We start from the raw sequence: 102,397 nt of genomic DNA, 5'->3' as shown, positions 1-102,397 counted from the left end.
CATTCTGAAGCATGAACTCAGTGTGAGGACACATTTGTGTATTTATCAGTCAGTATATACACCCTGGTCCTTACCTCTGACCAAGCTGTGTGTAGTGAAACAAAAGAGTAATGTCTCGACTACAGACAGGAGAAATGAGTAACTCTATGTGATATAGTGAGGAACGTCACAACAGAGACGGAGAGCATCCAATAGTTTACTATTATTTCTTTGCTAAGATCCTGTGTATAGTTTCTCTCCATGGTCTCCTCTGGGTTCTCTTGTTTCCTCCCAATTCCCAAAAAAACATCAGTAAGTGAATCGGTTGAGACAAATTGCCCCTATGCATGAATGTGTATGTGCCTAGTACTGATCCAGGGGGTATTCCCACTTGTTCTTGGGATAAGAGTTTGCACTATGAAAGAAAACAGCATTCACAATAAATTCCGATACACAGTGATGATTACTTATTATTTATTACTTTTAAAAAGAATATTAAAAATAATGACATCCTTCCTATGACTTTGTGTTTTATTTACTGTAATCAAGCAATTTAAACAAATTTAAAAAAAAAAAAAGCCTAACTGGGTTTTTATTATATTTTTTAAATATACCTAATAAACAATAGCCCATATACAATATGTAGATTTGCACGCCTCCAGTCTGTTTGTCTTGACCGTGTCTGTGTATAAACACATGTTCCCTTGACACCCAAACAGCACTCTTTTAACCTATGTAGCCTGCAATAAAAAGGTATGCTGGACATGAAGTCTGTTAATCTTTGGCAGGGTGGACATGTTAAAATTCCTCTTTTTTTTAATTATCTTTATGGGGTCCCTCAAGGATCAGTCCTTGGACCCCTGCTTTTCTCAATATACATGCTTCCGTTAGGGAACATTATTAGAAGACATGGGACTAATTTCCACTGTTATGTTGACGATACACAGTTATACATCTCATCAAAACCAGATGAAATAGCTAAATTGTCCAAATTAACTCAGTGCCTTTGAGAGATAAAAGATTGGATGAGCTGTAATTTTCTGTTGTTAAACTCTGATAAGACAGAAATACTACTTATCAGTCCAAAAACCAGTACACAGAACCTCTCACACTTCAACTTCCATTTAGTGGGATGTACTGTTACTAGTAGCTCGACAGTGAAAGACCTGGGTGTTATATTAGACAGCAACTTGTATTTTGAAAATCATATCGCCCATACTACAAAAAGGGCCTTCTTTCACCTTAGAAATATTGCCAAGCTGAGAAACATCCTGTCTGTATCTGATGCTGAGAAGCTAGTTCACGCTTTTATGACCTCTAGACTGGACTATTGTAATGCATTACTATGTGGTTGTCCTGCATCTTTAATTAATAGGCTACAGTTAGTCCAAAATGCAGCTGCCAGAGTTCTCACCAGGACAAGAAAGTATGATCATATACTGTCACCCATATGAGGATGAGGTTTCCCTTCGAGTCTGGTTCCTCTCAAGGTTTCTTCCTTTACCGTCTAAGGGAGTTTTTCCTTGCCACTGCTGCCTGAGTCATCTCAGACTTGCTCATTGGGATAAATACATACACATTGTCAGCTAAATATATCTAATATTAATCTTGAATTCTGCATTCTATTAATCTTTATATTATTATTTATATTAACCGTTTCTTCTATGTTTATGTTCTGTAAAGCTGCTTTGAGACAATGTCAATTGTAAAAAGCGATATAGAAATCAATTTGAATTGAATTGAAGAATTCAGTGAAGCAGACAAACGGATTTTATAAACCGATTTAAAAAAATAATATGATTCAGGAATATGGCACCAGACATTTTATTTCAAACACAAACATGTCACTTGCAATAACCTTTTGTTCTATGTTTATGTTCTGTAAAGCTGCTTTGAGACAATGTCAATTGTAAAAAGCGCTATACAAATAAACTTGAGTTGAATTGAATTATGTTGAATTTTGCAAATAGTGATGTAAATCAGACATTTAATGACTCATGAGTGTGCTGTATTTACTTGCTTAGTCACGTGCATGATGACTACATCCAGAACCATCCAGAGTTTTTTGTTGTTGTATAGATGTCATTGCTTTTGTATTTTTGTATAATTATTTTATGAAATTTCCTGCAAGTTACAGAAATCTATTTTGTAGATTTGTAAGATTTTACATTTTAATACCACATAATTCTCACGACTGATTAGTAAGACGCTTTTGATTGTGTCTATAACAATGTAGTAGCACCGACACATAACAGTTCAAGACTTTCAGACTCGCTCTCTCTCTCACACACACACACACACACACACACACTTATGACATCACAACTCCGAGTCGTGTGTTTATGCTAAAAACATCAGACTCAATGACCTTTTTACTTTAACACTTACTCGAGAGAAATTGATAGAAAAAAGGAGTCTTAATGTATTTCAAATCCTAATGGCTTTATTTATTTATATATATTATATATATATATATATATATATTTATTTATATATATTGTTGTATAGAATAACTTTCACCTCAATTGCTCGGTTATCATTTTTTTGTTTGTTCTGTTAATTTCAAACGACAGGACATAAAGAACAAGGCATTCCACATGATCATATATTACAAAAAGAGTAAATAAAATTCAAAGGTGTGCACGTCACACGCATACATACGTACGTACATAATACACTTGCGTTTTTTGTAAGTATAAAGTAATGAGAAATGGGCATGGCTGCGATCACAGACAGAAAAGGAATAAAGTGGAGACAGACAGAGAGAAAGAGAGAGTGAGAGAGAGAGAGAGAAAATATCAGGATAAATAATTGATCACATTCTAAAAATCAACCTATCATCTGTTGCATAGTTGGAAGCAAACAGGACGGACATTTTGGCGTGATACATTATATTTACACAAAGGTAAGGTGTTGTGGAAAGGGTTAATCTAAAGCCGGATTTTTGTCAGCTGAAACACACACCGATAAAAAGATGCTGTTTACGACCATCGATCACTTCATCAAAAGTTTTCAGTGCGGCTCGATTGATCGTCTTGTCCAAAAACTGGGAATAAAACAAGGATTAACAATCATCAGCTACCGTAACCCAGATCTCTAATGAAGCTTTTTCTCTTCGTGTATGATGACAAACTGCACACTCTCTCTCCTGTTCTTGTTACGCAGTGCTGTGAACTCTCTGTCGATCAGGCGTTTAAATCCGGTTACCTGCCGTCACCTTTTAGCCCTTGAAGTGCCCTTAAAGTGCTATACTATAATATAGAGTAGGAATACAGGTTCTATGTCATTTGGACAAAACTGGGCAGATGTAGCTGGAGAGTAAACACAGACTCGGGGCAAAAAAAGCATCAGCAAGTTTCCCAACTTGCACAAACATAAAAAAAAATCAATAAAGCTTTGTACATTTCATATAGTCTGAAAGGATTCAGCGTTAGTCCTAGTTTTAGCAAGGATGCTAATTTCAAACGGAGCTTTTCAGACAAGCCAAACTTCTCAGATAATTAACACAGTGGTATGTTTGTCTCCACGGCACTTTTGTGACCAAGAAGACGGCAGATTATATAAAATGATAATAATAATAATTACGCAACAAAGCCACCTCGGTAAAGAATGTAAACATGACCTCAGACGTAAGAGTATAATTAAGCTCTTAGACACACAGTCTAATGAATAGAGTAAGAAAAGACTTGTATGTAAACTAATTGTAGCCCAAATCATCAACAATTTCATATCATAGTCATAATCAAAATAAGAAGGTAAAAAAAGTACGTTCAAGCACTTGGTAAAAAGAAAAGAATTAATTATAGAAATTTATTATATAAATGGAGATTTTCTCCCCCCCGGCTTTAAACCTTTCATTTTATAATCTTTTAACTATTTTTGTGACTATTTGACTAATCAAATAGAAATATTTGCCCTTTATACAAAATACAAAAGTTACTTCTTACAGGTATTGGTTAAAACATGGCTCTAATAGAATTTGGCTTTTTAAAAAAAAATGAAGAACCAGACAGATCTGTGAAGGTGACATTATTAGTAAGTGACCACAGCCAGTCACAGTAATCGCCGGTCACTGGAAACAGCATCAATCCAATCATTTTTTTTTCTTTATTCATATCTATAGAATATACCAGAGAGGCACACCTGTCCTATGCCACTGATGAAAACCATTGTTGCATGTGATGAGATGAAGTGCCCGCTCGTGCTGTACTCCAGGACGTGTCAAATAAACTGAAGGGGCGATGATGAGGAATAATTAATTAAAAAAATTCAAATAAAAAATAAAAAGACTGATGCCTTTGACCTTCAGAAATTCAAGACTCAAACATGGCTCCATGAGTTATAGGATTTGTTTAAAAAAATAATAAAAGGATGCAATAATTGAGATGAAGTCTGGACGTCTGACTGCATGACAGAGATGGAAATGATGAGACGAGTGAAACGGGTGAAGTAAAAGTGGGCGCGCTTGGTGTGAAGAGTCCGTTTCCTCAGCTTGTGTTAGTAATGATACCTGACTTACAAGCAAAAAAGTACAATCCACGCTTAAAGAACACGAGGGTTAAGAGTGAAGCTTCCAAGATAATCTTTTAGATAATCATAGAGTCTAATAAATAGAGTCATCAGTGTCCATTTTTAATCTGTGTTCCAGCATCATGTCAGTGTGTGTTTCTTCTGCTCTGTTAATTAATGTAAGAGGGGTGTGTGTGTGTATATATATATATATATATATATGTATATGTGTGTGTGTGTATGTGTGTGTGTGTGTGCCACGTGCGGCCTCGGTCACGAGAACGAGTACAGGTTTTTCGGGGATGTCTCATTCCATTCTTTATCATGCAGAAACACTGAACACATATATTAAACAGTTAAAGAGTTTTCTTTTAAGCAACACAGGACAATAGAAATACCACTCACACCAGGTTGTACATATTGCTTTGAACCACCAATTTGTTTATAAGTCATGCATGCCACATAGATGATATTAGGTTTATACAAAAATAACACCAGTGCTTATTATCGTATTCATATGATTTATAATAAAGAAATTACTTTTTCTTTCTTTCTTTTGGTCGTTCTGTCTCTCTTCTTTTCTTTTTTTCCCCCTTTACAATCAAATACACTTTAGAACGCATTCAAATGCAGGTTGTCTATGGAAAGTTATGGAAAAGTAGGTGGTTGTGATTTATTCCAGGTTAAAAATGCAATCTTTTTTATTTACAGCTGTGGTGTAGCACTCCTATCTCCAAAACATACACACACACACACACACAAAATAATTAAATAAATCTCAGTAGACTAGCCAAGCAGTTGAATCAGTTAATGCATGCCATCCTTTTTTTTTTTTTACTTCTTCTTCTTTTTTTTTTTTTTGGACAGATGTGTGCAATAACAAATCTTCCTGCACAGCCAGATCGGTGTCGAAATTTGAAACTGTTGATTAAAATCAATGTACAGCAAAAAAAAAAAAAAAAAAAAAAAAAAAAAAAAAAAAAATAATATTCCAGAGATGCAATAAGATGATACCATGAGGTGGATTAAAAGACGTTGGTTAATTTCACAAAGATTTATCCCGGACATCTTTAGGACTGGACAGATGTGTAGAGGAAAACAAACGTAGTGTCATATTCAACAGCTTAGCACGGGGAAGAAGAACGAGAAGAAGTAATGATTGTACAAAAATAACACTTTGGCAGAATTTTTTTAAAGCTTTGACTGCAGAACAAGCTTCTTATTTTTTTTATTTTATTTTTTTTTTGCAGTATTTGTTTTAACACTACACTGAACACGGTACTAGATCTTCATGAACTGAGTAGATCAGTTGACAGGAGAAAAAAACAACAACAACAAAAAAGTTAGTTAGACGAGTTATATCTGGGCGCACACATGGGGTGGGGGTGGGAGTGGGGGGCAAAAAAAAAAACCCATGAAATAAAATAAAACAGCCAATAGTAACAGCTCATGGTAAAGAAAATAAAGGATGCTGTAATACCATGCTAATGAACCTAACAGTATGCGTGTACATGATGAAAATAGAATATATGCAATGGAACTATTTCACCTAATATGGAATTGAGATCATTTCTAATGTCCGTGTAACATTTACAGCAGCCAGGATGTTGGATAAACTACAAGCTTTTATTTTTCTTCCCCCAACGCACCTACACCCAATGCTGTTTAAAGTGAGCTGAGAATTGGTTTTTTTTTTGGTTTTGTTTTTTAGGAATCTTGCTGGATTTAAAGTAAACACGTCACGCCGTCGTTCTCTCCTTGGCCAAAGCGTTTTTTTTTTTTCGATTTAAACGTGGCGTACGTAGGTTTGTGAGAACAATGTATTCTACTGCCTCGCTTTACTGAATATCTGTCACCGGATACGACGCTCCGAGCCTATACACCTTTCCTTTATAGATTTCCAAAATATTAAAAAGTACTTAATATAAAAATACAGAACAGTTGTAAAAAACAGAACAGAACATCAACGTTTATATGAAATTTACACATTTCGCCCGTAATAATACATCACTTAGGGATATAAGCCTGGGGTTTGGGACGAGGGGACGTTTGTTCATGATATATTCAAGTGGTCCGTTTTCTATATTTTAGGCAGTGACTGAATTTTAGTTTAAAGCAAAGCAGGAAAGCAAAAAAAAAAAAAAAAAAAAATGGGATTATAAAAGAACAACCTATAAAATATGGCTCTTAGCAAGTAGAAAAAGGATATTGAGGATCCTGGCTAAGTGAAGCTCGGTATGAAGTCAGGAAGTAGAAATATGGCAGTAATATGATTCAAGAATTAGAACACGGTTAAAGACGTAGGCAGGATTTTCTCGGCTAACAGGCCGCTGACGAGGCTCGAACAGAGGCTTTGGGTCGCGTTATACGCGTCGGTCATTGTGGCTTTTATGCTGTTTAGTATTCGTTTCGCCTTCGGAAGAGGAACGTTGGAACGGATCCTCCTTCTGCATCTGATCAGCACAATATTGAGTCGAACGGCAAAAAAGTCAAATCTGAAGCTGAAAACCGACTCGAACTGAACACACACACACACGCATGAGATCAGCAAACAAACTCACAAACACAAAGTGGAGAAAAGTTCCATATTGGCTTCCTCTAACTTTGAGTAAAAAAAATAAATAAATAAGTGATTTAGCTAAATCAGGGATTTTTTAATTTGTATTATTCTTTTTTTTGCGCTGACTTTCTAGACTTATGATGATGAGTTGCATGACGCACTTGCACTTGCTTCATCTTGGTGACACGTGCTTTCTTTCGTTCTTTCTTTCGTTCTTTCTTTCAGCATAGCAGCCTCAGGTCTGTGCGTACAAAAACTCAAAAACATGATAAAATAAACAAAGACAACCAAGGATGACCTTAAATCAAAAAGTCGATGTATTTGGAAAAAAATATATAATAATAAATGTAGTGTGTGTGGAATCCTTAACAACATTGATAGCCAGCAGTTTAAAAGAAAAATGACAAAGTTAGAAAGTACAGACTACTTTTCAGTGATGTACATGTACGCTTGTTTCTAATGACCATGAAAGGCAAAAAAAATAAAATAAAAACTCAAACAAAACAGAGGAATAAAAATACGTATGAACATAAAAGCACATTTCAAGTTGTAAAAGTGGTAAAAGTCGCTGAATTGTTGGGAAAAAAAGTAACATGATGTACCTATGGGACAAGGACAACAATGACGACAACAAAACAACAACAAAAAAAAAAGGAAAAGTAAAAACAAGGATACAGTGTCGGTGAAGGAAAGGCTGCAGCCTTTGATCTGCCCTTGTGTGGGCGAGTCAGACCATGCCACGTGTGCTGTCAGAGCTCTGACGCCACGCTGCCGGTCGATGAGGAGCCGAAGCGGGGAAAACGGCTCCGTGTGAGGATGCTGCATGACGGGTGAGGTGTTCTTTAGGGAGGAGCTTGCAGGAGGACAGAACTGGGCTTGATGCTGGGGTGAGAGGAAAAGATGGTCAGACGGAGGACTCGCGGCCGTGGATGGAGCTGTCCGGGGGTTCTCCGCCTCCACCTCCACTTTTCCTGGGGGAGGCGGAGGAGGAGGACGCCGAGGATGAGGAAGGCAGCGGCTCAATCTCTGCGCTGCTCTCCTCTATCGTGGGTGCGTGCTCCTCCTCCTCGACCCGCGGCATGAACTCAGGGTGGACCATGAAGTTGTGGATGGAGCTGTTGGACTCGAGGCCCGAGTACAGTGAGCTGCGGAAAGCGTTCACCACCTTAATCTGGGGGTGTGGTGAAAAATGCAGAGAGAGAAGAAGAAGGATTAGTGAGATTGCACTAGTGTGTGTGTGTGTGTGTTTGTGTGTGTGTCTGCGTGTACAAGAAGAGTGACGCCATCGTGAAAGTGAAGCTGTTTATGAAATTATACCAAACATAAACAGAAAACAGCACAAGCATTAAAAAAAAATGCTTCCCAACTGAATAAGGAAGACATGAACATCAGGCACATAACATCAAACACCACAGGCACTAAAAATACCACACACAAACACACACTAAAGACATGCTACACACAGCACACAATCACGTGCACGCTGTACTCGACAACTGCCCGAGCGTTGTTTCTTTTAGACAGGAGGTGTCGAGGAGAGAAATAAGAATGAGAAAGATGAGAATTCTTTTTTTTTTTTTTTTTTAAAGGAAGACATTGCATGACATAGGAAAAGAGGTACAGTGTCACAAAACACACTCACTGTGCAATCTGGGAGGAATTTCCCTAAAACGCTGCAGGACAAAGGTTTCTCAGAGCATCAGGGGGTAAACAGAGCTGTACATGATGCTGCTTCTGAAAAATCGCTAACTTATTAGCTGCTGACTCTGTCAGATTAAACACACCTCCTACTGAGCAAATGTCTTGATCTTGCCTTTGCAACAAGTCACACAACACACTTCAAATCCAGGATCATGTCAATCGTGCATTTTTATAGTTGGAGGCATTTCGATCGAGTGGGAAGTATGTTGAGACTTTTACTAAAATCTACCCTCGAACTCTTAAACCGTACATTGTATTGAACCCAGACCACAAATCAAGCAAAATTATTTTTATAAATTTGACCACTAACAACAGCAAACTAAACAGAGTTAATAAATCATGAGCAAGTGCTAAATATTAGCTTGAGCCACTTAACAGTAAATTGGCAGTTGATTTTACTGCGAGTTTGGTTGCGTATCCGATTGTACTGCTATGAAATGAAACTAAGCTAAGTTGTGAAGAGAACATGCGGGTTACGATCTGGACATTTCTATGCTGTAATACTGGCAGACACGTAAGCATGAAACCACCATATGCCAGGGTAAGAACTCAGTCACACTCACACACACTCATTTTTGTCAGGTGCTCGCTGGAGTGTAGAAATGAGTGAGCGGAGTAAAAAAGAAAAACGAGCTCCAACGCTTCAGTTTTTCACAGAGGAAGCCTATCCAATTTCAACGTCGCCGTTCCGTCTCAACGCATGAACCTGCTGCTTTTTCTTATCGGCGCTCTTTTACACTGCCGAGTGCCTGCGTATGTTCTCGAAAGATTTGCGTTTGTTTATCACGACAGCCGACGTGTTCGCAGGGCCCTATGTGTGAGAAAATAGATTTCCTCATTCTCGGGAAATAAGACATTAGAATGATCGTGAGCTCGTGTAAATGATGGCGTACGTTAGGGTTTTCCCAAGCTGCTGTTAAACCAATCGGCTCGCAGACCTTTGAAGCAACTGAGATGCTATAAATATTGATAACCCTCTTCGTTATGATGATGGTCTACGTTTCCCAAATTGGATTTTGTCATACGGTCAAATCTCCAATGAATCTCATAAGCTGCTCGATCTTCACTTGAAAAAGAAAAGTGGCCCTTCATCTCGACACGTCTGGCATCCCTTCGGGTTTGGAGCGCTCATTAAATTTTAACCCCATCCGAGTGAATCGAAGAGAGAAGACAAGACAAAGGGGGTTTCCCGCCAAAAGGGGGGGGGGGGGGGTCGGCAAACGTCAATGGTTTAACACCGCACAAGAGGAGACGTGCTTTATAGCTTTTATGTCATTTCTAAATTTTTTCTCAGCAGGAAAGTCAGCAGACTTCTTTGATAAACGCGTGGCACAAATACAAGCTGACACTTTCTCGCTGGTGGAAGCTAAAGGTGTGCCGATGAAGCGTTTCCGCTTAGGTAACCGAGATAAAGGGAGCAGAGAGAGTCAGGACTCACACGTCCTCCTGCAATACAGAGTGGGAGGGACGAACGAGAGTGAAGTGCGTCGTGTCAGAGATCTGGAGACAAGAAGGGGGAGGGGGTGAGGAGGGGGCTGGAAAAAAGAGCCTAGAAGATGGATAGAGAGGAAAAAAAGAGGGTGTGAAGTGTGAGAGGGTGAGAGAAAAAGAGAAGGGAGGGTGTGTGAGAAGGAATGAGGGAAGGAGTGAAGGGGGAGATGTGTGAGATGTAGAGTCTGTCATCTCTCATCAGTGGCGAGAAAGTGAGATATGAGAGAGAGAGAGAGAGAGAGAGAGAGAGAGAGAGATGTGCAGATGCTCATCTCTCTCTCTCTCTGGTTTCTGTTGCTAGGCAGACAGTGAACATAAGCCACAGGACATGGCGACCCGTCACCTTGGAGACACTTTGCTCCCTCTCTCAGGATACATCAAGGTCATGAGCCAATTACGCTGAGGATTATGTTCGCTTTCATCCCTTCATTCCCCTTTTAGAAAGGATTCAGACAAGACTCGTTATCGGGGTGGACAACAAATCATAAATTCCTTTGCTTACTACAATACTATAAGCTTCAATGTGATGAAAGGTGCCATGTTTTGGTTGCCAGGTAACCTGATTAATATACCTAGTTAAGGTAACAAACTAGCATTAATCCAGACTAATTTATTATGGCTTTGATTAACTGTTCATTTGAGGGTTGAGGGCCTTGCTCAGGGGCCCAGCAGTGGTAGCATGGTGGTGCTGGGATTCAAACTCCTGATAACGCCACATGATGTGTTTTGGCCCAAATCTGCAGAAAATCAGATGTCATTTAGAAAAAAATTGTAAATTCCTCCAAAAAAATTGTAATTTCCGATTTTGCGTTCATTTCAGTTTTAAATTTGCTCCTAATGAGGAAGCCGAAGGCACATATAAAAAAAAAATATCCTTGACTCACAAAAATAAAGTGAAGTTGTCCAACTGAAACTATACTACAGTATAAAAGCATATTATAAATAGAAATGTAAAACAAATACAGCATAAAACCAGCATGGTTTAGATTCTTTTCTACATTTTTTTTTTACACATTATTCTAATTTCCTTTTAGATAAAAGCTTAGAAAAATCTACTATATTGAAAAATCTAAAAATATATTTACTGTATATGTACAATTTTAGAACTAGAAAGACGAGATCAATTTGAGCACTGATTTTAGAATTTCTAATTTTAGAAATGTGTGTATAGAGCAGTGGCATCTATGATTACATCATCGAGGTGTATTATACAAACACTTTTTCCTAAAGTCCTAACGGATGGTCTAGTTCTTCATGGGCGGGCGACCGATTTGTCCCCCGACCTACAACCTACTGCTTCACCTTTTTAGCTCGGAGTGAAGAGACACGTTTCCTCGGAAAAGACGATTAAAGAAGCTGTAAATAATATGCATCAATCCAAAAGTTTGAGTGAAGCACACATGCGTGTACACACAGATACACATGCACAAACAGATCTTCATGCACATCCCTTTATACATTTATTTGATTTTATTTATTTACTTATTTATTTAAATGCGCTGGATGCTCAGCTATTAACCTTCGTCAGAGCCCTTAATTAGATCACACTTAGAATAACTCGGATCCCCTCGGGGGAACAGCGGCTAATCTGCTCCTAATTTTCTTCGCCAAAAAAAAAAGAAAGAAAGAAAGAGAAAGTGAAAGGAGAAAAAGCATTTCTGCATTCATGCTCTGAACAGCTCTGAGCTCGTAGAAAAAAGAAAAAAAAAAAAAGCAGGCTTTCTTTCAAGACGCATGCAGACAGCGGTAGAAGCTTTTGTGTTCCCGTCAAACACCGTGCACTGGTATAACCAGAGGGCAAAAAAGTGATGGAATGACAGAAGGAAGTAGACATGTTACGTATATATATTTTACATTATTACACATTCATAGTCTGACATATTCTGGTTAAGAAAGAAAAAAAACACAAAACTCTTTCCTCAGCCTGAATGGAAAATGACATTTGCACTCCATGGGATTGATTTCATCTCAAACGTTCTCAAATTTGCCATCATTCCCCAAACAAATAACTAAGTCAAATTGCTAGTGGCTCTGTAAAAGCAAACTATTTATAAAGATCACATGCAGCATGATTGCAGTTAAATGCTGTAGTATTAGTCCCCTGTCATAAAGGCTGGAATTGTTTCTTAGCGCTTTTTTCTTGCTAACCTCCGAGTTTTAGAGCAATACAAATATCTGGACTATACTTAAATCTGGCTAGTGGTTACAAGGTTGTAAAGTAAGCCAAATATATTACTATTAACTGGAATAGTCACACTTGATCAATTTCAAGCATGTTCACAGACAATTTTTTGTTCATTTTAAGAATTGACTTAAAAAAAAGAAGTAAAATTAGCTGTCAAAAGGTTCAGAAAGAGAAAACGAAAACAAACAAAAGGGTGTAAAAGTATTCAAAAGCAGGGTGATTAATAATATACATAAACATAATATTAAATCACCTTGCTTTTGAATACTTTTACACCGTTTTGTTTGTTTTTGTTTTCCCTTTCTGAACCTTTTGACAGCTAATTTTACTTTTTTTTTTAAGCAAAACTGCAAATATGTAGCACTGTGCTGAAATTTTTGGAACGTTTCGCTGTGGGGTTCCACAAGGATGTATATTAGGACCGCGTTGAGAAATGCGGATTTGCAGTGCGAACTCAGAACATGGTTTTACAGAGCCTCTTTAAAATTGCAAGCAGACTTCTTTATCGTGTAGCGGAAATGTGCCGTGTCGCAAAAAAAAAAAAAAAAAAACAACTGTGTTCCACCCAGGCAGGGAATTGAGGAATGGGAAAGGAATTTGACAAAATCTCTCCACCCAAACTGGAGAACATATTCTATGGACAGAGCCAAATTCCAGAGTTAAGCCTTCGTTCTAGAGCACCCTCAGAAATTCAAACACTCGGGAGAGAGAGAGAGAAAGAGAAAGATAGTTGGTAAGAAAGGTGAGAGAGTAGATGGTTGTGATAAGTGCTTTGGATGCTCATGCAGAAGCAGCTTGGCTTGTGTGTTAAGAGCCACTCACTGCCTGCAGTAGAGGAGGAAGCAGGGGCAGGCAGCGCTGTGGCAGTGGAAGGGGAAAGCCCTACATGCGTGGGGCTAGAAACTGTTTTTGCGTCGTTGTGCTGGCTGACCACCGAAGGCTGGCGCCGCAGAGCACCGGGCACTGCCGTTTGGCTTGTCTGGAATGTATAAACCACGTCCATCTGCAAAGGAGAGGGAGAGGCCCCGGTGAAGAAAAGGGAGGAAAGAAGAAGAAAGAGGTAAAAAGGAAGATAGTAAGACACCGAGATATACAAAGCAATCAGTGGTTAAAGCAGACATACGTTATTTGAAAAACAGACGATGAAAAACCCACATTACAATCAGCTTTGAGGCAGCTGAGGAAGAGCAGGGATGGAAGGAGACTTAAAAAAATGCAATTTTAATTTTCTTTTTGCTGGGGAAAGTTTTTTGGTTATTAAGGACTTAGAAAAGGCTGAAAGCTCCCACTGAAAAGGAAAACAAAAGGGAAATAAGGACCACAAAGGGGTGACAATAAAGTGGTTCTACAAGACAGGCATTGATGAGTTGGCTGTGAATCGTGTATGTGCCAATTAATTCCTCTATTGTGTACCACTAACCATGCATGACTGATAAAATATAGAAATCCAGGAGGATTAGAAATTGTGTTGGTGGGACAGGAAAAGACGATAAGGAGCTAATTAGAAGAGCAGCAGTTTTTTGCCGTCAGATGGGGGAGACGGAGAGGGAACGCTCAACCTTGTCTACATCAGCGCTTGGAGGCAAAGAGAGGCAGGAGACAGTCTGGAAGTCAAGGACAGGGAAGTGGATTTGGGACAAAATCCAGGGCAGATGATGCGTACGACAAAATGTCCCATTTGTTCCCTGATAGCACCGTCTGCTCCAGTTAAATTCACGGTTAAATTACATACATGTCAATCAAAAAGTTTTAGTCAGGTCATCTAGTGACTGGAAGAAATACAATTCAGCTGGATTAAATAAAGAGAAGCAGGATACAATAACAACTGGAAGACTGGATGAAACTCGATATGACACGAGCAATGCATAATCTTTCAACAGGTAATAATAATAATACATTTCACTATATTTGGATTAACCTGGATGATGTGGGGTTTGCATTATACAGTAAATGACTTTAAACAACAAATAAATAGTGTATTTGACTAAAGAGTGCACGTTTAGATGTATTTTAAATCACGATGATCTTAAAAAAAACAAAAACAAAAAACTCATCAAATAATTCATCAAAAACTTGATGAAAATAATGAATTAAATAATCAAAATCAAATAAATTAAATCTTTTTAAAATAATAAAACCACAACAAACTAAAATATATGGCAAATAAATGGCAAAAAAAAGGCAAAGTGCAAACTGACAGACTGATGGACTGAGTGCCTCATGATCTGACAGTCAACAAAACTACATTTCGGCACTGAAACGCACACAAAAAAACCCCACAAAAATATGATAAGCTTTAGGGTTAAGCTTTCCATTTTCAGAGGCGGAGAGAAAACCTAATGAAGCCCGATGGGAGAAACATGAAGCCTGTGGACGTTCATATGGAACGCTCATCGGTGCTCAGTAGGAGGCATAACGCCTCTGCCTCGCCTCGCCGTTCCATACAGAACTCTCTGTCAGGCTCAGTACGCCTTCATCCAATCCACACCCACAAAAAATAAAACACAAGAGAACAGACACAATCCTTGAAAATAAACAAGTCTGTGAACCTGTTCATGCTGGGAATTTCTGCCACACACCATATTTTAGGAGAAACTCTATAAAACTCTTCAGAATGCACTAAAATTCTTCACTAAAGCTTTTTATTAGAAGCAGCTTGGGCAGGTCAAACCTTCCAGCCATGTGGTATCTCTCACTCACTATTTTACTCTCCAGAGATTCAGTCTCTCTGGATTTTCTAGCAGGTTGTAGATAAGTTCTATACCCATGATGGAAGTGTGTTTCAACACAGAGTGTGTTGTCCTTGGACCATGGAGTGCTGGGATGTGACACGCCGCTGCTCAGCTCTGAGTCATAAGGGAGTCTGGAAACTTTGCATGAATAAACTCACAGGAAATACAGACTATCCTTCATTAACATTTAAACTTGTATATTTTTGTATTTTTTTTTTTCGTTAAACATTCTTTTGGTTTAATTATTAATTTGTTTAGCTATTTCTTACTTAGTCTACTTAGTTTAGTTTATTGTACAGCACTGAACAAATTCCACTTTCTTCTTTTACTTTATACTATAGCGCTGAAAAAATTCTATTTTTAATTTAAACTAAAGCACTGAAAAAAAAAAAGATATTTTCACTTTATACTACAGCACTGCATAAATTCTATTTTTGCTTTATACTACAGCTCTGTGGAAATTCTGTTTTACTTTTACTTTATACGACAGCAGTGAAAAAATTCTACTTAAGCACTAAGAAAATCCTACTTTTCCTTTATACCAAAGCACTAAGAAAAGTCTATTTTTACTCTATACTATATTTTATTGAAATATTGAATGGAATTTTATACGAAATTCCATTGTCTACATTTACTTTATACTAAAGCACTGAGAAACTTTCTATTTTTACTTTTCCTCTATACTACAGCACTAAGAAGTTTCTATTTCTACTTTATACTACAGCTCTGAGAAAACTTTTATATTTACTTTCATCGTTCTTCATTACGTTTGAGATTGTGTTACTGATAAAAATGTCCCCTTGTGATGTTAAATTACCGCTAACGTCCGGCAAATTAGCACCAGACTTTGTAAGCACCTAAAAAAAATTCAGTATTAAACATACTTGTCCTCGTGGCAGCAGCCTAACAGACAAGATCAATGTCAAATACGTATAAACAATTATGAGCAAATCTGCACGCCTATAAAAGGAAAACAAAAAACAAATATTTGATCATTAAAAAAGACAATATGAGCATGTTCTTCGGTCCTGCGGCTGGGCTCATGGCTGAAAGAGAAGCCTAAAGTGAGGCAAAGTGAAAGGCATTGTGGGAGTACCTGAGTCTGGATGCGGTTCAGCCCTCGGAACCAGAGGATCTGTCCGCGGCGTAGCTCCATCTCGGCATGGTCAATCTCATCTACGTCCTCGATCTGCTCCTCCTTCTGCATCTCCTCCTTGGTGCTGCCGTGACCAAACGTCATCAGGAACTTGAGCCGGTGTGTTGGGATGGCCGAGATGAACTGAGGAGGAAGAAGAGATGTGTAAGATTCTTGTTGAGAAATTATAAATACAGGCTGTTTCGTTGAATTTATTAGTTTATAAGTATGTAATTATCCTGAAAGTGAAGGTTGCTTTAAACATATCAGAGTGAGAGAGGACAAGCCAACGTTTAGCCCAGTCATTTGTTGATCACAAGGACAGGGGTTTAAACCGCTGTACTACCACAGATGCCACTGTTGGGCCCTTTAACAGGGCACTTAACCCCCTCTGCTCCAGAGCTGCATCATTGCTCACCCATGCTTCTTCTTCTTAACACTGCTTCCAACTAGAGATGATATTCCCCTCACTGCTTACTATTAAGGAAGAGGATGTTGTAAACATCTTCACTAATGACTTCACAAATGCCCCCGAGGGACTTTCACAAATGCCCCCGAGGGACTTTCCTCTCTGTGTAAGACGTAGGATACACATGACACAGACAGAACGATTGAAGTGTTTCAAGTTCCAAGATTTTCAGGACTCATGGAAACCTTAATGATGCGCTTAACCTAGCAAGTGCAGTACCTACATACATTTGTAGAGGAATGTAGGGTTGTGTGTGTGTGTGTGTGTGTGTGTGTGTGTGTGTGTGTGAGAGAGAGAGAGACAGGGGAGACACAGTGGGAGTACCGTGCTCAGTTTCCATTCCCCTGTGATGGTGTGTAATTGTGGGCTATAAACTTTCATGTCTCATTATACTGCCATGCAGTATGTCTTCTTCCAGACATGCAACTTTTTTGGGGGCGGCAATGGCTCGCAGGCCGCGCTGTGCAATGTGACATCACCTCATCCACCATCCACCCTCCTCCTCATGCCTTCTTCTCTCCCTCCCACAGAACTGGATTCACACGCAGTTCCACTCTCCAAAACACACAAACACGCACACACACACACACAGTCCTATCAGGTGCAAGCTGCTGAACGTCTCCCACGTCCCAGCACTATGCCATGATGTTTTCATTACACCATTATGCTGCATGTCTCTTTCCCCTCTCTCTCTCTCTCTCTCTCCCCCACCCTGTCTCCCTCTCCCTCACACCGTACATTCACACTTTGTCATGTGCAGATGGAGCTTTTCAATGCAAAAAACACCTACAAGCTTTATTCAAACGAGCAAAGCTCTTTAGAATCCTGTTTGGAAGAGATGAAACAGTGCGGCGGCGTGCAAATAAAAAGCGGTCCTGCCTATTAAAAAAATGACGGGAATGAATTTTTCCGTACCTGGCCCCAGAGCAGTTCGCCGACACCAATGAAGATGCACCAGAGCCACTGATCCAGGGTGAGAGCTGTGCAGGAGAAAGGCTTTCCTCCCAGCTGCACGATGATGATCTAAGGAAGTCAAACAAGAACAACACGATTGCTAAACAAGTCGAGCTCTGATCAAATGAAACTGTCGGCAACACCGAACAAATCGCTGTGAACAACAGCATCAAAGGCTCTGTGACTGCTTTATTTATGCTGGAATTATTAAGCTCGAGATTTTAAAACCGCCTTATGGCCCAGGCTTCGTAGCACTAGTTTGGAAGTGCATGCAGAGATCTTTCGGAGATATTCTAACCGTGATGTTTTATACAGGATTCGCATTAAATAATATTAATGAATGTTTATTAATGATGTGGAACATCTGCAAATGTGCACAATAAAACAATGAGGTTAAAATTGCTTTGCTAATCCCCTACTGCTAATTAAAGAAAATTAGCAGTTGAAATTAAATAATTTTTAAAGACTCTAATGTTTTCAGTTCATCCCATCTCTTGCCTGCAGGATGAAGGTTCCCAGGACGACGCTGCAGAATATGGGGTTCCTGTGGATGCCTTCGAAGACGTTCCTCTCGCCGTGGATCTTGCGGGCGTTGATCTCGTTGAAGAGCTGCATCATGACGAAAACGTTGAAGATGATGGTGTAGTGTTCGGAGGGCGGCGCGTGGAGGGGAGAATTGCGGCCGCTGTCTATGTTGAAGAACTTCTCTCCTGTGGAAAGAGCATTTTAGTTCTTTAGTTTCTAAATGGATTAGTTCGAAAGGGGAGATCCAGAGTTTAGGTCTAAGGCTTGGTTTTAATACGACAGCTGAGTACAGACAAAAGTTGATTACAGGATCTTAGCTGTCACGATTCGTCCCTTTACGCCAAGCTACAGTGCTTATATTCACTTAGGCTTTTGTTACTTGTTCACCATTTTGTTTACATTGCCACGTTTTCCTCATGTGTCTTGATTAGTCTCTCCTGTTTTCAGCTCACGTTCTGAATTGTGTCTGTCTTTATCCTAACTTTACTATGTTTTAGACCACAGCCTGTTTATTGACCCTGTCTTAGCCTAGCCCTGCATGCACCGGTTTTGCCTTGTTTGACCGCAGCCGGTTTTCAACCTGCTCTATACCTGCGATTGTGTACGTCCTCACAGCCTGCCACTGTCCCCGTGTTCCACCAACACCGTTATGGTACTAGAGCAAGACCGGAAAGAGCTTTATATAAATAATGAAGAATTTCAATTTTGAACTAAACCGGAAGAAAGCAAAGAGATGCCAAAAAAGGAGAAATCCCTCTTTTTAGTCCCTGGTAGAACTCCAACTCCAGCATGTTGGATGGTTGGGGGGAGTTTGAAGAGATCCAGCATGCAAAGCATTACACAGCAGTCCAATGTTTCCAGATCTTTTGTAAAGAGAAACTGTTGAAACGTTGTAATAGATTTTAAATGAAAGAAGATTAAAAGAACAAATCCACTATGGAATTGGTAGAGCCAGCAAACTCCGAGCTCCAAGTTCTGATCCTCTGAAGTTCAAGGTTGCAGTTCTCTAAGTTATGACAGTCGTGCCGAGTTACGACAGAGACTTGGCTCAGATAGCTAGTGATCTACAAGATGGAGAGTGCGATGGTGATGACGGCAGAATTGGCAAGAAAAATTAAGTACAGATGATGGGGTTAGACAGCTGGACAGACTGAAGGACTAAAGTGTTGCTGCATTGCTCTTTTCAGGTACAGAGTTAAGTCCTGTTGCTGTGGTTATCAGCGAGTAGAACAGCATTGTGGGTAAAAATCAAGCCGAGCCAAAATAACCCTCTGATTTTCAGGACAGAAGTCTTGGATATTATTAGTTGTAAAATCATTAGATGTGCAAAAAACTTTTTTTTAATGTTCATCATCATTCCAATTCTCAGTGGTTTGAGAGTTCAAATTGAACATTTTGAGAGATTAGTTGATGAATCAACATTTCTTAAATGATGTCTACAGGCAACGAGTGAACCCGAGAGAGAAGTGTGGAATGATACACGCACTGAATTCCATGGCAATCTGTTGTGCCTTTGGTGTAAATCCTATTCCTCAAGTGAAACAGCACTGTAGTTATCTCAATGAGCTCAGCAACACTAAGCCTGAGCCACCCTTAGGCATGTACGATGAGCTAGTGTACATACAGCGTGTGAACCTCAGCGGTAGTGTTCTTCAAAGGCTCCGGCAAACTGCATAAAATTTGCATTAATTAATCCTGGCAGAAGCTTTCATCCAAGAACAGTGTACAAGCGATGAGAAATGTAGTCAAGAACATGAGCGAGAAGTCGAAGCTTAAGGTCTTACTGAAGGGCTGGAACGCCGACTCTCTGGCTGGCGTGGGATCTATTTTTTTTTGCACACTAGTTACAGTAGTGTTGTTGTTCCACCTCCCAGTGCCTTGAGCCACCAGAGGAACGTTATATCACCATGTGAGGTCAATCATGTAAGCAGACTGCGTGAAAAAAATGTGTTTGCTCTGCTTGAGTCGGGGAAATAAAGCGGTCATGTTTATGACACAGCTCGAAAAGAACGCTGTAGGCAATGCAAGAGCTGCACAGTTATTTAGCACACTTTTAACACACGCTAGAAGCCGACTGGATCAATCAGTAATTTATTTATTTATAATCTAAAGCCTTAACTGCCACCTCTATCCTTATCTGCCTGTCTAAAGTATTTTATTGTGAAGACTACAATAAATCTACTGAGCAGATGAATGTTTCATTAGCGAGACTCATCTCATCTCACACATACACAAAAAAAATAAATCATTGATAATACTAAATCAGATGAAACGTCTACTTTAGCTTCATGAAAATAATCATAAAATGTTGACTGAAGCCTGTACAGAAATCTACAAAGAGAATAAATAGCAGATGTTTTAAACTATTATTTCTCGCCATGGTGAAAAGCAGCCGCGGTTGCAGTGTTCAATAAAAAGCAACAAAACTTCGGTTCAGATGACGTCATTGGGATTAAACGTCAGACTTGGCATGAAACAACTTTATTTATACGCTCAGAAATCTAATCGCACAATACTACTCCGCCATCTCCGGACATCCTTAACGATTATGACCAATTCCAGTGCGATAAGATCTAAATTGTATTTCAATCCAGCGCCAGTTAAAGGGATGGAACATCCTTTATTCCAGCACGTGTTTAAATGACTGAAACAGATCTAATCAGACATCCAACAATTTCACTTCATCATGCCGCATAGCTTTTAGGGATAATACTAGACTTGTCTAAGAGGAGTTCATCTACAGGCTTTGCTGATTTACTATTCAAACATGTCTTTCTTTAATAAAGCCCTCATTTAGAGTTAAGGGTATGAGCGTGAGATGTTTGGTTTAATAATAACAGTGATTTAGGTTTCGTTATTTATTTACAATTCGGTATCATTTCGTCTCGTCTGCGGCAACGATGATGGATGGAGTAACAGAAGCAAGCGTTCACATGTAATAAGTGCGTTGTGGATCTTCAGTAAATACTTTTTTAGAATCTATTTTTCCTTTTATTAGAACTGCTTCATAACTTCATTTTAGCTTGTTGTGGGGGAGACGATAAGAATAAAACAAACTTGTTCATTTACACTGTATAGCTGAAATCTTTCCTGGATATTTTTTTAGGATATATTAAATACAGAAATATACTGGCAATAAATAAAATACTGTAAATATTATAGAATATTATAAATAGTATATATACACATGAACCATTACTATAGTAATAATATATTTATTACAACTGTAATAAAATCGATTCATGTCAAACTAATCCCAACTAAATAGGGCACTTTAGAATTTTTCTCTGAAATACAGAAGCATTTAAAATTATTTAATTACAGTAGAAAGTATGGCTTTATACTTAACTAACTAAATTAAATAAAATAACTTTATACCATGCTAAAGTTCTCATCAATGGTTTTAGGTTTTATATATATCTATATATAGATAGTCACATCAAAAACATAAAAACATCAATGGTTTTAGGTTTTATATATATCTATATTCTATATATATATATATATATATATATATATATATATATATATATATATATATATATATATATATATATATATATATATATATAAAAAATGAGTGCATATTGATTTATGATTTTTACGAATTCTGGTCTTGTCACAATCAATAGAACACATTTCAGCACACAGGACCAGGCCAGAGCTCCATGCGTTGTGTGTTCCCCGAAGCCTTACCAGCAAAGAGCAAGGTGAAGGTAACAGACAGCTGGTAGACGGCATGGCCCAGAATGTTCTTCATCATGGTTCTGGAGATAAGTGGCTTGTTTCGGCCGTAGGGTTTGCGCAGTAGCAGGGCTTCGGTGGGCGGCTCAGTGGCCAAAGCCAGAGAGGCCAGTGTGTCCATGATCAGATTGACCCAGAGCATCTGCACTGCTTTTAGCGGAGAGTCCTACCACACACACACACACACACACACACACACACACACACACACACACACACACAGGCTCATTAACATTCTGAATTCGACACAACAGAAAGCTGAAAAGGACACAAACCAGAGACGATAAAACAATGCAGCACAGCTTTATTAACAAAATCAGGGTTCTTTTTTTTGGCTTTGGGGGAGTTACATAAGGTTATATATAAAATTCATATTAAAAATAATTTATTCATGGCAATTTTTAAAATATATAGCTCATTTTTTAGTATACTAGTCACTAATTATTATAATTATTATTTATTATTATCATCATCATCATTATTATTAATAATAATAATAATAATAATTATTATTAATAATAATAATAATAATAATAATAATTATAATAATAATAATAATAATAATAATAATAATAATAATAATAATAGTTATTACTGTTATTGTTAGTGTGTAGTAACAAATCAACACAGACACCAAGTGTTCCTTTTTGGAAAGGAATCTGATGAAGCACTTGGCCTTTTCTGCAATCAAGTTTTTAGGTCACTGAGCCATGTTTTCTCTGTAGCATCTAATTAGCTCACAAGGGTCAGTTCGACCCACAACAATGGCTCAAGTGTCATATCCCAAAATCAGAGCGCTGCTCGAGCCAGAAGGTTGAGGTTTCACCTGTGTAATGCAGGCCCCGGTGAAAGCCACGATGACGGCCACTACATTGACCGTGAGCTGAAACTGCAGGAACTTGGAGATGCTGTCGTAGACGTTACGCCCCCACATTACAGCCTTTACAATGCTGGTGAAGTTGTCATCGGTCAGAATGATGTCAGAGGCTTCCTTAGCAACGTCAGTCCCAGCAATACCCTGAGGAGCGCGGAAGCAAAAACAAAACACAGATTCAACAACAGTACCATCAAATGGGTACTGCTGAAAACATGGGATCTCTTAACTGTTTTATATCATAAACATCCGGTGAGCAGCAGCTTTGAGCGAGATGACAGGAAGTCAGTGGTATCTCAAATCAACTTTTTACAACTGGGTTGAGCAGAAAAGCATCTAAAAAAAATTGCAACAAGCAAGCAAACAGAGACAAGAACAAACACCAAAATGAATGTACCGTATAAGAGCTGTAATTTACTCTGTTGTTTGCATTTGTTGGTCAAGCCTAGACATATACTGTACATGTATATTGTTCCCTTTACATAAAATGATATATTTTCTGACTCTATAGGGTTTAATCTGACTGTAAGCATCTTCTAAGGAAGCGACAACATCCTCTACAGGATATACATGTTTCTCCAGGTAAAGATTTATTCTCCCAGCACCTGGGAACCTGCAGGGCTGTTCCTGCATGAGTGCTGCAGATATTGGCTGAAAATGAGAACAAAGCTGCACTGAGCCAGACAGCCACCGGGAGCCACAGAAACCTGGTGCCAAACATAACTCACATCAAATAAACTGCACAAAAACTCCAACGTAGCAACCGCCAACTGCGATAAATTTTTTATAAGTTTATAAAAAATTAGCTATGAGTTCACACAAGAGCAAAGTCGTACCATAGCAAACCCGACGTCAGCCTTCTTGAGAGCAGGTCCATCGTTGGTTCCGTCACCCGTCACAGCCACCACCTGTCTGGTTTCACCTACCGTGCTGTCAATGATGCCTGAAAAACAAGCATTCAGTCATACCTCGGTTAAACGAGTAAAATCGATGTGTTCAATGACCCAAAAAAGCTATCATTAACGGAAGGATGGTATTCCTATGTGGAGGCTGAGCAGACGTGCAGGATAATCACTATCAGATACAAATGTAAGGGTGCTATGGAGCGCTCAGGGCTCTTTCTAAAGGAAGCTTCAGCTCCAGTTTTTGCTAATGAGGTACTTTGAAATTCTGTTTGTGCAGAATTGAATGATGCCATATTTAACACACAGAGCTGCATTACATGAAAGTCAGATCTGGGATCAAAAGACAAAAAACAGTGCAAAACTGGTGTTAAAGATTCAAAGAAAAATATATGCTCATTTGTTTTATGTCAAAATAGCTTTAGAAAATCTTTTTACCTCAAAATATTCTGCAAATTTCTGGATTGCAAATAAAAGTATTTAAGTTTTCATGTGACCCTGACTACCTTTGACCAGAGTGTGCTTGTCTGTTGGAGAAGACCGAGCCAGTACACGCAGTTTGGGCCAGACCTTGTCCAGACGATCTTGCTCCACCTAGAGGCCAGGAAGACCAAAAAAAAAAACAACAAAAAATTCTAAACACAAATAAAAAGAGATTTCACAAGGAAGGAAGGAGAATCTAAGACACTAATCTTGTAAAGTCAAAAAAGTAAACCTGAACAAGTGGGAGAGAAAAAGAACAGTGAAGTTACAGGGAGCTGAGGTCAAGAAGGTGCAGGAGTTTAAGTATTTGGGGTCAACCGTCCAATGCGACATGGAGTGTGGAAAAGAGGTGAAGAGCTGAGTACATGTTGGTTGGAGTGGGTGGAGAAAAGTGTCAGGAGTGTTGTGTTGTGTGACAGAAAAGCGACAGCAAGAATGAAAGGAAAGGTGTACAAGACAGTAGTGAGAGCAGCTCTGTATGGCTTAGAGACTGTAGCAGTGAGAAAAAGACATGAGGCAGAGATGGAGGTAGCAGAGATGAGGATGTTGAGGTTCTCTTTAGGAGTGGACAGGTGAGGAAACAGCTGTTTCGGGGACAAGGTCAGAGTGTAAGTAATGGCTTTGTCTATTCCCTTCCTGGACACTAGGGGGCCATTCTGGCTGGCTTTGTTTGTCTTATACCATGCGCCTTTGTTTTTGTTGTGTTCATGTGTGTTAGCTACACCCTTTCCTTAATCTGTTCCCGCCTCTGCACACCTGTTCCTTGTGTTTCAATAATTGCCTTCCCTGTTTATACCAGTTGTCTTGTGTGTGTTTTTGCCGAGTCCATGACTTTGGTTCCCTTCTCTGTGGTTTGTTGTTTCTGTTTTCACGTGTTTTATGCTCCCAGTTTAATAGTGTTTCGTGTCGTGTCCCCTAATAAACCAGTTTTATGTTATTTCTGCCCTTGGGTCTGACTTTTTATCTCAGACGACATCCTGTTTTCTGACACAGAGAAGCTAGTTTGAGATGGTTTGGACATGTACAGAGGAGGGAGATGGTTATATTGGTAGAATGATGTTGGAGATGGAGCTGCCAGGTAAGAGACCAAGAGGAAGGCCAAAGAGGAGATATATGGATGTGTTAAATGAGGACATGAAGGTAATTGGGGCGAGAGCAGAGGATGCTGAGGATAGAGTTAGGTGGAAACTGATGATTCACTGTGGTGACCCTTAAGGGGAAAAGCCAAAAGTAGAAGAACTGTCCATGAACATACTAATAATGACCATGTATAGATGTGTTTAAATAAATCTATCATGTCTATTTGGATTGGGGAAAAAAATACTGGAAACCTAGAAAACTTGTAAGAGCATCTGAGAAAATCTGAAACACATTATGTATGTGTTGCACTCTGTAGAAATCTGTAAGGCGGATGTCACTGTGTCTCAAATTCTGACAAAAATAACAAAAACATCACTGAATTAATCATTGCAAATGCAAGTATTCGCAACCAATGATAAATCCTTAAATTATTTCTGGTGCCTGCAAATGTCACGGAATTAGTTGAATGGAGTCCAGCTGTGTACAATTTACGAGTCACACAGTGATCTCAGAAAAAATGCACCTTCTCCTGGAAGGACCTTTCCACAAAGCTAAATGTATATCATTATGAAGACCAAGCAGCTCTCAAAACAATTCAGCAGAAATTACTGGAAATATATCAACCAGTGACTGGTTAATACAAATATATCCATGATCACCATTAAAGCCATACATAATGTTACCACCACCACCATGCATCACAGTGCGAATGGCGTTCTGTTATAAACAGTGTTACGTTCACAAAAAGTTCAATTTTGATCTCTATCAGACCAGACTACTTTTGTCCCATATTTTCACCAAGGTCTTTGCTAAACATTTGTTCACCGTTTGTTCCACTTTCTGTACATCTGAACAACCCTAACTGATACTTCTGACCTAAACTCTGAAGTCTTTGTGACGCAGTTTGTTTAGGTTCTTTATACCGATGATATGACCTAATTATACCGACATGCCATGTAGCACTGTTATTGCACACAGGTTGACTCCATTCACAGCATCAGAGGCAGGTTTGGACACTATATTGTCCTTTAAGCCCCTGAGTAATGACATACAACATGGGTTTTATTTCCAGGTTACACCACCACAAAATGTGGTAAAAATGACTTTTTCATAATTTGACTACATCATCCAGTGGTATTATGGACAATTATTAGCCTAACATCTTCTACTGATTTTGGCTTAGTGGTTAGTATTCATTAGGCTTCCTCACCTCTCCTTTGTCGTTGCGGATCTGTTGGTTAAACGTTTTGCCTTCCAAGCACAGAAAGTCTTCTCCGGGCTGCAGGATGCCACATTTGGTAGAAATGGCACGGGCAGTGTTGATATTGTCACCGGTAACCATACGCACTGTAATGCCTGCTTTCTGGCACTTAGCGATGGCCTCTGGAACCTACAGAGGAGGAGAATCACTAATGAAGTAAATTGAGTAAAAAGAAAGATAGCTTAAGTCTGGGATTTTCCTCTAGGTAGAAACTTATACTCCAGGCTGATATAAGGATTGGAACACGGTTATTAAGCTAAGCTATGCAGCAGCAGGGCTCCAGAGATATTATTCTCAGAGCAGTCTCAGATCAGTGCGTTGTCTAGCTCTGGGTGGCATCATGGGTATGGCTGCTGGTCCCTGAATGGTAGGTGGTCAGGGTATTTTAAGTTGCTCTCTGTGTGTCATCGTGCCAGTCAGAGCTGCTCACTCAGCCGTAGGGCTGCCAACACATGGAGAGGCCAAAGGGTGGTCTGTCTACATATGTGTGTGTGTGTGTGTGTGTGTGTCTCTACACATGAGGCGTGGTACTGTCCTATGTAATTATTCGAGCTCAATCTTGTGATGAATCACACCATACCCCTTATTAGAACCAATAAGCTCATTTATTTATAGATGATTAAAAAGCTCACAGTGTGTGCACAATGATGTCAAGCGCAGTCTACTAAACCAATTAATGTCAAAGAAGGTCTTGGATATGCTGAATTAGACCTTGAGCTTAATTGATAAAGTCGTTATGCTGGGCTTGATATTTCTTGGACGTGAACATCCATGGCCAAAGGTGAATTTAGTTTCATTCAATTAAATAAACAAACAAACAAACAAACAAACAAATAAATAAATAAACAAACTAGAGAAATAAAAAGATGATAATAAATAATAAAAAAAGTCATACATTTACACACGATAACTTGAAAGGAGCTGACATGTAAACTGATTAGCATAACCAGCCTGCCAGCTCTAAAATAACTGATTGTCTTTTTCTAATCCTGTAGTCAAAAATTTTAAAAATGAAATGACTAGGCATGCTATTAATTTTTACTTGTGGAGCAGAACTTCGCATGAGTTTTATTGTCTCTTCTATTGTTAAAAGAGCCCTTGTCTTCCTCAGAAGGTGGAGCTAATAAACAGTCTATGAATGGGCTGGCATTCAACAATCATCTGACACTATATTTACATTTATAACATTTAACAGATGATTCACATACATCTTATTTTATACAACTGAGCAGTTGTTGGTTAAGGGCCTTACTCAGGGGCCCAGGAGTATCATCCTGCACATCGGAAGACGCGACCTTCCAAACTGAGCTACTGCTCCTCCCCACTCTAAACTAGTGACGTGTTAGACAGTGACATGCAAATGTGCAGCACAACTAGTCGACACAACCCCTAATCCACACTGTGATCTGTGCCTCTTAGCAATTACACCACTTCTGATGTGTCTACCTAAACCTGCTTCAAGTTAAGTCTGATAATAGCTGGGGTACTAAAAATAGCCTGAATCCATTATAACAGGTCTGGGGTGTAGCCCATCAGTCCACAATTATTCCTCCATTACAAGCTGTTAGCAACTAACAGGTTGAGCTCAGCAGAGCAGTGCTTGCATAATGATGGTAAAAAAGCTGCTTTGAAGAGCAAGCCCAAGTGGGATTCCTCGTTCGAGATGTTGCAGTGAGGATTGTGCAAGCACAGCGAGGTCATATCCTTGGCTAGGGAAACTACAGGAGAGCTAATATCCATATGTAGGTGTCTTGGCACATCAGTAAAATTCTCACCTCTGGACGGACAGGGTCTTCGATGCCCACCACGCAGATGCAGGTGAGGTCTGAAAGAATATCGGCCTCATTGTCCCAGTTCGGCTCCTCACCCTTGAATTCCCTTGTAGCTACGCAGATGGTCCTTAAGCCTTCACAAGCCATGGGCTCGATCACTTTCTGCACCATCTCATCCCGGTCCTTGGACTTGAAGACCCGAGACTGACCTGCAGCGTCCAAGATGTAGGAACACCTGGCACAAACCCCAATAAAAACTGTTTAATATTACTGTGCATTAAGTGCTCATAATAAATAGTGGTTGCTATCCAGTACTATAGTTAGATATTATCATATAAGGTGAAGAGGACAGAGGATCAATAAATCAATAGCGCCTGGGTCCATTAGAAGTGGAGACCGCTCCATAGCCTGACGTTCCACACAAACAGAATAGGGAGAATCTAGACAGAAAAAGACCTGGAAGAAGATGAGAAAAGAAATGTGTGTACTTGCGGAGGATGATCTCGGAGGCGCCTTTGCTGTACATGCGGAATCCTGAGCCGTCTGCGTTTTTCAGCACAGTGCTCATGCTCTTGCGTGATGAATTGAAGGTGTAGACCTTGTAGAGCTTCTCCTCGGGAATCTCATCACGGATGGGTTGGTAATCTTGCTTCAGCTCCAGAACCAATCCCAAGAGGGCACATTCAGTCTTATTACCCACATGCCTTGGTAGACCACCTTCATGCTCTGGTGGCTGCAAGAATAAATAAATAAATAAATAAACAAACAAACAGATAAAGTTAAAGGGTGAAGATTTAATAAAGATACAGTTCTAAGTACAACTGAAGTTCCAATAACATAGTCAAAAGCACAAATGTGTTTATACAAGGTGTCGGACCGATCGTAAGGTTGTGAGTTCAAATCCCACATAAAAATATTTCAACTTTTGTTCCGACCGACATGAAATTTGCTTGTAAGAAGTCTTCTCTGCTAATTCATACAGGTTTAGTGCCATATTTCAACCCTTGTATAAATAAGATCAATACTCAGGATCAGTGCTGATACAGGCAAAGGTTCAGGATTGGAAAAAGGATGTTATCCAAATGTTTTCTCCAAACAACACTGAAAGTCTGTTCACTATGTTGCAGGTAACTGCAACTAATTACACTGACCACACACAAAGTCGAAAGAAAGTGAATACCTATATACGGTTTGAGCAAGTCACAGCTGGGACAAAAGGACACAGGAGTCAATTAATTACACAGAGTGCATAAAAGTAGAGGCAAAAAAAAAGTTGGCTTGGACTGAAATCATGCACTCAAGTGTCTTCCCTCAGGCTACAGCTCTCATTAAGACATTAAAAGTGGACATATTGCCAAAAACACTTCACAATCTGACCCTCTTCAAGGTTAAACTACATAAACTACACGCTACATTTTTTACAGTTTTCTAGCCAAAGAAGGACAGCATGTTTATAAAGACTTTCACTGACAACAGTACGTTCTGTACCAGTTAGATTTATAATTGCATTATTTCATGAGCCGGACCTCAATTATCTACAGAAAGAAAAGAAGAGCAAACCGATTAAAACAAACAGACGAGCAAATATTTAATAATAGATCCTGAGCAATATATTCCAAGCTACTAAACAATGACTAAATAAGCAAAATAAGCAAATACGGAGTGAGTAAGTCATGGCTGCATTCACTGCCTCACTCTTAACTCAGTGTGCACAAAGAGTGTTTATCAAGAACGATTTTCACCCACGGGTGCCTTATTATCCTCATCAGAAACACTGCCATGACTAATTATTTAACCAGCCATTAATGCTGCTAGTGTCCTATGGTGAGATTCCTTTAATATTTAAGAGGACACACAATTTTATAGTCAGACACACACACATTATATATATATATATATATATATATATATATATATAGATATATTATATATAGATATATATATATATAGATATAGAAAGAGAGAGAGAGAGAGAGAGAGAGAGAGAGAGAGAGAGAGAGAGAGAGAGAGAGAGAGAGAGAGATGCCATTCAAATAACAGGTTAATATGGGTGTCGTTGGACGAATACTGGTTTCTATAGAAACAACTCATGCAGCACAGAGACTTCACTAGCAGTTGCTTGACAATAATCTAAGGCTTATAAGAAATGGAATAGTCGTTAGAATGATTAAGAATAGTGCTAGTAAAAAAGTTTTCATTTGGTGAAGTTTCCCAAAGGAGATTTTTATTTTATTTTAATATTTCTACCAGAATCTGTGCTTTGTAAGAATCTGGTTGCTTTCCAACATGCCAAGCTGCGAACAATTATCTTCAGGCAGGCAGCTGATGTTCATAGCCACAAAAATGTACGTGATGGCAGGAACTAACATGTTTCATGGACATTCCAGAGCACTGAATGTAACTTTACTAGCTAGTCGCTTTATCAGGGACAACCGTACACCTGCTCATGCAAACAGAATGGTGGAGAGAGAGAGAAAAAAAAAAAAAGAACGGATTGAGCGGTTCAAGCTGACAGGGAAAATAATGTGTCTCAAATAAGTACTACATCTATGTAAAGCAGAAAAGTCCTATAAAAGATGACATAAAAAAAAGTTGTGGAATAAAGAAAAAGAGGTACATAGTGTTGCAGCTAACCATCATTGATTTGGTAATAGCTTCCTTACCTATAAAGCCACATCCCTGTGATGTTTTATCCCTTACAGACTAAGCCACTAGTTTTGGCAATTAGGTCCTTTAAATTCGTTTACAAACAACTGCTAGGAAAACGTTGCTCCAACTGACTGAGACAGTATCAAGTCATCTACTGCGGTGTAAATAATTGAACAAATACATGCTTTAATTCCTTATAAATGTCTTTCTCACCAGGATCTTGGTGGTGTAGGCCGAATTGATGGAGATGCTGTTAATCAACAGCTCCAGAGTCTCAGAGTTGATGGCCTCAGGTTCTGGAACCTTCTTGTAGTGTGTGTCACCTATGTAGGCCTGCACCACGGTCATGCGGTTCATGGTGAGTGTGCCGGTCTTGTCAGAACAGATGGCTGTGGCATTGCCCATGGTCTCGCAGGCATCCAGGTGCCTCACCAGGTTGTTGTCTTTCATCATTTTCTGTTGAAATAAAGAACAGAGCGTGACCCACTTTAAGCAGAGCGATGGCCCTAGGCAGCAGGTTCAATTCCAGGGTACTCGTGGGCCAATGAGTTAGTTGAGAAGAATACTTCATATGGTTAAGATCTCTGTCTTTAATGTAGCAATAGCAATGCCTTCAGTCATGCTGCTCTAAAATGTAGTACATTAAAAAGAAATACTACATACCAATTAACTTCAAACACGCTACATAACATGTAATAAGGATTTTAAACAGTATTTAACTTGCACGGAAACGTGTGGCGTATTCGGTCGTTCAAGCTGCAGAAGAGATTTTTCACGAACATACACTAGGAATATGTAGTTACTGTCTGCTATAGTAACAAGGAAGGCCTTTTGTAAGGTAAATAACTAAATAGAGCTAGTAACTGTAACAACCGAATTAAGGTAGTAACTTGGGTAGTATCTGTAGTGCAGTGGCCGGGGGATGGCGGGAGCTGAGTAAAGCTGAAAGTAGTTATGATAGCAAAAATATATGAGTTATACACGCTTGTTTACACCACTCACTTGCTCACTCATTTTCTACCACTTATCCGAACTACCTCGGGTCACGGGGAGCCTGTGCCTATCTCAGGCGTCATCGGGCATCAAGGCAGGATACACCCTGAACAGAGTGCCATCCCATCGCAGGGCACACACACACACTCTCATTCACTCATGCAATCACACACTACGGACAATTTTTCCAGAGATGCCAATCAACCTACCATGCATGTCTTTGGACCGGGGAGGAAACCGGAGTACCCGGAGGAAACCCCCGAGGCACGGGGAGAACATGCAAACTCCACACACACACAAGATAGCATTATGGTACTTTAAAGACAAATGGAAAGTTACACGATACTGTTCAGGATGTAGGAAATGGCTGAGAGTCAGGCATTAAGCCAAATGGGAGCCATTTATCAGATTTAGTCATACTAATTTAGTCATAAACGTCGCTTGCAGAAACATTAATTCAAGGTTGTATCCATGGATGTCCAAAATGTGTTCAAATATTAAATCAAATTCAATATTCAAATGTAATTTTTATATGAGACTGTGGTGGACCGATGTGCTTCAAATCACATAACTGGTGAGTTACAGTAATTAACACTCTGTGCTAACCTGCTGCAATGGCTGTGCTGTATTACTGGAAGATTAGCACACTCCATGCTAAGGAGGCACTCTTTCACTGTTTGTCATCTTTATCTCTGTCTCTCTCAGCTCCAACCAATGGGAAGACCCCCCCAAAAAATATAAATAAATAAATAGATTTCATGCAATTTAAACTTTAAACCAGTGGCCCAGTGGTGTGAACACTCTATTAGGCTGTAAGTGTAATGTGAGAGCCAAAGAAATCTGCTGACATAAAAATTTCCATAATTTATAATGGTGGAAGAATTCTGGAAAAAAAAAAACTGAAATAACATCAACACGTCACATTCGTTTGGCTCACCTTGACGGAGTAGGCGAGTGAAATGGTGACAGCGAGCGGAAGCCCTTCAGGAACTGCGACCACCAGCACCGTAACGCCAATGATGAAGAACTTGACAAAGTACTGAATGTAGATGGGTGTGCATTCGGCCTTCCACTCCTTCCCCTGCACCCCGAATGTATCGATCACAAAGTACAAGATGAGAATGATGACGGTCACGGCAGACATGATGAGACCTGCAGAGAAGGAAAAGCAGTTAACGGACAGTACAGCGCTAGAGGAATGGAACGTGCCGGACGCCGTGTTCACTTGCATGACTTTTTCTCAGCCTGAAAATATTAACAGCTGAATCTGATTTTATTAAGGCGTGCTGTAGAAATGGAGGATTATATTGTGCATGGCTGAAAGGCATGGGTCTGTTTTTACGCTCGTCGACACTGTTTTTTTACACAGTAAGTTAAATAAATGCACTGAACCACGAGAGAGCATGACAAATGAACTCATTTGCTGCAATTGTGTATTTATGATAATGCAAACAAGCAGCTGGTTCATGTATAACCTCACAGGAACTAATTAATATAAATGTTCGGTGTAGTACAAAATAACAGGAGAGCTTTCATTTTGGCCAACTCTTGTCACGCTGGGAAGCGATTATTATGTTAAATGTAATTCTACTCGTCCGCTCCTTTCAACACTGTTAATTTACCTCAGCAAAAAATACAGCAGGAACATGTCGGAATAATATAATTGTATTAGACTGATTACAAAATCGGTTTGGTTTAGATTCCCTGACCTGCTTTTCCGATCTGCACAGCCAGCCTGGTCAGCTTTCCCTGGAGTACGGACTTCTCCTTCTTGTTGACGTTGACCTTCTTCACCTCTTTCTCCTCTTTCTCCTCGCATTCAACTCCCTCCTCACTCTTCAGGGGCTGGATCTCCAGAGCGATGCCATCTTGGGTTTTAGCTGGAGGAGAAAGAAATGGGAATGAAGGAAGCATGCAAAAAGAAAAATAAATAAATAAATAAAAAAACAACAACAACAACAACAAAAAAAAAAAAAGACAATAAAAGAGAAGGGATGGAGGGCAGAGGGGAAACATTAGGCAGTTCAGTGATGACTAGCAGTAAAAGAGAGCCAGAAATTACTTGTGGATATTAATGGAATGACTCAGTGCTTGCTTAGAACAAGCTATTAACAGCTCAGTTACAAGTTATTAAAGCAAGTTTCTTCTGAACATGAACGGAATATTAATAATATAAGTCAGAAATTCAATTCAAAGCACAATACTAAACATTCCTATTAATCCTGCTTTGTATTTAAAACACTACAGATCAGTGTTATGGCCTGGGAGGCTTTGTAGACCAAACATGGCACTATATTTATACTGAATAAACAGACATAATATTTAGGCTTCAAAGTTATCTGAATGATATCTTTCGTAAAGGCCAGCATCGTTTTACATTTCAGTCTGCTCAGGAGATGGTGAGTTTAGCATCTTATCTATTTTACCATGGAATGACTTTCCACAATTCATCCACTCTACTCTTACACTATTGGGTGACTCAGTGCTGCCTCGTTTAACCTAACCCAATTACTCATTTTCGAGACTGAGATTGGGGACCAGGCACTGAACAAAAGATAGATATGATCAGGGTAAAACCCCTTTCACAAGAACACTTATCGCTGTATCTTGAAGTTCGACTGTCATAATTCAATTATTCCTCAGACAGACCTATTGCGTTACTGGACGTCTGACTAAAATAGACGCATAATGGGATTTAAGATCCAATTCAGGCTTTTTGCTATGGTCAAACATTGATCCCGCCCCCCAATTTCCTGCCTGTCTCTACCGTCAAGGCTGCTGGATAACCCAGGGCCCCCGTACAGCAGTGTAAATCTATCCTGCAGCGTCATTTCCAATACTGAAATGGTATGAATGAGTCCCCAAGTAAAACAAGGCACTTAAAAGGAGTACAAGGCACCCTGAAAGCAAAGACTGACGGACTGACAGCACGCATGACAAGGAGAGACGAGGACGAGTGTGTTACAGACTTCGACAAAATCCAGACTCGATAAATAAATAAAAATGAAAAATTAATCAGGAAAAAAAAAAAAACACAACCAGATATACAGTAAGCACAAAACAATGATCAAGAGGAAGAAAAAGCAGAAAATTTGGAGATTTTATTTTTGATTCAATTTGTTTTTAATTAAAACTGATGCAGAGAGAGAGAGAGAGAGAGGGAGAGAGAGGGAGAGAACGATAGAGCGAGAGAGAGAGCGCGAGAGAGAGAGAGCGCGAGAGAGAGAGAGAGCGAGAGAAAGTGAGAGAGAGAGAGAGAGCGAGAGAGAGAGAGAGTATATTCACACAGTGAATGTGGGATACGGTGTACGAGACAGCATGGGTTCCTGAGCACACCCTAGAAGAAGGCAACAGTGAGACACACACACAAAATAAGTAAGTAAATAAATAAATAAATAAATAAAAAATGGGGGAAAAGATAAAATAAACAAACGACTTACAGCCTACCAATTTGGCAAAGGGTGCAACTCCCACATGGCCGACCCCAGAGCTCTGATTCAGGATATACAATGAACGCAGGTGTAACAAGGACTTCAATGACAAACTAATAACTTCAACTTGTCTGACTCTTTGCTGTGTGGCTTATAAGAGTGATTCTGTCTAAAGCAGATGCTCTGTTCACAATTGCAGACAGGAAGTGGGCGGAGCCTGTGCAGGGAGGATAAACCCTTTAACACTTGAGCTTTAATGCATGCTTCTCACACCTCAGCTAAGAGCAGCCTTGTACACACATCACACGCCTGCTGTACTCCTTTGGTTGATGCTGTATTTTCATTATTCCTGTAAAGAGCTAGTGGGTGCTTGCCATGCTGACATCAGCGTCCTCTGTGTTTGTAAACTCTAAACCATAAGAGATACAAAGATTCACTGCTCCTCAAAATAAGCAGCGTGGATGTTTTGGGGCCTTCGGTGGAAAAGGTTTACTTTGAATAATATGTTGATAGTAAAATATCTGTAATGCACCTTGGGATTCTGAGGCTAGTGTGTCGGTTAACGTGTCGGATACGGCTCTGCTGCTGCACGTGAGAGTTGCACTCTTTTACAGGTAAAGCGAGGTGGGAAGAAGCTCCCATAGGTTCAGCAGGAAGAGAGTCAAAGCAACAGCGTGAGAGAAAGAAAAAAGAAAGGGGGAGTTGGGGAAAGAGAGCGAGAGAGAGAAAGAGAGAGAAAGAGAAAGCTAGAGTGAGGTGAGTGAGTGAGTGAGATTAACACGAGACTCCAAGACTTGTCGCTGAATGGGAGGGAAAGGGGGAAAGGAGGGGAAGGGTGGGGAAGGAGGGGAAGGGGGGCTGGGGGTTACCTTTGTTGCGATTTTCAGGGGCTCCTTGTTTTTTACCTGTTCAGAACGAGAGAGAGAGGGCGGAGGACTGATATATAACATGGATTAAAGTAAATGAACCAGACACAAATCAAAAAGAAAACAAGGATTCAAAAACAGGATCGAAATAAATTAATACAACTTCACACGTGTGAGCGCGGGCTAAAATGTGTCATCTCAAGAAACAACAGTCAACGCTTTTCATTTTTATTCTGTCATAGGCATGTTGCATTAGTATTACCAAGCCGTTTTTAGAACGTATAAAAGTGTGCCTCTGTTCTTTGTCTGGAGTAGGTTCAGCTGATGTGTTGCTCTAGATACATCCGCTAATAATCAGGCCTTTACTTTTAGGAGCAATTGTATAATTGATCAAATATGTCTGAAGTATAATGTGTTAAAAGTGAGCAATATATCTTTTGGGGTTTTGTTGCTACAATGCAGTTTGGCTCAAGAAATCAAGATGTACCTGAAGAGCTGGTTTTCAAATGATTTAATAGATTTCTAGGTGCCAAAAATGCTAACAATAAACACCAAACAGTCAGAGAGAGGAGAAAAAATTGAATTTTAACACAAAACCCTAGCATGTGTCAGTGAACAAGAAAAAAAAAACCACCAAGGAATTTGTGAATGTTAAGGAATTTTACCTGGATAAAGTCAGCAAAAACCAAAAGTGTAAATGTTTATTTTTCTTGTCCTGGGTCTCTTCATTTTAAGTGATTTTTTATTTTTGTTTGGTCTGAAATGCTATTAAACTAAAAAAGCTGAAATGTGTAGTGTTCAGGTGTCGTCCATGTCAGCAAAGAAAGCGCTTACAGCTAATCCTCACATGTTGGCACCTCTGTGTACGTCTCAACATGTTTCTGATTTGATACTAAGCTGAAGTTAAATTGGCTTTACAAAAATAAATAAATAAATAAATCATGACATGGAATTGAATGTTGGAAAAATGCTTAATTTTACACTGGATTTCTGTTCAAAGTAAGACAACGTAGAGCAAAAAAAAAAAAAAATCACCAAAAAATCAGATCCAGAGGGCATGTAGTAAATCCAGCAGCTGGTTGAGTTCGTGTGTTTGGACAGTGTGTGTACTGTAGGCACTGTAGGTGTAGCAGAGCAAATTCTGTTAAATGGACAACTGACTGCAGTTCTGCTCCTGCTCATTCATTTCAATTGACAAGTGTGTTCTATTCAGGCCTTATTAAACGGTACATTTTGGAACAACTGGCTTCCCGAGCACTTTGCCTTAGAAATGACACGTTCGGCCCAGCAAAGATGAGTTATGTAAATCTGACCAAGAAAACCGGTTAAGTTAAATAAAAAAAAAAAATACACAAAAAAGGAGCAACAAAGAAAACCAAATAATAAACCAAACCAAAAAAAAAAAAACAAGATAAGGGATTAGTTTAATGTGAATTAAACCAAAATGGGGAAGTTACTGATCTCCTTTGACACATTCTTCATCTTGATCTTGTTTTCAAGCATCTCTTGTGATGCTTGATCCTAGTAGTTAGGTTAGTATAATGAGTTCTCGGATGGGCAAAAAGTAAACTGAATGATATATCACTAAAATGCCTCTTACCTCTGAAAGGGTTAGATGAGAAGACTATTGCCCATGGGTATTTGAAGGGAAAGTCGGGGTGATTTTGGCTGGGTTTACGGAAAAAAAGTTGATGAACTACATGTCGACTTACCTTTCTTGACCTTTTTCTCCTCCTCCTCACCGCCGGCTCCAAGCAGAGTGAAAATGATTCCGGTCTGGGAGTTCAGGCCGATGGCAGTAACCAACATCCTCCCAGATCCCTCCATCACATGAGTTCCTGAAGAAGGTCAAGATTAAGTGTAGTCAATTCTTTGCTTAGAAGGTCTATCCTGATATTAGTAGACTATGTGAAGATCTGAAGAAACTATGATAAACACAAAAAACAAGTATTTACAGTAGGTTTCAGGGTTAAAAACTAGCTACAATCTCTGCCCGTGTATCTATCGTGATGTGTTGCTTTAGATACAGTATTTTCCAATAGCAGACCCTGAGATGAAACTATGAGAGGAAGAAACTATGAGATAAACCAGACTCAAGATAATTCATCTTCTACTGGGTAACACTGGATAGTTGATTAGGAATGATTACAGTACGAGTGTATGAGTATATTGAATTAGTTTCATTAGTTCAAATGATATTAGTTTAATAAGTCTAAAATGCTGAAGTATGCCTGTGGAAATGTACACAGCAATAGAATGTGAGTCATAAGTGCAGAAGATAAATTAGGTATATCTGAATGACCAGCACGTAATGCATCATGAATCAGAATCAGCGATGGATAAAGTAGTAAATGACTATGTTAAACCTTTGGATTGTGCATATATTTACTGTTACACCTCTGTTTTTTTTAGTCAACATGTTTTTTACTTGACCTTTAAATAAAGAACCTTCAATATCCAAAGCAAGGTTCTGTTGCTAGACACCCATTATTCTCACTTATATGCAACATTCTGGAAGATCTGTAGTATTTCAGTAGCGCAGCTACGTAAAATGGAAGGCTTGGTTGAAAAAAATGAAAGTTTATATAAACAGTGATTTCTTAAAACTCATAATACAGAAATACAGATGTTATAAGGTACAAGTCTGCTGCAGTACTGACAGCACACTGACTACGAGTGTCCTTGTAAACATTTAACTATAACTACTTTATCCCGGTCATTATAAGGGTACTTTGATGAATTTTTTTTTTATTTTGGGAAACAGAATTAACAGAGCTCATCTGAAAATAATGCATGCAATTAAAATTAAAAACTGTGGGAACTGATGGGATTATTCAAAGTGGAAATGGATGTGAGTGATATTGATAGCATCGGACAAAACATAACCACTATGCAGGTAAAACCAGCTCAAGTGGCCAATATATCATCCGAAAAGTTACGAAATAATTCGCTAGAGGACATTATAAATGCAAGTCCTAAATGTGTTTCATTAAAATGCAGATTAGCGACATGCTTGGTTAACCTGGACCATTCATTGTTCTTACGTCTTTTATCTCATTAAATGCCCTCTTTATGATTTGTAGTCATTTCCATGGATTCATGATTAATTCATTAGAGATCGAAGACTGTTTCATTAAGACTGTTTCATCAAGACTGGCCCATTAATGAACCATACTTCATTTTTACCAATAATATAAAAATATATAATTAAGGATTTTCCACAATTCACTTAGTTTAGTTTTTGCAATACTGTAGTGTTAGATGCTGTTCAAATAATGCTACAGAGACTGTGGTGTTTAAAGCAGATACTGTGAAATACCAGAAATAAAGATTAAAAAGTACTAAATTATCATCAGGTACTCACCAGACAATAGCATTGGGTCTTTCTCAAGGGACTTCTTTACTTGATCCGACTCTCCGGTCAGGGAGCTCTCGTCGATCTTCAGGTCGTTGCCTTGGATCAGAATCCCATCAGCGGGAAGGAGGTCACCTGAAGACACAGCGAATAATGAGCCTTGTGTTGTCTTTACCATTGAGCAATCAATGCTCCTCTGACCCACGTAACACCTTAATGTCAAAAGTATCAAATATAGTGTTTTATATATATATATATATATATATATATATATATATATATATATATATATATATATATATATATATATATACACACACACACACACACACACACACACACATACACACAGAAAGACATTGATAATCCATAACTTTAAAACCACTGAAAGGTGACGAATAATATTGAGTCCTTGTACATAGCAATAGTATTCCCTGGTAGCCTCTTTCAGCAGGATAATGTGCACTGCAACACCGCAAAAACTGTGCAATAATGATTTGAGGAACATAAAGAGTTAAAGGTGTTTAGTTGGCCTTCAAATTCCCAAGAGATCAATCTGATCAAGCATCTGTGGGATGTGCTGAACAAACATGTTTGATCCATGGAGACCCCATCTTGTAACTTACAGGACTTAAAGGATCTGCTGTTAACATCATGGTGCCAGATACCACAAGCACACCTTCAGAAGTATTGTGGAGTCCATGACTTGACTGATTAAAAGCTGTTCTGGTAGCACAAGAGGGATCTACACAATATTATGCTGGTGGTTTTAATAATATGGCTGATCAGTGTACATCCGTTTTTTTCCCCCCATGTCCTTAATAGAGAAACATATAAAGAGATACAGGAAACACAAGCCATAAAGAGAAAGAACGAGAAAAGTAAGTGAGTCTATCAAGAGGATATTAGATCGACAGAGATGCAGTGAGTGCGAGGCTGCTTGCTTTTGGCCACCATGGAGACGCCGCTCTCCTGTGGATCTCTTGTGACTCACTTATGCCTGCTAGCATGAGTCATAACCACGCTAGGGCTGAAACAAGATCCTTGGACCTCCAAGCATATATAATTTGCTACTATTGCTGCTATGGAGCCTAAAGCTTGTTTCTAACATATAAAGAAACTCAAATAATGAAGATGGGATGCATACGAGTTGGAACGAAGTGTGCTTTAGAAATGTCATGCAGATCCACAGGGAATGCTACTTCCTGACACCAACAGAGTGGCTGTTATACAACTAATTACAGAGCAGAGGCAGCTCAAGGACCAGGAGGTTGTGAGTTCAAGGCCACAGGACTAGCCCTGTCTGGCTTGGAACGTAATTCTTCCTCAATTATAAATTGCTTGGGATGAAGACATCTGCCAAACATGATAGTACACCTGAAGATATGATTAAAATTAGGAATGAAGCACACTGCACACTTCACCCCAGCCACCTGTCTCCTCTAGTGATACAGCATGTACTCACTGCTATCTTATATTTAAGCAATGCACAATGTCCTCCCACTGTACCTCATAGAGCTTCAGCTTATCTACACAGTTGGCTCACACACACAGCCTCCCTCCACTACACTATCACTTCTTTTCCTCCCATCTTTCTTTCTTTCTTTAACTTTCCATTATGAAGTGACCTTCACTAGGATGTAATAAGTTGAAGTACATTTCCTAAAGATTTCTGAGTGTTTGGTCAGACACGGTCTATGCAATTTTTATTTGATACGGTTGAGGCTTTCTTTATAAGACATTTATTTAAGACAATTTCAGTACTATGTGACAGTCAGTATGTTAAAGGTAACAGGAGAGTATTCAAGAGGACTTTTAGGAGCTCTTTCTGGTTTCTTTGAAATTGAAGTGTGTGTGTGTGTGTGTGTGTGTGTGTGTGTGTGAGATTAAATAAAAGTCTTATTATCTGTAATACTTTGATATGTAGGCAAAATAGAGACGAGTGAGAGAATAAAACAAAATTTATACCAAATGCTAACAGGATCTAGCTTGCTAAATCATTACAAAAAAAATCACTTTATTAAAAAATGCAAATGTCAAATGATTGTGGCAGACGAGGAATAAAACATTTCATGGTGTGCTGTTACTGGAATTAATGAACCACAGGCTGGTAAACAGCAAGTCTCTGCTTTGCGTCAAACCGCATCACATCACCTCATCCTTGATAATTTCCCCAGAACCGCATGAGCCCTTAGCTTTTATTGCAGTTTGACAACTTGTCCTACCGTATTTGATCTGCGCGATATCTCCCACAACGATCTCAGCCACTGGGATCTGGATAACTTGACCCTTGCGAATGACGGTGAACTTCTGCTCCTGTTCGATGCGACTCTGCAGCCCACGGAACTGCTTCTCTTTGCTCCAGTCATTGAATGCAGTCACCAGCACCACGATGATCACCGAAAACAGGATAGCAGCGCCCTCGATCCAACCCGCTTGTGCTTCACCTTCATCCTCCACACCACCAGCAGCCTGGCCACAAGCTGGAAGGAAAGAAAAAGAACAAAAGACACCACACTACAATGAGGACAGACTGTCATGGGTACATTGTATTAAATCCTTATTATTACTTATCAACAAAACAGTACAGAGAGGCCAAGCTACAACCCCTAACCATAGTATGTACTGAATGAAATGGCTAATAACACCTAATTAACTAGTAAAGACTAAAATGAGCTATATGTGGGCAAAAAGAAATCGTTCAAAAGATCTTTAACATTAAGATCTATACACACACACACACATATATACATATACACATACACACACACACACAGTATATTACACACACACAAAATTCTCATGTTTTGACTTTAAAAACACACAGCAGTAACATCATGCATATTCTCTGAATATAAAAAACCCTCACTGACCACATGAATTATTTACCATTCTGGATTAAACACTGCTAACCTAATTTTCTCGACATCATTTTTAAGGTCACGCTTGCATGGTGAGCCATATGGGGAAACTCTTGCAGTGGATACATCAAGCCTTTACTATAAGTCAATAAGAGAGGCCTAAAATATCCAACGTGTTGAGAAAATCTGATTGCAGTACAGCTATGATAGAGCTTTGTGATGATAAGCACCCTGAGCAATTTGCAGTTAAATAAATAAATAAATATTTTAATTAAAAAAAAACAAAAAAAAAAAACACGCATGCACGCACACAATGTTTTTTTTTTTTATTTTTTGTTTTTTTTAACAGCCAGCAAATTTCTCTAGAAAATAAAGAATCGATTAAGAGAAATAGAATACGATTTCGCATTTTTATTTTTGCAGCTCTTAAATCTTGACTGTACAAATATTAAAGATATGAGTTACTCTGGTTTACGAGTTGCATCAATTGTGTCTGGCATTTTTATTTCACATAATGTTTCTACTGTGTCAAAAATGGCATTTCACCGTACTGATAAAGACTGTTTAAAATTTTGAATACTGAAGTCTCATAAAAATGCAGGAAAAATGACTGAATTTATCCTCTCTAAGAACACTGAATACTTGGAACCTGCTGTATTCCTCTGCTACTCGTCACCCTTGCTATGATGATGCTAATTCCTGGAAATTTGCAATGCTTGCCATCAATTTCATAACACTAGTCAACTTCCCCACATTGAACTGTTTTGTACACACTTATTAACTGCCTTAGAAACTTGTCCCAGCTTTATAGTTAATATTTCAGTAACACTACAGTTGTTAGCATAACTCAGAACTAGCATATCTGAATGACTAGCATCTTTTCAGCTCGGTCATTTCTGCTTTCCACAGCAACTATTTTTTAACAAATGTTTCGAGTAGAAAAGTACAAAATATAAACAGCACCTGCTAGGGGCAAGTCCCCCCTCAAAAAAAAAAAAAAAAAAAAAAAAAAAAGGAAGAAAAAACGTTTTCAGTTTGTCATCCAAATCAAGGGTTTATTTCCACCTCACACCAAGGGTTCTAAGAACATCTTCCAGATCCAACACACTGAAAATGAATAACTAACTAACTAACTAACTAACTAACTAAATAATTGGCTGGTTCCCAGCAGTAGGAATGGGCATGAAAATGTTTTAAGGCATTGTTCAAATAATATTCAAATATTTGCACTGCCACATGCACACCTGGGTAATGACACGTGTGCATGTACCCATGAAGCATTAAGGTGTGTTACAGTGCAGCACTGTGAAAGTTCAATGTACACAAAATCTACCTGCTGCCTACCTTTCAATTCTCAACGATTGATGAAGCACTGCTGAAAGAGGCATGGCAAGAAGCCTCTCAGTGTTTACAGCACCGAATCCTGTACACTTTTATTATGAGCACCGGCCCAGGATACACCCCAGGGATGTGTTGGGCCGGGTTTATTCTTGCTCTTATAAACTCAAATGCAAAAGATGGCTGCTATGAGTATGCTGCATTCATTTAAAGCGTTAATTCTGTGATGAGTGTACATGCTGCAGTACCACATGAAATACTGGGGGCAGTATAGTACAACTAGATTAGTAAATCATTTTGAATGTCAATTGTTCTCACATTTGTATGTTGTCAGATACTGATGACAACAATCACAATGCCAGAAAGCAAGATTACGTTAGTCCTATGGTACACGAGGTACGCAGGAGAGTATGATACTGCATCCATACTTTCCACCTCCGTCTCTAGCAATGTGTCAAGTTAAAGAAGGAAGAGGAAAAAAAAAAAAAAATGCTGTAGCACAGAGACAGCTAGCCATGATGTGGTGATGAGGGTGGTCCTATGACAAGTTTTCAACAGAACTCTTTCAAACTTGATGAAAGTTGTGCTGCATACTATACTCTATATATATATATATATATATATATATATATATATATATATATATATATATATATATATATATATATATATATGCATATATGCAGCACAACTTTCATCAAGTTTGAAAGAGTATATATATATATATATTTTTTTTTTTAATATTTATAAATAGAGATTCATACCTAACTTGTAGGGGTTGGACTGTTGAGTGGTGACACTGATTTCTTTTCACTTATGAGTCTCTCTTTGGTAAGGCTGTTTGATTCATCTATAACTAATGTTTATAGAAATTAGTTATATTAGTATTTATTTAATGTTTTTGTCAGGCCCTTCTTCACACCAGTTTGTGTTCAAACTTAGTTTTGGAAACTTACTGGCACTTAAATTCCTGTCAGATTTCTTTTAAAGGCTTGGATTGGATTCTGCCTCTCTTATCTCTTCGGATAAAAGCTTCCCGAATCAATAAACACACATCCAATTGTCTAACTTTGTAATTATCCTTAAGCTGCAATACAATGCAAATGTTGAGAAGTCTGAAATGCTGCTGTCTCTCTCACCATCACTGTCATCTCCCTGTGGGTGGTAGAAGGACAGGCCCAAAGAAATTATGGCAGCTATCTCCAAGATGATTAGCGTGACATCCTGCAATGCCTCCCACACCAGCTGCAAGAAGGTCTTGGGCTTTTTAGGAGGGATGAAGTTCCTCCCGAAGGCCGTGTGGCGCTTTTCCAAGTCCGCCGGGTTTCCAGACAGCCCTGGGGATCAACAACAAATGGAACGCTGTGAATGCTTTGTGCAAAACAATGTTAATTATAAACCAACGGCATAATAGCTTTGAATAAAATTGGCCCATAGAGATGAACAACTATCATTTTCCATTAACACAGCACTATGAAACAGCATAATATTTCTTGGGAATTTTTTTCCTAGTCTTTATGCATGATACCCAACCTTTTTTATTTATTTATTTTTTTTTTGAAAGATTATCTATAAGCATGCGTATAAACTCTTAATATTTCAGTATTAATTATATGTGCATTGTTACCTGTAGAAATGTCAGTAACATGTCAATAATCCTTTACATTTCCCATTGTATTCACTAACTGGTGCCTATTTCAATGACACCCATCCAGCGGATGAACTCTTGTTAACTCTGTAAACCAATTTGCATGGATGGAAAGCAGTCAGAGTTTCCTTAAAGGAGAAGCTGTACTTGGTCAACAGCCTAGCCCTTGTTGGGCAAAGAACACTCAGGCGTCAATTTGCACAATACCGAGAGTTTAAAAATGGCGACGCCCATTGGAGTTTCCGTTTACGTCTATGTTAGCGCAAGTGAACATAAAGCATTAAACGGCAAGGAAGGTTGCAGGTTAAGCCCCACTTAAACACACCCTGATCCACAGAGACAGCCTGACTGGGTGGATCGTGCTCTGGAACTACAGCTGGAGTTCATTTTGTTTTGCGTTCGGACGCTCTTTCTAGTGATAAAGTGGAACAATACGACTGTGTATAGCAGGAAAAAAATCACAGTATCAATCATGTATTATATATGTATTTCCTTTTCTCTCTCTTATGTTTCCATACTTCTGTAAAGTTGCTTTGAGACAATGGGAAATTGTTAATAGCACTATACAAATAAACTGAATTGAATTGAATTGAAGGAACGCTCCAGTCATGCTCATTGAGGTTGCCAACTACATGTTGTCTTTGAGGACAACCTCCACCTCATCAATACACAATTGTTGAACTGTATCCAGGACATTATTCATAATAACACTCTCCGGTGTTAATAGCAGTTTATAATTGCTCCCACCAGTGTCACCCAAATGAGGATAAGGTTCAATTTTGAGTCTGGTTCCTCTCAAGGGAGTTGTTCCTCACCATAGTCTCCTCAGTCAACTCATGCTTGCTCAACTGTACTATATTTCTAATGTTCTATAAAGCTGCTTTGAGACAAAATCCATTGTTAAAAGCGCTATGTATATAAAATCTAATTGATCTGAAAAGGCTACATCCAAATTTCTACAGAGGTGAAATTTATATTTAGGGCATTTGGAAGACGCGCTTATGCACAGCAACTTACATTTTTATCGCAGTTTTCACAACTGAGCAATTGAGGGTTAAGAGCCTTACTCAGTACATTTGCTTAGTACACCTGTACGTTTACTTAGTCTAATCACGTGACGGGTAAAGAGCTTCAGTTAACATTCACATCGTTATGAATCATTGCATGCTTGTTGGTGGCAGATATGCTAGGTGGGGTATTTTAGAAACTGCTGATCTCCTGAGATCATCTCTCTCGCTCTCTCACACACACATAGACATGCACAAAGGTCTCAAGAGTTTACATAATGGTGCAAAACAAAAAAAAAATTGAAAAAATCAAGTGAACACCGGTTCTGTGTGAAAACCTTGATAAGAGAAGTAGTCAGAGGAGATAAACCAGACTGGCTTGTGCTGACCAAAAAGCTAGTCAGTCATCTAATCATATTATTTTAATTTGATCCATGAGGGCATCTAAATTGTGCCTCTGCTAGTAAGTGTTTGGTGTCTATGCACATGTATGTGCGTGATGAATGCAGGTTTTAGCCCAGATGCGTCCTTCCAAAACAGCCATATCGCTTCCACTCCATAAGTGTGCCAGCTGGATAGATAAACATGCAGAGTGTATGTAAGTGTTTGTGTGTGTGTGTGTGTGTGTGTGTGTGTGTGTGTGTGTGTGTGTGTGTGAGTGTGTGAGTGTGTGAGAGAGAGACAGACAGACAAACAGACCACTAGCAGCATCTGTTTACGGTGTCCCAAGTGTTTCCTTTTATGACCCACCCCACCCCACCCCACCCCACCACTTTAATTAACTCTGACATCTGATCGCTGCGAGCAAGTTATCACTCTGTAATTGTCCCAGCATTCTTCAAGGTCTTGCTTCTCCCTTTTTGCTCAGATATCCTGAGAGAACTCTGTGGACATGCGACAGCTTTTCTCCATTCCAGAGCAAGAACAGGAGCAGGAGCATGTGGTCACTGTGAGTAGGAGTGTGTGTGGGTGTGTGTGGAAGCGAAGTCACAGAAAACCAATCCCCAGCTCACCTCTGACCTGCCAGTTTATTGCATGGCCTGCAGACAAAGCCAGGAATAAGTTTGGGCCATGTGCCTGTAAGCATGCTTGTGTGTGTGCGAGCGTGTGTGTGTGTGTGCGAGCGTGTGTGTGTGTGCGAGCGTGTGTGTGTGTGTGTGAGAGAGAGAGAGACTAAATGCCATCACTGCCCACTTTGAGACGAAGCTTTTCCCACTGCTACGTGAGTGGGAACATTTCTTAAAATTAATTATTTTACAATAATTATTAATTTCTGTTTTTTGGCCCACTGCCTAAAGCATTATTTATTTGCACCATTTTCAAAAGGTAATACATGCCAACACAAGCTGTGCCATCTCTCGTGATGCTTTTAAATAAAATCAATTTTAAAAACTAAAAATTACCACCACCTGAAGCAAGGCATGTTGGGATCTGGGACTGGAGTTGCTTCACAGAATTGGCTGTTTGGGGGAAGAACCTCTTCCTAATAAAGTGACCAGTGATTGAACACAACCAAAATAGTATATTGAGTATGAAACTACCCATTCTGCCAAAAAAAGGCTTCAGTGGCATAATAATTTCATTAAATCTAAATAAACTAATAAAGAAATAAATTACAAAATAAAATCCAGCCTTTGACTGTGGTGGGTATTGAAGCATTTGATTAAGAGTTATGAGGGAAAGAAATGCTCAAAAAGATGAAGAAAAAGACTAAGAACAGTAATAAGACTTAAAGGGAAGAAGGAATCAGGAAGGAGCAAATTTAATCAAAATAACTCCCTTTCCCCATCTGTGTCTCTCTCTCTGCCCGTCTATCTCTCACTCTCTCTCTGCCCGTCTATCTCTCACTCTCTCTCTGCCCGTCTATCTCTCACTCTCTCTCTGCCCGTCTATCTCTCACTCTCTCCCCGTCTGCCCGTCTCGCTCTCTCTGCCTGTCTGTCCGTCTCGCTCTCTCTGCCCGTCTCTCTTTTGCCCTCTCTCATGCCCGTCTCTCTTTTGCCCTCTCTCATGCCCGTCTCTCTTTTGCCCTCTCTCATGCCAGTCTCTCTTTTGCCCTCTCTCATGCCAGTCTCTCTTTTGCCCTCTCTCATGCCAGTCTCCCTTTTGCCCTCTCTCATGCCCGTCTCTCTTTTGCCCTCTCTCATGCCCGTCTCTCTTTTGCCCTCTCTCATGCCCGTCTCTCTTTTGCCCTCTCTCATGCCCGTCTCTCTTTTGCCCTCTCTCATGCCCGTCTCTCTTTTGCCCTCTCTCATGCCCGTCTCTCTTTTGCCCTCTCTCATGCCCGTCTCTCTTTTGCCCTCTCTCATGCCCGTCTCTCTTTTGCCCTCTCTCATGCCCGTCTCTCTTTTGCCCTCTCTCATGCCCGTCTCTCTTTTGCCCTCTCTCATGCCCGTCTCTCTTTTGCCCTCTCTCATGCCCGTCTCACTCTCTCTCTCTCATGCCCGTCTCACTCTCTCTCTCTCTCATGCCCGTCTCACTCTCTCTCTCATGCCCGTCTCTCTCTCTCTCTGCTTGTCTCTCTCAGCCAATCCACACGTTTTATCAAATTTTTTGGGGTGAAGTTATTTAGCCATCACTCGTGTGAAGCAGTGCCTTCTCACACTCAGTCTGGCTGTCTATTCTCACTGCTGAGCTCTTTAATAACATGAGACAACTCCACACTAATTGACTAATCTTTATTTTTTAAGAGTTGTGCAAGTTAGCTAAAGGGCCAAAAGGACAGGAGTAATTTCCTCCATTTCCTCCCTCTCTCCCTCTCCTTCTCTCCCCATATTAGTGATGTGGGCGATGGCGACTAACTGCAGCGGCGTAATTTGTATGTGCGCTGGCATTTTTTACGAGATTGGGAATGAAGGCGAAAGCATCAACGGCCTCCCGAAGGAATAGCTGAGTCGAAGGCAGCGTTTTAATGACAATAGATTCCTGCAGCTCCTCCATGAGCTTTTCTTATGTGCCTACGCACTCCTTTTGGGGGGGGGGTAAAGCCCCATCGACAGTATGCGTCTGTACAAACGAATGAATGACAGAGAAGCAATAACATCAGGTTAACGTCAGAAAAACAACCTTGGCGAAGCCTGAAAATGACGGACGTATGCTATGTCGTGCTCAGAGATTTCTGCGAGATCTCTATCGGTCCCTGTCAAACACAGAGGCATGACAGTTCTGAAGAGAAACGATGGTGCTAGAAATCAGACCGCTGGCCTTGCAAACACCCTCGTCCCAGTCACTTCACTCACGGCGATGAATACAGATGAAGCTCAGAGCAAAAATGACATGATGGGAGAGGATGGGAGAGGATGTAAGCTACTGGCTTCAGTAGTACAGAACGCTAACTATGAGACCAACAGCAGATTTACTTATAAACATACTCTGTAGATGGACTAACAGTTCTGTCGGCCATGTCCGTCACATTTTCCACTTGTCTGTAGAGAATTACGCTCTTGTCTTTGCCCAGAACGAATACAATGTTGAACTGAAACTTGGCTGCAAATAACAGCTGTCCTTACATTGCCTTCTGAAAGGGATTTTTTATTTTTTTATTTATTTTTTTATTTCTGTAGCCGAAGAACAATGCACAAATGTTTCCACAATGCAACACAGACGCAGTGTTAGCATAACAAAGTGCTCATGTTGTATAATAACAGTAATCTCAACATATCTTCCACCAATATGTTACTATTGTGGATGAATCCTAAATACTAAGGGAAGTGAACATGTACAGTATAAATGTTTCAGGACACCAGCATTTAGCCAATGAACTAAATTGTTAGTTTAAATGAAACTGGATCTTGGTTGTTCATGTTCTGGACAAAGCTTACACACATTCCACCTTGAATTAGCTTAAAATAGCATTCGTTATCATGCAAGGTCCAGCATTAAACATTAAATCACAGATCATTTCTCACAGAACATTCCCTCAATGAATTTCCAATCAATCTTCCCCACGGACTTGTGGCTTGGTTGCTCTTGATCAGATGTTATAGAGAAAATTCTTAAAATGTAGTTTTATGTGATGAATCAAGCATGGAAAACAAATGCCACTTGGGTAGGAGTGGGTGATAAATAAATAAATAAATCTGTACCAAGTACACTGGGGAAATCAGTATAAACAAATGAATTCTTTTCTGGCCGCAAGTCTGATCTGTAATGAGTCAGGACTCGGTTGGCTTTCAGTGTGATATGTTTCTAGCTCTGTTGGGAAAACCTTTAGTGGTTTAAGATAACACATTCACATTTTAGATCAAGCATCAGCGTTTACTTTGAAGAAAACTAGCTGCTTTTGTTTGCTCATATGGAACTTTTCAGTGAATATACTGCTGCTAGTAAGCAAGGTGAAAACAGAAATTCTTTCAATTCCATTTAATCTATCTGTATAGCGCTTTTAATAATGGATGCGGTCTCAAAGCAGCTTCAAGTTTAAAATTAAGCTACACTACAATGCCAAAGGTTTTGAGACACCCCTCCAAATCACTCAGTTCAGGTTTTTCAATCACTTTCATGGCCACAGGTGTATAAAATCAAGCACTTAGGCATTGCAGACTACTTCTACAAATATTTGTAAAAGAATAGGTCGATCTCAGGAGCTCAGTGAATTCAAGTGTGGTACCGTGATAGGTTGCCACTTGTGCTAGAAAAAGTCCTTTTCCTCACTACTAAATATTCTACTGCCAGTTAGTGGTATTACAACACAGTAGAAGTCGCCAGCTTTCTGCAGAGTCAACAGCTACAGACCTCCAAACTCTGTGGCCTTCAGATTAGCTAAAGAACTCCTAAACCTTCTTGAAAGCCGTCCCAGAAGAGTTGAAGCTGTTATGCAGTAGCTGCAAAGGGTGGGTCAACTGCATATTAAACACCACAGATTAAGAATGGGATGTCATTAAAGTTCATGTAAAGGGCAGACGTTCCAAAATCTTTGGAAATATAGTGCATATATCTCTAATATCTATCACTAATGAGCAAGTCTAAGTGATGGTTGCGAGGAAAAACTCCCTGAGATGATATGAACCTTGAGAAGAACCAGACTCAGAAGGGAACCTCATCCTCATTTGGGTGACACTGGACAGGAAATAATGTCAATGTAAATAATGTCCTTTCTCCAACAGTGTATAGTTGAGTGGAATTGTGCAACCAAGAACTGCTGAGGAACTAAAAGTTCAGCATAATTTCTGAGTTCGTTACAAAACTTAACAATAATTCCTTCCTGCAGAAGTCTTCAAATGTTCACTGATGAAAACCACAAAGCACACGAAGCTGACAGACGCAACGGCAGTTCGAAAATGGTGCGATTGTCTCAAAGAGGACACTTGTGAAAATACTGCTGAAAAACTAATACTTAGATCTCTGACTGACAGCAATAACCACCACGGTGCAGTGTGACGAGAAACAAATTCAACACTGAGGCTGTAACAAGGGCCACTATGGCGTTTTTCACCATTTTCACTCATTTGTTGTAGTAGTAAGTGAGGAAGCATAGAAAAAGAATTAAATTAAAAAAAAGCAACTGGTAGAAAATGAGAACATTTTAATGCCCAGTCAGTTTTTGAAGACTTCTTGATTGTGACCTCAATTAAATCTGTAAATCTTCTTCAAGGCAGATCCAATATATATTTGGAAAGTGGGAAGCTAATGATAAACCTCATGCTGATTTAGACTCCTGTTCCTGCTACGGCTCACACCGTATTTGCCCCCCCCATTTTTTTTCTTCATTCATCATCAGTGGAGGTTTTGCAGGTAAAATGTCACCATGCTCACATTTCTGTAGAACAACAGCTGCTTTGTGAAGCCCAAATAAACACACTAACAAACTAAAAACTACTTCTTGTTGAACAGGAAATATATGCTCTGCTTAATAACTGGCTTCCTTTAAGCAGGATTTCATACACTCCTATCAAGAGCATGTAAAGCTGACAGTGTATCTAAAAGGAAAATGTGAACGGTTTATAGAAAAAAAAAAAGTTTGTTTAGTTAATAATGATGTGTTTGAGAGTTTGCTCTGTTTTGGTTGTAGCATTTATGTTTTAGTGGTAGCGTTTACGTTTTGGTTGTAGTGTTTACGTTTTGGCTGTAGTGTTTACGTTTTGGCTGTAGTGTTTACGTTTTGGCTGTAGTGTTTACGTTTTGGCTGTAGTGTTTACGTTTTGGCTGTAGCGTTTACGTTTTAGCTGTAGCGTTTATGTTTGTGTTTTCAGTTTTGCTGTTGTTTTCCACTGTTCACGTTGTTTTGTATTGTTTGTTCCCCAGATTTCACTACTATTTATTTGGGTTTGCTGTTGTGTTTGTCTGGAACACTTTCACATTTGCCTATTTTTGGGTTTAGTTTTTGTTTCCACAGAGTTTACAAACTGCATCGTTATTAAAGTTTAAGGCTGTAAGGAACTGCTTAATGCTAACAGTTTAAATAAGTCGGGTTTATATTTTGTTTTTCTTCAATTCTCTCTTGCTACTTGCGTACTTAATGCAATAATGCTGTTGGAACGTTTCGGTGTTAAGTGCAGCACACCTAATCATGATATACTGTGTAGCTGATTACTTGCAATAGTCCTGCAAACATCTCAGTTAATAGAAAAACCAAAATGAATATTATTTTTGTGCTGATTCTCCTGAGATTCACAAGAGCCAAGAAGTCACAGACTGCCTTAGTCATCTCAGGAGGTGTGGGTGTGAAGGTGATTGACGGAGAAGGCTGCAAATGTGTGTGTGTGTGTGTGTGTGTGTGTGTGTGTGTGAGAGAGTGTGTGTGTGTGAGTGAGAGAGAGAGAGAGAGAGAGAGAGCTGTGATGGCAATGGAGCAGAACCGTTAATAGGGGCTGCAGCGGTCACACAGGCTGGGAGGAGGGCCAAGCACAACAGGCTGAGTTTCAACAGGCTGGACCCAAGTGAGTAGAGCAGAGAGTAAGTGAAGTGGAGGAAGAGAATGAGAGAGAGACGGGCAACAAGCAGCTCGTCTGTACATGTTATGCCGGGAGAATCACAGCACTCAGGGGCTGGGTTATGCACATAATCATCAAAGTGAACCATCACTCACAGCACTACAGTAACATACACTGCACTTTCTAATCCTCTAGTTGCACAATCAGTGTTGTACACCAGGTACACCAGGGTCAAAAAACTGGACGCTAATATCGGGTAATGCAGTAATCTGTGATCTGCACAGCCCACCATCGTCCTGTGTGTTGTTCTGGTCTAATCCTGGCCAAGAGCAGTGATTGAGTTCTTGAACACATGGACGGCATAAGGGCTGTGGCTTTTTGGAGGACAGCCATTGCACTATCCAACCGAGTGTGTGAGTGAAGGTTTTGGCCTCAGCACAGCTTATCCATCTTTCCATCACAACATTACTCTTCTTGATCAGTCGTTTCAGCGCAGAACCTGTTACGTACACCAGCAGTGGGAAGACTCGAAGCTGATTAAACACACACACACACGGAAAAAAGATCACAAAGTTCTCTTTACTGACAAATCTACAGTGCAAACATGGAGCAGTTGATGTGCCAGCAACCCCAAGCCTCTCAGAGCAAATTACGATATGCATGTCTTTGTATGCACTGCTGTATGCTGCAGTAACGGCCAAAGTCTACAAACATTCAAACGCAAGCCTGACATATGGCTTGTCACAGGAAACAACTGACACAGAACGTAACCGTCACAGAAAAGGAATGTGTGTGCATATAGGAATGACTGAATCAATAAACTAATCAATGTTTGGACAGAAAGCTAGTAACTGTTACTGTAGGTTGGTTCATTCAGCCTAGTCTTTTGGTTCAATTCGATAAAAAAATGAACGTGGGACAAGTGACCTACATGGCTGAACCTAATAGCATGAGCAAAAGAGCATCAGGATTTAATGACCCTATTTCTTAACTTACTAATAAGTACATAAGCTGAAGCAGAATTAATGACGTGCTTGTGGGATACCGATTTCTCCTGGCACAGAGTTTACCACTTAAAATAATCGTGATGCATTGAACTGTCCAGAAAAAATACAGCAAAAAAAAATTTCCACTGTTTCAGTTTAAGGAGAGACGGTACAGGCAGGAAGTGCTGGATTTCATGATAATGAGCAATAAACTGTCAATCAACCAATCAATTAATCAATATTTAAAAAACCAAGACCAACCTTCAAATGCATGTGAACACTGATTGGCATAGAAGAAAAAAAAAAAAAATGCTACTACTACTATTATTAGTAGTATTAATTATATATATATATATATTTATATATTAATATAACAAAAATATAATTACATTATTATTATTATTATTATTATTATTATTATTATTATTATTATTATTATTATTATTATAAATGTGAGAAAAATATAAAAACCTAACATTTGAATGCATGTGAATACTGACTGGTGTAGGATGTCAATTAAAAAACAAAGAAGAGAAAGAGGAAGAGGAAGAGGAAGAAGAATTCGTCGAAGAAGGAGAAGACAAAGACGAAGATGAAGAAGAAGAGCCAATATTTGTGTGCATGGGTTGGTTGGAATTGGTGATGAAATCAATTATCCAAATAAGTAAATAAATAAAAACAAAAAAACAGCACATGTAATCAGTCCCTTTCTAATTCTCTTTCTTAATTTCCCACGTCCATGATTAATATCTAAAGGGACATAGCTTTCTCGGTTTCTGCAGACACGCTCAGGATCAGCTTCCTCCTCCTCCTCCTCCACATCAGCTACGCCTCTTCCATTACCACTTTTTAATCTAAAAAGCCTGCTTTTAATCTTGAGCATTGAAAAAAGCCTAATGGTGTCACAAATGTTTTTTTTTTCCCCTGCTTAACTTAAAGGTATCATTTTTTTTCTCTCTGGGTAGGAATAAATTAAAAAAAGAGCAGACTTTTATCATTTTCAGGCTGATGTTAAATCACAGAAAATCATTATATGGCACCACCGCCACCACCTTCACACAAAAATAAACAAACAAACAAATAAATAAATAAATATCATTTCACCTCATCCCGGTTTCATAACATGCAGGAAAATGCACAAACGTGCAGCCCCTGTTGGCTGTAACTGAGGATTGAATAATCTAAATATGGCCATTCTGCCTGGACTACGAGGAGATGAAAACAACATATGGACCGTTCGGACCGTTCAGAAAGTCTGAGAATAGAAAGTGCTGGAGGGGAGCTTTTTGTGGGAATATTTTTAGCTCTCCTTTTATTGAGGGTGGTAACTGGCCATTACGCTGTGAAAACAAGCCACCAGGGGAAAATTCAGGTAAACAAAAGGAAATGTATTTCTAGCAAAATGCGGTTTATTAGATAAAAAAAACAATAAGGAGAAAGAAAGAAAAGATACACAGAGTTCCATATCTGAGAACTCCGTGAAGAAGTTCAGAGGAAGTTGAGGCAATATTAAACAATGATCCTATTTTTTCAATACAAACAAAGTGCACACGCACACACACACACACACACACACACACACTCGGTGTAGATTTTCTGGCTAAGCCTGGACCCTGCCCAAGCCTCACCCTTTACCAGAGCTTCTTAACCCACGCTGCCTCAAATAATCAGAGGAGACTGATGTGCTTAGCCTTCAAATCAAAATCATGTTCTCATACATACACAGTATAAAACCACACCTCAGCACACACACACACACACACACACACACATAGCCCTGAGCTATCAGATTTCACAGTGGAAGATGAAGAGAAAGCTCCTCGGTGCTCCTCACTGTCTTGGGAGAAATTTCAATTTCGATAAATGGGAGAGGTCAAGGTCAGGGGAAAAGAAGAATTTCCAACACATAATAAAGCATTTCTGTTCTGTGTGCACAACCCCCCAGGGATCAGACACTACGTCTTTGTGTGTATTTGTTCTAAAAATGGTTTCAACCCTTCCCCTGTTGGGGTCACACTATCGACTTCTGAATCAACTTTACAACTCAGGTCTTCAGTTTCAGGACACTAGGCATTTGTATTATTTATACACCGAAGCTGAGGAGGAAAAATGGCCCTTTCCATCACTCTGCCTCCTGAACTTACTTACTTGCTGTTTAGGCCCTTGTGTTTAAAATGACCATTTTTTTACCACCCAGGCAACTGAAGGCGAACTTGGACAAATGGCAGATTTTCAGTCTAGCCTTAAGTCATGAATCATTTCAAATGACCTAAATGCTTTGTATTGTTGCACCTTTTTCAAATGGTTGGTAATTCGCTCTGGATAGGGAAATAAATCTGATGTGTGTATGATTTTTGATTCCATTTGGTGTGTAGCTTTACCTTGACACACCTGTTCCGAATCCCGAAGCACGCCACACGGCATACATCGACTGATATACTGTATAGAAGCCAGTGGAAGGATTTTTCTACATGTGTCAGTGACGGATAAACCTACAACTAGACAATACACAGGTACCTGGATACGCTGAAGCATAATGGCAATTTAACTCCCTGTGTACACACCTCCAGTTCAAACATATGGAAAGAAAATAAATGTGCTAGCTAGACTTGAATAAGGACAGAAAGTTGAACTGAAACATTGCTGCCTTTTTTGATATGCTATATTAGACGTGTTGTTAGATGACAACATAATATACAGTTACACACAGTCATACTTTAGGTATCCTTTAGTCTGTTATAATGTAATTATCTCTATTTTTTTTTTACTTGCTCGCTGTAAGTTTTAGTTTTAAAAGCTAATAGCCACCTTCACACTGATCAAAAGGATGGACCAATAATATATCGAAGACTAAACGGAAGCTAACAACTTCAATTAGCATGTTATCTAGATTGGCGGTTACATTTCAAGCTATTGTATGCATTATGATAACCCACAAAAGCATTGAGCGATTACAGTAAAGGAGCATAAAAAGAATAGAATCTCGATCTCTCTGAAGCACTGATTCTTATCTTGTTCGATCTGTACTCACTTTGTCTTAATAGTCCTAGCAGCTCACAGGAGGGATGTGATGAAGGCCACAAACATGTTTTATCACATCCCATTTCTGCTTTTTTGCCAAAAAAGGAAACAGCACCCCAGTGGAGTATGATGTGTACTTTGTGTGCCACCATCACCGACGGTCAACCATTGGCTGTGTGCCGCAATGTAGAAGCAGTTTTCTAATGACACTATGGTCCAATGTTACAGACTGCCACTTTGACCTTTGCAGGTGGTGAGTAAGATATCAAGATGACGCACTATAAACTGAAACATTTCCTCAAATTGGGTTTGAAATTGCCGTTCTTTCCTTTATAATAAAAAGACCTTCTGCAGCTGCAATCAAACTGCCTTTATGCAGCTCATGACAGCCCTAATGATGACTCATAAATCACTCTTAATCTCTATTTATAGAGCCACCTGGTTTAGGTGCAAAATTCAGTGACTATGAGCCAGCTGTCTTACATTCGCACGTTTCCGACAACGCCATAAATATCGGAGATGTAGTATTTTCTAAAAACAATTGCTTCTCTGGAAGCATACCAACGTTTTGTATGGAAGTAGTTTTGTGTTGGTTGTTTTTTTCCAAACATTCAAATAAAAAAATAAAAATAAAATACAGATTTTCTTCTATAATTATTCATACATCGTTCATGTTACTTTTTTCAGATGCCATCTCCATCATTGAACTTCTAAAGTCTGCGGCAGGAAGGAACTTACGTTATCTTTAATGAATTCAGAAATTGCTGATGCTCATACCCATGAGGTGGCTCCTGGTTACACAATTCCACCTGACTGTATACTGTTATTTATAATCTCACTAAATTATTCAGAATCTCAATATCCAGAGTCACCCGGATGAGAATTCTAAATTCTAAACGGTGTCATTTTGATTCTGTATTTTTATATTTCTATAAAGCCATTGTTAAAAGTGCTAAACAAATAAAATTGTACTGAACTTAAAGAGGAAACATGGCAAGCACTTGACACACGTCACTGTTGCTAATCGTAATAACAAACACAAAAAGGTTGGAAGTGTTGGGGACGACCAAGCAGTGGACGACCACTTGGCCATGGCCAACCCGCTAATGGCGAAATGCGAAACTTTGGTGCTTGCTTCCCCTGTGTATGTATTCCAACTTGCGTATCGGTCTTTTGTTTTGTCCTTCGAAGATATATGTCCAATCAGATTTAACCTATTTAAATATGGTGCATTCACATTGAGAACCCGGCAGTAAGTGTATACTGGCACTGGGCAGCAACAATGCAATGGAAAACAAATATAGCTACAGTTGTGTCAAGCTCACAAAGCACCACTATAAGATCTAATGATTCCCACACCATCTACTAAACCCCAAAACCTTATTGAGCCATCAAACATTTTTCAGGAAAAACTTCCTGATCTGTGAACAATGTGTGCCCATAGAAACAACCAGCACCTAAAGTACCGTCCACTTATAAAAGCAGAGCAAAAAATCCTGCATTCCGAAGCAAGGTATCTCCAAGATCAACCCGAGAATCTAAACACTTATCTAATTTGGCTGAAACATTGCATTTTCCACCCACTCCCCTATGGGTGGAATAGAAAACAATTACGGTGCCTTCATTAAAATGAGTAATATGTTGTGTGCAGAGCGTCAGTATATCTGTCCCTTGATTACTAAATGGAACCAGAGCAATGATCTATGAAGTAATTAGGAAGATGGCATGGAAGAAATTTCAGTGCTGGAATGGACTACTGAGGCCATATGTTGAAATAGTGAGGATTAGGTCTGTTCTCCAAAACACTGTCGTTCCCTTCAGGCTGAAGAGCCAACGGTTTCGGCCACAGACCCTAAGTGGTGCGGTGCCAAAAGTTTTCTAAGTGCATTGGGTCAGAAATCTTGTGGCATGATCATGTGTGGCTGCACTGAAGGTTTCTTGCTTCTGGCTCATTAAGGACACGGGGATCAATCCTTTGATGCGCCATTACATTTGGCTGGACCATTAGTGCTTACAGCTTTCTAGTCTTACAGGCACCTCGGACAACACTGCAGATACTGGCAATGAACTTTCTAGATCGGTGAAGTTAAGCAAGAAGATTAATTCCTATCCATAATCTGCCACTTGAGCTGATGTTAGAGCAGCAAATAGCTAGAAGCCATACTGTGAGCAAAATAAAAAAAAAAGCCATCAAATGCTACTTAAGGGACTATAATAAGTCAGTGAGCTCAATAATTGGACACTTCCTTTGGTTCCTTTTGCAAGCCATCAGCCGATTTTCTGCAAGTCTCAACCCCTTTAGCACTGGGGACTGATGTAGATGATGCTGTAGCCACAACACGCTTGCTTGCTTGAGCAGGGAAAATGAATGTAAATTTAAAAAAAAAAATAAAAAAAAAAAAGAATTAAATGTAAATAAAAATCCTTTGCTTGCCACTCAGATGCTACGCTTCTTTGACACTATAACAGCTTCCACTCTACTGGGAACGCTTTCCACTCGAAATGGAATGTTGCCGTTCAGCCACAAAAGCTTTAGTGAGGTCAGGCACCGATGTTGGGGAAAGAAGGTCTGGTGTGCAGTCAGTGTTCCAATTTACCCCAAAGGTGTTGAGGCCAGGGTTGTGTGCAGGAGTGCTTCCAAACCCGCCTTGGCAAACAATGTCTCGACAGACCTCATGTGGTGTTCAAGGGCACTGTTAGCTGGAACATGTTTGGGCTCAGACTCTTAGTTGCAGTGTAGGGAAATGATAATTCTATAGCATTCAAAAGACATTCCAACTTTGGATACCACTCAGTAGCATGGAAAGGTAAAAGTACCCGCTTTTATAAGAAAGAAGGAAATGTTGGTGAAATAAAAAAAATGTAGGCTAATGACAAACACCAGTGGAAATTCGGGTAATTATTCTGAATGTGTGTAAAGGCGTAACAGAAAAGCATTCTCAGGAGATTGTGGGTCCATCGTCAGGAGCCAAGGGACAAGAACTGGCTCTATCGGTGTGAGGGATGGCGTACGCGCTCTCAGCCAGTTATGGGCATCTGTAAGCTCATGTATGCAGAAAAGGATGGAAAGCACTTTCTTCTGTGTCTGTTATTGTGTGGCATTTGTTCGAGATTATGTGGCTGACTGTTTTCATGTGTCTCAAGGAAGCACGTGTTAGACTAAATTGTCAGTGGTTGATTGATGTCCTATCATAGGGCAGAGCTAGTGAGTGGGTGGGAAGTTAATGACTGACCAAAATGGTGGTGGGGAGGCACATGCCGTCTAAACAGTTTGTGTAGTTTCCACAGTTTTACACAATGAATGTCAACAAAGGTGAAGTGACAAAAAAAAACCTCTTTCATACAGTATGTTTGGATACAGCACTGAGAATGCAGAGGAAGGCCATAACACAAAGTACTTCCTCTTGTATGAAGGAATACAGCATTTCTATAGTATACAGAGTTCTTCGGTTAGTAGTTCAATCGGCTCACTTCTCTGGATGTGTTGTAGCTGGATTACAAAACAATCAGAACAGAGATCATTTTCTTCCCTATCTACAGGACAACACATTTCAAATGTATCTGCAGCTATACAGGATTTAAATACGATCAAAAACAGTTTCAGTTTGGCCCAATGGCCAAAACAAAGGAAACGTATCTATATAATGGGATATTAGCATCATTTTTCCACTGCAATGAAGCTTGGCTCCGTTCGGCGGCAGCACGCATGTGTACGTGCTTGAGAGATGTAATGTGGTGAAATAAATAACAGAAATATGAGACACACAGCAAAAGCTTTACTGAATGTCAGCTCAATATTACAGCCTGTAGCCCTGGTGTAATAGGGCACACTATCCGGTGTCAGTCCTAACTGCCCCAGAGTTTAGTGAAAATCTAATTGGTTGAATGAACTTTATGTGATCCCATCCCATTTTGATACATGTTTCTATTAATCTGTCAGTACAGCACGTATATGTAGTACACTGTAATTGTTCACTGCATGTGTTGTCGCTTCTGGGGCTTAATCTGCAAAGATGCAAGAGGTTCCATGTAGCGTTAAAACAAACAAAAAAAAAAAAAAGGTTTGAAAGGAGTTGTGTTGACCGTTAATGGAAATGAATTACCTGCCTTTAAAGCAGGCGTGATGGTAGCTCAGTGGTTAAGACGTTGGACTGCTGATCATAAGGTTGTGAACTCAAATCCCAGCACTACCAATCCACCATTGAGCAAGGGCCTTAATGCTCAACTGCTCACTTGTATAAATGAGCTAAATGTAATTTGCCATCTGCTAAAATGCCATAAAATTAGGCGGGTCTACTTTTTGTAATTTGCTTTCAAATTTGCACAATAACTGCTTGGGAATATTATTATATTATATCTACTTCCAATTTCTTACTTGAATGTAGCTGTTTGTGTGTGTGTGTGTGTGTGTGTATGTACTGTATGTGTGTGTGGTCTCACCTTCAATTGGAGACGTTTTCAGCCTACGACATATCCCCTGCACGTCTCCGTAGATGTCTCTGATCTTGTTGACCGCCTCTGCGCTCCTGAGCTCCATCAGTTCCCGGAGGTCCATCACCGTGCAGCCAAAGTCCCCATCATGATTGCCTTCAGCCACAGAGTTCCCAGGTGGGTGGTCCACAGTGTTGTTAGCCATGCTTTCTTTCTCTGGCTGGCGTTCTGACGCTCTGGGTTGACCGGTCACAAAGAGTATGACTTTAACAGGAAAGCTTTCAAAGATTGGTGTCTCTCTGAGCAGTTTTCAAGTTCTGAGGGAAGAGTGTTACTGACGTCTTGCACAACAATGGAAGAGAACCATCAGAGGAAGAAGCTCTAAAGAGAACAGCTGTCCACGGCAAGCAGGTCACCACATCTTAAAACGTAGGTTTGCTTCAGCTTAAAGTATCTGCAAAACAACAACAACAACAAAAAAACATTTGAGAAAATAAAATGGATCGTGAAGCAACTCAGCAATGCCCTTGTTGCTAAAACTGTAATGAAAAGTATGCAAGTGATCTAAAAGAAAATCGCTGACACCATCGAGTCCCAGAATGAGCAAGACTTGGGTTTTGTTTCTCGAATTGACAATAAAATCCACAATGAAATAAAACCTGGAACGTCTCGACGTCTTGAAGTCTCTTTGACATAGTTCTATCAGTCAGGATTTCTTTTATAAAGAATAAATAACTTTCTGTTCGAGGGAGAAAAATAAATGGATTTCAGAAAGACTGGAGGAGAAAAAAAAAAGGAAAGAAAAAAGGCACAAATTCCATCCCATTTTCAGTTCCATTTTGTTATGGTCATATATAAATGATAAATCTCTTTGTAATTCGTGGTTTTGGCATGAGAAAAGAGAAGAGAAGAGAAGTCATTTGCTTCACTGTTTTACTGCCACTCAACAACCCAGTTTATTTTGCATGTGTGTGAGCATCGGAGTGAGTGAAGTGAGCCAGAGAAAGAATGAGAACAAGAGAAATTAGAAAGAAAGGTAAGAGGAGGGAGAGGGGGAGAAAGAGAAGGGGGTTTAAGTGGGGTTTTTGGTCTTCAATCAAGCTTGCAGTACAAATTCTGCCAGTGGTCTAGATAAGATCCCCGTGTCCATGTGAGACAGAGGTCCAGCTCCAGTGGGTCCACTTAAAAAAAGAAGAAAAAAAAAAACCTCTTCCACGACCATAAATTAACAACCGGGGGATGATTAAAAAACAATCCTCGAATGAGGCAATTTCTCACTCGGGATTAATGCATAAAAAGAATCTTCTAATAAGAAGCTTGCTTTTAAGTCTGGAGATCATGTGTAGCCGGCAAAACCTATCGTGCTATCCGTGTGGTAGGGATTCCGTACTCTTCTCTGTCGATCTCCATGATCTGTTACCTAATTGTGCATATCTGTGAGCTCATGTATGTGGAAGAGGGCAGTTATCTACTATAATGTAGCTTATGGACAATCTTGCACTTACCCTTATTATGATTAGAATAAGTAAAAAGGTAAGACATCATTTACTGATGCAAGTATTGGACACGTATCATTTGTATCCTTGGATTTTGTTCACTTTTTCTATATGATTATGTGTGTGTGTATATTGATGGTTTGTCAGAGGTAGAAATCTAGCATTTAGACATGCTTAGGGCTACTATGTATTTTTTAAGACAAGTTGTGCTTTTGTTGTTGTGTATCCACCCAGAGACTACAGACAGAATGTGGGTCTGATTCTGAGCATCATGTCTCATTTGAGAGCAATTATTTTTTATAAATATACATAATTACTAGCCTAAATTGTGTGGTGGTGATGGAGGTGTAGACAGTTATCCAGTGTGAGATAAAACTCAACTCAGGGAGCCATTACTTTGCTTGTCACATTGTGCGTGTGTGCTTGGAAGAGTGATGGAATTATCTTGCGACTTTGGCAGGACTGTCACTTTGGTCAGTCAGTCATCTGGTTAGATAGACCTTTCATACAGTGGGTCACGGTGGTACCCATGAAACACCAGGACAGCTATGGGTTTAAAATGTCTACAAAAAATATACATCCAACAAAACTTATACACTAGATAAAGCATTATGCATGTATGCTGCTACAGTATAAAACACCCAGTTAGCACAAAAAAAAAAAAAAAAACAAGTCGAATCCTAATACCAGGTTTGGGTTACAATACAGATATAAACCTGCAGCTCCTGTGTTACCAGCTCATGCATAAACTGTACAGGGATGTTTTTTTAATTGCCCAAATGAACAGGAAGTCTGGAACTATAAGAGGAGTTCAGTCATCAGCAGATAGATCAGGTCAATCATTACTCCTCTGTGTATGGAATCTTGAACAGATCAGTGATAAAAAAAAATTTAAAAAAAAGACTAGTCATTTAGTCATTAAATCATTATTGGCATCCCTCTGGAGGTTTAAGCACGGGGCCTAAAATCGATAAAACAGAAAATCTCTTTGAGCATGCGTGTTGTTATTGTCATAGAAGCTCAGAAATGAAGAAGTAACCCTTCTGAAATAGCAGAACAATCCACTAATACAGCACCATGTGACATCAATTCCCAAACCTAATTACGCTGTAAAATAATCTCCACCAACCCACCTTGGATATTGTCAGGCGAGACACCAGACGGAAGAGAGATACAGAATATGAAACAAGAAGATTGCACAAATGGTCTTAAAGCATGTTGGAGCAAGTTGTTTGAACATGGCCAGAGAAGCTTGCAGAGACGGATTACTTTAACAGCTTCCTAATGTCCCAACTCCACTATTATACCGCAGACCAAAAGCAGCATGCATGTCCACATTCTCAATATTCATAAAACAGTAGGAGAGAAATGTTCATATGATCTACTGCTTCTGCTGAGGAGCTGCAGTATGGAAACAACGGAATCCCATAATGCAACAGGACTGGTGCGTATCAGCTGAAGTGCTCTAGGTATTACAGGTCGGCAGGCACTAAATTCCAGGGGTTTCGTTACCACGAAGTAAAGTGGCCGTGTTTCCGGAGGGCTTGGTCATGGTGTGTCTGAGGAGTTTGACTTATTTCCTACAGACAAGAGTACATGCTTGTAATGCAGAGAATAAACAAGTAGTAATGGGATTCTGCAATAAAGAAATTAAGGGGATTCTTAGTCACATCGCTGTAATATCTGCTCCCTTTATGGGCTGTTTGTAGAATGTTAAAATGCCCCTAAAATGCATTTTGGTGCTTTAACAAATTCAGGACTAATGATATAATGGTGCATAATAGAACAGCAGACGGTGATGATGTGGTTCTATAGCAGTGCAGTCGCAAAAGAAATTGCATTCACTGACCTCTGTGTGACCCTTGACATCAAACCACAGGGAATAGACCACCATGGATGTCTTAAGAAGAAAGCTCAGTAGAGCTCCCTCTGTACTCAAACAGATGGGTGTGTGTTTGTGCGGACGTGATGCATGGAGCCAGCCAGATTAGATCAGATTGAGTTTAACCCTCACATTAGCCTGATGTAACAGATGTGTGTAAATCGTGGGTAATGGAAATGTCAGGTACTGCGAACAAAGCAGCGTCGTCCGGAGGAAAATGTCACCGGCTGCCAGAGGAAAAAGGGAAACAGTAAAAAATGAGAAAAGAAACTAACAAAAAAGACCAGAAATTCCCGGGTGGTGTTGTGTAAGAATAAATAACTGGATGGAGCAGCATGAGCAAAGGAGTCAAGCAACTGTTGCAAAACTAATCATTTTTACTAGCTGACCAGGAATTTAAAAAAAAAAAAATCAAATCAATAAATAATAATGATAATAAAAAAAAATTCAGGACATTTCTATTATTAGGTAGGTTTACTTTGCAGAGAATAATGTTTAAATTTATTAAATTTAACAAATTAAATTTACAGCTTTAATGCTTTTGTGTAAAAAAAAGAAAAAAAAGGAAAGGAAAAAAAAAAAAAAAAGCCTATAAATGTGCAAAATTATCAATCAATTTAATGATGTACCGACTGTTCAAAATGCACTCGAGTGCACAGGATGGTGGCTTAGCTGGAATTGCGGATCTGGAAACTGAGCGCGCTCAGTGAGGCACAGAAGCTCCTTACACAGTAGCTTAATGATGGATGGAGGCTGCGATTTTCCACCATGTTTTACTCAGGCCTCAGAAGCACCTCCATCCAACACTGATGTGACTCGAATCTAGAAGAGCAAGTTCAGATTTATCGATGCACAACGGACGGCTCTGAAAGCGTCGAACACGACAGCTGTTAGTTAACAAAACAGATGAAAATAGACCAATCGATCAAAATGGGGGAAAAAATATACATTTCCTATTAGAGCCTTGTGTAGAATTGGATTTATCTGGTCTGACTAACAAAGTTGGACGCAATGTGAAATTCTTTGTCCATGACAGCATGTCTCCTCATGTCTTGTGTGAATTCTGCATGAGATTCAGAAGTCTTTTATGAACGGGAAATTAAAGCACCTTTTAGGTGGTGTGAGTTAAGTATGTGGAGGCAAATCAAACAGTGCAATTAAGTGGGGGAAGTCATTTGCCCCGCAGGTCTGGAGTGGCATCTCGCTGGGACTTGATGTCCATACCCCATCTGTGCTGTATTATGGCACTTTAATAGAAACAATTAAAAAAAGGGAAGGAGAAAAGGATGAAGTGTAAGAAAATTACTAAAGAAAGTTGTCAGGATGATAAAATAGGCATGGTGGAGGGGGTGGGGGGGTGGGGCGCACAAAACTGTCACTAAAAGACTGAATGTGTGAATGTTACAGGTCCCTGGCCAACAGAACCTACTTGACCACCACAGGTCTCCTAGACGTCTCCTAGCAATAAAAGCACGATATTTCCCCAGGTCAGAATATACAGAATATATTATATGCTGCAGGTTAAAGAAAAAGTCAATAACCAAGAAGAATACGGGTAAAACAGAAAATAAGAAAAATGCACCCTCCAACAACAGCCTATATACAGTATATATTAAAAAAACTGTCTTTAGAAAACAGACAAATGTTCTGCATGTTCAATTACACATTCGTTTGATTCTGTGCCTTTAGTCGCCTTCGATGTTCTCAATTAACGGTGCGTTACTGCTGCACAGAGAACAACTCGCGCTCTTGTCTGTAAATTTCTGGCACCGGTCATGTGTTAAAGTCGTGCAATGCTGGAAACCCACACAGAGACGCAGAGCTGGTGCAACGAGGGCAGATGTGGAGTGTGGAGCGAGCGAGGGAAGTGCCTGAGCTGCCCACGTAAAGTTCTTCATGCATATTCATGCGTCAATCTGAGGCTGCCGAGCCGCCGCAAGAACCTGACATCATACTCTGAGCAGTGATTAAAAATCAGGAGCGATGGGCTCCATTCACTGCGCTTTTGCAGCCAAGATGTTTTCCTCATCTGAAAAGTCTATATGTTTTAATCGATTTTATTTTCATTCATTCATTCATTTTTACACAAATGCGATCCCTAAACGCTGTTTAAAGACGCTGTGATGAAAATGACATTTTTTTGGCCCTTGAACGATCAACATTAATCCGTTAAAATAATAATCCACCATGAATGCCTTGTATATTAATCCTCATAACTAATTAATATGATCTTAAATCGCATTATTTGTTGACTTTCATGAAGCTGGTCTAGGATTTCTGAGATTACCCACAATGCCCTGGCTTCAGCTCTACTGAAATGCAGCAGAGCTTTAGTCTTTTATCTGTCCAGCTCTCTGACCTCGTCAACTACACACAGCTCAAACAGAACTGCGTCCAAAGACGTCTTTTTATGCCAACACCGCCGTCATCAGCTTGTCTGAACTGCGCTGCGCTACTCTTGGAACCATGACTGACGTTTATAGCCTCCACTACGTTCTGGGTCAGATAACGGTGATGTTTCTATCTTCTGTAAAGTTATAAGGAAGTAAAGAAACTCTTGTTCTTTTGTTTGCTAGAAATCAGTAATTGATATTAAAATATCAATATATAAATAATATTGTCAGTGTTTCAGAGTGAAAATGACCACCAACTTTCTATTGAGCTTTTAAGAAAAACGTCATTATATCGATCATCAATACCAGAAAGATCATGACTCCGCCCACATCTAGGTAACTGCCATTTTAGTCTTGACTTCAAATACAAGAAAATAATTTCATAAGATAAAATAATTTATAGAGAGAGAGAGTGTGAGAGAGAGAGAGAGAGAGAGAGAGAGAGAGAGAGAGAGAGAGAGAGAGAGAGAGAGACCTCTAAATGATTCATTGGGTTTTCGATTGTGTGTGTCATGATGAGATTAGAAAAAGATTCAGGGACAAAAGAACTCTGTGGCCGCGAGTTAAAGACATGGCTTGACATAAGTGACGTTCTCGATTTGATGGCTTTTGATTTGGAGCCGTTTTAAATCTCTGTACTTGTCTAAAAGCCACCAACAGGATGACTGGAGCTGATAACTCCACAGACATACAGTAGCTGTGACTTGTTTATGTCACCCTGTGGTCTGCTTTTATTCACAGGTTTATTTCGCAGCCTGTTATGCAACGTTCGTTACACACTTTTGTACAAGTAATCTTACAAGATTGCCCAACTCGCTCGCAATTACTTTCTTTTGCTCTTGCTGAATTAGGAGGATGTTTTGCCACTTGGCTCGAGGGTTCTCTGTGGTGCAGGAACAGCAGTAGACTGTTTGGCTTCTATTTCCTGCTGGAAAGAACGTGTTGTGATTACAGATGTGCAAAATTGATCTTGCTACAGTTGAGGTCTCAAAATAAGTCTTAAAGAATAAGCAAAATGCTCTTTTTTTTTTTTTTTTAAAAGAGTAATCATAAAAATTGCCTTATTTAGTTCTGTCCTGAAGATGTTATTTCACATAAATGTTTATATCTAGTCCACAAGACACAATAATACCTGAATTCACACGCTTGCTGTGAAGGTTTACACAGGTTTACATGCACTGATGCTCAGGAACCTGTTCAAATGTTTATACAAGTTTACATTCAGTGATGCTTACGAAGGCAACATGATGTGTTAAGAGCCGTGGATTTTGGGGGGGGGAACTTGCAAAGGTTAGGATCAGGTCCATTTGTTTAAATTGAGATAGTCTTACTGTATTCTGTATACATTTATAGGTAATGTGAAATAGCATATTTCAGGGCACTCACTCATTTTCTACCGCTTATCTGAACTACCTCGGGTCACGGGGAGCCTGTGCCTATCTCAGGCGTCATCGGGCATCAAGGCAGGATACACCCTGGACGGAGTGATATTCAGGGAAGTGCTACATAAACAACAAAATGCAATTATTTTGATTCCTCTTATTCATTTTTCTTTTTTTTTTTATAATTATTAATATTTTCCTGATATTTTGCAAGCTGCATATAAACTAGACTCTGCTGTATGTGACCGCTTGCACACTTGCACCAGTTCTTTTTTTGGCCTTCTAAATCATGAAAGCTGCATAATTCTCAAAGTCAATTTTAGTCTGGAGCGCCAAGCACTTCTGATGGCCAAATAGATATGTTTTTCTATCTAGTTACGACTTGATTCAGACTGTATTTGAGCTGGGGGAAAAAAATGGATGGTCAGACGGATGGATGGATATAAACGATGGAGATCTGTTTGATATTATCTTATCCTTAGCTCCAGGCATGAAAATACAAGCGTTCTGTAGCTTCCATTTTTGTAAAGTCGAACTTAATTGGAATAGAAGGAGTATATAATACTGTACAGCAAACAGTCATGGCAGCAATGCAACGTGAACTGAACGAGACAGAATGAAGTGTGGGGGCAGAACGAGAGACGGGGGAGTGAAAAGAAGAGAATGAGTGAGAGGAAGGCGCTGCTCTCAGATTAAAGAGCATGAGCTGGAGCTCGTAGGCAGTAGATGTAAATCATCGGCCCATGCGTTTCCTCTGCAGTCCTGCACTGCCGATGCCAAGGTGGGTCTTAAGGCTCTGGATCCACCTCCACATCGCTGGGGCTGCACAAAAGAAAGGCCTTTCTGCTCCTTCTCTTTCTCACTCCCCCTGCCTCCCTCCATCCATTCCCCCCCCCCCCCCTCCTTATTTACTCTCGGCTTTCTCTCGCTCCTTTTACGAGATGACTCACCCGTCTACATCTGCGACTTTAAATGTTGCAGGCTAAAACGGCACGGCGGAAAAGAGAAAAGTGTCGAAATGCTGTGCAGGTGGTGCAAAACAACAATTAAATAAACGTCCAGATTGTTTAAATGTCTGAACTCAAGGGTGATTTTTCATGTCTCAAGACAATCCCTGATATGTTTTGGTTTTGTTTTCACAAGGAAGCACCAGTAATTTATATATATATATATATATATAAAAAAACACACAAAGTGCACCAGGTCATCAGAGGAGGATCAAATGGTCTGGCGCACTTGCAATAATTGATGTCGGCACACAACATGTATTGAATTCACCCTGAAAGGCCTCTATCAAACGCGTCTCGGGCCAGGTGTGTGTGTGTGTGTGTGATAGAAATCCACAGAGATAGAGCTCGGGTATCATCCCAGTGCTTAGTGCTTAAGCAACACAGATGCGCAACAGACCATCAGGAATTCCCTGTAGCAAACAGAAGAAAAACAAACTGTCATCTTGCTAACAACTTATGATTAGTGTCTCCTTTTTTTGATATCGTGTTAGAGACACACATATACATATCTCCAGTTGTTGATTTTTTGGAGGTTTTTCAGAATCGTTGAATCGCAGCCCATCCCTGTTGTCTAGCATTCAATGGTCGACGGACAAGGAAACAGGAAAAGGAGAGGGCGAGCAAATCAGACGGCAAACATGCGCAAAACAAAGGCGGGAGGAGTGATGGAGAGAAAAGAGGGTTTGGATCAAAGCAGAGGACCGGATGCTTGATGGTTTTGCTGCAGAGTGGCAGCCGTGATGAGAAGACATACTGTAGGGGGGATAAATGGAGTGAATGATGTAAGTGAAGAAAGACTGGAAACAGGCAGATGTGTATAACAAGAGTCATGTAACTTGGCCTGTATTGGAATACGCAGTGTGTGTGTGTGTGTGTGTGTGTGTGTGTGGGCGGCGGCCTGCGCCCTGCCTCTCTCTGACTGCAGCCACACCTGCCTTGCATACTAAAGCGGCAGAATGCAGAGCCCGCATCTCAGCTGCTCTCCCTGCACCAACCCTACACACACACACACACACACACACACACACCCATGCTCACCGTCGGAAGGAGGAACTCCCCGACATATCAAACGATTGTGTAATTCCTCCATAATAAGTCACAGCACACTCAGCCAGCTGTTTGTACACAGGACTCACTTCTCTTTTTATTTGCGCTAGTCTACACAAAAATTACTGAGCAGTAGCCATTTGTTTAACCTCACAATGAATGTCCAGACCACAGCACAACTCCTGCTAAATCTGATTGTGAAAAACAGCTGCACCCTGAGCAGACAGGCCTGTTGGTTACACACAGGGCTGGGCAAAACAAATACGATATTGATCCTGATTTTTTTTCCCCTCCGTCCTCCTACCGCTGTACAGCTAAACTTTAAAAATAATGCCAAATCCACCTGAAGTCTGAAGATGGATAATTCAGATCAGAATATCGCACCAAAGTGATTTTCAATACAAATCTCTTACGTAATGTCCCTATGGAGAAACTCAAACTCACCATTTTATGTTCACCATTAACAATCTAGCCTATTCTATAATCTGTCAAAACAAAATAAATAAATAAATAAATAAATAAAAGTATATATATAAAATTTAGTTAACTGCTGGATGAGAATTGGATTGCTCTCACATATAAAGAAAGAGGAAGGCGTGTCAGTGCAGCTTTCAAACAGGAAAATCAGGTTGAGTCGAGGAACATCGGTCGAGCCGATTAAAGTGAGACGGGATCTCTGACATCTGAAGTGGACAAAAAATACCCAAGAAAAATACTTTAAAAATACTCGATATTTGGCACGTTTTTAAGTGGGAAATTGTTCAAATGTGAAGCTCCCACACAAATTGAGTGAAAGATATCAGGTCTGCTTCATTGTAATTATTTACAGTTGATGTGTGTGTGCAATCCCTGGCTCATGCTGGATTACTGAATCATTCACAGTGGCCTAGAATACAAAGCCCACACCCTCTAGTCACGTGACCGGTGAAAAAGAGAAAAAAAAATTGAATGGGGAGGTTAAAAAGAAAGGAAAAAGGAAGGGAGGGGGCTGAGAAAAAGACAGCATAAGTTTTATAGCCTTGGCATAGTGTGGAAAGGAAGTGTAGCGTTAAAAGGAAGGAAAAATAAAAGACTGGGAAACACAATGAGGAGCACAAAAGTGTGAGTATGAAGCAATGCTGAGAAGAAAAAAAGAGCAGCAGCATTAAAGCTGACCTTGGTTTCCATTTTATATTCCTCCCTATAAATAACATGTTGAGCTCAATAGGCACCTGAACATCAGAAAGTACAACATGAGGGTTTCAAACGAGAAAAATATGCAACAGAAACAGAGCAGAATGCAATTACGGCTACAGCTACAGAGTAAACAATCACGATGATGAAGATAGATCTTAAGGCACTGATCCCAGAAGCCATGAGACACACTTGATTTTCAGAATCAACCAAAAGTACCAAGAGCCTTAAAGTCATGTGTCCTGCTTGAGTCCTGCAGTGCTATAGTGAGCACAATTTTACAATACGCCTCATTTAACAAGTTGAATACGCGCTAACTGTATTTGTAGATGGAGCTTATGGAGTTTCTATTGGAAATCCAGTTCAGAAAAAACTGGTTGCATCTTATGAAAGCTCCCAAATTAAAATCAGTCTGCTTAGGCACATTTTATTTTGAATACTTACTAGTCTGAACATTGAGTAGCAGGAGATTAAACACAATTTCAGTGTAAGGTTTCAACAGCTTACTTATTTCCAAGTGCAAAATTCTAAATAAATAGAATTATATTCAATAAAAAAAGGAGTTAGTTTGGGAGTGTGTTAGCTTCGATAGCTAAGGATTTAACATGTGCCACTCTTTCATGGTGGGCATTAAAAAATAGAACTCAGCTGTGCCATGAACACACTTGATAATTAGCATTTCTCAACCTATGCATGTGAATCCAAAGAAAATCTGGGTTAAAATTTTTGGCTGGAATTTCATGAAAACGTTGCCCATATCTGTGCAGGGTTTGGAGGAAATGCTTAACCCATACTGCCTGTGCAACCGAACAGCAGCTGCAGATCTCCAAAGCTAGCATTCTCCAAGCTGATGCATTCTTCAGTGCAGGGAGTCCAGCTGGTGAAAGAGTATTCGAGAGGGAATAATTACAGACAGCTGACATTACTTAACATGCACCATGGTGTTCTCTGTGCTATTGCTCCACTCCTCCGCCTGGGATTAGTCACAACAGTGTGGCGGTAAGAAGAGCCATAACATGGGTGGATGTCAAACTGAAATAAGGTTTTAAATGATTGTGCTCCTGTATAGCCAGAGGAACGAGCAATCATTAGGAGAAAACAATGCGGCTGAGAAGAGCCTCTTCAGAGGTGATGTGTTACTCTTGACTATGACAGGAGGGCATTAGGGCTCGGCATATACACTCTGAGACAACAGTATACAAAGTGCTGCGGCATGGATTTTTCCTCCACTGCCTTTGTTCTAATAGAATCTGAACAGAAAGCTCCCTCGGGAGTCCCAGGTTGAAGATGGGACAAAGGTTGAGCTATGTGACAGGACAGGACCACTGGGGAAGAAGCACGACAAATGGCAAATATTTGTGCACTCTACAGAAGGCACACCAAGGTCAGCACTTAGTGATGGTCAGCTCGAGTTTCAAACTGTTTCACTGCTTTGTTTAATAAAGTGCTACTAAATAAAACACTGAACAAGAGACCTTAAAATTTCAGAGTTTCTATGCAGCCCACCCTTCCTCAGAAGTCTATTTTGCACGTCTATTGTCCTGTTTCTAATCTCCATACGTGTAAATCTGAACTGAACCTAATACATATAAAGCAGTCGTTCTAAATACATTTCTCTTTGTTAACATGCAGACCGAATGCAGTTACAGAAATAATGGATAAAAAGTGCACACATGCTGAGACACACATTTGTTTTTCCCTTTAATAAATTGTGGCCATGTGGAATGAACAGAAGCAAAAAAATGATAATAGTTATAAATCACTGTCTAGACAGACAGACAGATATTTCATTGCCAATATTCTAATGTTCTAGCTAGTGCTCCAGGTTAGTTAGTTAGCTGATACTAGCTAGGAGACAACTCTAGACAAGTACAAATTTTATTTAGTGTTTGCCCTTCAAGCTGAAATTATGCAATCAAGCATTGCTACTACAAAAATTTTAAACCCTACATGAGAGATGTATCTTGCTGCTATATACGTTGCAGCTGCGCAAGCACTCAAGTCATTCTCCAAGTGATATAAAGTATAGTTGCCGTCATTTTCCAAGGGATAAAGTATACAGTATTACAAAGAAACAAGAACGTAAGACAAGACCGAAGGGTTAAAAATCAAGCACTGAGGGACACGATGAATTAGCTGTGAATTGCAAGGGCTGACCATTATCATGATGAGGACCATTCTCCAAGCTTCAGATCTTATCAATTAATAAAAGAAAATTAATCTATTCCACATCCCTCTCTCCAGTCCACTCGACTCCCGAGTCACTTCAAGAATACATCATCCTTATCCCCTATTTCCACAGCTCCAACTGTTCCTTCAGGCAGACTCAATTAAAAAAGGCTGTAATAAACGTATAGATCAGGCTCTTTGTTGAACAAGGCTACATGAAATCATTTCGCACTTGCTCTCGAGCCGAGTTCGGCTCATCAACCAGCAACTTAAATCTCCTTGAATTATTTTTATCACCCTGCTAATTAATCAATGCAGCGGCCCGTGGGGAAGATGATAATGATAGTCAAATCGAGGTTTGATCATGGGAACAAGATAGAACTCTTAGATGGAGCATCAGTGAACTAGCAGTTGATCGAATTAAAAGGTGCAATTTGTCATTATTCTGGCTGCCATGGATCAGTCAAGATAAAATTACAGCACAGGGCTCTGCAAAAGTAGGAAGTATCTGTGTACTGTCACCAAATCCTCATTTCTCAAATCTGAAGGTGTTCAGCTCTAAAGCAAATTAACTGTAAAGCCTTCATTCTAATACATTTGTATATTTACTAGAGAAATAATGATCTTTTATACAGTGACAATCTTCTTATTGTACAGTAGCTATAGTGATCTCCACACAGAACAGTAGCTATAGTGATCTCCACACAGAACAGTAGCTATAGTGATCTCCACACAGAACATTAGCTATAGTGATCTCCACACAGAACAGTAGCTATAGTGATCTCCACACAGAACAGTAGCTATAGTGATCTCCACACAGAACAGTAGCTATAGTGATCTCCACACAGAACAGTAGCTATAGTGATCTCCACACAGAACAGTAGCTATAGTGATCTCCACACAGAACAGTAGCTATAGTGATCTCCACACAGAACAGTAGCTATAGTGATCTCCACACAGAACAGTAGCTATAGTGATCTCCACACAGAACAGTAGCTATAGTGATCTCCTCACAGAACAGTAGCTATAGTGATCTCCTCACAGAACAGTAGCTATAGTGATCTCCTCACAGAACAGTAGCTATAGTGATCTCCACACAGAACAGTAGCTATAGTGATCTCCACACAGAACAGTAGCTATAGTGATCTCCACACAGAACAGTAGCTATAGTGATCTCCACACAGAACAGTAGCTATAGTGATCTCCACACAGAACAGTAGCTATAGTGATCTCCTCACAGAACAGTAGCTATAGTGATCTTATAGTACAGTAGCTATTGTGATCTTATAATAGAGTAGCAATAGTGATCTTATAGTACAGTAGCTATTGTGATCTTATAATAGAGTAGCAATAGTGATCTTGTAGTACAGTAGCTATTGAGATCTTATAATAGAGTAGCTATAGTGATCTTGTAGTACAGTAGCTATTGAGATCTTATAATAGAGTAGCTATAGTGATCTCCTTATACAGCAGTAGCTATAGTGACCTTGTAGTACAATAGCTATTGTGATCTTATAGCAGAGTAGCTATAGTGATCTCCTTATAGAGCAGTAGCTATAGTGATCTCCTTATAGAGCAGTGGCCATAGTGATCTTGTAGTATGGTAGCTATTGTGATCTATAGTACAGAAGCTATAGTGACCTCCTCATAGAACAGTAGCTATAGTGATCTCCTTATAGTACAGTAACTCTCATGATCTTGTAGTACAGTAACCATAGTGATCTCCTTATAGTATAGTAAGTATAGTGATCTTATTGTAAAGTAACTATAGTAATCTCCTTATAGTATGAATGTTTTATTCACCAAGAAGTGACATAGCCAATGCATGCAAAAAAACAGACATTCTTCTGTTCTTATCAATGTTCTGGAGGTCAGCAATTATTTGTTGCAAGGCTTAGGGCACTGTGATAAATATTTCAGTCAACAAAAATGAGAGAATCTCAGCACAACGCACCACTGGTTCAATTTGTTGCCTTGACGTGTAGTGACAAGCAAAGTGGATGTGAAGGCAGACTAATCTCTGAAAGGCAGAAAAAGGAGACAGCCATTTCTCAGCTTTTTGTGAATCCTGTCTAAGAGCGTCTGCACTCTGCCATTTTCGATCACTCTGTAATGGAATAGTTTCTGCTGTAAGAATGACACAGTAAGGTTTGGGTTTGAGTCTACAGTAAATTAGTGAGGCATTGTAAGCCTTGATTGCTAAAAACATGATTATAATTTCCCTATCATCTTTCTGAGAGCACCGTTTATAGCTAAATGCATGTTTACAGATCACTCTCGGAATACAGGGTCAGGCAAGCCTGAACAATCTCTCACCTCCTGCCTTACTGTAGGCTATCAGGCACCTAGTCAATAGCAAATCGAGCTCTTTTTTCCCTACACCGCTGGTTTAGATTTCAACCACAGTTGAAAAGAGCCATCTCGAGCTCATCCGATGTCAATTTTAGACTCGGGTGGTACAGGAAAGAGGACTGCAATGGGGAAAAATAAATGATACAAGAACATACATGAAACCAATGATGCAAACACACATCTTAAAACATTACTGCACAAAACACAGTGCAATCTATTCAACAACGCTACAAAGCTCCTGCAGGAATACTATAAAAAACAATCGTACGTGAGCTCCTGCTGCCTGAAACCATTTCACTGAAACATCAAGACTCTCGTCTCCTGCCATGGTTTCTGTAATTCTCAAACCCAAGCACAAGGACACCCCGCGTGATCCAGATGTGGCTCTGTTTATTCATCTCTGAGACATTTTCACTTGCCTTTCTGCTGCAATAACAGGCTCAATTGCACAGGCCTGAGGTTTCCAATAACTGCTATAGTGATTGAAGCATCTTATTTTTATCTCAAGCCTCCAATCGACATGGCTAGGTGCAACCTCCAGCACATCTTGTTTCCATTTTCAGTCTGAATGTGCATTCATTGCATTCACCATCAAAATCCAAATATCCATGGGGACAAGAGGTTCAGTCAGATAGGGAGACTGTGGGAAAAACAAAAGCCACGTTCATTAACATGGTTGTGTTCTGGGAGGCACAGGACTGCTTATTTGGTGTTTAGTGTTCAGTCATTCATCTTCAGCAGGGGCATGATTACTAATTTGTTTTTATTTTGGGAGAAAAAGAATAACTGCAGGAGGTGGAATTTCTTCAAGACTGGAAAATCAATCATTCACTCACCTCTTTCAATCTCTTCGAGACTAGACAACCATCTATGAGTCTATGATTTTGCATGCAGACAACCACAGCAACAGTTCGTGCTTGGCTGCTTTCACCAGTCACAGAGGAAGAGCAAGGTTCTTCTTTCGAGCACATGCATGTTTCTAAAAGTATTTCATACGCAGGTCAGGAGGAATAGAAATTAAATTCACTACTGATATGAAACACCGCTAGGCATAAGCTAGGACAAAACGCAAGACAAAATACAGAAAATCTGTTGGGGGGAAAAAAAAAAAAAAAACTCAATTTGATTTTTATTTGGATAGTGCATTGGGTGATTATTAAATTATTTCTTTTCTTTAACTATATAGTCCAAACAGAACGGCTGTGAAAACTGTGTAATGTAAAAAAAAAATAAAAAAAAAAGACCTGGAGGTGGAAATCTGCAACATAATCGATGTAGTCAGTGTAGATTCATTCTCACACAGCTGAAAAGTTTTAAAAAGCAACCGTGGCCTTGTCTGAGAGGCGAGGTGGGGAAGCCGAGCTCTTCTGCAGAGGGAAGTGGGGGATGTCCTGAGGCAAGCCATGGGCTATTAATAAAGCATTGGTGGTTGTATTAAGGGGGAATCCCTGCATTAATGCTCACCTCTCTCGGGCTCTGATGGCGTCGTTTGCTAGTTTTAGTGCTGCGTAAAGAAGAACGAAAAGTTTTTGGCTCCTTCGGCACAGCATGTCTTTTAATCATCATTTTCACAGACCATTAGTTCTTTCCACCCTGACAGTCAGTTGTAAAAGCAGCCACGTTTTGGGGCAAAAACATATTTTTTTTTTCTGGCAAAACAGACAGGTCTGGAATGCTTCCTGGTTTCAGTCAGAGGAAAACAGGAATGTTCAGTCTGCAAGCTAACATTTTTGAGCTCGTCAAGATTTTCCAGGGTGATAGGATTGTTTTGGCATATACTTTTCTGCAAGACTCAGAGTGTGTGTGTGTGTGTGTGTGTGTTTATTCTCACCCAGTGCAGCCTCACCTAATAGACATGTAAGAGCCCAATTCCAAGCATTCCACTGTTTTTGTTTTTTTTGTGCCAGGTTGCATTCCGACCTAGCCGAAGCAAAGTGCAGTGAAGAATACCATTCCAAACCATTCATTTTTAACATACAGGCTTATTTGTATTCATATTCTTCTCTAGTGACTTACACTGCTCTAACACAACTCGCTCCGACTGGCTGAACGAAGGAAACATGTCGAGGGGGAAAAAATAAAAACCCACGAAAACTTTCCGCTCTACAGTTCCCTTTCTCCCTTTCATTACCTTTTTTTTTTCTCTGGCTCTGTCCCTCCTTCCTTGCGCACAGACACACCCAAAAAGCCAGTGTGGGTCGTCACTCTGTTAAGGAAGTACTTTGTCGTAGGCTGCTAACTGACACAGTGTGATCTAAATAGAGGCAGAAAGAGGCAACGGACATAGAAAGGAATATAGAAGTGCTTGTAAAAGATGAGATGGGTAATGAGAGAATTCTCAATGAATAAAGAAAATAACGTTCTGCGAGAATGTCCTGCAGTGTCCTTATACTTTAAGACAATGTGTACCAAATAATACTTCACACAGTGTACCAATATGTCAGACAATGTGTATATAATACTACAAATACACTAGTATACAATACTACATATACTCATTTTGCATACATATTGCACTGTATCGTTTAATTATTTGCTAACTGATTACTAATTACTGCTAAGCTACAAGCTATTAACACTCAAAGTCTGGTCCTCACACTTCTCCCTGGCAGCATAGTCTAGCTCATTCACTCAGGGACCTCAGTTTCTACCAACAGTCAGACAAGCCCATGCAAATTCACGTCGTCAGCCAGATTCGCACTGCTTATCTCACGTATTCTCCGTCACTTTGTCCTAAAGTCTTGCTTTGGCTGCTTTATCTGAACAACCATCACCCAGAGCAACAATGGATATTGCAATGCTAAGTTTCGCAAACGTCATGCTCGGTTATCATTGGTTTCCTTCAGGGTATTTTGGGGAAAACAGACAGTTCAAACATACAGAGATCTGTGAGTTAATGCCCTTAGCTAAAGGGCAGATGGAGCACCGATTCTGCCTTTTATACAAAGGCGTATTAGACGACAACTGTAGCTTTTCGAGCAAGAAAGAGGTAAAGAAAGAGACAGACAGGGGGGAGGGGCAGAAAAAGGAGCTGACACAGTGAGACAGTGAGCTAGACGGGCTGGAGGGTGTGGGGGTGGGGGGTGGGGGCAGACACACAGGGGGTTCAGAAAGTGGGGGGGTTCTGTGTTAGACAGAAACAAAAGACAGACAAATGGGGGTAAGCAGGGAGACAGGCAAACAGAAAGACAGCAAGGGGAGAGAGACAGACGGACACACACACACAGAGTGACCGAGAGAGAGACAGCGAGAGAGATGGTGAACTATACCTCCCAACCCTAATGGTAGCAAAAGTGCTCCATTTCCTACCACAACCCAACAAACAGAGCGAAACAGTGTTATTGGATGCATGGGTGTTAAGAAGCAAGAAGCTTTGAAAATGTAAAAGCCAGAAATAAATAAAAATAAATAAATAAATAAATAAAAGGTGTGTGATCCTCACCATCACGGCTGAGCCATCATCAGCTACTGTTGTAAAGCAAACGATATATTTAAAAGCTGGCTTCAAAGAAAATCGTGAATTAAAACAAACAAACAAAAAAAAAAACTGTTCGTGGCTGTGATTGACAGGGACTGCCATCTGAACAACTGGAAACAGGTCTGTGGCATGTGTGACAACATCAAACCTCCTCCCATCTCGACCAGGCCTCTCTGGTGTCAGTAACACTGTCACAGAAAGCTGTCGAGTGGACAAGCAGCTGTTTCTTCATTCACACAAGGGATCCTAGCAGGGAACGTGGAGTGCTCTTCGTCCCCGTTCCACCCGTCCTCTCGACTACAAATCCAGCTTAGCGTTGAGGTGTTTTATTGCACTGTAAATAAATGTAGGGTAAGGAACAGAAAAATGTCCGTATGTAGCGGAACTTGCGGTACGATATGATTCCACGAGCTCGGTGGAAACTTTGAGGCGCAGCAGTTCCTAAAGGGAAGCGCCTGACTAATATTCAAGTGACTGTTGCTGAATTTTTTCTTCTTTCCACAAGTGTCACAAGACCGTGGCGAGAACAAACTTAACCACTTAAGCTTGTGGAACGTAAAGCATTTGTGAATCAGAAAGCTTCTCTTATAACCTATATAACAGAATTTCTCTTTAATGAAAAAAAAAAGGCCCTCGGTTTAACTTGTGGTATTCAATGCAGCGATTCTTCTCGGGTGTTGTGCATATCGTGGCTCGATTTACCCTCAGTGGTTATGTCACATGCAGCACCACATTAGCAGCTGGCCTTAATTCAGCAGTGGAAAAAGCAGCAAGAGGGAGTCTCCAACAAAGAGCCCTTCTTGCGCTGGGTTCTGGCACCGAGCCGCAGTCACATGTTGTTGTCTTGCTTATGGCCTCTCTCCCTGACTAGGCGCTCTTGTCTGGAGGAGCTTGTGGGGAAAGTGCAGACTTCTGAATTTAGTTCGGGTGTCGTATACATTCTCAACCCACTGGACTTGAATGGAGAATGTAAAAGGCGTGTGAGACAGGAAGGGAAAAATAAAAAGAAAAAAGGGGTAGACGGTGATTTCCACATGTGACAAAAGAAACAATCTGGGTGTAACTTCCTGAAAACAGCGTGAGGACAGTTTACTAACTTTTAGAAAGAAGGCTGCAGCACTGACTAAGAATCGCGTGTTGTCCGATATGTGCAACACTGGTACCTTATTGGCTTTGTCGAAACAAACAATCAATAATATGGAGCTGGCTGAATCAAATAGCCCTGTTGGGAAGGCGGAAAAATAACATCCGAAGTGTTTCTAAGGCTGAGGCCTGTGGTGAAAATGTCTTCCATGAGCAAGACCCACTCAAACAATGTGTAAGCGCCACACCCTGCCCAAGGGAAAATGCATCAGCTAGCAGACGGGGTTGCTGCTCCTGAGGAATAGTGGAGCTAATGCGTTTTAAAAGTGGGTTTTCGCTCAGCCATCTAACAGATGTGTAAGTGCAAAGTTTAATATTAGAAGCATTAGAGGGAGGGTTTATAGGATCCACACAGAAGCCTGATTCAAACTAGCCATCGATCCACAGAGAGGTGATCGGAATGCAGACAGATGCCTCGGCCCGCTGAGGCTGAAGATAGCGGATGAGCGTTGCGTAACCCTTTCAGACAAAGCAACCCAGGGCATGAAGAGAAGAGAGGAGTGAGTGGATGAGTATGTATCATCACACCTAAGAGTTTCCCAGTTGGCATTTTCCCCACAGCAAAATTACTATGGTGCTTCTGCTTGGCACATTCATGGTACAGATGATGAGTGGCCATTGGTGGGCAGAGGATGGGAGAAATAAATATAAAAGAAAAAAAAAAAAAAGACACATTCAGCTGACGATTCGAGGAACAAAGTTAGCAAGCATTTTTTTTCTTTATTGCACTTTAAGCATTCAAATTCCAAGGTTTCTGTTAAGTCCATAACAAAAATGTTTTCTTTACAGTTTGGCAAGCAAAGCTTAATTCAAAGCAAAATCTATTTTGTATGATTTTTATATAGCGACATTGCTACATCAGACAGGAAGGCTAATCCTTTAAACTCCACCTTCTCCATCTCATCAATCCCATCTCTTTATCAGCTCGGCACAAAGGCACCTGCTGGCTTTCATCCCTCGGATCGAGGAAACAGATTGCATCTGCGCTCGCCGCAAGAGACTGATTAAGTTGAGCTAATTCAAGGCATCGCTCAACACGTTGGGGCTTGGCACCACCTAATCAAACTGCACAGGACGGAGAAGGCGGATTCTTCCCAAAAGCACGAGGATCAGTTACTCTCAATGGTTTTCGGGTCGCTTTGTTCACCTTGTGGCCGTCAGTGACCATTGTATTCACTCTGTAAATGACCTAGCTTTCATGGCAGCCGGGAGCCACTTGGGCCTTTTGCTAGTGTCGTAAACCACAGAGATCTCAATTCTGATCGGTCAGAAATGTGAATTGTTAAGAACAACTTGCAAAGGAAATCGGATGGTGGATGATCCATAAAACATTTAATAAAAAAATCCTTGATAATGTGAAATTTTGTGCGAAGATTTCATTGCGCATTTCTGGAAGAAGTCATTAGAAGTGTCCTTTATCAGATCTTCAAAGTCTTCATATGTACCGTTCTAGTTTGCATGACGACCCGCATTATTTTATTTATTTGTTTTTTTTAATACCTTAAAGAGAGATGATTAAATAAAAATAATTCATCACATAGCCCTTAAGGTTTAGAGCCAGTGGTGATGACCTTAACTGTGCTTGGTGTTGGGCCACATAGCTCCACCCCATTTTTGACTCTTTTCCTGTAAACAACTCTTTTACTCCTTATTAATCTTGGTTGAGGTCATCTGTATAAATGCGTGCTATCCTAAGCCCGCTGTTCATCAGAAGACTAGGAAACCTCAGCAGGGAAATCGCTTCAGCTCGCGTGATCAATACGTGCACGTCTCCCCGTGACTCTCTGGGGCCTTTCATAGTTAAACTCTAAGTGGATATCTATCGATTAAGACTTCAAACTATAACAATTGATCGGCAGCTGAACCGTGGCACGTTAAACTTAATCTGTTCTTTCATCTTAATCTTTCAAGCTTTATATGCTACGTTAACGTTTACTTTCATGTCTACTTTGTACGATAACGATAATTGTTTGGTTTTAATAAATGTCTGTTTTTCCTTCAGGTCTTGTCTGAAAAGAGCACGTACCTGAAAATATTGATAATATTTCGGCAATAAATATTTGTGTATAACGTAATGTCTCTGAAGACATGTGGGATTGAGATTAGACGATCTGAACTTCAGCTTTTCTTTCCTGACATTTATTCACCTATGAAGACTGATCTTTGTGCGGGTTTGTGCTTTTTAACAACAAAGATTAGAGAGCTTTTTTAAGAAGAAAAAAAAAGAAGAAGCAGCAATCTGTGACATCAGCAACAACCTTCACAGGTCAGGGGTGAAGGTATCACAATCCACCACTTGAAGAATACTTACCATACCACTAAGACAGAAATGACTCATCAGTAGTAAGACTCATAAGGCCAGATTGGAAATTCCAAAGAAATAGAAAGATGATCATCATAAAAGACATAAGAGCTCACCGGTCAATCATAGTGGAGGAAGTATCATGGTTTGGGCTTTCATGGTCACTTCTGGAACAGACTGATCACTGATCTTTATTAATGATGTAACTCATGATAGCAGCAGAATGAATTCCGTAGTCAGAAACACCGGGTCTGCCAATTTACAGAGAAATGTATCTGATCTAATTGGGAGGAACTTCATCATGCAGCATGACGATGACAAAAAACACACTTCCAATATAAAAATCGACTTCATCAGGGAAAAAAGTGAAAGGATTTAGACTCTCCAAGTCAATTACCAGACCTTAACCTAACTGCAGACATTTCACCTCCTGAAGGATTAAACAACAACAACAACAACAACAGAAATAAACAGAAAATCATCACAAAATAAAAACATATCGGTTTGGTGATGTCAGTGGCTCGCTGGCTTGAGCAAGCAAGGCACATGCAACCAAAAATTAAGCTTGTCGATACTTTTGCTCACCTAGTTATCTGTACATAAAAATAATATTTTCAATATTTTAATAAATGTTAAAATTATTATTCAGCCAAGAACGAAACGGATAATATGTATCTGAGCACTGACGTATTTTGTGTTTATCCTCTCTCATTTATTTCTGAGATACCTTCCCATCATCCTGTTTGATTCTCTCTCTCTCTCTCTCTCTCTCTCTCACACACACACACACACACACACACTTTGGAATCTGTGATATGTGGTGATGTCTACACAGGTTTCATACCCAACTTTTTTAGCATTCAGGATGTCTATAAGCTATTTGACATAAATAATTTACACACATGACCCAGTTTTAAAGTTCACACACGATTCTGACTACTAGGTGATCTTCGATAGCGGATCATGAACCGAAATACTGCTTCAGAAGGTGTGTGTGTGTCAAATTGTTTTGAGATCCAATGACTAAAAGTTAGATCATATGATTCACAAAGTCATTAGAGCTTTCAAGCAGCCTGTGTGTCCTGTGGATGGGGGCGGAGTCATCCTGAATGAGACTCCTCCCACCAGATTCCCATCTTTTCTCTCCTTCTCTGTTAGAGGACAAGTTTTCTCTTCAAATTTTCACTCATCTGTTCATATTTTAAGCTTGTATTTTCCCCCAAAATGTGCTACATAACAGTAGCAAGGTTCCCCAATTGCAGCAAGAGGCGTTCGCTAAAGTAGTGAAACTTTTTCCACCTATTCGTCCTTTCTGGTTGTGCATATGTGCTAGTGTAGTCAACGTCGCTGAATATAGAAAGGGCGTGTAGGAGAAACAGCACCCTGTTGTCTTTTTAATCACCAAGGAAGCATGTAAAGCATCATGAGACACACGGAAAAGAAAACAATGCCACAGCAATAAGGGTTTTTTTTTAAGGCTTTCTTGTTCACTCTGATTGCCATTACCAGCCATCACAAATATAAAAGCTGGTGACTGACATTCTCTTTCAAATCCTTATACAAAATAGTAAAATAAGCCCCAATAATGTACTTGTTGAGATATTACCTTCAAAAAAAAGCTGAGTCATGTTAGCTCTGGGTGCTGTTTTCCTCCACTCCTACTGTACTACCATTTATTTTCTGAATGGAGATGAAGGTTACACACAAAAGAACAATCAGAGTAGCTACAAAGTGGACGACGTGGTCGCCTTTTTATAATGACCAAAACATATGGGTGTGTGTGTGTGAGTGTGTGTGAGTGTATATATCAAAAATCCAAAAAGTATTTAATGGTCATTGTGATACAGGCTGAAGTACAACTACAAATTTAACTCATAAAAAAAAATGATTTCTTATTAATGTTTAAAATCTGAATTATGTAGATCTGGAGATTTATTCATTTTCTTGATGCAAGGTTTGGAATTTCGTGCTAAAATTTTGGCGCTAAAATTTAAATACTAAAATAAAATGTGCGATTCATGAATAAAACATTGTTAAAAAAGAAGCTTTCCTGTGTAGTGTGGGATTGGTCCATACAACATACATGACACGGCAAAGACTGAATTTGTTCCCTTTTCTTTGGCTTTTGACCAACCATAGAGTTTGTTTTAAACTGAATAATTTGTTTTTTTATTAATTTAGAATTTTGTGAAATAGATTTATTTTTATATTAAGCCCTTTCAACTCATGTTGTCTGGTCTGTCGCTACATAAATACATTTTTAGATAAGTACAGAATCATTCTTTGTCCTATTAATAATTATTAAGTGAACTGAACCTTTTGGCGTATTGCAAGATTCTTCGTTCTGAAATACAATTTGTGGACCGGATCAAATCTGATCATTTGTAGTACGTTAAAACCAACCCTGTAATGAATACTGTTGGGAAATCGGAAAAGAACTCCTCGATTAATGGGACGTCTGTTGCTGAGTAGTGCAGTCTTCAGCCTTCGCTGCGCATGTGTGGGAATGATGAGTTTTAAACCCTCTCCAAGCAAGTGCTCTCCACTGAGGATTGAAGAGTTCTCGCTGAAAGATTTCTTGCTGCCAACATTCCTCCCCTCTTTCTCAGATCTCATTCTCCAAACTACCCTTGCGAAGCGAAATGGCTCTGCTCGACATGACGAGCGTCACCTTTTTCCTTTCTTTGCCGCTTTCTCGAAAAAAATCGGACCTGGAGACAAAGTCAAACATCCAACAGCTGGAGAGCAGCAGTGATCATTATGTAAGTGTAATTGCTGCGTGGGCCTGACAGGCAGCATGATGGCTCCAATAAAGTCCAGCAGCACTGGCTGGAACACGTCATTTAATGCAGGTTGTCTTCCTTAAATACGAACCTTACACTATTAGAAGTCTCAGATCCGTCGGAAAAAAACAGATTGTAGTCAGTATTAGAGGCTATTTAACAGGCAAATGAATACAGCCATGTTTTATTCTCAAAATGAACAACATGAGACTGCCTGTATGCACATGGCAGTTTTATATTAATGCCTTCACATTCTAATATATTGTCGTTTCTATAGCAACGACTTACATGAGGGCTTGAACGGTAACAGCAACTCGCATCAGGTTGCATTACACCATGCTAACGGTCAACAGTCCACATAAACAGGTTTAACTCTTTTCCCCCAGAGGCCAAAAGGCTTGTTCAGTTTTCATAGTTTTTCATAAATATTTCTATAGAAAATTTTAATCTGTCACATATACACTACAGCACAGTGAAATTCTTTCTGCACATATCCCAAGTTTGGAAGTTGGGGTCAGAGCGCAGTGTCAGCAATGATACAGCGCAGCCTGGAGCAGGGAGGGTTAAGGGCCTTGCTCAAGGGCCCAACAGTTGCAGCTTAGCAGGCTTGAACCCTGATCCTCTGATCCAACAGCCCAGAGCCTTAACTCGCTTGAGCCACCACTTCCCCACTCTGTTATTACCTAGTCTACTAGGGGGAATATATTCAGAGAAAAATTCCCCAAATAACAAAACGAGTTGTTTTTTTCCACACAAATGTTGATATCTTGATATCAAACCCATCTCTGCCATCTCCTGAAGAGCTTTTTCATTCATAAGCATCTAAAATGTGAAGGTGTTCTTGTCCATTATTAACATTGTGTCTCTCAACAGAGCGAAGACTAAAAGCTGAAAGTGATCTCGAAAGCCAACAGTGTCCTGAATCAGCTTATATCAATGTTTGTAGTTGCTGTAATGATAAGTATAAGTGCTTAGGGGAACATTTAACAAATGAAAGGTACGACATGTAATTAACCTTTTGTAATTAATAAAGAATGTCTGTGGTGTATAGGAATCATTAAGAGATGTATTCTGTGTACCAGAAAATGTTTTGCACTTTCAAGATAGCTACTTTTTTATATAATTTAATTTTTTTTTAAAAAGGTGTGCTTCTGTAAACATCATCAATCCTGCGCCGGTGCAGACTGAACGTCAGGGTTTGGTCCTGTTCGTCTCTGTGAGTGGGTGTCTTTCACCCCACCTCCATCCAACCTCTCAGTAGACGCCAATGTGCTACGCTCTGATTACATTCAAAGCAGGACTTGGAAGCTTGTCCTTGAGGCTCAAGAAGATCCCACATATAAACCCACGAATGCTCTCTTTCCTCTCTCTCTCTCTCTTTCTAATACACTTCATTCTAAGATTAAAAAAAAAAAAATACAAAAAAAAGTGGAGATAAAGAAAATGTGAATCTTACAACAGGAATTGCTGCAACAGGGCTGCTGAAAAACAAGGCATTATTCATACAAAGCAACATCTTTCCCAAACCAAATCAAATCAGAGTGCTTCTGTTTTCAGACTCTCGGTTGGTTTTTGGGTTTGTGACTTCATCGACACTTTAGCGGATCGTACCCCGGGGCCGGGACGCAGTGCTGCAGTAACGCAGTGCTGCTGTTAGACACAATGAGGTTCTTCTCATTCTAATGCAGCAGTATATTAGAAATCTGGTCTGACTTGCTGCTAAGATTCTTATTTAATATTGATGAAGAAAAGCAAAAAGCTGAGATATGCTGCAATGAAATGAAGTGTGGAATGTTGGACTCTTTATGCACTCAATACTCGCTGTTTTGCATATGCAGAGGAAGAGGGGCGGAGCTACCAGGCACTGACGCTAAATGAGAAAAAAATTCTAAATAGCCCACAGCGCTCCAGTGGACAAGATGTCTTACAAATGTCTTTTATATTTCAAAATATCTGTGTGTTCTGCTAAAACTAGTGAGGTCACGTTGCGTCCATTTGACAATCGTCTAGGAAACGGCTCATACTTCCTGTTAGTAAAAACACACCGATCAAAGCTCGCTGCATGAATAATGTGTGAATAAAAGCAGACCAATGAGTAGAAGACAGGCTTCGATCAGCATATCAGTGACCCGCAAAATCTGAAATATCAAAATATCAGACAATAGTGAACAAAAACTCCGCCCAATTTCCACCTCTGTTTACAAACACGTTTTTTACCTTAAGGTGTAGTCAGGTGTAGTCATTTTCAGCTCACTGCACTCTCTACACTCTTTGCAGAGCCGGTTGGCTCGATTAGCATAAGCTCACAGACTGCATTAGTAGAGAGAAGAGAAGAGAGCTGGGCGAGAATTAGCTGAACTCATTAATCATTACACAGTCGTTCTGGAGTTGGGAACAACTGTTGGCCTCTTCAAAGGTGTTAATATTGGCACTAATGGCAAACTGGAGGGCAGGAAAGGGCAGAGGTGACGGAGCACGTGCAACACGCCTGCTGGAGAGGCAACATGAGCACAAGGGGAAAGCTCTTCTCTGAACCGCTTTGTGGAAGATTACAGGACATTGAATTTCAGTTAATAATTTGAGTATTATTCAGTTTTTTTTCCTGGATTTTCTCCAGAAACGATGCTGCTGTGGGGAAGAAAAAAAAAACAAGAAAAACAAAAGAATTTGCATGCAGCTATTAGGACAAAAATTTCAGATCCTACCTTCGATTCCTAAAATTTTCTAACACATGAATTCTGCCAAAATGCAGAAATGCAACCTCTCACTCGCTTCATGCCACCTCGAAAAAGATTCGCTTCTCAATTTGTTTCCTAAGTGCATACGTTCACACTATGTGTGTGTGTGTGTGTGAGAAACACAGAACCGTTTATGGATTGCGTGGCATAGCACAGAGTCATGCTCACTAGGATCAAGCCTTCTAATTCCCAGACTCCATCTACGTTGGGTGTGGAGTGAGCAGAAGACAGCACTCTCCTTTAATTAAAGGGAAGCTTGCTAGCCCACTGAGCACAGCTTAATACTTTCAAAAATATACTATAGGTTCTCGACTGGATTATATAAACTGTAGTACACTCGTGCAACATATATATTGGAGGATGTTTGTTGATTTATCACATGCTGCAGACATGATCTTTCTGTCACGTACACAGTTATAAAGTGCAGTGTGTAGGGTTTCAACAGAGTAATCGAGCCTATAAGGAACCCAAAGGGAATATCAGCGGATTGCTCATATCACCAGATTACAAGAAATCACTGCATTTAAGAAAAAAAAAAACATTATTCAAATAGCAAAAGAAGGATCAATAAATCGCTTTTGATAAAATCCCTGCTTAGAATGAGAAGGAAAAGTCCATCGTTTTGTCGGTAACATGCTTCTTAGGATTACGATCAGGTTTGACTGGTAGCTCTTGTTTCTCTTCTCGCTCCATATTTTAAGCTAAATTCTATTTAATGAGAAACCCAATGACGACAAACACTACAAAAATACAGCTACATGACGAGGTAACATGAAATAAGACGCTAAAAACGGCGCCGTCAATCTTATTTCAGGTGCTTTTGTGGGTAATGGATTGTGGGTAAACCGCAGAGGGGGAAAAAGTCAACAATTCAAAGAAAGGCATCTAAACTAAAAAGATTAAATCAGAATTCTGTTTGTAAAAATATCAAACTTTGTATAGTTTAAGATAAGAAATACTGATATGGCAACAGTTCAAGCTGATTTTTTAAAATCCCTTTAATGACAAGCTTTATTAATCACATTCAACTACAAACTAATGATGGGAAATAATGGGACTCGTATCAGCAGATTGCTAGAAAATCACCACTTGTGAGTTGTACATTAGGGATTGGCTGATGTTTATGGCATCCTCGATGATGTATTAGTCGAGCCGTGTTCCATTTCCAAGTAGGAAGTGTACACACTAATGTACCGCGATTGAATCATACAACACATCATGTGGTCTATTACTTACATACCAAGAAATCAGAAAGAATGAATCAATCGATTCAACCTGGGTAAATCTTTTCTTTAATGAAACACACAGAATCTAAACTACAATTTCAATCATAAACTTGAAATATGAAATAAAAATTTAGTCAAATACGAACTGGATTTCAAAATAGGAAACAATCAGACAACTAAAGTGAACAGTTAATATTGAATAAGTGAATATCTAATATTCACAGCTGTTCACAAAACAACAAAAATATACACTTGATTTTTGCATTTACTCAGCATCACCATGACAACACATTTTTTAGACGCAGTAAGGTGTTTAAAACTCCAGTTATACCACCACAACACTCACTAATTGCTACTATGGCTGATGTGCTGAGAATGATCAATACAAGCTTATCACAAACTCGAGCTACCGAGCTAGCTAGCTATCAATAGCCCAGTGAGATCAAGGAACATAATTTTGATGCTCCACATCAAAATGTTTAGTTCTTTAAAAGGAACTGTACACAGTAATGTCCAATCTCTCTAAAGAGATCTCTCGAGTTAGCAACATTAGCCTTAAAGCTGCATACATCTTGGATGATTGTTAGCCTTATAAACCTGCTACTAGCTAGCTAGCTAAATAACTAGCATGGCTTAATTTACTTACATTTAATCATCTTAATTCATTTCCTGCTAAATAGCTAGTATTTGTAAAAGTAATAGTAAAAAGTCTTGAAAACGATAAGACTCTCTTATTTAGCCGTTTTCAGTTGCAAGGGCTCTCTCAGTTTTCATGTATAAAAGTTTTCACAGCCAACTGTGAGCATGCTAACTAGCTAGCAGCAGTTTGGAGTGGTAGCCAAGAAGTTAATGCAGAAGATATGCAGTTTGGCACCATCAGGCATTGACACGATGGTAAAGAAGCCTTTTTCTAAAGGGGAATAAAACTTGCTCTTCAATGCTGCAACCCTACTCGATTCCAGCTAAGCAACATAGCTAGCTAAGGCTCTTTCAAATCAAGCTAACGATATAAAGAAAGGGTAAAGTTTATGTGCCAACTATTTAAACTGGAGGAAAATAAACAGAGCTTATTGCTTATGCTAACAGATTAATCATTTCAGGTTTAGCGAATCACTGCAAGAAAAAAATTAATTGATGATTCCCTAGCTCTGAGGAAGATTGTTCAAAGAGCATCATATTTTAAGCTCAAATCTCCAGTAACTTAAGTAGCATGATGCTAAGCCCATATTCAGAAGGTCCCTATCCATAAGGTGGCACCTGAATTCCACAGAACGTTTTTTTCTTATTCAGAAAACATTTGTGTGAGGCTGTTTGTGTCTCTCCTGCAGGGCTCTCAAGTTTTGAAGAGAGGCAAGAGTGACATTTCCAACCCCCCAGCCCTACTCCTGCTGCTGTTGTGCATGTTGCTACCTCTACAGGGCAAACGGTCATTGCTACGAGACATTGTTACAAGATGTCATTGTAAATTACATGCAGTGATGCAAACGATTTGAAATAATTTTGCATGTTGGCACACCGCATTGATAACACGTTCAGGCCACCAACTCTGACTGTTTGGTTTATGTTCTGTGTCATCCTCGTTTTCGTCTGGTTACGCAGTGTTTTCACGTGCCCAACCCTGTAAAACAACCACAAGGCAAGAAAGTACAAAGGGACCAACATTATTATGTCTTTTTGACGTGCCCTGTCATGCTAGCATTCACATGCTGACAGTAGAACACCAATACCTGCCTACAAGGTGTTACCGTTTTTCGAAGGTTTATTATTCAAATGATTTCAAATAATTTGAATCGTTTTATTTAGAAAATTTATTGGTAAAACATTGTTCAACTGTGAAAGATGTCATGCACAACCTAAGAAACCAATGTTAAACATGCATATAGTGAGAAAAATCTATAACTATGCTCTGTGTTTTACTGATGTCTTACACAAGGTGTATTCCCACCAACACCCAGTGCTCTTTGGATAGTCTGGATCCACCATGTCCCTGACCAGTGTACATACAACCGTCTATATTATATATGTTCATGTCTTGTCAATGCCATTCTGTTTACACTGTGGAGCTTCTGTACTAGAACAAATTCCTCGTATGTGAAAACATACTTGGCAATAAAGATCTTTCTGATTCTGATAAAGAAGTTTCTGAAAGTAACTGAAGGTTACTGGGGTAAGTGGTAGCTCCGTTGTTAAGTTGTTGGTCTACTGATTAGAAGGTTGTGAGTTTGAATCCCAGGACCACCAGCTGCCACTCCTGGGCTTCTGAGCAAGACCTGTTGTATAAGTTGTATAAATGAGATATGTCACTCTGGATAAGTGACAAAGTGACATCTGTCAAATGCCATAAATGTAAACAAATGAATAATAACTGAGCATAAATGCTGGATCTGGATTAGTTTGTTTCACTGGGTTTTCAATGGGTTTACTGTCAGATTCCTTCCAATAATCACTCAGATGACTGGACATGCATCGAGGGTGATGCAACAGCTATTTTTTTTCCTAGCCAGAGGAACTCAGATGAGCATGCCTGCACATGTAAAGAGTGCCATGAAAGTTTGCAATTATTCTGGTTTCAAAACGGTCTCATTTTAGCAACATGTCCCGTGATGATGCATGGGACTGTAATGGAAAAGCACGATTTTGTAACGGAAGGTTCGAGTTGGTCATCACTTCCCCCGAACACCAAGTTTCCTTAACCAAAAAAAGAAGAAATGTCCATGCGGTTGTGCTTTTTATATCAGTGTTCGCTTCAATCAATTGCTGAAACTGCAATATTCATAATGAATAGCCATTACAGGCAAATAATTTAGATAAGAACATTAATTAATTAATTAATTAAATCATATCCTGTAAATGTGATGAAAAGATTTGTACAGCCCTGATATTAAAATTAATACATGTCACAAACAAGAACATCTCTCATACTGACATTAATGAAAGAATGTGCATCATTTTGATTACATCAACCACCAGGCTGTAAAACAGAATAAACATGATGCCCCCCCCAAAAAAAAAAAAAAAAAGAAGCAGGATCATTCACAAGTGGACTGAGAGTATGTAATGATAAACAAGCAGCCAGGAAAAAGATCCTGCTATTCATTTGATTACAGACCACACAACTCACGTCATTAACCGAAGAGATTTGTTTTCACAATATATAGGAAATGTAACGTGACCCAAGGTCTGAGCGCTCTGAGTTGCCAGAGCACCAGACATGCCTATTTTCATTCGTTTAACATATTAAACCCTATAGAGGTTTCTGATATTGTTATAGAACAATTAAAAGGGAAATCCTCAAAAACTCTTTTAAACAATGTGAACAAAAACATATTATATTATTGTATAATATACCTGATTATGCCATCGTATTTGTAAGCAAGCTGCTTCTCTGCAAGGTCATGTGAAACGTTAATATCAGATCTTTTTTCTCTCTTATTTATGGCTACAGGTAGAACTGACATTTCTCTTCATGCCAATCAGAGTTTTGATCTAAAAAACAACTGCATTGAGAACATTGGTCTAATGTTAAACTACATTAGGAAAATGTAAGCCCTGCCCACCTGGTACAATCGTATCATACCCGCATCATAATATCCATGGAAAACTTGTTTTGAATTAAAACAGCAAGTTGCATGCCATTATGACATGCCTGTATTTTATAAACCATACTTTCATGTGCAGAAATACAGTCATTATTCAATTTTGTTTAAACAATCTTTCTCAAATAATTGCTTTAAACAAAAACATCTGTTTCTCATCACCTGTTATTTATATATATATATATATATATATATATATATATATATATATATACATATACATACACACACGTCTTGTTGAAGTGCTTGACTGATTTTCACACAAGCCAAAAGAGTTCGATGCCACCTGCTGAATTGACATCAACTTGACAGCCACTTGCTGAGCTAGATACATATGGACAATTGTAACTGAAGAATTTCAGACCACTGCCTTCCCCCAAGCCTGCTGAATTGACCAAGGAAAATATCCTACGTGAGATGCTGAGACGCCATTTCTATTGACCTTGCCAAGGTCGACCATCGGCAGCGATGGTGCTCGAGAGTCACAGGGTGGCGACAGTCATTTCAGAACTTCGAATCTTTCATTAAATGATAAAATGATAGTACTTACTCCTACTTATGTAGAAGCCCAGATGGTTTATAATAAAGCTCAAATCATGTTCACACTGAACAGACTAGTCATTTAAGTGACCCCTGTAATGCAACCGCCAAATTTCACATATTCTAGCCACTTCAAAATGAATAGCCTCTAATCCTTGAATAGCTGGAAATGGGAAGCATGTGTGAATACAGATAGCCAAAATATTCCCAATCAAAATATATTTGGTGCTATATTAATGAAGGCAAAACATCTACATTATATGAACCACTGAGTATTTAACATCCCCTTCTAAAACCATTGATATTGAGGGATACCCACATTGCTGCTATAACAAGCTTCACCCTATCATAGTGGTTGTGTAAAAAGTTTTTATTCATTTGACAATTGTTTGCTTCAATCTTTGTGGCAAGAGATTGAGGAAGAACCATAAACAGGCATGACGGTAAAGTGTTGAATTTAATATTCATGAGACTAGTACAAGTACGAATGAATTAGAAACAGTCCAAACTATAATAGAATTTTGAACACACATCCTACTGGAGTTCAAGACATAAGAGTGCGAAGTCATTGTCAGACTTTCAGAGGCACTCTAATATGGTCTAAATGATCAGAGATCACAGTGTGTACTGTTTATACTCCAAACTGGGATGGGTTTTGCTGAGGAGAAGGAGGAGGAGGAGGAGGAGGAGGAGGAGTAAAGCCTCATCCTGATACCATTCCGAAAGCATTAATACTCCTTGAAGTGCACTGCGTCGAATGAGAAATAATGAAGCTTTAACATGCTATATGCAGTGCACCATGTGTCCTGTAAGGAGGCCCCTGGGGTTCAGTCTGGGTGTCTTCCGTGCTGAAGAACAAACCGCAGGGTTTCCCCAGTCAGCGCACTTGCGCCATGACGTCACAAGACTCGAGCACCGATGACTGCTTTTGCCCCTGATTAATTAGGTGAGCCTTTTAGCCCTGAAGGTGCAAAAAAACCTCCTGTTCGTCCCTGCATTTTAAACCATCTGAGTCGCCTGGTTAATTAAAGCCATCGGTGGCTAATTACAGTGATTTCGCCTGCACGCGCATTCGAGGGTATTACACACACTAGATCGACATGACTCTGGCATGATGCGGTGAGTGTGTGTGTGAGTGTGAGAGAGTGTAAGTGAAACAAGGCACCGAATGCTTTTTTTACGCATTACGAAAACGACACCGCGCGTCTGATCACTTAGGGAAGGTCTGACATGTTATGGAAGCTTCATGCCTTTTTGCTACTTCCGCATCCAATCTAGTCTTCTGGAGAAGACACGAACATACCTTTTAACAAATAATCACCACCAAATAGTTCCTTCGAGCTCAACACACTCAATAAACAATGCGGAGGTGGTCGCTTGCTTTAAATAGGGGCTGTTTAAGATAATGTTTGCTTTAAATAGGGGCTGGAATACAACGTTCTTTGTTGGAATAACGTAATTCAAATAAATAAATAAATAAATAAATAAATAAAGCATGAGATGCAGCATGAAAAGATTCACGCACGGAAAACATTCACACCTGTGGAACAACAAAGACAGGGGAAAAAACAAATACTAACCTCTTTGTTTGTTTTCTTGTGGAAATCGCGGATTAAAGCCAACACTCCTGGGACTGACCTTCCTCCACCTCCTCTTTTAAATCTTTTCAGTGCATTAAAGTGGCTCGGACTTTTAAAAAATCCCGTCCAAATCGCAGTCTCTTTTTTTTTTCTCTTTCCCTTCGCCTCGAGCGTGCCGGAGAGGCAACAATGTGCCCCTTTCTGTCCGCACGATGGTGTCGCGAGGAACACACGAGCAGTGCTCTTTCCTCTAAAAGCACCACTTGCAATAAATAAACGTGATGAAAATAAGAAACAGAAAGGAATAAAAAACTGAGTCTTAGTGTAATATTACAGCGCGCAACGTGCGCTTTCGATGCGGTACTGTGCCAGTTAGTCGGCGCGTGCGCTGCAAACTAAACTTCACCGGTCAACAAGCTGGGCGTTTACACTTACACACACACACACACACACACACACACGTAAAGCTCGAGCTCCCTTCTACTCACGGATTTCAAAAAAAAAAAAAAAAAGGAAACGTCCTACATTAACGCGCACACGCACCCACGCGAAAACGAGTAAAGTCGAAAGCTATGGACGCTGCGTCTTCTGCAATCCAGCAGCTGAAGGGGAAAAAGAGGAAATGTAAAGCAGTACAGAGCTGGTTAATGCTCAGCACGGAACGCAACAGTTTCGAATTCTTTCCTGGCAAATAATTCGGTTTGTCTTGTGTGGGCGCTTTCGCCTTTGTACCTCCTTCGACCACAAGGTACTAAAAGTGTGCAAAAAAGACACGCACGCGCTTTCTTTCTTTCTTTTCTTTTTCTTTCTCCCTTTTTTGGGGGGTTAAAATGAAAGCTGTGTAAATGACAGCGCTGGGATCCGAGAGAGAAAGAGGGAGAGACAGACAGACAGAGAGGGAGGGACCAGCTTTGTAAAACCGGGCTCTGCTTATTACGCATAACTGATCCAGGATCAGGCTTCAGTATTTGAACGCGTGACCACGAGTGCCGAAACCGATCTGGAGTCAGGTTTAAGGTGACGGAGATGTTAGTTTAGGAGAGCAACAGGCAAGTCGAACCAAAAAAGGAACTAAAACAAAGTGACGCAAATAAACACACATTACGGGTTTGCTGTATGACCAGTTCTACTGTTACTAAATTATCCTTTTAAAAGTCACTATTTATTAAAGTATGCTTTTCCAAGCTGGTGTAATACACTGTAACTCTACTGTAGTCCACTGGGAGTAAATACTGGCACACACTCTCCCATTATAAAGTGTTACCTTAGTGTAAGTGTTGTTGCCTCACAGCTTCAGGGTCCCCAGTTTGAGCTCACGTTACTCACTGCATGCTCCTAGTGTCTACTTCGGTTTTCTTCAGGGTTCTCTGGTCTTCTCCCAGCTCCTAAAAGTATGGCTTGTGTTTTACGTATATAACGAGAATGATATATTTTAAAAATGCATTATAAAAATATAGGTAGGAAAGAAAATATCACAGGATCCAAGAAAACAAGTGGTGTGAGTGGGAGATCTTTACTTTCCTGAGGGCTAAAATATATAATACTTGAGGAACAAACATGAACATGTAACATGAACATGAATGTACAGCTTTCTGTCATTCCACATTTGTAAATGCCTGCCCATGGGGTTGGTGGATCAAACGTGGCTACTAGTTTGTTTTAAAATTGTTTTGAAATTAGACTGCAAAAAAGCAGCCCCACACACCCCTAGCTTAGGCAGCTATGAACGAGAGTGATGTAGCTGAAGTTACAGAGCTGTCAGAGCCAGAATTCACACCGTATGCTGACAGTTCTGGATTTTTACATTTCAGTGGGTTTTTTTTTTAAAGCTTGCATGGATTCAAATGCTAGTTTGAATGGAAGCATCATTGTGAAATGTGCATATAATACTGACAAGAAGATGTTGTGAACTGGCCAGGTGTCTAACTCCTCATTCTGAGGTTTTTTTCACCCTCATCTTTCTTGTCCTCTTCACTTTTACCAAAAGAAAGTTAAGCCAAAACAAGTAGAACTTGACTCCAGCCATCTAAAGTATTACTTCTACCACCACAAATCTAGTCCTTCTTGTTACTAATTTTACTTCAAACGAAAAGGAAAGTCTGTATCGAAGAAAAATCCACATCATATGTCATTTTGCCTGTGCGTTGTGTAAACAGTAGTTGCAGTGTTTGAAGGACAAAATACATAATAATGTCAAATGGTGACAGAAAACGTTAATTACACAACGTTAATTGTCATTTTTACAGTAATGGTAATTTTTCAGGAAAAAACTGGATGGCACAGTTAGAAAAAGACAAGTATTTAAGAAAAAAGATTACAAAGCTGTGAAAGATAAGAAAACTTGCTCTGTGCCGAAAAATCAGGCCTGTCCTTTTTTTTTATTACATATTTAAGTGAAATAAGTATTATGTGAAAGCAAGCGACAAGCCGTTATTTAAAGCAGTTGTATGTTGTATTTGTCCAATCATGGTTGTTGAATTCACACATATTAAAATAAAAATAACCCAGGGTTTGGGAACCTACAGTGTGAAACGTCTGCTTATAAATACCCAGGATTGATTGTTAACCCCTGGTAAAGTATGAGCAGTTTAAAACGCGGAACAGGATAACCCAGGATTCTGTTTACTCAGGGATTACAGTGACCTTCAGATGAACTATTTCAAGTATTAAAAATCCTTTTTCTGGCATTTGACCTTGCGGTGACCTTCACCTTTTTTGGAACAATTCCAATTCCAAACAGTTCCTCTGCTTGTTTCATATAAATCCTACCAATATTCAGCCATTCGTACTTGAGATATCATTCAAACGTGGCTCTTAGAGGGACACACAGACTTGACAGACACAAGGACTGACAGACCCGCAAACCACCACCTAGTGGCAGACACATAAAAACATGGTAATCATAAGAGTAATCAATTATCGTAATCAATTTTCCCTAAAAAAATCTTCTAAATGCATGGTTTGTGGTATTTCTGAACTCCATGTGATCCCTACACCAGTACAACACTTGTCTGACTGTATATTTGTAATAACACCCTCCAGTGTCACCCATATGAGGATGGGTTCCCCTTTGAGTCTGGTTCCTCTCAAGGTTTCTTCCTTTACCAACTAAGGGAGTTTTTCCTTGCCACTGCTGCCTGAGTCACCTCAGACTTGCTCATTGGGGATAAATACATATACATACATACATACATACATACATACATACATACATACATACACACTGTGAACTATATATATTTTGAATTTTTATTATATTAATTCTTTATATTACTCCTTATGTTTTCCTTCTGTTCTATGTTTATGTTCTGTAAAGCTGCTTTGAGACAATGTCCATTGTAAAAAGTGCAATACAAATAAACTTGAATTGAATTGAATTGAATATTTGGGGATTAATTGGTGGAAATTTACATGGCTCTGGGTTGCCAGATCTGCCTTTAAAGTAGTAAAGTTTCTTTATTATTATTATTATTTCCAATACATTATAGTTTATTTGGTCTGTGTTGTAAAGTGTGCATTACAGATAAACGTGTTTTCATAGCTATTTCTTGAAATACTGCATTCCAAGGTTACAAAGGTGTCATCTGAAGTGCACACAAAGTTTGAGACTCAGCGTGAAGCAGGTTGGCATTTCTAAGCATTGCTGACCGAGAAAAAAATCCCTATCACTGGTTATTTTTATTACATTCATTCTGTACTGACAGACAGAGTTTAAAATGGACCCTATGCAGTCTCTCAAGAGAAGATAAAGCCTGGGGAGACATGTGTCATAGGACAGGGTACAATGTATTCTTAGTCTCCTAGAGGTACGGTATTGCTCAAGCACTGGAGGAAAAGGGAATAGGAATATTTACATTTGATACAAGTTGTGTTATGGCAGCACTAACAGGTGACAACTCATAGAACATTGCCAGCAGCCAAGAAGACACTCGGGGCTTTTCCCTTTTCTTCAGCTCTTTATATTATTGCAGTAGATGAATTGCGTAATACTAACTGTCATTTGTTAACAGGGTGAGTAATTTCAGAGCTTTTTCCATTTTAACCAACGCTAAATAATGTATACGGCTTCATTCTCCACCTAGCACTGTTGTTAAACAAATTCTTGGAAAGTTGAACTAATTACATTTTAACTCACTTGGTTGACATGTATTCATCAGGGTTCGTTTAACACGGGTGATTTTAGTATGCGGTATTCTGCTGCTGTGGAAAAGAAGTTTGCTGTCGAAGACACATGCTGTCTTTCTTTAACGAGGACATCATGAGATTCAGTTCGGCCAAACGAACACTTCACGCTTCATGATGCAGGTGAAGAAGAAAACACTGGACGTTGGAAGGATGCCTTTATGTTGGAGATTGTGCTTTCTCAGTAACATTGGGGATCCCAGCACACCAGGCTACTACACACAGCTAAGGGAAGAAACCAAGCGTTTAGACGAGGATCTTTTTGTGATTTTAATATGGTAAATTTTGAAGGGTCTGCAAACAGCAATCCAACTGATCCCGCAAGCACCCCAGATATGATGCCTTCAACATATTCTGGGCATTTAAGGATTTTTTTTTCCCTCCACACAAGTATTAAGCCTGAAGTTGGATTAAAATACACTCTCAATAAGGGTTCAGCACTGAAATCTGTTTATAGCGTTAAAAATACTATCTCTGCCATATATATATATGCTCTCTCTCTCTCTCTCTGTCTCTCTCTCTCTATATATATATATATATATATAATTTTTTTTTTTTTTTTTTTTTAAAAAATTGGCTTGTAATTGTACAGAAAGGCTGTCTACAGGTTTATTCCTGTAAGCAGTTACTGAAGAATTAATCTTTTCCTTAACTGAAGAATTAATCTTTTAACGGACAATTTTATACTTATGCACACTATATATTTATTATAAAGCTAATAACTCAGTATTTGTTCTGTTATGTCTTATATACAGTATGTTGGGCTTGAAATTAAAGTTAGTGCAAAAATGAGCATTTTGTGCACTGGATTTATTTGTAAAGTTGGCAGCCATATAGAAATAATGGCCCTATACATAATCCAACCCATTCTAAGATACTGTGCATCAATGGAATGTTGTCTCTAGGGTAGGATTTGGTATTTCACATCAGGGCCAATGAAGTGCCAACAAAAGCAGGTTTTAACAGGCTGAAATCATGTACATGTACGCCTGATAAAACACACTTCTACTACTGTATCTCTGCTCAGTTCACCCTGATACTCTCCTTCTGCTTGCAGCTTTCAGTTCTTGGATAGATTCACTAAAAATTTACAGTTATGACCATGACTTCCCTTTGGCTAGCCACCATGGTTTAGTGATTAGCATGTTTTTCTCACATGTCTGGGGTTGGGGGTTTGATGCCTTTGTGTGTGAAGATTGTATGTTCTTCCTCTGCTACAGGGATTCCTCTGAATACTCTGGTTTCCTCGCCCAGTCCAAAGACATGTCTTGTAGGCTTATTGTACATGTATTGTAGAAATACAGTAGTGTAGTGATTTGTATCATTTGTTTACACTGCCTTTTGTCCTGAACTGTTTGCAACAGGTTGCCCAGATGCACTTTATGTGGCTAAGACTAACTTACTTAAGTCCTTAGCTCTGTATTGTTCTATGTAGTATCATGGTCCTGAAGAAACGCTGTCTCATTTCCCTATATACTGTGACAGCTATATATGGTTGACATAACAATAAAAGCTTCTTGACTTGACTTAAATAAAAGCTTCTTGACTTGATTGGTATCTCTAAATTGGCCGTCATGTGTGATTGTGCCAGGTGATGGAATAGCACCCAGCCTTGTGCCCCTAGTTCCCTGGAATGGGCTCCAGAATTGGATGAAAGGACTCCCCTTTGCTTCAGTGGATAATCTCATATGGATCATGTAGATTTGTACCTAAAAGCTGCTGCTATAACCAGAGCAAATGCTCATCCAAATAGCCTTTAATCTTCTACACCTATATACTATAATAATGTATATTCCCACTACCTAAACTCACCCAGTTGCTTTGGTTTGTACATAATATACATCTATATTTCTGTACAGCTGTCTATTGTTCATGCATATAGTCTGTTTTCAAAAGTCCTATAAAATAATACCATTTCAAACATATTGAAACATATTGGTGTGACTTTTGGTGTGAGGTTTTCATTCCAGCCAAACAGTTTAATCAGCTGTTCTTTGTCTTCATGTGTATTACTGCAATGTGTATGACTAGAATGTGTATGACTGGATTTAGTGCTTTGTTAAAAAACAAACACACATTGGGGACAGAATGATTACTGAAGATTTTATCATA

General features: G+C 39.6%; 1 protein-coding gene across 1 annotated transcript; it reads right to left on the bottom strand.

The window, feature by feature from the left end:
• Positions 1 to 4,908: 4,908 nt before the first annotated feature.
• On the bottom strand, positions 4,909 to 96,953 carry atp2b4 (ATPase plasma membrane Ca2+ transporting 4). The gene is given in 22 exon segments (XM_060858491.1): positions 4,909 to 8,042; positions 8,044 to 8,219; positions 16,254 to 16,436; positions 17,677 to 17,784; positions 18,214 to 18,425; positions 21,937 to 22,150; positions 22,811 to 23,002; positions 23,695 to 23,801; positions 24,267 to 24,354; positions 26,534 to 26,713; positions 28,360 to 28,591; positions 28,845 to 29,089; positions 31,219 to 31,461; positions 32,936 to 33,150; positions 33,708 to 33,878; positions 36,299 to 36,334; positions 38,008 to 38,133; positions 39,660 to 39,785; positions 41,876 to 42,133; positions 44,989 to 45,186; positions 61,823 to 62,267; positions 96,104 to 96,953. Coding segments are annotated over 21 exon segments (4,044 nt in total). The 5' UTR covers positions 62,019 to 62,267; positions 96,104 to 96,953; the 3' UTR covers positions 4,909 to 7,504.
• Between the last annotated feature and the right edge of the window lie 5,444 nt (positions 96,954 to 102,397).

Source organism: Tachysurus vachellii, chromosome 22 (assembly GCF_030014155.1).
Source record: "Tachysurus vachellii isolate PV-2020 chromosome 22, HZAU_Pvac_v1, whole genome shotgun sequence".
Classification (NCBI taxonomy): domain Eukaryota; kingdom Metazoa; phylum Chordata; class Actinopteri; order Siluriformes; family Bagridae; genus Tachysurus; species Tachysurus vachellii.
This window is presented reverse-complemented; position numbering and strand designations above follow the sequence as displayed.